At 45.6% G+C, this 130,000-nt stretch overlaps 3 protein-coding genes across 5 annotated transcripts in view; 2 read left to right on the top strand and 1 right to left on the bottom strand.

Annotated features, from left to right (window-relative positions):
- Nucleotides 1-22,494, top strand: part of LOC311122856 (protein FAM53B-like) — a 36,233-nt gene extending 13,739 nt beyond the window's left edge. For both annotated transcript variants that reach the window (XM_084197171.1, XM_084197172.1), the window contains 3 exons: nucleotides 4,341-4,398; nucleotides 15,568-16,457; nucleotides 19,596-22,494. In XM_084197171.1, the coding sequence (XP_084053297.1) occupies nucleotides 4,341-4,398; nucleotides 15,568-16,457; nucleotides 19,596-19,937 (1,290 nt within the window). In that variant the 3' untranslated portion in view covers nucleotides 19,938-22,494. The remainder of the gene's footprint in view (nucleotides 1-4,340; nucleotides 4,399-15,567; nucleotides 16,458-19,595) is intronic.
- Nucleotides 22,495-49,046: 26,552 nt separating this feature from the next.
- On the bottom strand, nucleotides 49,047-73,174 carry LOC311122862 (phospholysine phosphohistidine inorganic pyrophosphate phosphatase-like). Of its 2 annotated transcripts, XR_014612510.1 has the most exons (9): nucleotides 72,963-73,174; nucleotides 71,240-71,427; nucleotides 67,284-67,437; nucleotides 67,010-67,073; nucleotides 66,783-66,875; nucleotides 66,350-66,441; nucleotides 49,662-50,686; nucleotides 49,339-49,505; nucleotides 49,047-49,289 (listed from the first exon to the last, which is right to left on the bottom strand). XR_014612510.1 is itself a non-coding variant. In XM_084197177.1 (7 exons), the coding sequence occupies exons 1-7, from the start codon at nucleotides 73,157-73,159 to the stop codon at nucleotides 50,590-50,592; spliced, it is 885 nt and encodes a 294-aa protein (XP_084053303.1). In that variant the 5' UTR covers nucleotides 73,160-73,174; the 3' UTR covers nucleotides 49,047-50,589. The 2 variants fall into 2 exon arrangements, 1 of the variants encoding a protein (XP_084053303.1); XM_084197177.1 differs by having other exon boundaries at nucleotides 49,047-50,686.
- Nucleotides 73,175-85,043: 11,869 nt separating this feature from the next.
- Nucleotides 85,044-108,948, top strand: LOC311122859 (ornithine aminotransferase, mitochondrial-like). The gene is made up of 10 exons (XM_084197175.1): nucleotides 85,044-85,167; nucleotides 93,890-94,123; nucleotides 97,476-97,700; nucleotides 98,673-98,768; nucleotides 98,863-98,990; nucleotides 103,275-103,397; nucleotides 104,060-104,188; nucleotides 104,438-104,551; nucleotides 107,018-107,162; nucleotides 107,857-108,948. Exons 2-10 carry the CDS (start codon nucleotides 93,910-93,912, stop codon nucleotides 108,015-108,017), a joined length of 1,335 nt encoding a protein of 444 aa, XP_084053301.1. The 5' UTR covers nucleotides 85,044-85,167; nucleotides 93,890-93,909; the 3' UTR covers nucleotides 108,018-108,948.
- The last annotated feature ends 21,052 nt before the right edge of the window (nucleotides 108,949-130,000 follow it).

The raw sequence follows: 130,000 nt of genomic DNA, 5'->3' as shown, positions 1-130,000 counted from the left end.
AGAGCTGTGTAAGGACATCAGGGATAAAATTGTAGACCTGCACAAGGCTGGGATGGGCTACAAGACAATAGGCAAGCAGCTTGGTGAGAAGGCAACAACTGTTGGCGCAATTATTAGAAAATGGAAGAAGTTCAAGATGACGGTTAATCACCCTTGGTCTGGAGCTCCATGCAAGATCTCAACTCGTGGGGCATCAATGATCATGAGGAAGGTGAGGGATCAGCCCAGAACTACACGGCAGGACCTGGTCAATGACCTGAAGAGAGCTGGGACCACAGTCTCAAAGAAAACCATTAGTAACACACTACGCCGTCATGGATTAAAATCCTGCAGCGCATGCAATATCCCCCTGCTCAAGCCAGCGCATGTCCAGGCCCGTCTGAAGTTTGCCAATGACCATCTGGATGATCCAGAGGAGGAATGGGAGAAGGTCATGTGGTCTGATGAGACAAAAATATAGCTTTTTGGTCTAAACTCCACTCGCCGTGTTTGGAGGAAGAAGAAGGATGAGTACAACCCCAAGAACACCATCCCAACCATGAAGCATGGAGGTGGAAACATCATTCTTTGAGGATGCTTTTCTGCAAAGGGGACAGGACGACTGCACCGTATTGAGGGGAGGATGGATGGGGCCATGTATCGCAAGATCTTGGCCAACAACCTCCTTCCCTCAGTAAGAACATTGAAGATGGGTCGTGGCTGGGTCTTCCAGCATGACAACGACCTGAAACACACAGCCAGGGCAACTAAGGAGTGGCTCCGTAAGAAGCATCTCAAGGTCCTGGAGTGGCCTAGCCAGTCTCCAGACCTGAACCCAATAGAACATCTTTGGAGGGAGCTGAAAGTCCGTATTGCCCAGCGACAGCCCCGAAACCTGAAGGATCTGGAGAAGGTCTGTATGGAGGAGTGGGCCAAAATCCCTGCTGCAGTGTTTGCAAACCTGGTCAAGACCTACAGGAAACATATGATCTCTATAATTGCAAACAAAGGTTTCTGTACCAAATAGTAAGTTCTGCTTTCCTGATGTATCAAATACTTATGTCATGCAATAAAATGCAAATTAATTACTTAAAAATCATACAATGTGATTTTCTGGATTTTTGTTTTAGATTCCGTCTCTCACAGTTGAAGTGTACCTATGATAAAAATTACAGACCTCTACATGCTTTGTAAGTAGGAAAACCTGCAAAATTGGCAGTGTATCAAATACTTGTTCTCCCCACTGTATATGGCTTTGTTATTTGCATATATCCTATGTGATTGGATGTTTCACTGATGTCAACCATGCTGTCAGTCAGTAGGAAACAAGACCAGTGTTTTGTCAGTACACTGATGTCAACCACACTGTCAGTCAGTAGGAAACACAAGCCCAGTGTAGAATAACGTCTTGATGCTGTCTAATCTAACGGCTACATTCTTCATCATCCCAAAGATGGAACAGTTTACGACCTTACACTACCAGTATAATATATAATAATATGCCATTTAGCAGACGCTTTTATCCAAAGCGACTTACAGTCATGTGTGCATACATTTTTACATATGGGTGGTCCCGGGGATCGAACCCACTACCCTGGCGTTACAAGCGCCATGCTCTACCAATTGAGCTACAGAGGACCAAATGATAGCCTTTATAGTGAATAGGGCAATCTGTCAACCTATTCCACTATAAAGGGAATATGCCAGCGTGCCGTTTGGGACGCGTGCTGTGATTACAGCGGCTGTAATCCTTTACTAATGGACTTGGGCCTAACTTGGGTTGAATTCACTGGAAAACTCCCAACTCAAAGCGTTGCTCTCTACTACAATAATTTCCTATTCAGGAAGTGATGTAAAACGCTGTTACATAATTTGAACATCACTCGCTTGATTTAAAAGGGTAGTTTTATTACAATGAATCATGATTTGGATTGTAAAAGCTCAACCTGTTATCACGAGGGACTGAAGGGAGGCTGTGTCATTTAGTTCCTTCCATTCTGGAATCCTTTTGTTTCCTTCCATTCTGGAATCCTTTTAGTTTCCTTCCATTCTGGAATCCTTTTAGTTTCCTTCCATTCTGGAATCCTTTTAGTTTCCTTCCATTCTGGAATCCTTTTAGTTTCCTTCCATTCTGGAATCCTTTTAGTTTCCTTCCATTCTGGAATCCTTTTAGTTTCCTTCCATTCTGGAATCCTTTTAGTTTCCTTCCATTCTGGAATCCTTTTAGTTTCCTTCCATTCTGGAATCCTTTTAGTTTCCTTCCATTCTGGAATCCTTTTGTTTCCTTCCATTCTGGAATCCTTTTAGTTCCTTCCATTCATGACTCTTCTGAAAAACAAAGGGCCATTCTCTCTATATAGTGCACTACTTTTGACCAGGGCCCGGGCCCATAGGGTTCTGGTCAAAAGTAGTGGACTATATATATATAAGGAAAAGGGTGCCGTTTTGGGACTCAACCTTAGAAACAACAAGGAGGCTTGGCTGGGCGACTCTGACTCATGTTTCTCACCAGAGAAGTGTTCAGCGTTTCCTCTCACTAGCACAGAGTGAAAATTCCCCCTGTAGTGTAGTGTAGTGTAGTGTAGTGTAGTGTAGTGTGAGTTTGCCCTCTATCCATGTGAAACGTCATCATCATACTCAGTCTCAGGGCTGGTCCTTAGTTTAAGGTGGAGACTGATTTAGGGCTGTGTCCCAAAGGGAACCCTATTCCTTATATAGTGCACATTACTTTGGACCAGAGCGCTATAGGCCACTATGTAGTGGATAGGGTGCCGTTTTAGATGTTCATAGGGGGGGGGGGGGAATCCATTACACAGTCACAGCTGCAGTCACCCTCTTTAACGTCCTCTTTCATTTCACAGTTACACAGACCTACTGAAACACCACACACTGGTAGAGACTATTGTTTTTGTGGTTTGCATATTTGCATTGCATATCTAGGGGGTAGGTGATGCTAGCTTACACTTCCTGTACATACACATAGTTCTGTGTATGTACAGACAGAACATTAAGCTCCAGTGGTGAGGTGAGATGACTTGGTGACAGAACATTAAGCTCCAGTGGTGAGATGACTTGGTGACAGAACATTAAGCTCCAGTGGTGAGGTGAGATGACTTGGTGACAGAACATTAAGCTCCAGTGGTGAGGTGACTTGGTGACAGATCATTAAGCTCCAGTGGTGAGGTGACTTGGTGACAGAACATTAAGCTCCAGTGGTGAGGTGACTTGGTGACAGAACATTAAGCTCCAGTGGTGAGGTGAGATGACTTGGTGACAGAACATTAAGCGCCAGTGGTGAGGTGAGATGACTTGGTGACAGAACATTAAGCTCCAGTGGTGAGATGACTTGGTGACAGAACATTAAGCTCCAGTGGTGAGGTGACTTGGTGACAGAACATTAAGCTCCAGTGGTGAGGTGACTTGGTGACAGAACATTAAGCTCCAGTGGTGAGGTGACTTGGTGACAGAACATTAAGCTCCAGTGGTGAGGTGACTTGGTGACAGAACATTAAGCTCCAGTGGTGAGGTGACTTGGTGACAGAACATTAAGCTCCAGTGGTGAGGTGACTTGGTGACAGAACATTAAGCTCCAGTGGTGAGGTGACTTGGTGACAGAACATTAAGCTCCAGTGGTGAGATGACTTGGTGACAGAACATTAAGCTCCAGTGGTGAGGTGACTTGGTGACAGAACATTAAGCTCCAGTGGTGAGTTGAGATGACTTGGTGACAGAACATTAAGCTCCAGTGGTGAGGTGACTTGGTGACAGAACATTAAGCTCCAGTGGTGAGGTGACTTGGTGACAGAACATTAAGCTCCAGTGGTGAGGTGACAGAACATTAAGCTCCAGTGGTGAGGTGACTTGGTGACAGAACATTAAGCTCCAGTGGTGAGGTGACTTGGTGACAGAACATTAAGCTCCAGTGGTGAGGTGACTTGGTGACAGAACATTAAGCTCCAGTGGTGAGGTGACTTGGTGACAGAACATTAAGCTCCAGTGGTGAGGTGACTTGGTGACAGACCATTAAGCTCCAGTGGAGAGGTGAGATGACTTGGTGACAGAACATTAAGCTCCAGTGGTGAGGTGAGATGACTTGGTGACAGAACATTAAGCTCCAGTGGTGAGGTGAGGTGACTTGGTGACAGAACATTAAGCTCCAGTGGTGAGGTGACTTGGTGACAGAACATTAAGCTCCAGTGGTGAGGTGAGGTGACTTGGTGACAGAACATTAAGCTCCAGTGGTGAGGTGACTTGGTGACAGAACATTAAGCTCCAGTGGTGAGGTAGGGTGACTTGGTGGAGGTGTTTTCCAACCCAAAGGGAAGTGTTGTTTCCTGATGTGATGTCTTGTGTTTCCACAGATCAAGGCACAGACCATGAGCCTCCAGGGGACAGCTCTCTTCTCTTGCGGAGTCATGGGTGAGTGTGGATATACCAGGATCCCCCTAGATAACATGACTCTTTCTTTGACTACTCGCATCCTCTGGCAGCTTCGACTACCTCTGAGTAGTTGAGGCAAGACTAATTGCCTCCGCATCGGGCTTCCACCCCCTCCCACCCCATTCCACCCCCTCCCATGGACTAGGCCTAATGACTGTAGCTCTCTAGGAGTGGAGTCTGGCCCATGGACTAGGCCTAATGACTAGCGCTCTAGGAGTGGAGTCTGGCCCATGGACTAGGCCTAATGACTGTAGTGCTCTAGGAGTGGAGTCTGGCCCATGGACTAGGCCTAATGACTGTAGTGCTCTAGGAGTGGAGTCTGGCCCATGGACTAGGCCTAATGACTGTAGTGCTCTAGGAGTGGAGTCTGGCCCATGGACTAGGCCTAATGACTGTAGTGCTCTAGGAGTGGAGTCTGGCCCATGGACTAGGCCTAATGACTGTAGCGCTCTAGGAGTGGAGTCTGGCCCATGGACTAGGCCTAATGACTGTAGTGCTCTAGGAGTGGAGTCTGGCCCATGGACTAGGCCTAATGACTGTAGCGCTCTAGGAGTGGAGTCTGGCCCATGGACTAGGCCTAATGACTAGCGCTCTAGGAGTGGAGTCTGGCCCATGGACTAGGCCTAATGACTAGCGCTCTAGGAGTGGAGTCTGGCCCATGGACTAGGCCTAATGACTGTAGCTCTCTAGGAGTGGAGTCTGGCCCATGGACTAGGCCTAATGACTGTAGTGCTCTAGGAGTGGAGTCTGGCCCATGGACTAGGCCTAATGACTAGCGCTCTAGGAGTGGAGTCTGGCCCATGGACTAGGCCTAATGGCTGTAGTGCTCTAGGAGTGGAGTCTGGCCCATGGACTAGGCCTAATGACTAGTGCTCTAGGAGTGGAGTCTGGCCCATGGACTAGGCCTAATGGCTGTAGTGCTCTAGGAGTGGAGTCTGGCCCATGGACTAGGCCTAATGACTGTAGTGCTCTAGGAGTGGAGTCTGGCCCATGGACTAGGCCTAATGACTGTAGTGCTCTAGGAGTGGAGTCTGGCCCATGGACTAGGCCTAATGACTAGCGCTCTAGGAGTGGAGAACCGTATTGGTAAAGAACAACCAGTCTGCCTGGCTGGTGTTCAGAAGGGCCAAAACATGTTTTAAGAAGTGAAACGGGGAGGTAGCCTCGCCTACTACCGGAATTTCACTTTCTGTTGTTCAATGGAGAAGGCGTGTTGAACTACCTGACCGGTACTAGGCCTACGTATTTAGGAGATAGACTTTGACAACAACAGCCTTGGGCTCAGTGTCTGTTTGAACAACACCAGCCCTGACTGACTGATTCAACACTGATAACAAGGCTGGCTTAATGAGAATGAGATGTTTCTGATGGGAAATTGACACAAGGCCAAATAACAGCTCTGAGTTCAGCCTAATAATGGATTTAGTTGGAATTATTGCTGTGGCTTAGTAAGACATTGAGCTCTTCTGTTCCCTCATCAGCTGTGTTGACAGACTGATGACTCAATACTCATAGTTACCACAGAACAGCAGAATGGAGTGTTACCATACAATACTGCAATACTCAGCGGTACCATACTACCATACTCATAGTGGTACCATACTCATAGTGGTACCATACTCATAGTGGTACCATACTCATAGTGGTACCATACTCATAGTGGTACCATACTCATAGTGGTACCATACTACCATACTCATAGTGGTACCATACTCATAGTGGTACCATACTACCATACTCATAGTGGTACCATACTCAGTGTTACCATACTACCATACTCATAGTGGTACCATACTCATAGTGGTACCATACTACCATACTCATAGTGGTACCATACTCATAGTGGTACCATACTACCATACTCATAGTGGTACCATACTCATAGTGATACCATACTCATAGTGATACCATACTCATAGTGGTGCCATACTCATAGTGGTACCATACTCATAGTGGTACCATACTACCATACTCATAGTGGTACCATACTCATAGTGATACCATACTCATAGTGGTACCATACTACCATACTCATAGTGGTGCCATACTCATAGTGGTACCATACTCATAGTGGTACCATACTACCATACTCATAGTGGTACCATACTCATAGTGGTACCATACTACCATACTCATAGTAGTACCATACTACCATACTCATAGTGATACCATACTCATAGTGGTACCATACTACCATACTCATAGTGGTACCATACTACCATACTCATAGTGATACCATACTACCATACTCATAGTGATACCATACTACCATACTCATAGTGATACCATACTCATAGTGGTACCATACTACCATACTCATAGTGGTACCATACTACCATACTCATAGTGATACCATACTACCATACTCATAGTGGTACCATACTCATAGTGGTACCATACTCATAGCGGTACCATACTCAGTGTTACCATACTACCATACTCATAGTGGTACCATACTCATAGTGGTACCATACTACCATACTCATAGTGGTACCATACTCATAGTGGTACCATACTCATAGTGATACCATACTCATAGTGGTACCATACTACCATACTCATAGTGGTACCATACTCATAGTGGTACCATACTACCATACTCATAGTGGTACCATACTACCATACTCATAGTGGTACCATACTACCATACTCATAGTGGTACCATACTCATAGTGATACCATACTCATAGTGGTACCATACTACCATACTCATAGTGGTGCCATACTCAGTGGTACCATACTCATAGTGGTACCATACTACCATACTCATAGTGGTACCATACTCATAGTGGTACCATACTACCATACTCATAGTAGTACCATACTACCATACTCATAGTGATACCATACTCATAGTGGTACCATACTACCATACTCATAGTGGTACCATACTACCATATTCATAGTGATACCATACTACCATACTCATAGTGGTACCATACTCATAGTGGTACCATACTCATAGTGGTACCATACTCATAGTGATACCATACTACCATACTCATAGTGGTACCATACTACCATACTCATAGTGGTACCATACTCATAGTGGTACCATACTACCATACTCATAGTGGTACCATACTCATAGTGCTACCATACTCATAGTGGTTCCATACTCATAGTGGTACCATACTCATAGTGGTACCATACTACCATACTCATAGTGGTACCATACTCATAGTGATACCATACTCATAGTGGTACCATACTACCATACTCATAGTGGTACCATACTCATAGTGGTACCATACTACCATACTCATAGTGGTACCATACTCATAGTGATACCATACTCATAGTGGTACCATACTACCATACTCATAGTGGTACCATACTCATAGTGGTACCATACTACCATACTCATATAGTACCATACTCATAGTGGTACCATACTACCATACTCATAGTGGTACCATACTCATAGTGGTACCATACTACCATACTCATAGTGGTACCATACTCATAGTGGTACCATACTACCATACTCATAGTGGTACCATACTCATAGTGGTACCATACTACCATACTCATAGTGGTACCATACCAGTGGCGGTCAGTGCCGTTTAAGATGAGGGAGGACCATTTTCTTTCTTCATGATCATGGCCTTATTTCTATTACAGCATATTGGATGGCTGTCATTCATATTCCATTCACCCAGTTCAATGTAACATGGATAGGTTTAGGCTACTTCATGATACTCTAATGTTCCCTGTACCCATCATGAGGTTGCTACAACCTAGTCTATATAAATGAAAGTTTACAACGTAGGTGCACAAAGGTCGAGAGAGAATCTTGAGGTGACAGTGACACATGGACAGACAGTGACGCATTCAGTACCGCCTTGCACCCTCTGGCCTGCATCTAGTTGAATGCGCCAATTTGTAAGTCGCTCTGGATAAGAGCGTCTGCTAAAGAGCGTCTGCTAAATGTAAATGTAATCTAGGGTGTAATCATTAGTTCAACCGCTGCAAACGAGAGTTTTCTATTGGACAAATTCAGGCGTGTTTATCCCTGTTTCTTTCCATTCGCTTTTTTGTTTTTCAACAGAATCGGCGGAATGAACACACCCCTGATCACGCATAAACACAGTTCACTTTCATAGCAGCCACGTTGTATTCTTTCTTGCATCTGTGCGCTCTCCTCCTCTCACCTTTTCCCTTCGTTTGTGGACTTCAATGCACAACACATCAGCTGTATGTGACCAGGTGAAAAAACCTTTCCAAGCCAAACCTTCATATCATAACCGCTACACACAGCCTACATCGTTGTCACCATATTAGCTAACATCAGTCAAAAATAGCTACTAGAACTAACGCGTTAGTAAACCCGCTACAATCATGCAGTACAGTGTACAGTCAGCAAGCAGTTTAGAACTTACACCAGCGGGCCCCGGTGGCAATACATTTGTAAAACCAAAAGCTTACCTTGACTTGGAAGAGTTCCAGTGTTGTGTTGAATAGTCATAGCCAGCTAGCTAACATAGCATCCCTCTGTTTGAGCAGGGTGTTTGAGTAGGCTAAACTAGCTAGCTGCATTTGCTAGCTAAGTAAGTGAAACTGAAAGTGGAAAAAAAACTATCTTGCTTCTGCTTCATTTTGGAATAAATTAATTTGTTCAAAACTGTTCAACTATTGTCTTTCTCTCTCTTTGAGTAAACTACTCATCACATTTTATGCACCGCAGTGCTAGCTAGCTGTAGCTAATGCTTTCAGTACTAGATTAATTCTCTGATCCTTTGATTGAGTGGACAACATGTCAGTTCATGCTGCAAGAGCTCTGATAGGTTGGAGGACGTCCTCCGGAAGTTGGCATAATACTGTGTAAGTCTGGAAGGGGTTGAGAACCATGAGCCTCTTAAGTTTTTGTATTGATGTCAATGTACCCAGAGGAGGACGGAAGCTAGCTGTCCTCCGGCTACACCATGGAGCTACCCTACAGAGTGCTGTTGAGGCTACTGTAGACCGTCATTGCAAAACGGTGTATTTTAATCAATTATTTGGTGACGTGATTATGTTTAGTAGAGTTTTATCTAAAAAGGATACATTTTGTATTTCTATGAAATTCACTGAGGAGGATGGTCCTTCCCTTCCTCCTCTGAGGAGCCTCCACTGATGTCCACCAATGTTGTTTACATGTTGAAATGTCCTTGTGGTCTGTCTTACATAAGCCTGTACCATACTCATAGTGGTACCATACTCAGTGGTATGGGGGGAAAATAAATAAATAAATAAATAAATGTATGCACTCACTAACTGTAAAGTCGCTCTGGATAAGAGCGTCTGCTAAATGACTATCTAATGGTACCATACTACCATACTCATAGTGGTACCGTACTCGGTATTACCAAACTAATATTGGTGCTATACTACAATACTTGTAGTGGTACCATACTCCTAGTGGTACCATACTCCTAGTGGTACCATTCTTCAATGCAGAGGGAGGCTGACTCCCAGACACAGAAGTTACCTAGAGCTGAAGAGCGAGCAGTAGAGCTCAGTAGTTCTCCCCAGTTTAAGACGGTGCCAACAAACCAGGAGCTGCTATTTCTGTTGTTTCGGCTCGCTGCCTGCCTGCCAGCCAGCCAGCCAGCCAGCCAGCCAAGCCTCTACTCCACTCTGATGAGGGAGAAAGAGAGAATGTTTCTGTAGGCACAAGGCCCACATGCCTGAAGCTTTCTCCTTTCTATAAACTTTTTTTTTAAATGAGAGAAGAGATGATCCATGGCAATGTGCCACCTGTCATTTCTTGTCAATGTGTACAGTAGAAAGTTTGTATTTATTTTCTTCATAGAAATAATGTTCTTAGATATAAGATGACCCAGCAAACCGGGAACATTCCCAGAACATTACCGAAGATTCCCATTTAAGTTTTTATCTAACATTAGGATGACAACATCCCATAAACATTCAAACAATGTTTTTGATAACAAAATACTTTAAAAATAAATGTTTTAAATGAAATATCCTTTGGATATTCTCCTAACGTGCACAAAAATGTTGTGCACAACCTCTGTAATAACCCCCAACAGAACATTCCCCAAAAGTTCTCATTTGGTTTCCAGGTAATGTAATAACACTAACGCCAATGTACCGGTAATGTTTTCCCAGCAAACCAAAATGGGTTCTGTGAAAGTTGGCAGAACGTTCGTTAGGTTGCGGCAAATGTTCTCAACACAAAAACTGTCCAGTCATGCTGTTGATTTTACAATATTTCTATTAAACATTCGGTGATGTTGCAAGAACGTTCCCAGAATGCATTTTGTCTGTTCTTGTGGTCGTGAGGCCGGTTGGATGTACTGCCAAATTATTTTAAACAACGTTGGAGGCGGCTTATGGTGGAGAAATGAACATTTAAATTATCTGGCAACAGCTCTGGGGAACATTCCTGCAGTCAGCATGCCAATTGCACACTTCCTCAAAACATCTGTGGCATTGTGATGTGTGCACATTTTAGTGGCCTTTTATTGTCCCCAGCACAAGGTGCACCTGTGTAATGATCATGCTGTTTTAATCAGCTTCTTGATATGCCACACCTGTCAGGTGGATGGATTATCTTGTCAAAGGAGAAAAGCTCACTAACAGGGATGTAAAAGCTTTTTGTGCGTATGGAACATTTTTCTGGGATTTATTTTTCCCAGCTCATGATACATTTTATATTTTTGTTCAGTATAAATGGAAGGGATTGTTTTTCATGCGTTGCCCCCATGAAATCAGCAAAAACAAGCGCAGTAACTCAATGCATGTACACACTCCTATTGAATAATATGCATTCACCTGTATTGGGAATAGACCTAGGCTACATCTTGATTTAACCAGTTTATCAATAGATTTACCATTTTGAAATAAATTATTACCATTTATGTTTTGTAGTTAGATCCGGTTAAAAACTAAGTCAAATGTTATTGGATGATTTGTGTAATTGATTAATTAATCTATACATGGCTATCTCTAAACAATTTATATACAGGTTCAAATGTAATGATATTGAACTCAAAAGATGCCCAATGATTGAACAGAGCAGTAGCTGAGTTTATCTGTCTGGATCTAGTGCCATTCTATGACTGGCTAATACGCCTTTTTTTTGTTGCCGTGGCATCGTTTAGGAATCGAGTATCGTGATACTAAATCTGGTATCGGTATCAAAATTCTGGTATCGTGACAGCACTAGTCATTTGTTGATTCAACTCATGACATCACAACAAATCCAATTCCTCTACATGAGCCACATCAGTTAGCATCTGAAATTAATATTCTACATTACCATGGAAATGATTGCATCACAATACCAGGCAGCCCTTGCGAGTGTACCCCTGAGTTTACCAGTCAAATTACCAGGGTTAGATGTTCCCTAGCCTGTTCTATTCATTATATTTCTGTGAGTGCTGCTGCTGCATTGTGGGGGCATTGCCTAGGCAACTGAAGACTTGTTTGCTAGTTGTCCATGTTACCGCAGAAACGGACTCAACTGTACGAATGCCGGCCATCCCGTCTCCAGTCAGCTGTTCGTTATATTTTTATATAAACCTGATTCAGTTGATCACCCAGTGAATTATTAGAATCAGGTGTGCTAGATTAGGGTTGGTGTTAACCTACGGGATGGTAGCTTTCCAGGAACAGGGTTGGCGTTAACCTACGGGATGGTAGCTTTCCAGGAACAGGGTTGGCGTTAACCTACGGGATGGTAGCTTTCCAGGAACAGGGTTGGCGTTAACCTACGGGATGGTAGCTTTCCAGGAACAGGGTTGGCGTTAACCTACGGGATGGTAGCTTTCCAGGAACAGGGTTGGCGTTAACCTACGGGATGGTAGCTTTCCAGGAACAGGGTTGGTGTTAACCTACGGGATGGTAGCTTTCCAGGAACAGGGTTGGTGTTAACCTACGGGATGGTAGCTTTCCAGGAACAGGGTTGGCGTTAACCTACGGGATGGTAGCTTTCCAGGAACAGGGTTGGTGTTAACCTACGGGATGGTAGCTTTCCAGGAACAGGGTTGGCGTTAACCTACGGGATGGTAGCTTTCCAGGAACAGGGTTGGAGTAAACGCTCCCTAAAACACTTTAGCGAGCAGGCCTTCCTAATTGACCTGGCCCAGGTATCCTGGATGGATATAGATCTCATTCTGTCAGTAGAGGATGCCTGGTTGTTCTTTAAAAGTAATTTCCTCTCAATCTTAAATAAACATGCCCCATTCAAAAAATACAAAACTAAGAACAGATATAGCCCCTGGTTCTCCTCAGACTTGACTGCCCTTGACCAGCACAAAAACATCCTGTGGCGTACTGCATTAGCATCAAATAGCCCCAGCGATATGCAACTTTTCAGGGAAGTTAGGAACCAATATACACAAGCAGTCAGGAAAGCAAAGGCTAACTTTTTCAAACAGAAATGTGCATCCTGTAGCACTAACTCCAAAAAGTTTTGGGACACTGTAAAGTCCATGGAGAATAAGAGCACTTCCTCCCAGCTGCCCACTGCAATGAGGCTAGGAAACACTGTCACCACTGATAAATCTACAATAATGGAGAATTTCAACAAGCATTTTGCTACGGCTGGCCATGCTTTCCACCTGGCTACCGCTACCCCGGCCACCAACTCTGCACCCTCCGCTGCAACTTGCCCATGCCCCCCCCGCTTCTCCTTCACACAAATTCAGACAGCTGATGTTCTGAAAGAGCTGCAAAATCTGGACCCCTATAAATCAGCTGGGCTAGACAATCTGGACCCTTTCTTTCTAAAACTAGCCGCTGAAATTGTCGCAACCCCTATTACTAGTCTGTTCAACCTCTCTTTCGTAACGTCTGAGATCCCCAGAGATTGGAAAGCTGCCGCGGTCATCCCCCTCTTCAAAGGGGGTGACACTCTAGATCCAAACTGTTACAGACCTATATCCATCCCCCCCCTGCCTTTCGAAAGTATTTGAAAGCCAAGTTAACAAACAGATCACCGACCATTTCGAATCCCACCGTACCTTCTCCGCTACGCAATCCGGTTTCCTAGCTGGTCATGGGTGCACTTCAGCCACGCTCAAGGTCCTAAACGATATTATAACCGCGATCGATAAAAGACAGTACTGTGCAGCCGTCTTCATCGACCTGGCCAAGGCTTTCGACTCAGTCAACCACTGCATTCTTATTGGCAGACTAAATAGCCTTGGTTTCTCAAATGACTGCCTTGCCTGGTTCACCAACTACTTCTCAGATAGAGTTCAATGTGTCAAATCGGAGGGCCTGTTGTCTGGACCTATGGCAGTCTCTATGGGGGTGCCACAGGGTTCAATTCTTGGGCCGACTCTTTTCTCCGTGTATATCAATGATGTCGCTCTTGCTGCTGGTGACTCTCAGATCCACCTCTACGCAGACACCATTTTGTATACATCTAGCCCTTCATTGGACACTGTGTTAACAAACCTCCAAACGAGCTTCAATGCCATACAACACTCCTTCAGTAGCCTCCAACTGCTCTTAAACACTAGTAAGACTAAATGCATGCTCTTCAATCGAACGCTGCTGGATCATCCTTGAGATGTTTCTACAACTTGATTGGAGTCCACCTGTGGTAAATTCAATTGATTGGACATGATTTGGAAAGGCACACATCTGTCTATATAAGGTCCCACAATTGACAGTGCATGTCAGAGCAAAACCCAAGCCATGAGGTCGACGGAATTGTCCGTAGAGCTCAGAGACAGGATTGTGTCGAGGCACAGATCTGGAGAAGGGTACCAAAACATTTCTGCAGCATTGAAGTTCCCCAAGAACACAGTGGCCTCCATCATTCATAAATGGAAGAAGTCTGGAATCACCAAGACTCTTCCTATAGCTGGCCGCCCGGGCAAACTGAGCAATTGGGGGAGAAGGGCCTTGGTCAGGGAGGTGACCAAGAACCCGATGGTCACTCTGACAGAGTTCCTCTGGGGAGATGGGAGAACCTTCCAGAAGGACAACCATCGCTGCATCTCCACCAATCAGGCCTTTATGGTAGAGTGGCCAGACGGAAGCCTGCTTGGAGTTTGCCAAAAGGCACCTAAAGGACTCTCAGACCATGAGAAACAAGATTCTCTGGTCTGATGAAACCAATATTGAACTCTTTGGCCTGAATGCCAAGCGTCATGTCTGGAGGAAATCTGGTACCATCCCTACGGTGAAGCATGGGGGTGGCAGCATCATGCTGTGGGGATGTTTTTCAGCGGCAGGGACTGGAAGACTAGTCAGGATCGAGGGAAATATGAACGGAGCAAAGTACAGAGAGATCCTTGATGAAAACCTGCTCCAGAGCGCTCAGGACCTCCAACTGGGGCGAAGGTTCACCTTCCTACAGGACAACGACCCTAAGCACACAGCCAAGACAAGGCAGGAGTGGCTTCGGGAAAAGTCTCTAAAATATCCTTGAGTGGCCCAGCCAGAGCCCGGACTTGAACCCGATCAAACATCTCTGGAGAGACCTGAAAATAGCTGAGCAGCGATGCTCCCCATCCAACCTGACAGAGCTTGAGAGGATCTGCAGAGAAGAATGGGAGAAACTCCCCAAATACAGGTGTACCAAGCTTGTAGCGTCATATCCAAGAAGACTCAAGGCTGTAATCGCTGCGAAAGGTGCTTCAACAAAGTACTGAGTAAAGGGTCTGAATACTTATGTAAATGTAATATTTCATTTTTTTCATTGTCATTTATTGTATGAGCTTGATGAGGGGGGAAAAAACTATTTAATCCTTTTTAGAATAAGGTTGTAACGTAACAAAATGTGGAAAAAATAAAGGAGTCTGAATACTTTCTGAATGCACTGTATGTTCCCCTTCTTTCCCCCTGACTATTTCCATGTTGTGTTGTAGGCTATATGTTCCCCTGACTATTTCCATGTTGTGTTGTAGGCTATATGTTCCCCTGACTATTTCCATGTTGTGTTGTAGGCTATATGTTCCCCTGACTATTTCCATGTTGTGTTGTAGGCTATATGTTCCCCTGACTATTTCCATGTTGTGTTGTAGGCTATATGTTCCCCTGACTATTTCCATGTTGTGTTGTAGGCTATATGTTCCCCTGACTATTTCCATGTTGTGTTGTAGGCTATATGTTCCCCTGACTATTTCCATGTTGTGTTGTAGGCTATATGTTCCCCTGACTATTTCCATCTTTATTACTGTGTTTCAGAGACCGGCAGCAGGTGGCGTGACGTGGGCATGGGTCTGGCCCGGGGGGGCTGTGGAGCCCTGCATCACCAGAGACCCTCGGTGGAGTCCAGCAGCCTGGAGAACCTGTGGGATGTCCTGCCCTCTGAGGTTCTACCTCACCACTACTACCAGTGCCCAGTCCGCTGGGGGGGCAGAGACGCAGCACTGGGTCCCACCAGCATCACCACCACCGGACTGGTCCCCATCCCCGCCCCAGGCACCATCACCAGCCTGCTACAGGATCTGAGCCTGGGTGAGGCGTCAGCCTCCTCACCCTCCGCCGCTCCACCCTCCAAGCGCCAGTGCCGCTCCCTCTCCTGCTCAGAGGACCTGGGAGGCTGTCGGTCGGCCTGGAGGCCCCAGGGGTCCCGGGTGTGGACGTCTGTGGCGAAGAGGCGATGCCACAGTGGAGGAAGTGTCCAGAGAGGAGTTGCAACAGGAGGGACACGCTCTCAGCAGCTAGGGTTCCCTGCCATGCAGCGTAGCGCCAGCTTCAGCCTGCCAGCTCGCTCCAACACCCTCTCCCTGGATCTCCCTGGCTTCACCCAGGAGAAATGCCTCCCCTGCCCTTCCTCCTTCAGCGGCCTGGCCCCCACCTCCTACTCCTCCCTGTCCTCAGAGCCCCCCAGGCCCTTCCTCTACCTCTCTCACGGACAGATCTGCCTCCCAGAGATCCAGGGAGGCCCGGCGTCGCCCCTGAGCTCCCCAGACTCCACCCCAGAGATGGAGCGCCGTGCTGGGAAGGGTGGGCTGGCCCGGAGCCGCTCTCAGCCCTGCGTCCTCAACGACAAGAAGATGAGTGTGAAGCGGAGGAGACCAGCTGACTCACACAGACAGAGGCCTTCTCTGGACCTTGCCAAGATGACACAGGTTAGTAGGGGAATAATATAGTGAGAATATTTGCCATTTAGCAGACATTCATCCAAAGCGACATACGAGTGGACCCGGGAATTGAACCCACTATCCTGGTGTTGCAAGAGCCATGCTCTACCAACTAAGCTACAGAGGACCACAAGGCAAAGGGGTGGAGTTAGGAACCCGGTTAATGGTTACTAGTCTAGTATTTAGAAGACTAGTTAAAGGGAAAATCATCAATCTGATTTGCTGAAATTAGTATATGGGGCAGGCTGGTTTCATAGGGTGGGTTTACGTCGTTGTAATTCATGACAATTAGCAGGCTTATATAGGACTACTACTTCAAGACATTCAGGACAGCCTTTGTCATTCTACAGCCAGAGGGTCAAAAGGTCAGGCCGTAGCATGATGCCTAAAAGGTAAACGATCAGTACAGCCGTTCACCCAGCTTGCTTCAAAAAGTATCTGTTAACGTGCCGGTCGTTACCATGACAACATCACATGTTCTGGGAGTTCCGGGATCAGCCCAGCCGGCTACTATTAGTCTGTTACTAAGAAATCCTAGATGACTCTGTCGGCTGTACTCTCTCAATGGTTTGGTGGCTACATAAGGGTCTGTGTACACATGGAGAGGCTACATAAGGGTCTGTGTACACATGGAGAGGCTACATAAGGGTCTGTGTACACATGGAGAGGCTACATAAGGGTCTGTGTACACATGGAGAGGCTACATAAGGGTCTGTGTACACATGGAGAGGCTACATAAGGGTCTGTGTACACATGGAGAGGCTACATAAGGGTCTGTATACACATGGAGAGGCTACATAAGGGTCTGTATACACATGGAGAGGCTACATAAGGGTCTGTATACACATGGAGAGGCTACATAAGGGTCTGTGTACACATGGAGAGGCTACATAAGGGTCTGTGTACACATGGAGAGGCTACATAAGGGTCTGTGTACACATGGAGAGGCTACATAAGGGTCTGTGTACACATGGAGAGGCTACATAAGGGTCTGTATACACATGGAGAGGCTACATAAGGGTCTGTATACACATGGAGAGGCTACATAAGGGTATGTATACACATGGAGAGGCTACATAAGGGTCTGTATACACATGGAGAGGCTACATAAGGGTCTGTGTACACATGGAGAGGCTACATAAGGGTCTGTATACACATGGAGAGGCTACATAAGGGTCTGTGTACACATGGAGAGGCTACATAAGGGTCTGTATACACATGGAGAGGCTACATAAGGGTCTGTGTACACATGGAGAGGCTACATAAGGGTCTGTGTACACATGGAGAGGCTACATAAGGGTCTGTATACACATGGAGAGGCTACATAAGGGTCTGTATACACATGGAGAGGCTACATAAGGGTCTGTATACACATGGAGAGGCTACATAAGGGTCTGTATACACATGGAGAGGCTACATAAGGGTCTGTGTACACATGGAGAGGCTACATAAGGGTCTGTGTACACATGGAGAGGCTACATAAGGGTCTGTGTACACATGGAGAGGCTACATAAGGGTCTGTGTACACATGGAGAGGCTACATAAGGGTCTGTGTACACATGGAGAGGCTACATAAGGGTCTGTGTACACATGGAGAGGCTACATAAGGGTCTGTATACACATGGAGAGGCTACATAAGGGTCTGTATACACATGGAGAGGCTACATAAGGGTCTGTGTACACATGGAGAGGCTACATAAGGGTCTGTGTACACATGGAGAGGCTACATAAGGGTCTGTGTACACATGGAGAGGCTACATAAGGGTCTGTATACACATGGAGAGGCTACATAAGGGTCTGTATACACATGGAGAGGCTACATAAGGGTCTGTGTACACATGGAGAGGCTACATAAGGGTCTGTGTACACATGGAGAGGCTACATAAGGGTCTGTGTACACATGGAGAGGCTACATAAGGGTCTGTATACACATGGAGAGGCTACATAAGGGTCTGTATACACATGGAGAGGCTACATAAGGGTCTGTATACACATGGAGAGGTGTGCTCCTAATAGATACAAATGTGTAGTTGCTTAGTGAAAAGGTTTCAGGATGTAACCTGTTTTTGCGGCTTTGTCTGCTTAATGCAGTCAGGTCTAGTTATAGTTAGGGTCAAGAGCCGTCTCAAAGAGGCCCTATTTGGATGTAAATGAATGACTAAAAAAACATTTCATACTTCACATACTTTGTAATAGCATGTTCTAAAATAGCCATCAACATTATTCTAGAAAACATACTGTTTAGATGGGCGGGAGAGGGAGGGAGACGTAGGGAGGGAGAGGGAGGGAGACGTAGAGAGGGAGGGAGACGTAGGGAGGGAGAGGGGGGAGACGTAGAGAGGGAGGGAGACGTAGAGAGAGGGAGGGAGACGGAGGGAGGTAGAGAGAGGGAGGGAGACGTAGGGAGGGAGACGGAGGGAGGGAGGGAGACGGAGGGAGAGAGGGGGGAGAGGGAGGGAGGGAGACGTAGGGAGAGAGAGGGAGGGGGAGGGAGGGAGGGAGACGGAGGGAGAGAGGGGGGAGAGGGAGGGAGGGAGACGTAGGGGGAGGGAGGGAGATGTAGGGAGAGAGAGGGAGGGAGAGGGAGAGAGAGGGAGGGAGAGGGAGGGAGGGAGAGGGAGGGAGACTTAGAGGTAGAGAGACGTAGGGAGAGGAGAGGGAGGGAGACGTAGGGAGGGAGACGTAGGGAGGGAGACGTAGGGAGGGAGACGTAGGGAGGGAGACGTAGGGAGGGAGAGGGAGGGAGGGAGACGTAGGGAGGGGGAGGGAGGGAGGGAGGGGGACGTAGGGAGGGGGACGTAGGGAGGGAGACGTAGAGGGAGGGAGACGTAGGGAGGGAGGGAGACGTAGAGGGAGGGAGAGGGAGGGAGACGTAGAGGGAGGAGACAGAGGGGGAGAACGAGACTGAGGGAGAGAGGACTTTTATCATGTGCTGGACTGCAGACCAAGGAAAATGCCAAGATGCCAAATATTCCATCTCCATGGAAACCAAACTGACTGAGTATGGCTGTTCAGTATGCCCTCTCCCCACTCTACCCCCGTCCCTGTTTGCTTTAGTTTCTGCTTTTTCCTCTGAGACAAAATAAATATACTAAACAAAAAACTTGTTGTTTTTTTTATCCACAGAAACGTCGGAATTTCCAAAGCCTCAGCTGCCCTGGGATCACTGGGGACAACAGCTATCAATCAACCCAGGGCCCGCCCCCTCAGAGGACCACTGACCAATGTGAGACTGACTTCGCCTCTGCAGGCAATCAGGGATTGGACGATCCAACCGCCAGCTCCAAAGAGGGCGGAGTCATCACTAGTGTCTCTGGGGAGGAGGATCCAGCCACCTCCATCGAGGAGCTGGATTGGCTGAGCTCCGCGGTCTGCGATGACGTGACAGCAGGGGCAGCCACTGGCACCAGGAAGGATGGGTATCAGCTGGGAGGAGATCTGGACATCGATCAGATCGAGAGGAACTGAACCGGGTCGTGTTCACAAGGCACCAAACGGAAGAAAAGACTGAAAAATGTTACATTCATATTTTCCCGATTTTAACATGACCGTGAACTATACTTACCACCCTCAGGCGAAAGGGACTGTGAAAGGGGTGTACAGTAGGTAAACCCTGCTAAGCTAGGCTCCTGCCCTGACTGAACCCTGTGGACTGAAGAGAGACATTGACATGTTAAAGGCCTTGTGGTGAGATGTGTTTAGTCCTCTCACTGTGTTGTGTCCTGTCTCTGCCTGCGTCTGAAATGCCACCCTCGCCCCTTTATAGTGCACTACATTTGACTAGAGCCCTATGGGACCCTGGTCGAAAGGAGTGCACTAGATATGGAATAGGGTGCCGTTGTGGACCCACCCCGTGTTTCAGAGAATAGGATACACTGACGGCGCCGACCCGGTCACGTCTCTGGGAGTGAAGAGTGAAGGAGGGTCTCTGTTGTCTGTATGGGGTATCTTAATGCGTTTCTCTCTTAGCCTGAATACCTTAACTATAATGATGTACTGGGTATGAACAGAATACACAGCTGGTTTTGTATTATGATGTGCTGGGTATGAACAGAATACACAGCTGGTTTTGTATTATGATGTGCTGGGTATGAACAGAATACACAGCTGGTTTTGTATTATGATGTGCTGGGTATGAACAGAATACACAGCTGGTTTTGTATTATGATGTACTGGGTATGAACAGAATACACAGCTGGTTTTGTATTATGATGTGCTGGGTATGAACAGAATACACAGCTGGTTTTGTATTATGATGTACTGGGTATGAACAGAATACACAGCTGGTTTTGTATTATGATGTACTGGGTATGAACAGAATACACAGCTGGTTTTGTATTATGATGTACTGGGTATGAACAGAATACACAGCTGGTTTTGTATTATGATGTACTGGGTATGAACAGAATACACAGCTGGTTTTGTATTATGATGTGCTGGGTATGAACAGAATACACAGCTGGTTTTGTATTATGATGTACTGGGTATGAACAGAATACACAGCTGGTTTTGTATTATGATGTACTGGGGATGAACAGAATACACAGCTGGTTTTGTATTATGATGTACTGGGGATGAACAGAATACACAGCTGGTTTTGTATTATGATGTACTGGGTATGACCAGAATACACAGCTGGTTTTGTATTATGATGTGCTGGGTATGAACAGAATACACAGCTGGTTTGTATTATGATGTGCTGGGTATGAACAGAATACACAGCTGGTTTTGTATTATGATGTACTGGGTATGAACAGAATACACAGCTGGTTTTGTATTATGATGTACTGGGTATGAACAGAATACACAGCTGGTTTTGTATTATGATGTACTGGGTATGAACAGAATACACAGCTGGTTTTGTATAAATTCTCTGCACTAGGACTAGTGGATGTTGTTGGCCCAATCCCAAATGGACCCCTAGACCCTCTGCACTAGGACTAGTGGATGTTGTTGGCCCAATCCCAAATGGACCCCTAGACCCTCTGCACTAGGACTAGTGGATGTTGTTGGCCCAATCCCAAATGGACCCCTAGACCCTCTGCACTAGGACTAGTGGATGTTGTTGGCCCAATCCCAAATGGACCCCTAGACCCTCTGCACTAGGACTAGTGGATGTTGTTGGCCCAATCCCAAATGGACCCCTAGACCCTCTGCACTAGGACTAGTGGATGTTGTTGGCCCAATCCCAAATGGACCCCTAGACCCTCTGCACTAGGACTAGTGGATGTTGTTGGCCCAATCCCAAATGGACCCCTAGACCCTCTGCACTAGGACTAGTGGATGTTGTTGGCCCAATCCCAAATGGACCCCTAGACCCTCTGCACTAGGACTAGTGGATGTTGTTGGCCCAATCCCAAATGGACCCCTAGACCCTCTGCACTTGTGGGGATCTGATAAGATTTGACAGGTGCAATCAATCTGGTAATAGCTCCACCTTGCCCTCTGATAGGCTCCTCTCAGATCTCCACAAGTGTATAGGACGTCGTGTCTAGAGTCCATCTGGGATCGGGCCCTGTTGTTTCTCATGGACACTTCCTCCCCACAGTACGTTAATAGAGAGACGGTGATGGAGAGGACTTTGAGACCGTCCGTCTGTCTGTAGATTCCTTCCGCTATCTTTTTAATGCGGAAAATTAATTTCACACACAGCACACCAGACCTGGGTTCAAATACTATTTGAAATCTTTCAAACATTTTTTTTTTTATTGTTTGCTTTAGGCCTGCCTGGACTGCCAAGGTAAGCTCGGTCATGCCCAGTTAAAGTATTTGAAATGATTTCAAATAGTAGGTCTGTAACACACAAACACAAACACACACACACACACACACACACACACAGAGTATATCAATGAACATGTCACACAATAACATTGAAATGAAATCTACTCTGCTCATTCATCTGAGAGAAACTTAGTGATGATGCTATTCAGTGTTATTCTTTATTTTTAACAATTTGTTACTACAAAGCTATGTATGTAAAACATGAACATTTCTATACGAATAAACATAGTTGTTTAAATGTTTGTTTTGTAAATCATGTTAATCTACTGTCTTCAGATATACGAATTATACATTTTTATCAAAACATTCAAAAGCCTTATTCGTTGGTGGGGGTATTTGGTATTTTTTTTTGGGGGGGGGGGGGATGACAGACCAGGATGGGGGGGTGACAGGCCGGGGTGGGGGGGGTGACAGGCCGGGGTGGGGGGGGATGACAGACCAGGGTGGGGGGGTGACAGGCCGGGGTGGGGGGGGTGACAGGCCGGGGTGGGGGGGTGACAGGGTGGGAAGTCCTCTTTTCCCTGTTAAACGGCGGGTTGCATGGTGGCAGTTCACCCTAGAGACCTCCCTCCCTCCCTCCCTCCTGGGAAACAAAGGGGCTTTTTATCTGAAGAGCAGCAGTGACGTGGGAGGGGAGGGGAGGAGAGGACAGGGGAGGGGAGGGGAGGCAGAAGGTTGTAATGTGGGTCATGTGTCAGGACTACTGGTGCTGCTTTTCTCTCTCTAGTCCTGTCTCCCCTCCCTCCCTCCCCACTGGGCTCTCTAGTCCTGTCTCCCCTCCCTCCCTCCCTCCCTCCCTCCCCACTGGGCTCTCTAGTCCTGTCTCCCCTCCCTCCCTCCCTCCCTCCCTCCCCACTGGGCTCTCTAGTCCTGTCTCCCCTCCCTCCCTCCCCACTGGGCTCTCTAGTCCTGTCTCCCCTCCCTCCCTCCCTCCCTCCCTCCCCACTGGGCTCTCTAGTCCTGTCTCCCCTCCCTCCCTCCCCACTGGGCTCTCTAGTCCTGTCTCCCCTCCCTCCCTCCCTCCCTCCCTCCCCACTGGGCTCTCTAGTCCTGTCTCCCCTCCCTCCCTCCCTCCCTCCCCACTGGGCTCTCTAGTCCTGTCTCCCCTCCCTCCCTCCCCACTGGGCTCTCTAGTCCTGTCTCCCCTCCCTCCCCACTGGGCTCTCATTTGACGTTGAATCAATGTGGAAAACTGATTGGATTTGGAAAACTGATTGGATTCGATGTAAGGGCATTTGGTCTTATTTTTAACCAAACTTTTAACCAAAATCTAATTACATGGTGAAATGTTTAGTTGGTTTCACGTTGAATTCACGTTAGTTGAGAACTCAACCAAATGTAAATCAAAAGTAGACATTGAACTGACGTCTGTGTCCAGTGGGTCTCTCTGGTGTGTGTTGTGAGGGGGGGGGGGGGGTCTCTCTGTCTCTCCTCCATCCTGGTGTGACTGATAGTATGATTCCTGGGTCTCTCTCTGTCTCCTCCATCCTGGTGTGACTGATAGTATGATTCCTGGGTCTCTCTCTGTCTCTCTGTTTCTCCTACCAGCTCTCGATGGCTGACTAAGTGATTCCTGGGTCTCTCTCTGTCTCTCCTACCAGCTCTTGATGGCTGACTAAGTGATTCCCGGGTCTCTCTCTGTTTCTCTGTCTCTCCTCCCAGCTCTCGATGGCTGACTAAGTGATTCCCGGGTCTCTCTCTGTTTCTCTGTCTCTCCTACCAGCTCTTGATGGCTGACTAAGTGATTCCTGGGTCTCTCTCTGTTTCTCTGTCTCTCCTCCCAGCTCTCGATGGCTGACTAAGTGATTCCTGGGTCTCTCTCTGTCTCTCTGTCTCTCCTACCAGCTCTTGATGGCTGACTAAGTGATTCCCGGGTCTCTCTCTGTTTCTCTGTCTCTCCTACCAGCTCTTGATGGCTGACTAAGTGATTCCCGGGTCTCTCTCTGTTTCTCTGTCTCTCCTACCAGCTCTTGATGGCTGACTAAGTGATTCCCGGGTCTCTCTCTGTTTCTCTGTCTCTCCTACCAGCTCTCGATGGCTGACTAAGTGATTCCTGGGTCTCTCTCTGTTTCTCTGTCTCTCCTACCAGCTCTTGATGGCTGACTAAGTGATTCCCGGGTCTCTCTCTGTTTCTCTGTCTCTCCTACCAGCTCTCGATGGCTGACTAAGTGATTCCTGGGTCTCTCTCTGTTTCTCTGTCTCTCCTACCAGCTCTTGATGGCTGACTAAGTGATTCCCGGGTCTCTCTCTGTTTCTCTGTCTCTCCTACCAGCTCTCGATGGATGACTAAGTGATTCCCGGGTCTCTCTCTGTTTCTCTGTCTCTCCTCCCAGCTCTTGATGGCTGACTAAGTGATTCCTGGGTCTCTCTCTGTTTCTCCGTCTCTCCTACCAGCTCTTGATGGCTGACTAAGTGATTCCTGGGTCTCTCTCTGTCTCTCTGTCTCTCCTCCCAGCTCTCGATGGCTGACTAAGTGATTCCCGGGTCTCTCTCTGTTTCTCTGTCTCTCCTCCCAGCTCTCAATGGCTGACTAAGTGATTCCCGGGTCTCTCTCTGTTTCTCTGTCTCTCCTCCCAGCTCTCGATGGCTGACTAAGTGATTCCCGGGTCTCTCTCTGTTACTCTGTCTCTCCTCCCAGCTCTCGATGGCTGACTAAGTGATTCCCGGGTCTCTCTCTGTTTCTCCGTCTCTCCTCCCAGCTCTCGATGGCTGACTAAGTGATTCCCGGGTCTCTCTCTGTTTCTCTGTCTCTCCTCCCAGCTCTCGATGGCTGACTAAGTGATTCCTGGGTCTCTCTCTGTCTCTCCTCCCAGCTCTCGATGGCTGACTAAGTGATTCCCGGGTCTCTCTCTGTTTCTCTGTCTCTCCTCCCAGCTCTCGATGGCTGACTAAGTGATTCCTGGGTCTCTCTCTGTTTCTCTGTCTCTCCTCCCAGCTCTTGATGGCTGACTAAGTGATTCCCGGGTCTCTCTCTGTTTCTCCGTCTCTCCTCCCAGCTCTCGATGGCTGACTAAGTGATTCCCGGGTCTCTCTCTGTTTCTCTGTCTCTCCTCCCAGCTCTCGATGGCTGACTAAGTGATTCCTGGGTCTCTCTCCGTCTCTCCTCCCAGCTCTCGATGGCTGACTAAGTGATTCCCGGGTCTCTCTCTGTTTCTCTGTCTCTCCTCCCAGCTCTCGATGGCTGACTAAGTGATTCCCGGGTCTCTCTCTGTTTCTCTGTCTCTCCTCCCAGCTCTCGATGGCTGACTAAGTGATTCCCGGGTCAGTTTTTCTTCACTCCTACAGCTGTGTGTCACCAGCCGTGGCTTTGAGCCTCTTCTCTCCCTGCCTCCAGTCCAGACTTGGTGCCACAACGTCCTTCACTCATCCTTCTCATGAATACATGAGTCTCAGCCTGCGGTGCAGCTGTTAGAACATTTCTCTAATACGCCAAGCAGCTAACTTCACCACCGGTTGACACGCTATACCCCAGGCATGTTACATACAACACAGAATAATGGGAGACTTTAACTAAAAGGGCGTAGGGACGAATGGTATTTCTTTCATGGATTTGATTATGTTATCGCCTGAGAGGAATCTGTCCACTTGCACAGTGAAGTTTTCAAACGTGGCCTTGTCAGAGAGAGAGCTTGGCTGTTCTGTACAATGAGGCTTGTTTTGACTGAGTAAACCTTGTTGGGGTAATGAGTTCAGAAGGAAACCAGTGGACCAAACATGACCTTGGAAACGTGCTGTTCAGAGACACACACACCATCCCTGTTCGACCAACAGCCTTTAATCAGCATAGTGACAGAAATGAAAGGAGTCTGTGTTCTGGGGTTAGATAGGACTACAGGAGGGTCTGGGGTTAGATAGGACTACAGGAGGGTCTGTTCTGGGGTTAGATAGGACTACAGGAGGGTCTGTTCTGGGGATAGGACTACAGGAGGTTCTGTTCTGGGGTTAGATAGGACTACAGGAGGGTCTGTTCTGGGGTTAGATAGGACTACAGGAGGGTCTGTTCTGGGGTTAGATAGGACTACAGGAGGGTCTGTTCTGGGGATAGGACTACAGGAGGTTCTGTTCTGGGGTTAGATAGGACTACAGGAGGGTCTGTTCTGGGGTTAGATAGGACTACAGGAGGGTCTGTTCTGGGGTTAGATAGGACTACAGGAGGGTCTGGGGTTAGATAGGACTACAGGAGGGTCTGTTCTGGGGTTAGATAGGACTACAGGAGGGTCTGTTTTGGGATTAGATAGGACTACAGGAGGGTCTGGGGTTAGATAGGACTACAGGAGGGTCTGTTCTGGGGTTAGATAGGACTACAGGAGGGTCTGTTCTGGGGTTAGATAGGACTACAGGAGGGTCTGTTCTGGGGTTAGATAGGACTACAGGAGGGTCTGTTCTGGGGTTAGATAGGACTACAGGAGGGTCTGTTCTGGGGTTAGATAGGACTACAGGAGGGGGTGTTCTGGGGTTAGATAGGACTACAGGAGGTTCTGTTCTGGGGTTAGATAGGACTACAGGAGGGTCTGGGGTTAGATAGGACTACAGGAGGGTATGGGGTTAGATAGGACTACAGGAGGGTCTGGGGTTAGATAGGACTACAGGAGGGTCTGGGGTTAGATAGGACTACAGGAGGGTCTGGGGTTAGATAGGACTACAGGAGGTTCTGGGGTTAGATAGGACTACAGGAGGGTCTGGGGTTAGATAGGACTACAGGAGGGTCTGTTCTGGGGTTAGATGGGACTACAGGAGGTTCTGTTCTGGGGTTAGATAGGACTACAGGAGGGTCTGGGGTAGATAGGACTACAGGAGGGTCTGGGGTTAGATAGGACTACAGGAGGGTCTGTTCTGGGGTTAGATGGGACTACAGGAGGTTCTGTTCTGGGGTTAGATAGGACTACAGGAGGGTCTGGGGTTAGATAGGACTACAGGAGGGTCTGTTCTGGGGTTAGATAGGACTACAGGAGGTTCTGTTCTGGGGTTAGATAGGACTACAGGAGGGTCTGTTCTGGGGTTAGATAGGACTACAGGAGGGTCTGTTCTGGGGTTAGATAGGACTACAGGAGGGTCTGGGGTTAGATAGGACTACAGGAGGGTCTGGGGTTAGATAGGACTACAGGAGGGTCTGGGGTTAGATAGGACTACAGGAGGTTCTGGGGTTAGATAGGACTACAGGAGGGTCTGGGGTTAGATAGGACTACAGGAGGTTCTGTTCTGGGGTTAGATAGGACTACAGGAGGGTCTGGGGTTAGATAGGACTACAGGAGGGTCTGTTCTGGGGTTAGATAGGACTACAGGAGGGTCTGGGGTTAGATAGGACTACAGGAGGTTCTGTTCTGGGGTTAGATAGGACTACAGGAGGGTCTGTTCTGGGGTTAGATAGGACTACAGGAGGGGGTGTTCTGGGGTTAGATAGGACTACAGGAGGTTCTGTTCTGGGGTTAGATAGGACTACAGGAGGGTCTGGGGTTAGATAGGACTACAGGAGGGTATGGGGTTGGATAGGACTACAGGAGGGTCTGGGGTTAGATAGGACTACAGGAGGGTCTGGGGTTAGATAGGACTACAGGAGGTTCTGGGGTTAGATAGGACTACAGGAGGGTCTGGGGTTAGATAGGACTACAGGAGGGTCTGTTCTGGGGTTAGATGGGACTACAGGAGGTTCTGTTCTGGGGTTAGATAGGACTACAGGAGGGTCTGGGGTAGATAGGACTACAGGAGGGTCTGGGGTTAGATAGGACTACAGGAGGGTCTGTTCTGGGGTTAGATGGGACTACAGGAGGTTCTGTTCTGGGGTTAGATAGGACTACAGGAGGGTCTGGGGTTAGATAGGACTACAGGAGGGTCTGTTCTGGGGTTAGATAGGACTACAAGAGGTTCTGTTCTGGGGTTAGATAGGACTACAGGAGGGTCTGTTCTGGGGTTAGATAGGACTACAGGAGGGTCTGTTCTGGGGTTAGATAGGACTACAGGAGGGTCTGGGGTTAGATAGGACTACAGGAGGGTCTGTTCTGGGGTTAGATAGGACTACAGGAGGGTCTGGGGTTAGATAGGACTACAGGAGGGTCTGGGGTTAGATAGGACTACAGGAGGTTCTGGGGTTAGATAGGACTACAGGAGGGTCTGTTCTGGGGTTAGATAGGACTACAGGAGGGTCTGTTCTGGGGTTAGATAGGACTACAGGAGGGTCTGTTCTGGGGTTAGATAGGACTACAGGAGGTTCTGTTCTGGGGTTAGATAGGACTACAGGAGGGTCTGTTCTGGGGTTAGATAGGACTACAGGAGGGTCTGTTCTGGGGTTAGATAGGACTACAGGAGGGTCTGGGGTTAGATAGGACTACAGGAGGTTCTGGGGTTAGATAGGACTACAGGAGGTTCTGGGGTTAGATAGGACTACAGGAGGGTCGGTTCTGGGGTTAGATAGGACTACAGGAGGTTCTGGGGTTAGATAGGACTACAGGAGGTTCTGGGGTTAGATAGGACTACAGGAGGGTCTGTTCTGGGGTTAGATAGGACAACAGGAGGGTCTGTTCTGGGGTTAGATAGGACTACAGGAGGGTCTGTTCTGGGGTTAGATAGGACTACAGGAGGGTCTGTTCTGGGGTTAGATAGGACTACAGGAGGGTCTGTTCTGGGGTTAGATAGGACTACAGGAGGGTCTGTTCTGGGGTTAGATAGGACTACAGGAGGGTCTGGGGTTAGATAGGACTACAGGAGGGTCTGTTCTGGGGTTAGATAGGACTACAGGAGGGTCTGGGGTTATATAGGACTACAGGAGGGTCTGGGGTTATATAGGACTACAGGAGGGTCTGTTCTGGGGTTAGAAAGGACTACAGGAGGGTCTGGGGTTAGTTAGGACTACAGGAGGGTCTGTTCTGGGGTTAGATAGGACTACAGGAGGTTCTGGGGTTAGATAGGACTACAGGAGGGTCTGTTCTGGGGTTAGATAGGACTACAGGAGGGTCTGGGGTTAGATAGGACTACAGGAGGGTCTGTTCTGGGGTTAGATAGGACTACAGGAGGGGGTGTTGTGTCCTGTGCAGGGCTGGGACCTCTAACCAGCTCGGACATAAACATGTTCATTATATTCTCATGTGCTGTTCTTCCACTTCATTGATCATACACAGCACAATCCTCCTAAATGTAACACACACACACACACACACACACACGTCACCAGCTTGTTTATGTATCTTACACTCACACACACACTCCTCCACAATGTAACACACACACACTCACACACACGTCACCACTAGTCTGCTTGTTTATGTATCTCACACTCACACACTCCTCCACAATGTAACACACACACACACACACACACGTCACCACTAGTCAGCTTGTTTATGTATCTCACACACTCACACACTCCTCCTCAATGTAACACACACACACACACACACACTCACATGTCACCACTAGTTATGTAAAGTCCTAAACACAGACACAGACACAGAGCACACCACAAACATCAGCATTTGAGGCTGAAAGCATTAAGCCCTGTTTAGTTTCTCTAACTTCCAGAGAGCTGTGCCTAAATCACACACACACACACACACACACACACACACACACACACACACACACACACACACACACACACACACACACACACCACAGGCACACATTTGAGACTGAAAGCAGCAGGCCCTGGTTGTTGTAAGTTCCACTGAGCTGAGCTAAGCCTACTGCGAAGTACTGCCAACTACCTCCAGAGGAAGGTTCTCGTGTGGTTGAAGCTGAGAACCACTCCCTTGGGTCTCCGCTAAGGCCACAGAACATTTCCAGTTGAGTAAATGCAATACTGAGGCTTTTCTTGTGAAACTTTACTCTAGTGTGTGTTGCTTGTTTCCTGGGTTCCCAGGCGTTATGGTGTACACACACACATTACATTACATTACCGTGGCCTTGGCTACATTTGACATTTGCATTTACATTTTAGTCATTTAGCAGACGCTCTTATCCAGAGCGACTTACAGGAGCAATTAGGGTTAAGTGCCTTGCTCAAGGACACATCGACAGATTTTTCACCTAGTCGGCTCGGGGATTAGAACCAGCGACCTTTCGATTACTGGCACAACGCTCTTAACCACTAAGCTACCTGCCGCCCATAATATGCCATTTAGCAGACGCTTTTATCCAAAGCGACTTACAGTCATGCGTGCATACATTTTTGTGTATGGGTGGTCCCGGGGATCGAACCCACTACCTTGGCGTTACAAGCGCCGTGCTCTACCAGCTGAGCTACAGAGGACCACTACACCTCGGAGGTCTGTCGGATGTTGCCATTATGTAGGTGGCGTAGTAGCGAAGTCATTGAACCGTCGAGATCTTATTAAATTACTAGAGGGGCTATGTCTTAAACCCTCAATGTTCCAGAATGGGGTGAAAATGACAGCCATTTTGGTCAGGGAGGAATCCTAACCAGTCTAATGGAATGAACGGCAGTAGAGGCATTTCCTGATTTATAATTATACAGGAATATAAAAGAAAGGCCTGTGATGTCATAGAATTATAGTCAACCTAAAATATAGTCAATTATAAATATAGTTTTACAGGTTTTATACCAATTTTCTGTATAAATAGCCTCTACAACATAAACTCAGCAAAAAAAAGAAACGTCCCCTTTTTCAGGACCCTGTCTTTCAAAGATAATTTGTAAAAATCCAAATAACTTCACAGATCTTCATTGTAAAGGGTTTAAACACTGTTTCCCATGCTTGTTCAATGAACCATAAACAATTAATGAACATGCACCTGTGGAACGGTCGTTAAGACACTTAACAGCTTACAGACGGTAGGCAATTAAGGTCACAGTTATGAAATGAAAACTTAGGACACTAAAGAGGCCTTTCTACTGACTCTGAAAAACACCAAAAGAAAGATGCCCAGGGTCCCAGCTCATCTGCGTGAACGTGCCTTAGGCATTCTGCAAGGAGGCATGAGGACTACAGATGTGGCCAGGGCAATAAATTGCAATGTCCGTACTGTGAGACACCTAAGACAGTGCTACAGGGAGACAGGACGGACAGCTGATCGTCCTCGCAGTGGCAGACCACGTGTAACAACACCTGCACAGGATCGGTACATCCGAACATCACACCTGCGGGACAGGTACAGGATGGCAACAACAAATGCCCGAGTTACACCAGGAACGCACAATCCCTCCATCAGTGCTCAGACTGTCCACAATAGGCTGAGAGAGGCTGGACTGAAGGCTTGTAGGCCTGTTGTAAGGCAGGTCCTCACCAGACATCACCGGCAACAACGTCGCCTATGGGCACAATCCCACCGTCACTGGACCAGACAGGACTGGCAAAAAGTGCTCTTAACTGACGAGTCGCGGTTTTGGTCGAATTCGCGTTTATTGTCGAAGGAATGAGCGTTATACCAAGGCCTGTACTCTGGAGTGGGATCGATTTGGAGGTTGAGGGTCTGTCATGGTCTGGGGCGGTGTGTCACAGCATCATCGGACTGAGCTTGTTGTCATTGCAGTCAATCTCAATGCTGTGCTTTACAGGGAAGACATCCTCCTCCCTCATGTGGTACCCTTCCTGCAGGCTCATTCTGACATGACCCTCCAGCATGACAATGACACCAGCCATACTGCTCGTTCTGTGCGTGATTTCCTGCAAGACAGGAATGTCAGTGTTCTGCTATGGCCAGCGAAGAGCACGGATCTCAATCCCATTGAGCACGTCTGGGACCTGTTGGATCGGCGGGTGAGGGCTAGGGCCATTGCCCCCAGAAATCTCTGGGAACTTGCAGGTGCCTTGGTGGAAGAGTGGAGTAACATCTCACAGCAAAAACTGGCAAAGCTGGTGCAGTCCATGAGGAGGAGATGCACTGCAGTACTTAATGCAGCTGGTGGCCACACCAGATACTGACTGCTACTTTTGATTTTGACACATTCTTATTATTTTAAATTTGGACACATTATTAAATTTCTGTTAGTCACATGTCTGTGGAACTTGTTCAGTTTATGTCTGTTGTTGAATCTTGTTATGTTCATACAAATATTTTCACATGTTAAGTTTGCTGAAAATAAACGCAGTTGACAGTGAGAGGACGTTTATTTTTTTTTGCTGAGTTTATGTAAACAAACCATAGACGTCTCAGATTCTTGAAAAGCTGTGAGGGCTATTATATGATCAGTCAGTACTTGTTGCATTTACAACTTGTCTAAGTTCTATCAACTGATTTCAGCCAGTGTATAGGTGTGGATTGACTGCATTGTTTGAATGGAATGTTGACATATTGGCAGTTAATTTGAAAAAAATACTGAATCATCCTCTCTAAAACTGGCTAGCTAGCTAGCTAGCTAACAAACATAAGGTGCAAATACATTCATCACATTCATTGTTTTACACAATCTTATCACAGCACTTGCAAACCATGGCTAACTCCCTGACCTTTTATCCCATCATCAGAAGGTTCATGTCCATTCTACTATTCTACACTGAACGAAAATAGAAACACAACATGGTCCCATGTTTCAGGAGCTGAAATGAAATATCCCAGAAATGTTCCATACACACAAAAAGCTTATTTCTCTCAAATGTTGTGCATACATTTGTTTACAGTGAGCATTTCTCCTTTGTAAAGATAATCCATCCACCTGACAGGTGTGGCCTATCAAGAAGCTGATTAAACAGCATGATCATTACAAAGGTGCACCTTGTGCTGGGGACAATAAAAGGCCACTAAAATGTGCAGTTTTGTCACACAACGCAATGCCACAGATGTCTCAAATTTTGAGGGAGCGTGCAATTGGCATGCTGACTGCAGGAATGTCTACCAGAGCTGTTACCAGAGAATTTAATGTTAATTTCTCTACCACGACAAAGTCGTTTTAGAGAATTTGGCAGGATGTCCAACTGGCCTCACAAACGCAGACCACGTGTAACCATGCCAGCCCAGGACCTCCAAATCTGGCTTCTTCACCTGCGGGATCGTCTTAGACCAGCCACCTGCACAGCTGATGAAACTGTGGGTTTGCACAACCAAATAATTTCTGCACAAACTGTCAGAAACCGTGTCAGGGAGGCTCATCTGCTTGCTCGTTGTCCTCTGACTTCGTGGGCAAATGCTCACCTTCGATGGCCGCTGGCACGCTGGAGAAGTGTTCTCTTCACGGATGAATCCCGGTTTCAACTGTACCGGGCAGATGGCAGATAGCTGATGTCAACGTTGTGAACAGAGTGCCCCATGGTGGTGGTGGGGTTATGGTATGGGCAGTCATAAACTACGGACAATGAACACAAATGCATTTTATCGATGGCAATTTGAATGCACAGAGATACTGTGATGAGATCCTGAGGCCCATTGTCTTGCCATTCATCACCTCATGTTTCAGCATGATAATGCACGGCCCCATGTTGCAAGGATCTGTACACAATTCCTGGAAACTGAAAATGTCCCAGTTCTTCCATGGCCTGCATACTCACCAGACATGTCACCCATTGAGCATGTTTGGGATGCTCTGGATTCTCAACTTGAATTCACTTAAACTCTAGTCTCTCTCACCACACTCCGCTTCTCTGTGAGAAGAGTGTTCTTCAATTTCCTCCAACGAAGTCTAACGCTGCATCTTAAGACATCAAATCCAGTCTTGTTCTGTTGCAGAGGATCAGCTTTAATTTAATTTAATTTATTGTTATTATTATGTGATTACGTTACGTTATTATTATATTATTACGTTATTTGTGATATTACGATCTTGTCTCATCGCTGCAACTCCCCAACGAGCGCAGGAGGCAAAGGTCGAGTCATGCGACCTCCGAAACATGACCCGCCAAAACCGCGCTTCTTAACACCCGCCTGCTTAACACCGTTCAACTGACGACCGAAGTCAGCCTGCAGGTGCCCGGCCCGCCACAAGGAGTCGCTAGAGCGCGATGAGCCAAGTAAAGCCCCCCCACCTCGGCCAAACCCTCCCCTAACCCGGAAGACCCTGGGCCAATTGTGCGCCGCCCTATGGGACTCCCGGTCACGGCCAGGAGTCCCATAGGGCATAGTGACGCCGCAACACTGCGATGCAGTACCTTCGACCACAGCGCCACTCGGGAGGCCCAGAGGATCACAGTTTTATGAAAAAATAGTTATTGACAGATGGAAAGTGTCTGACTGTATGGTATTGCTCACCTTTAAAAGTTCAGGGTAGCTCGGCCCCATCATACTGCAACCAGAGAGAGAGAGAGAGTGTGTGTGTGTGTTATTAGATGCATGTACTGTCAGTAAAGGTCAAAGGTCAAACTAGCCTGCTCACGTCGTCAGAGCGTTAACTGACAGACTGAATTGCTTTCCTTCTACAAAGGGCAACCAGACACCTCATAGAAAGAGAGACAAACACACACACACATAAGATGCTTGCGAGCGCACACACACACACACACACACACACACACACACACACACACACACACACTTCCACGCCACAGGAGAGGAGAGGCCTGAACCCAGCCCTGGTGCATTAGAGACGGGCATCCTCCTCCCTCAGATGTCTGGCCAACGCTGTTCCAGAGACTCCAGAGAAGAACCCGCTGAACCTGCAGTCTGGTGTTCATGAAGGTACACCGTTTCAAAACGTTTTGCAACAGAACACGAAAATGTGTAGTGTCGATTCTCCCTCAGGATAGTATCCTTCTACATAGGGGCATACGGCCACACACACGGAATGACATCATAGGGTTATGCATTGTGTCTAGGGGTAGCAGTCCCTCAGGGTTTAGTCATTGGACAGTTGCTTGTCTTAGGGGTGGAGTGTGTCCCTGGGGTAGAGGTCTGTGGGTTGGTGGTGTGTGTCCCTGGGGTAGAGAGGTCTGTGGGTTGGTGGTGTGTGTCCCTGGGGTAGAGAGATCTGTGGGTTGGTGGTGTGTCCTCCTGGGGTAGAGGTCTGTGGGTTGGTGGTGTGTCCTCCTGGGGTAGAGAGGTCTGTGGGTTGGTGGTGTGTCCTCCTGGGGTAGAGAGATCTGTGGGTTGGTGGTGTGTGTCCCTGGGGTAGAGAGATCTGTGGGTTGGTGGTGTGTCCTCCTGGGGTAGAGAGATCTGTGGGTTGGTGGTGTGTGTCCCTGGGGTAGAGAGGTCTGTGGGTTGGTGGTGTGTCCTCCTGGGGTATAGAGATCTGTGGGTTGGTGGTGTGTCCTCCTGGGGTAGAGAGATCTGTGGGTTGGTGGTGTGTGTCCCTGGGGTAGAGAGATCTGTGGGTTGGTGGTGTGTGTCCCTGGGGTAGAGATATCTGTGGGTTGGTGGTGTGTGTCCTGGGGTAGAGATCTGTGGGTTGGTGGTGTGTCCTCCTGGGGTAGAGGTCTGTGGGTTGGTGGTGTGTGTCCCTGGGGTAGAGAGATCTGTGGGTTGGTGGTGTGTCCTCCTGGGGTAGAGGTCTGTGGGTTGGTGGTGTGTGTCCTGGATGGAGGGAGGAGGGATTTTGGGCAGCTGCTCTTTCAAATCCACGGAGGGGGGAGAAAATTCAGGCTGACGTTCCAAAGAGAGAGGATTCTCAGAACTACAGAGTGCTGTGAAAGCTAACAGTGTTGCCACAGCTGTCCACGGGGGAACGGTAGTGATGAAACCAGGGGAAAACAAGCGGCTTGGCTACTGAAAGAAAGCAAGAGGCCTCCCTCCACTCTGCAGTCCACATACACCATTTGCTCCAATCCACACACAAAGGGGAGGGGATCGGACACTTTAATGGGACTGGTAGCATCAAAACGAGTGGCTGCAGGTGTGTGCAGGATAGTCAAGTCTGGTTAGTCAGCTGACATAACCCTTTCCTGTGGAACAGGAAGTGCTTAAAAGAGAGGAGATGAAAGCTTCAAGGTAACGTCAGCTGGCAGTCGTTTAGGTGGGCCAAGCCAACACAGGTGTGCGCAGTATGTAGGAGGACACATATTCAAACAAATGACATAGAAATAAACATATAGGCTATGTATCGGTTGACTTGGGGAGAGAGTATTTTACTTTTTTTTTAGTCATTTAGCAGACGCTCTTATCCAGAGCGACTTACAGGAGCAATTAGGGTTAAGTGCCTTGCTCAAGGGCACATCGACAGATTTTTCACCTAGTCGGCTCGGGGATTAGAACCAGCGACCTTTCGGTTACTGGCACAACGCTCTTAACCACTGAGCCACCTGCTGCCCACAGTATGCCGCTGTAACCTGCAGACTGGTCATTTGGAGTCGGGACTGTTGGAGCACGTTTAGGGTGGCAGTTGGCCTTGTAGAGCAACTTTAGGGTCGTTGCTGGGGTAACTGAGCACGTTTAAGGTCGTTGCTAGGGTAACTGAGCACGTTTAAGGTCGTTGCTGGGGTAACTGAGCACGTTTAAGGTCGTTGCTGGGGTAACTGAGCACATTGAGGGTACTTGTTGGGGTAACTGAGCACGTTGAGTTCTGTGAACTGTCTTGTGCAAGTTTTTACATTTACACAATACCTGTTAGCAAAGGTGTCAGCTAGAGATGGCGTGCAGGAGCTGGCGGGAATGTGTAGTCTTGCATAATATCTACTTTGATGCTAATTAGTATTTATGAATCAGAGAGTAAATGGAGCCGAATATATTGATGAAAGTCACCTTGTCCAGAGAGAGATTTACATGGTTATCGAAACATCACGCCAGGGTAAGCCTACACTAAAGCCCTTATTTTAAGTGTTTCGTGTAGGCTTACCCTGGCGTGACGTTTTGATAACCATGTAAATCTCTCTCGGACAAGGTGACTTTTATCAATATATTTGTTGTGATGTGTGTTTTGTCCTATATTTTTATTTTTAATCCCAGCCCCCGTCCCCGCAGGAGGCCTTTTGCCTCTTGGTAGGCCGTCATTGTAAATAAGAATTTGTTCTTAACTGACTTGCCTAGTTAAAGGTTAAATTAAAAAAGTTACAAAAACCCATATAAAGTTTGACCGCTAGGTTTTATGGGTATTATGACACCTCCACAGTGGGGCTCTATTGTCGTGCCATTCATCCGCCGCCGTCACGTTTCAGCATGATAATGCACAGCCCCATGTTACAAAGAAGCTGAAAATGTCCCAGTTCTTCCATGGCCTGCATACTCACCAGACATGTCACCCACTGAGCATGTTTGGGATGCTCTGGATCGACGTGTACGACAGCGTGTTCCAGTTCCCGCCAATATCCAGCAACTTCGCACAGCCATTGAAGAGGAGTGGGACAACATTCCACAGGCCACAATCAACAGCCTGATAAACTCTATTTTTGTATTTGTATTTATTATGGATCCCCATTAGTTCCTGCCAAGGCAGCAGCTACTCTTCCTGGGGTTTATTATGGATCCCCATTAGTTCCTGCCAAGGCAGCAGCTACTCTTCCTGTGGTTTATTATGGATCCCCATTAGTTCCTGCCAAGGTAGCAGCTACTCTTCCTGGGGTCCAAACATCTTAAATCATTTACATTACATATAAAACAAAAGATAAAACAGTACATCATATGACATTATTACACCACAACATATCTACAATACAAACTGTTTAATACCACCATACAACAATATCACAATGTGTGCGTATGCATGTGTCTATACCCTCTTCACAGTCCCCGTTGTTTCATAAGGTGTATTTTTACCCTGTAAATCTGATTCTACTGCTTTCATCAGTTACCTGATGTGGAATAGAGTTCCATGTAGTCATGGCTCTATGTAGTACTGTGCGCCTCCCATAGTCTGTTCTGGACTTGGGGACTGGTGAAGAGACATCTGGTGGCATGTCTTGTGGGGTATGCATGGGTTTCCGAGCTGTGTGCTAGTATTTTAAACAGACTGCTCGGTACATTCAGCTTGTCAACACCTCTTACAAAAACAAGTATTGATGAAGTCAATCTCTCCTCCACTTTGAGTCATTAGAGATTGACATGCATGTCATTAATGTTAGCTCTCTGTGTACATCCAAGGGCCAGCCGTGCTGCCCTGTTCTGAGCCAACTGCAATTTTCCTAAGTCCCTCTTTGTGGCACCTGACCACACGACTGAACAGTAGTCCAGGTGCGACAAAACTAGGGTCTGTAGGACCTGCCTTGTTGATAGTGCTGTTAAGAAGGTAGAGCAGAGCTTTATTATGGACAGACTTCTCCCCATCCTAGCTACTGTTGTATCAATATATGTTTTGACCATGACAGTTTACAATCCAGCGTTACTCCAAGCAGTTGTCACCTCAACGTCCTCAATTTCCACATTATTCATTACAAGATTTAGTTGAGGTTTAGTGAATGATTTGTCCCAAATACAATTCTTTTAGTTTTTGAAATATTTAGGACTAACTTATTCCTTGCCACCCATGCTGTAACTGACAGCAGCTCTTTGTTAAGAGTTGCAGTAATTTCACTCGCTGTAGTAGCTGACATGTATAGTGTTGAGTCATCCACATACGTAGACACACTGGCTTTACTCAAAGCCAGTGGCATGTCGTTAGTAAAGATTGAAAAAAGTAAGGGGCCTAGACAGCTGCCCTGGGGGATTCCTGATTCTACCTGGATTATGTTGGAGAGGCTTCCATTAAAGAACACCCTCTGTGTTCTGTTAGACAGCTAACCCTTTATCCACAGCAGGGGGTGTAAAGCCATAACACATACGTTTTTCCAGCAGCAGACTATGATTGATAATGTCAAAAGCTGCACTGAAGTCTAACAAACAGCTCCCACAATCTTTTTATCATCAATTTCTCTCAGCCAATCATCAGTCATTTGTGTAAGTGCTGTGCTTGAATGTCCTTCTCTATAAGCATGCTGAAAGTTTGTTGTCAATGTGTTTACTGTAAAATAGCATTGTATCTGGTCAAACACAATTTTTTCCAAAAGTTTACAAAGGGTTGGTAACAGGCTGATTGGTCGGCTATTTGAGCCAGTAAAGGGGGCTTTACTATTCTTGGGTAGCGGAATTACATTTACTTCCCTCCAGGCCTGAGGGCATACCTTTTCTTGTAGGCTTAGATTAAACAAATGGCAAATAGGAGTGGCAATATCGTCCGCTATTATCCTCAGTAATTTTCCATCCAAGTTGTCAGACCCCGGTGGCTTGTCATTGTTGATGGACAACAATACTTTTTTCACCTCTTCCACACTCACTTTACGGAATTGAAAATTACAATGCTTGTCTTTCATAACTTGCTCAGTTATACTTGGATGTGTAGTGTCAGCATTTGTTGCTGGCATGTCATGCCTAAATTAGCTAATCTTGCCAGTGAAAAAAACATTAAAGTAGTTGGCAATATCAGTGGGTTTTGATGTATGAGCCATCTGATTCAATGAATGATGGAGCTGAGTTCACCTTTTTGCCCAAATGTCATTTATGATATCCTCCTCTCTCTCATGTTGACTCACCCTACTAGTAGAGAAACCCCAATGAATAATATCCTCCTCTCTCATGTTGACTCACCCTACTAGTAGAGAAACACCAATGATATCCTCCTCTCTTTCATGTTGACGAAACGGTCTATCACTCTATCATATAGTACACGCTTTTATTTTGTGTTTTCCTAGGCTACCTGGCTAAAATGCTTGCTCGCTAGCCTAACTTCCATTCATGGGCAACGTTAGCTAGTTAACATTAGCCTTCTACGTCTAGCTACATGTTGAACTTCCATCCTCTCAGTCCAGGGGCACAATGTCTGAATTTAATGGTTGGATCAGAATCGCCGTTATAATCATTGGCCAGTACAGAGGATTAAGTAAAACCACAAGTCCAAATTCCTATCTCCATCCATGGCTAATTTAGGAAAGGGCCAATTTTAGCTAGCTGGCTAGCTAGCCACTGGAGGACAACACAACGAGATGCAACAATTCAAGTCTTTCTGTCAATGACGCATGCTCTCAATGGGATTTGATAGGAGTGAAGCCAAATTCAAGATGGCTTCCCGTGACACTTTTTTTTGGTGCGCCAGGACCATTCACAGTTGAACTCGCTCAGTTTAGCTCAACGCTGATTGGCTAATTTTTTATACTTTTTTTTGGTCAAGGGAGACCAGATGCTCACTGGCTTCCCTTGCCATTAATGTTAGAGGCAACAATGTCATACTCGTTTGGACCAGACAGCATCAGATAGATGGTCTACACGTAGAGAGACAGAGGGGCGCTGTTTGCTCGCTCGGATACATTCTCCTGTGAGATACATTCAGCCTCTTGAGAATTGAAGAAAAATTATGAAAACACAGAGAGACGAAAGATACATTTTTTTGGGGGGGGGGGGGTCCATTATTCGGGGAAGCCTGGCTTCCCTTGGCATCCTGATAGCCAGGTGTGTAATGCCAGTAGCCTGCTGAATCTTTCACACTCTATGAGCAGGAGATGTGTCGCGCTGCAGGAGGCAAATGGTGTCACAACAGATACTGACTGGTTTTCTGAGCCACGCCCCCTACTTTTTTTTTTAAAGGTATCTGTAACCCACAGCTGCATATCTGTATTCCCAGTCATGTGAAATCCATAGATTAGGGCTTAATGAATTGATTTAAATTGACTGATTTCCTTATATGAACTGTAACTCAGAAATTGTTGCATTTATATTTTTTGTTTAGTGTATTTCAATGAAATATTTCAGTGTGCAATATAATGTTAAAGGAATGTCTGGCAATCTGTACAATCTCCAAACATTAGGCTGGTCATGTGATTAGCTAGCTCTGGTCATGTGATTAGCTAGCTCTGGTCATGTGATTAGCTAGCTCTGAGAGGACGTGTCGTTTGCATGTAGCGACTATAAATATAGACTGACTATAGATAATACTGTTAAATAAATATAGATAACTGTTCAACGACTATAGATAATACTGTTAAATAAATATAGATAACTGTTAAACGACTATAGATAATACTGTTAAATAAATATAGATAACTGTTCAACGACTATAGATAATACTGTTAAATAAATATAGATAACTGTTAAACGACTATAGATAATACTGTTAAATAAATATAGATAACTGTTAAACGACTATAGATAATACTGTTACATTTACATTTACATTTTAGTCATTTAGCAGACGCTCTTATCCAGAGTGACTTACAGTTAGTGAGTGCGTACATGTTTTTTTTTTTTCTTTCATAATGTTAAACGACTATGGATAAATACTGTTAAACGACTATAGATAATACTGTCAAACGACTGTAGATAACTGTTAAATTACTTATTTCAACCTTTTGGTTTCAGGTCACCAAACAAGTAATGGCCTTGAATGGTACACACCCTGTTCCACATAGACTGCTATGTGTAGACTACCTCCGGTACACCCAGCAGATCCAGGTGTCGGCAGATTATCTCGCCTCGCTCTCTCAAACGATCCTCTTGAACAAACAACCCCTCAGTCAATACAGTCATATCTCCACTCCATAGAGTATAAAGGTGACAGAAAGACTCATGGGAATAATCATTCACTCTGAAAGAGAGACAACCACCAGGCGTAGAGGGGGAAGGCCAGTAGTCAGCAAACCATTGACAGAATGATTGCATACCAAATGCCACCCTTATCTAGTGCACTACTTTAGCCTAGAATCCCCATGGGGAATAGGGTGCCCCTTTGGGACGGCGACGGTATAATGTCGACTGGCTGTCAATCAATCCTTAGTGATAACGAAATGCTGAGGGAACACATGCCCAGGCTTGTCCCCTGAATGAGCTCATCACTGTTATTGGAAAGGTCATCCAGCCTCTGTGTGTGTGTGTGTGAAATAGTGAAGTAATCCAATTAGCTGCACTTAAGAGAGAAGTAAATCAACAGCCAGTCTACCTGTCATGGACAAACCTCCAGGGAGATTGATAGCTACTGCCTTGCTGTCATGGACAACCCTCCAGGGAGATTGATAGCTACTGCCTTGCTGTCATGGACAACCCTCCAGGGAGATTGATAGCTACTGCCTTGCTGTCATGGACAACCCTCCAGGGAGATTGATAGCTACTGCCTTGCTGTCATGGACAACCCTCCAGGGAGATTGATAGCTACTGCCTTGCTGTCATGGACAACCCTCCAGGGAGATTGATACCTACTGCCTTGCTGTCATGGACAACCCTCCAGGGAGATTGATAGCTACTGCCTTGCTGTCATGGACAACCCTCCAGGGAGATTGATAGCTACTGCCTTGCTGTCATGGACAACCCTCCAGGGAGATTGATAGCTACTGCCTTGCTGTCATGGACAACCCTCCAGGGAGATTGATACCTACTGCCTTGCTGTCATGGACAACCCTCCAGGGAGATTGATAGCTACTGCCTTGCTGTCATAGACAACCCTCCAGGGAGATTGATACCTACTGCCTTGCTGTCATGGACAACCCTCCAGGGAGATTGATAGCTACTGCCTTGCTGTCATGGACAACCCTCCAGGGAGATTGATAGCTACTGCCTTGCTGTCATGGACAACCCTCCAGGGAGATTGATAGCTACTGCCTTGCTGTCATGGACAACCCTCCAGGGAGATTGATAGCTACTGCCTTGCTGTCATGGACAACCCTCCAGGGAGATTGATAGCTACTGCCTTGCTGTCATGGACAACCCTCCAGGGAGATTGATAGCTACTGCCTTGCTGTCATGGACAACCCTCCAGGGAGATTGATAGCTACTGCCTTGCTGTCATGGACAACCCTCCAGGGAGATTGATAGCTACTGCCTTGCTGTCATGGACAACCCTCCAGGGAGATTGATAGCTACTGCCTTGCTGTCATGGACAACCCTCCAGGGAGATTGATACCTACTGCCTTGCTGTCATGGGGTTAGTTTATTAGCTGGGTGAAATGGTGTCAGACCTGACTAACCTTGAGATCAGGCGTGCGTATTGCCACGGGGTGATGAACCGGGTCCACTATGTGTGTCATATTGAGGAACATCTGTGTGAGGTGCTGTCATGGAAACCGTGGCCTGTATTTTTATCCTTCAACGTGACCCCAGGTGAACTAGAGGACCTGGAAAACAACCCTCTGAATGTGACCCCAGGTGAACTAGAGGACCTGGGAAAAAAAAACCTCTGAACGTGACCCCAGGTGAACTAGAGGACCTGGAAAACAACCCTCTGAATGTGACCCCAGGTGAACTAGAGGACCTGGAAAACAACCCTCTGAACGTGACCCCAGGTGAACTAGAGGACCTGGAAAACAACCCTCTGAATGTGACCCCCAGGTGAACTAGAGGACCTGGAAAACAACCCACTGAATGTGACCCCCAGGTGAACTAGAGGACCTGGAAAACAACCCTCTGAATATGACCCCAGGTGAACTAGAGGACCTGGAAAACAACCCTCTGAATGTGACCCCAGGTGAACTAGAGGACCTGGAAAACAACCCTCTGAATGTGACCCCAGGTGAACTAGAGGACCTGGAAAACAACCCTCTGAATGTGACCCCCAGGTGAACTAGAGGACCTGGAAAACAACAGTCTGATATCTTGTTCCTTGACGTTGTCTGAGCTGTAGGTCTATCTATCTGAGGTCATGTATCACATGTCCATACGGTATATCTTGGAGCACAGCGACCGAATGTTGTACCAAACACAAGGTCAAACAAAGTGTCAACTGATGAAATACTGTGGACCTCCGGCTACACTTCTGCTAGTTTCTCAGATATAATGTAAATATTTATTTCAGAATCCCCAAAATAGGACTGAGGCTCAGGTCTAAGGTTACCAACTGGAGTCTGTTAAAGCTGGAGTCTGTTAAACGGCAGCCTATTCACTATATAGTGCGCTACTTTAGACCAGAGCCCAATGGGACCTGGGACCTGGGCCCGTAACCACGAAGTGTCTCAAGAGTACTGAAGGGGTCACAGACTAACGCCTACCCACCTGCTCTACTGAGACCCTGTGTCTGGCCCAGACATCCAACCTGCTCTACTGAGACCCTGTGTCTGGCCCAGACATCCAACCTGCTCTACTGAGACCCTGTGTCTGGCACAGACATCCAACCTGCTCTACGGAGACCCTGTGTCTGGCCCAGACATCCAACCTGCTCTACGGAGACCCTGTGTCTGGCCCAGACATCCAACCTGCTCTACGGAGACCCTGTGTCTGGCCCAGACATCCAACCTGCTCTACTGAGACCCTGTGTCTGGCCCAGACATCCAACCTGCTCTACGGAGACCCTGTGTCTGGCCCAGACATCCAACCTGCTCTACGGAGACCCTGTGTCTGGCCCAGACATCCAACCTGCTCTACGGAGACCCTGTGTCTGGCACAGACATCCAACCTGCTCTACTGAGACCCTGTGTCTGGCCCAGACATCCAACCTGCTCTACGGAGACCCTGTGTCTGGCACAGACATCCAACCTGCTCTACTGAGACCCTGTGTCTGGCCCAGACATCCAACCTGCTCTACGGAGACCCTGTGTCTGGCCCAGACATCCAACCTGCTCTACGGAGACCCTGTGTCTGGCCCAGACATCCAACCTGCTCTACGGAGACCCTGTGTCTGGCCCAGACATCCAACCTGCTCTACTGAGACCCTGTGTCTGGCCCAGACATCCAACCTGCTCTACTGAGACCCTGTGTCTGGCCCAGACATCCAACCTGCTCTACTGAGACCCTGTGTCTGGCCCAGACATCCAACCTGCTCTACGGAGACCCTGTGTCTGGCCCAGACATCCAAGCTGCTCTACGGAGACCCTGTGTCTGGCCCAGACATCCAACCTGCTCTACTGAGACCCTGTGTCTGGCCCAGACATCCAAGCTGTCTGCTTCTGTGAAAAGAGGAAGCTGAGCCTAACCACAAAAAAATCCACTTCACCTAGAAGATGCTTACTTCTCCCTTATGAAATGTCAAATGTCGCAAGATGATATCGTCCGGTTCCTGTATGAGAAGTCAAGTATCGGTCAAACCCTTGTTTCTGACGCTATTAAAATACTGACAAGGTGATTGACCCTGTCAGGGATAGGTAGATGTATTAAGCTGTTGTTGTTAGGGGAAGTCACGCTGGGAAGGGTTGGGGAGGCTTTATAAGTTACAGGATGTCTTTAGACACCTCGCAGAACTTGGGGAGAGTTTTCAATATTGTACTCTGTACTAACTTCTGTCTGCAATTGCATTAACTCAACTAGCCGGTGCCCCCGCACATTGACTCTGCACCGGTACCCCCCTGTATATATAGCCTCCCTACTGTTATTTTATTTTACTTCTGCTCTTTTTTTCTCAACACTTTTATTGTTTTATTTTACTTTTTTATTTAAAATAAATGCACTGTTGGTTAAGGGCTGTAAGTAAGCATTTCACTGTAATGTCTGCACCTGTTGTATTCGGCGCATGTGGCCAATAACATTTGTATTTAATTTTATTTGAACTAAAGAATAATCTTAATACTTTGACGAAGAGTCTGTGTTTCCTTCTTACCACATTTGACATTTTAGTCATTTAGCAAACGCTCTTATCCAGAGCCACTTACAGTTAGTATTGATTTGAGCATCGTTACTTCCCGATCATCAGTTGAAGAATTTGAGCCAACAGTACGAGTGCCTATCTAGGATCAGTTTGACCCTTTAGATCATAATGAATAAGATGGACAGATCCTAGATAGAGTTCAATGTGTCAAATCGGAGGGCCTGTTGTCTGGACCTCTGGCAGTCTCTATGGGGGTGCCACAGGGTTCAATTCTCGGGCCGACTCTATTCTCTGTGTATGTCAATGATGTCGCTCTTGCTGCTGGTGACTCTCAGATCCACCTCTACGCGGGCGACACCATTTTGTAAACATCTGGCCCTTCATTGGACTGTGTTAACAAACCTCCAAACGAGCTTCAATGCCATACAACACTCCTTCCGTAGCCTCCAACTGCTCTTAAACACTAGTAAAACGAAATGCGTGCTCTTCAATCGAACGCTGCTGGCACCCGCCCACCCGACTAGAATCACTACTCTCGGCGGGTCTGACCTAGAGTATGTGGACAACTACAAATACCTAGGTGTCTGGTTAGACTGTAAACTCTCCTTCCAGACTCACATTAAGAATCTCCAATCCAAAGTTAAATCTAGAATCGGCTTCCTAATTCGCAACAAAGCGTCCTTCACTCATGCTGCTAAACATGCCCTCGTAAAACTGACTATCCTACCGATCCTTGACTTCGGCGATGTCATTTACAAAATAGCCTCCAACACTCTACTCAGCTAATTGGATGTAGTCTATCACAGTGCCATCCGTTTTGTCACCAAAGCCCCATATACTACCCACCACTGTGACCTGTACGCTCTTGTTGGCTGGCCCTCACTACATATTCGTCGCCAAACCCACTGGCTCCAGGCCATCTATAAATCACTGCTAGGCAAATCCCCGCCTTATCTTAGCTCATTGGTCACCATAGCAACACCCACCCATAGTATGCGCTCCAGCAGGTATATCTCACTGGTCATCCCCAAAGCCAACACCTCCTTTGGCCGCCATTCCTTCCAGTTCTCTGCTGCCAATGACTTGAACAAATTGCAAAAATCTCTGAAGCTGGAGACTCTTATGTCCCTCACTAACTTTAAGCATCAGTTGTCAGAGCACCTTACCGATCACTGCACCTGTACACAGCCCATCTGAAATTAGCCCGCCCAACTACCTCATCCCTATATTGCTATTTATTTTGCTCATTTGCACCCCAGTATCTCTATTTGCACATCATCTCTTGCACATCTAGCATTCCAATGTTAATACTAATTGTAATTATTTTGCACTATGGCCTATTTATTGCCTTACCTCCATAACTTGCTACATTCGCACACACTGTATATATATTTTCTGTTGTATTTTTGACTTTATGTTTTGTTTTACCCCATATGTAACTCTGTGTTGTTGTTTTTAATCGCACTGCTTTGCTTTATCTTGGCCAGGACGCAGTTGTAAATGAGAACTTGTTCTCAACTGGCTTAATCTGGTTAAATAAAGGTGAAATAATAATAAATAAATAAAAATCAGCACTCCTACTGTGACGCTATGTGGATAGGGGCCCTTGGTCTAAAGTAGTGCACTACAAAAGGAATGGGGTACTGCAGACCAAGACAGAATTTCATAACACTTTCTAGCATTTCGTTAGGTTTAATTGCCCAATAAAATGTATGCTATAGTCAACTAAATGGTGACTTGACCCAAGAAGAAACTCAATAAATCACTTTAAAACAATATTCTCTTGTTCTCCTAGAATCCATTCAGCACAATGAAACCTAGGGGCTTTTATACGGGAATAATGGGTTTTCCTGACCCACTTTAAAACTCCTACAATAGAATACAATTTACATGCAATGAAGAGAAGAAATTAAAGATTCAACCATTTGTTTCCGTTTCAAAGCACTGTAGAGAGATTAGGAGGTTAGAAAATTAGACATGGCTTTTTCTACCGAAATCAATAAATCACAATTAATTCATTAGAATGAGATGTTATAACGCAGTAAGTAGTCTCCCGAGTGGCGCAGTGGTCTAAGGCGCTGCATCGCAGTGCTAGCTGTGCCACTAGAGATCCTGGTTCGAATCGAGGCTCTGTCGTAGCCGGCCGCGACCGGAAGACCCATGGGGCGGCGCACAAATAATTATAATGTATGCACTCACTAACTGTAAGTCGCTCTGGATAAGAGCGTCTGCTAAATGACTAAAATGTAAGTACATGTTATAGCAGTGTATAATGTGCACAGAGAGGACTTGGTGTCATAACATTACATTTTAGCAGTTAGTGAGTGCATACATTTTTCATACTGCCCCACCGTAACCAAGTGGTCACATATCGTTCGGGGCTCCACATCGCAAGAGGGGGGTCCGTGGAGTTTTATGAACATCAAGGCAGACACACGGTGAATTTGGATCCTAGAGCTCGTTGGTGTGATGATGAGGTTCATGTGGCGGATCAGTTAGTCTGCAAACGCAGTAGAAGTGGTACCTACTGCCTTGCATTTACCTACCTATAGGCTGCTATGGCCTACACATTCAGACAGGGAAGAAACCACCATTTACCTACCTATAGGCTGCTATAGCCTACACATTCTATAATTTTCATGGAATTTTTGTGGTAATTAAATATAATTTATTCAGAATTTATCAGAATACATTTTCCAATAAATATTTTTACCAGCTCCGTCTATTCTCTAATTGAGAACAGTGAGGGAGAGCCGCGCCACGGCATCACTACATCCCTAATTATAATGTGGACCGTCCCTCACCCACAGACTCCTCCCACTTCCAATGTTGACCATCTCACCCACAGACTCCTCTCACTTCCAATGTTGACCATCTCACCCACAGACTCCTCTCACTTCCAATGTTGACCATCTCACCCACAGACTCCTCTCACTTCCAATGTTGACCATCTCACCCACAGACTCCTCTCACTTCCAATGTTGACCATCTCACCCACAGACTCCTCTCACTTCCAATGTTGACCATCTCACCCACAGACTCCTCTCACTTCCAATGGCTTGTTGCAGTCTAACAAAGAGAGTTGGGATATGAACTCAGCTACAACTCAGGGCCAAGGCTGTGCGCACACACGCACACACACACACACACACACACACACACAACACACACACACACACACAACACACACACTAGGGCTTTGAGCACTTAAAAACAGTCGATGATGACAATGGCTCCCACCAAGATGTGGCAGAACAAAAATGACTACAGAGAAGACAAAAGATGTTCAATATCTCTTGGGAGTGTTCTCCTGTTCTAGAACCCTTCAGAATGTGATTAGTCAAAAAGGTTCTGTCAAGGTTCTGTCCTGCACTTTAACTGTGTCACGGTTGTGTGTACGGACGGGTGTGTTATGAGGACGCTAGCTCTAGTAGCAGATATAGATTCTCTACACACCAGTCCAAGCCACAGCGGCATCTACATGACTACATTACCAGAGGCAGTGAGCCAACGGAGTCCATCAGGAATTTTTATTGTTACAACGTCAACGTCCTGACCTCTACTCTGAATGTTATAAATGCTACATTGTTTCATTATTAGCATAGCAATGAGAAAAATCTACATCCATAGTCATTACGGTAATGCGGTCCCAGTGTGTACACAGAGACCCCTCAGAGCTAGGGTTGCTGACTGATTGATACTCTAGAGCAGTTGACTGTGTAAAACAGAGCTATAGGATGGATTCATTATACTCTACACTGTCTGTCTGTCTGTCTGTCTGTCTGTCTGTCTGTCTGACTGACTGACTGACTGTCTGTCTGTCTGTCTTCTTCGTGTAAAGAGGCCAGACAACTGGCTTTAGGCACCTTCAGGTAAACATGAGGTTATTAACTTACCTAACTAGCTACCCTCTGACCACAAGGTTATTAACTTACCTAACTAGCTACCCTCTGACCACAAGGTTATTAACTTACCTAACTAGCTACCCTCTGACCACGAGGTTATTAACTTACCTAACTAGTTACCCTCTGACCACAAGGTTATTACCTTACCTAACTAGCTACCCTCTGACCACGAGGTTATTAACTTACCTAACTAGCTACCCTCTGACCACAAGGTTATTAACTTACCTAACTAGCTACCCTCTGACCACAAGGTTATTAACTTACCTAACTAGCTACCCTCTGACCACGAGGTTATTAACTTACCTAACTAGCTACCCTCTGACCCAGTATCATCCTGCCTCTCTAAACTGCATAGCTCTCTTGCTCTAGCAAAGACAGGCTACTTGAACTGTTTCTACAGTACCTTCTCTTGCTCTATCTCTTCTAAGAAAGTGTTCTTCTATCTCCTCCATCTTGGCTCCAACATGGCTCTATCTCTTCTAAGACTGTTCTTCTATCTCCTCCATATTGGCTCCAACATGGCTATCTCTCTTATAAGACTGTTCTTCTATCTCCTCCATCTTGGCTCCAACATGGCTCTATCTCTTATAAGACTGTTCTTCTATCTCCTCCATGGCTCTATCTCTTCTAAGACTGTTCTTCTATCTCCTCCATCTTGGCTCCAACACGGCTCTATCTCTTCTAAGACTGTTCTTCTATCTCCTCCATCTTGGCTCCAACATGGCTCTATCTCTTATAAGACTGTTCTTCTATCTCCTCCATGGCTCTATCTCTTATAAGACTGTTCTTCTATCTCCTCCATCTTGGCTCCAACATAGCTCTCTCTCTTATAAGACTGTTCTTCTATCTCCTCCATCTTGGCTCTATCTCTTATAAGACTGTTCTTCCATCTCCTCCATCTTGGCTCTATCTCTTATCTCTATCTCCTCCATCTTGGCTCCAACATGGCTCTATCTCTTATAATACTGTTCTTCTATCTCCTCCATCTTGGCTCCAACATGGCTCTATCTCTTATAAGACTGTTCTTCTATCTCCTCCATGGCTCTCTATGTTAGTGGGTTACTCCCGGTTGTCAGGTCGTACTAGTAGTAGTCAGTGATTGTGTGTGTATGGTGTATTGTGGTGGTGAGGGTGGTTCTTCCTGGTCCTCTCCTCACTGGCCCCGGAGCTTCAGGATGGTATCCACAGCCTCCGCCAGGTTGTCCACATAGCCATCAGCTGTCACTGTGGGGTGCTTCTCATCACTGGGTCTGCAGAGAGAGAGAGAGAGACAGAGAGTGAGCGAGCGAGAAAGAGAGAGCGAGAGAGCGAGAGAGCGAGAGAGCGAGAGAGAGAGAGAGACAGAGAGAGAGAGAGAGAGTGTGAGGTGCTGAATGCAGTGGGGTGCTGAATGCAGTGGGGTGCTGAATGCAGTGGGGTGCTGAATGCAGTGGGGTGCTGAATGCAGTGGGGTGCAGCGGTGAATATTGAGGAGGATGGCCTTGTTAACTCCTGTGTGTCAGTGGGCGGTCTGCACTGTGAGATGGAAGGGTTATGTGAGCTGGCCAGCTAATGGCCGGCAGGGTGTTATGTGTGTGTATCTGTGTTTGTGTACAGGGTGTTGTGTGTGTGTGTCTGTGTTATGTGTGTGTGTACAGGGTGTTATGTGTGTGTGTGTACAGGGTGTTATGTGTGTGTGTGTGTACAGGGTGTTATGTGTGTGTGTGTACAGGGTGTTATGTGTGTGTGTACAGGGTGTTATGTGTGTGTGTGTACAGGGTGTTATGTGTGTGTGTGTACAGGGATGTTATGTGTGTGTGTGTACAGGGATGTTATGTGTGTGTGTGTACAGGGTGTTATGTGTGTGTGTGTGTACAGGGTGTTATGTGTGTGTACAGGGTGTTATGTGTGTGTGTGTGTACAGGGTGTTATGTGTGTGTGTGTACAGGGATGTTATGTCTCCTGTGGTTGGATTACTGCCTCAGTCCCTCACCCATCCACCCAGCAGTGGCCTGATGGAGTCCACACACGCTGACACTAAGATACACACACACTGCTAGAAAAGGCTATTGTGTTACCAGCAGTGGTGATGAGGGGACAATTACATCTTCTGTCTCTTCCTGTCCTCCAGTCACCTCTTCTAAAATATGCCCTGGCCTGCCTGCCTGCCTGCCTGCCTGCCCGCCCGCCCGCCTGCCCGCCCGCCTGCCTGCCCGCCCGCCCGCACAGCCTTTGTCATCTGCTCTGCCATGAATAATGTAGGGTAGCCAGGTCAATGTGAGCAGGCAGTATTCAGGACAGAGCAGTTAGTGGTACTGCTGAGGTAATGGGCTGACTGGGCCTGGGGATAGGACTGGGCCTGGGGATAGGACTGGGCCTGGGGATAGGACTGGGCCTGGGGATAGGACTGGGCCTGGGGATAGGACTGGGGATGGGACTGGGCCTGGGGATAGGACTGGGACTGGGGATAGGACTGGGGATAGGACTGGGCCTGGGGATAGGACTGGGACTGGGGATAGGACTGGGGATAGGACTGGGACTGGGGATAGGACTGGGACTGGGGATAGGACTGGGACTGGGGATAGGACTGGGGATAGGACTGGGACTGGGGATAGGACTGGGACTGGGGATAGGAATGGGACTGGGGATAGGACTGGGGATAGGACTGGGACTGGGGATAGGACTGGGACTGGGGATAGGACTGGGGATGGGACTGGGCCTGGGGATAGGACTGGGACTGGGGATAGGACTGGGACTGGGGATAGGACTGGGGATAGGACTGGGACTGGGGATAGGACTGGGGATAGGACTGGGACTGGGGATAGGACTGGGACTGGGGATGGGACTGGGCCTGGGGATAGGACTGGGACTGGGGATAGGACTGGGGATAGGACTGGGACTGGGGATAGGACTGGGGATAGGACTGGGACTGGGGATAGGACTGGGACTGGGGATAGGACTGGGGATGGGACTGGGCCTGGGGATAGGACTGGGACTGGGGATAGGACTGGGACTGGGGATAGGACTGGGGATAGGACTGGGACTGGGGATAGGACTGGGACTGGGGATAGGACTGGGGATGGGACTGGGACTGGGGATAGGACTGGGCCTGGGGATAGGACTGGGACTGGGGATAGGACTGGGACTGGGGATAGGACTGGGGATAGGACTGGGACTGGGGATAGGACTGGGGATAGGACTGGGGATAGGACTGGGCCTGGGGATAGGACTGGGCCTGGGGATAGGACTGGGACTGGGGATAGGACTGGGGATGGGACTGGGCCTGGGGATAGGACTGGGGATAGGACTGGGACTGGAGTTGGGGCTGGGAATAGGACTGGGGCTGGGAATAGGACTGGGGGTAGGACTGGGGATAGGACTGGGCCTGGGGATAGGACTGGGACTGGGGGTAGGACTGGGACTGGGGATAGGACTGGGACTGGGGGTAGGACTGGGACTGGGGATAGGACTGGGGATAGGACTGGGACTGGGGGTAGGACTGGGACTGGGGATAGGACTGGGGATAGGACTGGGACTGGGGATAGGACTGGGGATATGACTGGGCCTGGGGATAGGACTGGGACTGGGGATAGGACTGGGACAGGGGATAGGACTGGGACAGGGGATAGGACTGGGGATAGGACTGGGACTGGGGATAGGACTGGGACTGGGGATAGGACTGGGGATAGGACTGGGCCTGGGGTTGGGGCTGGGGATATGACTGGGACTGGGGATATGACTGGGACTGGGGATATGACTGGGACTGGGGATAGGACTGGGCCAGGGGATAGGACTGGGACTGGGGATAGGACTGGGACTGGGGATAGGACTGGGGATAGGACTGGGCCTGGGGATAGGACTGGGACTGGGGTTGGGGCTGGACCTAGGGCAGGTCCAGATCCAGAACCCAGGCCATAGCCCTCCCTGTCCTTTCAAACCACACAGAAAGCATAGCTCCAGACATGACGCTTGGCATTCAGGCCAAAGTGTTCAATTTTGGTTTCATCAGACCAGAGAATCTTGTTTCTCATGGTCTGAGAGTCCTTTAGGTGCCTTTTGGCAAACTCCAAGCAGGCTGTCATGTGCCTTTTACTGAGGAGTGGCTTCCGTCTGGCCACTCTACCACAAAGGCCTGATTGGTGGAGTGCTGCAGAGATGGTTGTCCTTCTGGAAGGTTTTCCCCATCTCCACAGAAGAACTCTGGAGCTCTGTCAGAGTGACCATCGGGTTCTTGGTCACCTCCCTGACCAAGGCCTTTCTCCCCCGATTGCTCAGTTTGGCCGGGCGGCCAGCTCTAGGAAGAGTCTTGGTGGTTCCAAACTTCTTCCATTTAAGAATGATGGAGGCCACTGTGTTCTTGGGGACCTGCAATGCTGCAGACATTTCTTGGTACCCTTCTCCAGATCTGTGCCTCGACACAATGATGTCTCGGAGCTCTACAGACAATTCCTTCGACCTCATGGCTTGGTTTTTGCTCTGAGATGCACTGTCAACTGTGGGACCTTATATAGACAGGTGTGTGCCTTTCCAAATCATGTCCAATCAATTGAAGTTATCACAGGTGGACTCCAATCAAGTTGTAGAAACATCTCAAGGATGATGATCAATGGAAACAGGATGCACCTGAGCTCAATTTCGAGTCTCATAGCAAAGGGTCTGAATACTTATGTAAATAAGATTTGTTTTATAAATTTGCAAGATTTTCTAAAAACCTGTTTTTGCTTTGGCATTATGGCGTATTGTGTGTAGATCGATGAGGATTTTCTTTCATTTTTTTTTGGTTGTTGTATTTTAACCCCCTTTTTCTCACCAATTTTCGATCTTGTCTCATCGCTGAAACTCCCCAACGGGCTCAGGAGGCGAAGGTCGAGTCACGCGTCCTCCGAAACATAACCCGGAAGCCAACCGCACCAATGTGTCGGAGGAAACACTGTTCAATTGACGACGAGGTCAGCCTGCAGGCGCCCGGCCCCCCCACAAGTTGTTGCTAGAGCACGATGAGCCAAGTATAGCGCCCCCGGCCAAACCCTCCCCTAACCCGGACAAACCCTCCCCTAACCCGGACAAACCCTCCCCTAACCCGGCCAAACCCTCCCCTAACCCGGCCAAACCCTCCCCCCACCCGGCCAAACCTTCCCCTAACCCGGACAACGCTGGGCAAATTGTGCGCCGCCCTATGGGACTCCCGATCACGGCCGGTTGTGATACAGCCCGGGATCGAACCCGGGTCTGTGGTGACGCCTCAAGCACTGATATGCAGTGCCTTAGACCGCTGTGCCACTCGGTCTGTAGTGACGCCTCTAGCGCTGCGATGCAGTGCCTTAGACCGCTGCGCCACTCGGTCTGTAGTGACGCCTCTAGCGCTGCGATGCAGTGCCTTAGACCGCTGCGCCACTCGGTCTGTAGTGACGCCTCTAGCGCTGCGATGCAGTGCCTTAGACCGCTGCGCCACTCGGTCTGTAGTGACGCCTCTAGCGCTGCGGTGCAGTGCCTTAGACCGCTGCGCCACTCGGTCTGTAGTGACGCCTCTAGCGCTGCGATGCAGTGCCTTAGACCGCTGTGCCACTCGGGAGGCCCGTATTTTCATTAATTTAGTCAATTTCAGAATAAGGCTGTAACGTAACAAAATGTGGAAAAAGGGAAGGGGTCTGAATACTTTCCAAATGCACTGTACAAGGCAGCAGTGCCCAACTTCGCCAGGACCCTAAAAGACATCGCCCTCAACCGCAGCGCCAACACCTCACACAGGAGCAACAGATCAACAGACACCCCACCCAGACCAGCGATACACTCTCCTAGACCTGCAGGACCAGATTCTCAGCAGGCTCTGCTCACAATTACTGGCCTGAGGCCAAACCACACGACTAACAACATTGGACACTTTATGGAACACAAAGCCTTCACTATTTCATCCTGGAATATCCAAGGCCTGAGGTCATCTGCCTTCGGCCTAAAGAGCAGGAACCTGGACTTCACCAAAGAAATCAGAAATACAGACATTGTCATCCTACAAGAAACATGGTATAGAGGAGACGGACCCACTGGTTGCCCTCTAGGTTACAGAGAGCTGGTAGTCCCATCCACCAAACTACCAGGTGTGAAACAGGGGGTATGGTTATTTGGTATAGAGCAGACCTAACTCACTCTATTAAATTAATCAAAACAGGCTAGAAATTCAAAAGGAAATTATATCAACAGAGAAATATGTCCTCCTGTGTGCTACCTATATCCCCCCACTAGAATCCCCATACTTTAATGAAGACAGCTTCTCCATCCTAGAGGGGGAAATCAATCACTTCCAGGCCCAGGGGCATGTACTAGTCTGTGGCGACCTAAATGCCAGAACTGGACAAGAACCTGACACCCTCAGCACACAGGGGGACAAACACCTACCTGGAGGTGACAGCATTCCCTCCCCCATATGCCCCCCTAGGCACAACTACAACAACATAACCAACAAAAACGGGTCACGACTCCTGCAGCTCTGTCGCACGCTGGATCTGTACATAGTCAATGGTAGGCTTCGAGGGGACTCCTACGGTAGGTACACCTCATCCCGTCAGTAGTACTGTAGACTACTTCATCACTGACCCCAACCCAGAGTCTCTCAGAGCGTTCACAGTCAGCCCACTGACACCCCTATCAGACCACAGCAAAATCACAGTCTACTTGAACAGAGCAATACTCAATCATGAGGCATCAAAACCAAAGGAACTGAATAAAATTAAGAAATGCTATAGATGGAAGGAAAGTAGTGTTGAAACCTACCATAAAACAATTAGGCAACAAATTCAATCCCTTTTAGACAACTTCCTGGACAAAACGTTCCACTGTAATAGTGAAGGTGTAAACTTGGCAGTAGAAAACCTAAACTATATATTTGACCTCTCAGCTTCCCTATCAAATCTAAAAACCTCTAACAGAAAACCCGAAGAAAAGTAACAAGTGACAAATGGTTTGATGAAGAAAGAAAAAACCTAAGAAAGAAATTGAGAAACCTATCCAACCAGAAACATAGAGACCCAGAAAACCTGAGCCTACGCCTTCACTATGGTGAATCACTAAAACAATACAGAAATACACTACGGAAAAAGAAGGAACAGCATGTCAGAAATCAGCTCAATGTAATTGAAGAATCCATAGACTCTAACCACTTCTGGGAAAATCGAAACACACTAAACAAACAACACAAGTTAACTATCCAAAACGGAGATGTATGGGTAAACCACTTCTCCAATCTTTTTGGCCCTATAACAAAGAACAAACAGCAAAAACATATACATGATCAAATACAAATCTTAGAATCAACTATTAAAGACTACCAGAACCCACTGGATTCTCCAATTACATTGAATGAACTACAGGACAAAATACAAACCCTCCAACCCAAAAAGGCCTGGGGTGTTGATGGTATCCTACATGAAATGATAAAATAGACCACAAATTCCAATTGGCTATACTTAAACTCTTTAACATCATCCTCAGCTCTGACACCTTCACCAACCAAGGACTGGTCACCCCAATCCACAAAAGTGGAGACAAATTTGACCCCAATAACTACCGTGGGATATGCGTCAACAGCAACCTTGGGAAAATCTTCTGCATTACCATTAACAGCAGACTCTTACATTTCCTCAGTGAAAACAATGTACTGAGGAAATGTCAAATTGGCTTTTTACCAAATTACCGTACGACAGACCATGTATTCACCCTGCACACCCTAATTGACAAACAAACAAACCAAAACAAAGGCAAAGTCTTCTCATGCTTTGTTGACTTCAAAAAAGCTTTTGACTCAATTTGGCATGAGGGTCTGCCATACAAATTGATGGAAAGTGGGGTTGGGGGAAAAACATACAACATTATAAAATCCATGTACACAAACAACAAGTGTGTGATTAAAATTGGCAAAAAACACACACATTTCTTTCCACAGGGCCGGGGGGTGAGACAGGGATGCAGCTTGAGGCCCACCCTCTTCAACATATATATCAATGAATTGGCGAGGGCACTAGAACAGTCTGCAGCACCCGGCCTCACCCTACTAGAATCTGAAGTCAAATGTCTACTGTTTTCTGATGATCTGGTGCATCTGTCCCCAACCAAGGAGGGCCTACAGCAGCACCTAGATCTTCTGCACAGATTCTGTCAGACCTGGGCCCTGACAGTAAATCTCAGTAAGACAAAAATAATGGTGTTCCAAAAAAGGTCCAGTTGCTAGGACCACAAATACAAATTCCATCTAGACACCGTTGCCCTAGAGCACACAAAAAACTATACATACCTCTGCCTAAACATCAGCGCCACAGTTAACTTCCACAAAGCTGTGAACGATTTGAGAGACAAGGCAAGAAGGGCCTTTTACGCCATCAAAAGGAACTAAAATTCGACATACCAATTAGGATCTGGCTAGAAATACTTGAATCAGTTATAGAACCCATTGCCCTTCATAGTTGTGAGGTCTGGGGTCCGCTCACCAACCAAGAATTCACAAAATGGGACAAAACCAAATTTAGACTGCATGCAGAATTCTGGGGAGGGGAGGGAATGGCCGGCAGGGATGTAGAGCATGGCGTTTGCAACACTAGGGTTGTGGGTTTGATTCCCACGGGGGGCCAGTATGAAAAATAAAAAGATAATGTAAGTCGCTCTGGATAAGAGCGTCTGCTAAATGACGTAAATGTAAATGGTTGTCTCACCTAGCTATCTGAAGATGAATATACTAACTACTGGGATATGTGGTTGTCTCACCTAGCTATCTGAAGATGAATATACTAACTACTCTGATATGTGGTTGTCAAAATGTAAGCAAGTCCATACAGCTGCTATGATTCAATATGCTGCAACATAGCTGAAAAGGCTATTCCAGGCGATGGTAGAACAGAGTTCACAGGAGGCTGATACAGAGTTCATCAGATCAGATTGTTCCCATGCTATTTTATTTGATCAACATCAGCAGTCAGATCTCAGAGCTATTTTGATTTCCCAGTGCAAACCTGTTGTACATTAAATTCTCTCTCTCTCTCTCTCTCTCTCTCTCTCTCTCTCTCTCTCTCTCTCTCTCTCTCTCTCTCTCTCTCTCTCTCTCTCTCTCTCTCTCTCTCTCTCTCTCTCTCTCTCTCTCTCTCTCTCTCTCTCTCTCTCTCTCTCTCTCTCTCTCTCTCTCTCTCTCTCTCTCTCTCTCTCTCTCTCTCTCTCTCTCTCTCTCTCTCAGTACATCAGTATATTACATTAGAGGGGTGTAGTCGGCAGGTAGCTTAGTGGTTAAGAGCGTTGTGCCAGTAACCGAAAGGTCGCTGGTTCTAATCCCCGAGCCGACTAGGTGAAAAATCTGTCGATGTGCCCTTGAGCAAGGCACTTAACCCTAATTGCTCCTGTAAATCGCTCTGGATAAGAGCGTCTGCTAAATGACTAAAATGTAGTCACGGTATTCTCCAGACTCCACCATTAGTGCGGTGGCATACGTCTAGTCACATGCTCAGTCAGACTGATGGGAAATGACTACAGACTACAGCTATTGTATTAGGAAATGTTTTTGCGTTACACAAGCTACATATTCTTTGCATAACCCAAAATGTTTCAGTATTGCAGAACCTAAGTATTAAGAATGAAACATATATTATTGGCACCTTTCTGGGAAATGACTTATTTGTCAGGTAAATAGATCTTTATCTCAGAGCAACAAAGGGCTTCTCAAACTCTAACACAGTTCTGTATGTGGTGAGTTTGTGTGTGTGTGTGTGTGTGTGTGTGTGTGTGTGTGTGTGTGTGTGTGTGTGTGTGTGTGTGTGTAGGGCCATTTGTATGCGTGTTAAATTGCGGAACTATTTGGAGCCTTCCGTTTGGGAGATTTACCTGGAGGCGATGGTTCCATGGAAAGCTTACTGTCTAGATGACGGGACCAGCGCCTATAGCCACACTGAGCCGAACACACACCACGGGAAAACACAGCGCTCAGATATGACAGGTCAAATGAAGAATTGGTTGCCAGAACCACGGCCTATTATGAGAATGCAGCCATGTAGTAGTTGGGGTTACCCTTGGATACCAAACATTCCATCCACACAACAAAGTGTCCTCCGCCAACAAGAAAAACATTTATCATCACCAGGAGAAAGACAAAGCATGTGTTTTTTTTCTTCCCATTCATAAATCTAGGACCATAAACATGGCCTTAATTAAACTAAACGGCTTTGGTAATAATTATTCCATAACCCCCAAAAGGAGGACGAGGAGAAGGTCATAAACAGGTCATTAATATCACATCTGGCTGGAGATATAATTAGTACCTTTCATGTCCCTCTGTGTTCTCCCCCCAGTAGGGTACAATACAGGCATTTGAAGCAGACAGCCGTATCGGAAGGCCTGGTAACAGATTTAGGGTGTTACAAGCAGCCATATCGGAAGGCCTGGTAACAGATTTAGGGTGTTACAAGCAGCCGTATCGGAAGGCCTGGTAACAGATTTAGGGTGTTACAATACAGCCGTATCGGAAGGCCTGGTAACAGATTTAGGGTGTTACAAGCAGCCATATTGGAAGGCCTGGTAACAGATTCAGGGTGTTACAAGCAGCCGTATCGGAAGGCCTGGTAACAGATTTAGGGTGTTACAAGCAGCCGTATCTGAAGGCCTGGTAACAGATTCAGGGTGTTACAAGCAGCCATATCGGAAGGTGGGTGGCGCAGTGAGTGGCGCAGTGGTCTAAGGCACTGCATCGCAGTGCTAACTGTGCCACTAGAGATCCTGGTTCGAATCCAGGCTCTGTCGCAGCCGGCCGCGACCGGGAGACTCATGGGCGGCGCACAATTGGCCCAGCGTCGTCCAGGGTAGGGGAGGGAATGGCCGGCAGGGATGTAGCTCAGTTGATAGAGCATGGTGTTTGCAACGCCAGGGTTGTGGGTTCGATTCCCACGGGGGGCCAGTATAAAAAAATATGTATTCACTAACTGTAAGTCGCTCTGGATAAGAGCGTCTGCTAAATGACTAAAATGTAAAAATGTAAAAAATGGTAACAGATTTAGGGTGTTACAATACAGCCATATCGGAAGGCCTGGTAACAGATTCAGGGTGTTAAAAGCAGCCGTATCGGAAGGCCTGGTAACAGATTTAGGGTGTTACAAGCAGCCATATCGGAAGGCCTGGTAACAGATTTAGGGTGTTACAAGCAGCCACATCGGAAGGCCTGGTAACAGATTTAGGGTGTTACAAGCAGCCATATCGGAAGGCCTGGTAACAGATTTAGGGTGTTACAAGCAGCCACATCGGAAGGCCTGGTAACAGATTTAGGGTATTACAGGCAGCCACATCGGAAGGCCTGGTAACAGATTTAGGGTGTTACAAGCAGCCATATCGGAAGGCCTGGTAACAGATTCAGGGTGTTACAAGCAGCCATATTGGAAGGCCTGGTAACAGATTTAGGGTGATACAAGCAGCCACATCGGAAGGCCTGGTAACAGATTTAGGGTGATACAAGCAGCCATATTGGAAGGCCTGGTAACAGATTTAGGGTGTTACAAGCAGCCATATTGGAAGGCCTGGTGGGGAACTACACAGGAGGCCTGAGACAGAGCACTGAGAGAGCAGCGCCTAGTTGACTTGGGCTGGTCCCAGATGGCAGCCTATCCCCTACACAGTGCACTATAAGTACTAGGGTGACATTTGGGACACCTCCTTGGAGACAGCCAGCTGTGTTTTCCCACATCTCGCTGTGGTTTATGGCTGCTCCCTGCTCCCCACAGAGTTTACGGGTCATGCAAGGCTAAATCTCACGTCTCACACTCACAATGAAAAGTAGCAGACAGTGTTTGTGTGAGGCTGAACAGCCACCTGGCCATCAGTTACGTGATGCCACACACACACACCATCGGCCCCCTTTGGCTCAGATCAGTGCCAATCTGTCACCGTGTGTGTGTGTGTGTGAATCTGCAAGCATGTGTGTATGTGTGTGTGAAAATGTGTGTGTGTGTATGTATGTATGTATCTGTGTGAATCTGTGAGCGTATGTGTGTGTGTGTGTGTGTGTGAGTTTGTGTCTGTATGTATGTATATGAATCTGTGTGTGTGTGTGTGTGTGTGTGTGTGTATGTATCTGTGTAAATCTGTGTGTATATGTGTGTATATGAATCTGTGTGTGTGTGTGTGTGTATATTAATCTGTGTGTGTGTGTGTGTGTGTGTATATTAATCTGTGTGTGTGTGTGTGTGTGTGTGTGTGTATGTGTGTATATGAATCTGTGTGTGTGTGTGTGAAACACCCAGTCAGAGCTGTGTTTAACATGCTCAACTTAAACACACAAGATACTATTACTAATACAGCTAATACTATTACTATTACAGCTAATACTATTACTAATACAGCTATTACTATTACTATTACTAATACAGCTAATACTATTACTAATACAGCTAATACTAATACAGCTAATACTATTACTAATACAGCTAATACTATTACTAATACAGCTATTACTATTACAGCTAATACTATTACTAATACAGCTATTACTATTACTAATACAGCTAATACTAATACAGCTAATAATATTACTAATACAGCTAATACTAATACAGCTAATACTATTACTAATACAGCTATTACTATTACAGCTAACACTATTACTAATACAGCTAATACTATTACTAATACAGCTATTACTATTACTAATACAGCTAATACTATTACTAATACAGCTAATACTATTACTAATACAGCTATTACTATTACTAATACAGCTAATACTATTACTATTACTATTACTAATACAGCTAATACTATTACTATTACTAATACAGCTAATAATATTACAGCTAATACTATTACTAATACAGCTAATACTATTACTAATACAGCTAATACTATTACAGCTAATACTATTACTAATACAGCTATTACTATTACTAATACAGCTAATACTATTACTAATACAGCTAATACTATTACTAATACAGCTATTACTATTACTAATACAGCTAATACTATTACTATTACTAATACAGCTAATACTATTACTATTACAGCTAATACTATTACAGCTAATACTATTACTATTACAGCTAATACTATTACTATTACAGCTAATACAATTACTAATACAGCTATTACTATTACAGCTAATACTATTACTAATACAGCTAATACTATTACTAATACAGCTAATACTATTACTAATACAGCTAATACTATTACAGCTAATACTATTACTAATACAGCTAATACTATTACAGCTAATACTAATACAGCTATTACTATTACTATTACAGCTAATACTAATACAGCTATTACTATTAATATTACAGCTAATACTATTACTAATACAGCTATTACTATTACTAATACAGCTAATACTATTACTAATACAGCTAATAATAATACAGCTAATACTATTACTAATACAGCTAATACTATTACTAATACAGCTATTACTATTACAGCTAATACTATTACTAATACAGCTATTACTATTACTAATACAGCTAATACTAATACAGCTAATAATATTACTAATACAGCTAATACTAATACAGCTAATACTATTACTAATACAGCTATTACTATTACAGCTAATACTATTACTAATACAGCTAATACTATTACTAATACAGCTATTACTATTACTAATACAGCTAATACTATTACTAATACAGCTAATACTATTACTAATACAGCTATTACTATTACTAATACAGCTATTACTATTACTAATACAGCTAATACTATTACTATTACTATTACTAATACAGCTAATACTATTACTATTACTAATACAGCTAATAATATTACAGCTAATACTATTACTAATACAGCTAATACTATTACTAATACAGCTAATACTATTACAGCTAATACTATTACTAATACAGCTATTACTATTACTAATACAGCTAATACTATTACTAATACAGCTAATACTATTACTAATACAGCTATTACTATTACTAATACAGCTAATACTATTACTATTACTAATACAGCTAATACTATTACTATTACTAATACAGCTAATACTATTACAGCTAATACTATTACTATTACAGCTAATACTATTACTATTACAGCTAATACAATTACTAATACAGCTATTACTATTACAGCTAATACTATTACTAATACAGCTAATACTATTACTAATACAGCTAATACTATTACTAATAAAGCTAATACTATTACTAATACAGCTAATACTATTACAGCTAATACTATTGCTAATACAGCTAATACTATTACAGCTAATACTATTACAGCTAATACTATTACTAATACAGCTAATACTATTACTATTACTAATACAGCTAATACTATTACTATTACTAATACAGCTAATACTATTACTAATACAGCTAATACTATTACAGCTAATACTATTACTATTACAGCTAATACTATTACTAATACAGCTAATACTATTACTAATACAGCTATTACTATTACAGCTAATACTATTACTAATACAGCTAATACTATTACAGCTATTACTATTACAGCTAATACTAATACAGCTAATACTATTACAGCTAATACCATTACTATTACTAATACAGCTAATACTATTACAGCTAATACTATTACTATTACAGCTAATACTATTACTATTACAGCTAATACTTTTACTATTACAGCTAATACTATTACTATTACTAATACAGCTAATACTATTACAGCTAATACTATTACAGCTAATACTATTACTAATACAGCTAATACTATTACAGCTAATACTATTACTATTACTAATACAGCTAATACTATTACAGCTAATACTATTACTATTACAGCTAATACTATTACTATTACAGCTAATACTATTACTATTACAGCTAATACTATTACTATTACAGCTAATACTATTACTATTACAGCTAATACTATTACTATTACTAATACAGCTAATACTATTACAGCTAATACTATTACAGCTAATACTATTACTATTACAGCTAATACTATTACTAATACAGCTATTACTATTACAGCTAATACTATTACTAATACAGCTAATACTATTACTAATACAGCTAATACTATTACTAATACAGCTATTACTATTACTATTACAGCTAATACTAATACAGTTAATACTATTACTATTACAGCTAATACTATTACTAATACAGCTAATACTATTACTAATACAGCTAATTCTATTACTAATACAGCTATTACTATTACTATTACAGCTAATACTAATACAGCTAATACTATTACTATTACAGCTAATACTATTACTATTACAGCTAATACTATTACTAATACAGATAATACTATTACTAATACGGCTAATAGGCTACTAGCTATTACTGCTCCCACAAGGGGACTATTAGACCTAGTTAACCCAGTGGAGATGGTGAACCCAGTGGGACTCTTAGACCTAGTTAACCCAGTGGAGATGGTGAACCCAGTGGGACTATTAGACCTAGTTAACCCAGTGGAGATGGTGAACCCAGTGGGACTATTAGACCAACTAACCCAGTGGAGATGGTGAACCCAGTGGGACTCTTAGACCAACTAACCCAGTGGAGATGGTGAACCCAGTGGGACTCTTAGACCTAGTTAACCCAGTGGAGATGGTGAACCCAGTGGGACTCTTAGACCTAGTTAACCCAGTGGAGATGGTGAACCCAGTGGGACTATTAGACCTAGTTAACCCAGTGGAGATGGTGAACCCAGTGGGACTATTAGACCTAGTTAACCCAGTGGAGATGGTGAACCCAGTGGGACTCTTAGACCAACTAATCCAGTGGAGATGGTGAACCCAGTGGGACTATTAGACCTAGTTAACCCAGTGGAGATGGTGAACCCAGTGGGACTATTAGACCTAGTTAACCCAGTGGAGATGGTGAACCCAGTGGGACTCTTAGACCAACTAACCCAGTGGAGATGGTGAACCCAGTGGGACTATTAGACCAACTAACCCAGTGGAGATGGTGAACCCAGTGGGACTCTTAGACCAACTAACCCAGTGGAGATGGTGAACCCAGTGGGACTATTAGACCAACTAACCCAGTGGAGATGGTGAACCCAGTGGGACTATTAGACCTAGTTAACCCAGTGGAGATGGTGAACCCAGTGGGACTATTAGACCAACTAACCCAGTGGGACTATTAGACCTAGTTAACCCAGTGGAGATGGTGAACCCAGTGGGACTCTTAGACCTAGTTAACCCAGTGGAGATGGTGAACCCAGTGGGACTATTAGACCTAGTTAACCCAGTGGAGATAGTGAACTATGTGATGCTTGGCATTCAGGCCAAAGAGTTCAATTTTGGTTTCATCAGACCAGACAATCTTGTTTCTCATGGTCTGAGAGTCTTTAGGTGCCTTTTGGCAAACTCCAAGCGGGCTGTCATGTGCCTTTTACTGAGGAGTGGCTTCCGTCTGGCCACTCTACCATAAAGGCCTGATTGGTGGAGTGCTGCAGAGATGGTTGTCCTTCTGGAAGGTTCTCCCATCTCCACAGAGGAACTCTGGAGCTCTGTCAGAGTGACCATCGGGTTCTTGGTCACCTCCCTGACCAAGGTCCTTCTCCCCCGATTGCTCAGTTTGGCCAGCTCTAGGAAGAGTCTTGGTGGTTCCAAACTTCTTGGGGACCTTCAATGCTGCAGAAATGTTTTGGTACCCTTCCCCAGATCTGTGATTCGACACAATCCTGTCTCGGAGCTCTACAGACAATTCCTTAGAAGTTAGCTCAATGGCGAATCTCCATCGAAAATAGTTTTTAAGTCCTTAGACTTAATCTGTGTCCAGGAAAATGCCCCTAAACATTGAGGTAAAATAGGTGGTCTCCACATGTAGGCCTGTAGTAAAAGTGACAGCTTTGTGCAGTTATTGTGGTGTTAGACCGCCCTCTTGTGGTCGTTGATGGGGTGGGTGGTTTCTGCCTGCATGAATTTCAGTTACGTGAAGCCAAACATACAGATGTCAACATACACAAACACCTACCTGTATTTTCCTGTCCTCACTTGGACACCCTTCATTCCACAGTGTTGGGCCCCGCCCACATCATTCACCAGATCATCACCAATCATCAGAGTCTGACAGACACAGACAAAGAGGATGGCTCAGAATGGTTGAGAGAATCATCATTCCAGGTGAAGCTGGTTGAGAGAATGCCAAGAGTGTGCAAAGCTGTCATCAAGACAAAGGGTGGCTATTTGAAGAATCTCAAATATAAAATAGATTTTGATTTGTTTAACACTTTTGTTTTGGTTACTACATGATTCCATATGTGTTATTTCATAGTTTTGATGTCTTCACTATTATTCTACAATGTAGAAAATAGTAAAAAGAAAAGAAAAACCCTTGAATGAGTAGGTGTTCTAAAACTTTTGACTGGTAGTGTATGTGCTTGGCTTTAAAAAAAAAAAAAACCTACCTGGTGTGACTGAATCCCCATGTCATCTAGAACTTTCTGAAAGAACATGGGGTCTGGCTTCCCAATGACCTCAGCTTCTATATCACAGGCATACTGAGGAGTGAAACACGAAGACAGATCAACAAACAACAGAGATGACTACAAGTTCCCACAAAGGTCTGGGGGGCGATATCAAAGTGCTTTGACTTCCAACTCTCCTACTCTGTGTGTAACATAATAGCACTCACCTCCAGCGCCTTCATGTAAACCCCAACATCCAGTTTCAAGCAGTCATCCTCTTTGTAGTACTTCCTATAAGATGACACAGTGGACCACAGGGTGAAAGTAAAGCTGCAGGAATATATTTCTGAATAAATCAGGCCTTTATTACTGGGTTATTACTACATGATAATAGCATTATTATCAGAGAGAGAGACAGAGAGAGAGACAGAGAGAGAGAGAGAGAGAGAGAGAGAGAGAGAGAGAGAGAGAGAGAGAGAGAGAGAGAGAGAGAGCGCATACCCTCTGCCCAGAGAGAACAGCACTGGTTTCTCCAGCCCCATGAGAACTCTGAAGGCATCGTTGAGGTTCTGGTAGGAGAACTTCTCTGCTGCATCTCCTATGACAACACAGTTTGGGTTGGCCTTCTCAACACTGTCAAACTCAGGGACAACACCTACAACGAACCAAACAAAACACAGTATGCACGATCACTTTGCATAGAAATATTAGACAAAATTCTAAAAACGTTATTGTCCATTAAAGTAACACAGAACGGAAGATGGTCTTGGGCGCTCTGGCTTACATTAAAAGGATAAAAACAGACATAAAAACACAGACATCGAGTCAAGTTCAGCATCTTCTTTAGGATTGTCACTACAGAGGACAAAGCGGATGTATTCAGTCCATTCTTCCATGCGAGCCGTAACTTTAGTCTCCAATAGGGTTTAATATTTTCCCGGTATTTTACTAAAATGTTCCATCCCAAGAGTAAATCCCTTTTCTCCGGGGTAACCCGGTATTTCCAACCGGAAGTGTCTTTCAAAATAATTATGAAGTATATACATAAAGCCTATGTCTGGATTTGAATTGAAAATTCAAGCATGATGCTACCTGAGCTATACATTAAATGTACAATTAAAAGATAAGGTGACCCCCCCGAAAGCCAGATGGAGATGGGTACATTAAAGGCACAGTCTGTCTTTATATTACTGTAGAATAGACCATGCTGCAGCAAATGGCCTACCTGTCACAAGAAACAAAGTGACCATGATGAGATGATAGGTCTACATGCATTGTTACCATGATGAGATGATAGGTCTACATGCATTGTTACCATGATGAGATGATAGGTCTACATGCATTGTTACCATGATGAGATGATAGGTCTACATGCATTGTTACCATTATGAGATGATAGGTCTACATGCATTGTTATCATGGTGAGATGATAGGTCTACATGCATTGTTACCATGGTGAGATGATAGGTCTACATGCATTGTTACCATGATGAGATGATAGGTCTACATGCATTGTTACCATGGTGAGATGATAGGTCTACATGCATTGTTACCATGATGAGATGATAGGTCTACATGCATTGTTACCATGATGAGATGATAGGTCTACATGCATTGTTACCATTATGAGATGATAGGTCTACATGCATTGTTACCATTATGAGATGATAGGTCTACATGCATTGTTATCATGGTGAGATGATAGGTCTACATGCATTGTTACCATGGTGAGATGATAGGTCTACATGCATTGTTACCATGATGAGACGATAGGTGTACATGCATTGTTACCATGATGAGACGATAGGTCTACATGCATTGTTACCATGGTGAGATGATAGGTCTACATGCATTGTTACCATGATGAGATGATAGGTCTACATGCATTGTTACCATGGTGAGATGATAGGTCTACATGCATTGTTACCATGGTGAGATGATAGGTCTACATGCATTGTTACCATGGTGAGATGATAGGTCTACATGCATTGTTACCATGGTGAGATGATAGGTCTACATGCATTGTTACCATGATGAGATGATAGGTCTACATGCATTGTTACCATGGTGAGATGATAGGTCTACATGCATTGTTACCCTGGTGAGATGATAGGTCTACATGCATTGTTACCCTGGTGAGATGATAGGTCTACATGCATTGTTACCATGATGAGATGATAGGTCTACATGCATTGTTACCATGATGAGATGATAGGTCTACATGCATTGTTACCATGATGAGATGATAGGTCTACATGCATTGTTACCATGATGAGATGATAGGTCTACATGCATTGTTACCATGGTGAGATGATAGGTCTACATGCATTGTTACCATGGTGAGATGATAGGTCTACATGCATTGTTACCATGATGAGATGATAGGTCTACATGCATTGTTACCATGGTGAGATGATAGGTCTACATGCATTGTGAACTGCTCTCCATACTGAGATGGGCTGTCTGTCCCCACCCTGAGCGTTGATGATTCATCATGCAGAGGCCATAGAGAAGACAGATTTAGACATTGTATATCATTTAACAGGTCCATTGTCACGCCTTGCTATTCATATAAATCATTTATTATCATTTACCGGTTTCTCGCAGTTATTTATCACGGGAAAAGGGAGTGGTTTTGGGCGGTAAATCCCGGTAAACCGGGTTCCCACCATTCAAACCTAGTCTCCGACCAGACGGCAGCATATGGAAGGATGCAACCCTAGTCTCCGACCAGACGGCAGCACATGGAAGGATGCAACTCTAGTCTCCGACCAGACGGCAGCACATGGAAGGATGCAACCCTAGTCTCCGACCAGACGTCAGCATATGGAAGGATGCAACCCTAGTCTCCGACCGAACGGCAGCATATGGAAGGATGCAACCCTAGTCTCCGACCAGACGGCAGCATATGGAAGGATGCAACCCTAGTCTCCGACCAGACGGCAGCATATGGAAGGATGCAACCCTAGTCTCCGACCAGACGGCAGCATATGGAAGGATGCAACCCTAGTCTCCGACCAGACGGCAGCATATGGAAGGATGCAACCCTAGTCTCCGACCAGACGGCAGCATATGGAAGGATGCAACCCTAGTCTCCGACCAGACGGCAGCATATGGAAGGATGCAACCCTAGTCTCCGACCAGACGGCAGCATATGGAAGGATGCAACCCTAGTCTCCGACCAGACGGCAGCATATGGAAGGATGCAACCCTAGTCTCCGACCAGACGGCAGCATATGGAAGGATGCAACCCTAGTCTCCGACCAGACGGCAGCATATGGAAGGATGCAACCCTAGTCTCCGACCAGACGGCAGCATATGGAAGGATGCAACCCTAGTCTCCGACCAGACGGCAGCATATGGAAGGATGCAACCCTAGTCTCCGACCAGACGGCAGCATATGGAAGGATGCAACCCTAGTCTCCGACCAGACGGTAGCATATGGAAGGATGCAACCCTAGTCTCCGACCAGACGGCAGCATATGGAAGGATGCAACCCTAGTCTCCGACCAGACGGCAGCATATGGAAGGATGCAACCCTAGTCTCCGACCAGACGGCAGCATATGGAAGGATGCAACCCTAGTCTCCGACCAGACGGCAGCATATGGAAGGATGCAACCCTAGTCTCCGACCAGACGGCAGCATATGGAAGGATGCAACCCTAGTCTCCGACCAGACGGCAGCATATGGAAGGATGCAACCCTAGTCTCCGACCAGACGGCAGCATATGGAAGGATGCAACCCTAGTCTCCGACCAGACGGCAGCATATGGAAGGATGCAACCCTAGTCTCCGACCAGACGGCAGCATATGGAAGGATGCAACCCTAGTCTCCGACCAGACGGTAGCATATGGAAGGATGCAACCCTAGTCTCCGACCAGACGGCAGCATATGGAAGGATGCAACCCTAGTCTCCGACCAGACGGCAGCATATGGAAGGATGCAACCCTAGTCTCCGACCAGACGGCAGCATATGGAAGGATGCAGTTGGTGGATGTGACCATTTGTATGTGTATTTATTTGCCAAGGCAGCAGCTACTCTTCCTGGGGTCCAGCAACATGAAGGCAGTTATACAAGACCTGGGCTGCTTTCCTTGTGAGGTTCTGTGTGTAAAGTTATTGTGAGGTTCTGTGTGTAAAGTTCTTGTGAGGTTCTGTGTGTAAAGTTCTTGTGAGGTTCTGTGTGTAAAGCTCTTGGAGTTGTGGCTGTTTGCTGCCGACTAGATCTGTCCTGACTACGTGTGCCAGTTTACTCCTGTTCCTGACTGAGGGGTTCCCATACCGATAGCCTTCACAAAGTCACACAAGGAGGTAGAATCATGAAGAACAAATGACAGGGTTACTTTGAGCCAGGCTGGGTAAGAGTATGTGTGTGTGTGTGTGTATGGAACTTGCGAGCTGTGGAAAGATTTCCTCTTTAAGTACAATAAACCTAATTAACATGATTAATCAATACCATCATAGACCAGCAGGTGAGGTCGTAGACCCCTCTCCTTCAGGACAGCCACGGCAGCCGGGGCTGGGGAGAACACCTCAGACACAGAGATATCAAAGCCCATCCTCTGCAGCTTGGCTACAAACTCCTCCCGTGTGGCCTGGGTCTCGTTGGTACAGAAACGCAGCTGCAGGTCCGACGCCTTTAGCCTTTATGGGAAACGTATTGACATAATCATTTTTACATTCAGCAGACGTTCTTATCCAGAGCGACTTACAGTAAGTGCATTCATGTTAAATTAGCTATGTGAGACCACCACATCCCAGTCATAGTCAGCACATGTTCCTCAGAGTAGTTATCAGCAAAGTCAGTGCTTGTAAGAAAAGACTAGTCGAGTGTAAATTCATTCTTTTTTTTTTGCGCTATGAGATTTAATCAAGATATTTTGATAACCTCATTAATCTCATTAACCAGACACTTCCTTATATGCGCTAGGCAAAGTTAGCCAAGGTGACGAGCTTTGATTACCAGTGGGTTCTAGTTCTTTCTTCCTTTTTATCAAGGATACTTTTTTTCTCCTGCTGGTAGTATGTCCAGGTGTGGGAGTTTACTTTTCTAATAGGTTTGACATTACAACCTTGGTAGACTGCAGAACAGATACTTTTCTAATAGGTTTGACATTACAACCTTGGTAGACTGCAGAACAGATACTTTTCTAATAGGTTTGACATTATAACCTTGGTAGACTGCAGAACAGATGCTTTTCTAATAGGTTTGACATTACAACCTTGGTAGACTGCAGAACAGATGCTTTTCTAATAGGTTTGACATTATAACCTTGGTAGACTGCAGAACAGATGCTTTTCTAATAGGTTTGACATTATAACCTTGGTAGACTGCAGAACAGATGCAGTGAAACCACATTCTCTAGAGATGACTTCATTCTGAACCAAAAACAACCCCAGTAGAGAAATAAATACAAATCCAATCATTAGGCTGCAATGAATCTCTACATGTGTAGTCCGAAAGGACATTCAACTGATCTGCACCATTACACATTGCATTTATTTGCATTTTATTGGATTGTAGAAATAATGTATTCAGTGCTGCAGTGAGTGACAGCTCTGAAGCAATCGTGCCACTCCCCCCTTATCATGTTTGACATTAGGTTACACAGCAGACTGACAACAAAACCAGACTCACCAGAGACTACCCATTCGAAGGTTAACAACATTCAGAACTTAAACTTTACACATGTAATAGAAGTGTACTATAGCTGTCGTAGCGCTGTTAAAAGAGTTTCCTATTTCTGCAGTGTATCATGTGTTCTGCTGCTACATTTCAATATGAATGAATCTAAAAGGCTAATCGTCGCACCCCGTCGTTCCGATGTATAAACCTCATCTTCTCACTTCTCCTACCTACGGAGCCTGGAATTGGATAACCACCTCCTTCACCACTGTCATATAAAACGCCGCACGTCTAAAGACTTCGGATGCAATCTTTCCAACTGGTGTCGGCCATGCCGAAAAAAAGAGTGAAAGCTCAGATTTGGCAAGGAACAGGTGTGCTCGATCCCAGAACCAGAACAACCACACGGACGCTTCACTGCTGGCTGCCGATCGGCCCTAGATTTGCCCGTTCAATATGTTTCCACCCGGACCCACCGTCCCGAAACAGCGTCCGTCCTCTGAATGCCACCGGGCATAGGTCGACGTCTACATAGTAGTCTACCTAGCCTTACCTTTTCACTGCTTCTACGGAGCCTGGAATTGGAGAGCCGCCGTCTTCCCCAGCATCATATAACACGCCGCACATGTCTAAAATCACACCTTTCAGACTTTTGACGGAGTCTTCCCAGTGGGTAGCTGCCATGGCGAAAAAGTGACACAGAGAAACAACTGCTGCTTCGTTCTTCTTCTTCTTCTTCTTCGTCCTCATTTTATGGATTTGGTTGCATCCAACTTTTAGGTGCATACACCGCCACCTACTGTACTGGAGTGTGAGGCCAGTCACGGCCTACCTACATTAAATTATCTTCATTATTCCTGTTCCTCTAAGAAATGGAAATATAGCCCTAGACACCACCACCTACACTCATTAAAAACCCACTACCCCATTCCACTACTTTGACCCTATCTGCTTCTGCACCCTGCCATCGGCCTGGGAGGACGGGACGCCATCGGCCTGGGAGGACGGGACGCCACCCCTCAACACACCCTGTAACGCGTACATTTTACATTTTAGTCATTTAGCAGACGCTCTTATCCAGAGACGACTTACAGTTAGTGAGTGCACACATTTTTATACTGGCCCCTCGTGGGAAAACGAACGCACAACCCTGGCGTTGCAAGCGCCATGCTCTACCAACTGAGCTACAGGGGACTTCTTCTGAAGTTAAATCTTGTTTACCCAAATACATCTCTGCAGCTGCCACCACAACATCTATTCTCTGTGATTTACGTTCCATTTCTGCGGTACAGATAATAACCGTTGCTATGAACGCTAAGAATCCAACCTTACTGAAGCGTAACTCATGTGTTGCCCTATCCCTCTGTGCTGGCACAAATCTACTACTCACTGGGATCCTTTCAGGATCCCTCGTCCTTGACCCATCCTCCTCCACATTCTTCACTGCCTCAAAACTCCACAATCCTCTATCCCATGCCCTCCTGCACACTTCCTACATCTTCAAATCAAATCAAATGTTATTTGCCACATGCTCCGAATACAACAGGTGTAGACATTACAGTGAAATGCAGGGGCGGTGTGTTCATTAGGGCGATATGGGCGACGCACTGCCAAACGGGAAAAGGAAGGGATTTTTTTTCTAATCAATTATATCACGGCAACAGTAGTTATTAGTGTTCTAATCTAGACGTCTGATCTGCCACTAAATGTCCAATCAGGCTAAAGTCGTGCTTCAAATGGCCCCGCCCGTTTTGGGGCGATTTCAGTCAGGTTGAAAATCGCCCAGAAGTGTCTCATAGCCTCTCATGTAAAATCTTTTTTTTTTCAAATATCAGAGCTTTCAATACAATCTCTATGGGTTCCGGGAGGGCTTGCACTTACGCGCTTTCGTCATACGTAACATAACTAAGAAAAGAGCGGGTAGCAGCGTCAATCAAGATGGCTAGCGTTCAGTGCAACTCGATTGTCTCTTTGAAAGAAGTTTGTTTTTGTCGGCGAACAAATCAAGATAAATTGGCAACGAAACAATTAGGACCTCCCAGACCAAATTTAATAATTCAACAGGTTTCTACTAAAGGGGGAAAGTCCTACACCCGAGGATTTTCCAAAAATTGGGCTGTCAAATACCCACATGGATAGCTGTTTGAGATTGTCTGCTTTGGGGAGAGTGAACATTGCCACTCAACTGGATGAGGGATACAGGCTAGCTGTCCGCCGCCACAACGATGAGGTTAGCAAGAACCGCCACATCCTCAGCCGGCTAATCCAGTGTGTGAAGTTTTGCGGAGTGTTTGAGTTAGCTTTGCGAGGCAAAGATGAAACGGAGGGCTCCACCAACCCTGGTATTTTTCTTGGACTTGTCAACTTTGTGGCACAATTAGATGAGGTGTTTGATGACCATCTTAAAAATGCTAAAGTTTTCAAGGGCACATCAAAGACCATTCAAAACGAGCTACTGGAGTGTATGCTAGCGGTCATGAGGGAACATATTGTGGAGGAGGTGAAGTCGGCGAACTTCGTAGCTATCCAAGCTGACGAGACCACGGACGTTTCTACACAGACACAGCTGGTGCTTGTGCTGAGGTACATAGATAGCAAGAATATTTAATTTTTTTCCTGGGGCTTTTTCACAAAATCATGCCCCACGTCGACATTCTGTACCAGAAGCTACAGAAGAAGGACATCGATGCTGTCTTCATCAAACGTGCCCTCGACAGCTTCACAAGCAGTGTGCAGGCCATAAGGTAAGATTAAACAATATCATTCGATCTTTCTCAAAGCAGAGCTTTATTTGAAAATGTATGCATGAAAGGAGACATCATCATATTTACAAATCTATACAATTGGCCAGAATATGGTTGTTCATTTTTACAAAGCCATACAGATAGCTGTGTTTACCTTTTCTATAAATTATTTTCAAATTCTGTTTTCAGGCAAAATGTCTATCACTGTTCATTTTCACAAATCTATACAAGAGGGCAGAATATGGAAGTCTATAAAAATTTCTTATTACCAATAACTTGCATCAATGTTTTCAGTAGCCTCTATCAAAAGCTCCTGCTTGCTTGTTGTGAATTATGCTCAGGTGCACATATTTCCAATTCAACCATGAGGCCTTTTTGAAGCAAGTAATGTGTATATCAGTATTGACTTATATGCTGCCCCTGTCTTCATGTTGTTGCTGGACATATCTTTTTTAAAATGTGTGTAGGTCACCTAAATCATCAGAAAAATTGCCCCCCCTGATAATTTTTTCAGGAGCCGCCACTGGTGAAATGCTTATTTACAAGCCCATAACCAACAATACAGTTTAAGAAAAAAAGAAAATAATTAAAGAGCAGCAGTAAAATAAAATAACAGTAGGGAGGTTATATTCAGGGGGTACCGGTACATGTGCGGGGGCACCGGTTAGTCGAGGTAATTGAGGTAATATGTACATGTGGGTAGAGTTAAAGTGACTATGCATAAATACTTAACAGAGTAGCAGCAGCGTAAAAAGGATGGGGTGGGGGGGCAGTGCAAATAGTCCGGGTAGCCATGATTAGCTGTTCAGGAGTCTTATGGCTTGGGGGTAGAAGCTGTTGAGAAGCCTTTTGGACCTAGACTTGGCGCTCCGGTACCGCTTGCCGTGCTCTAGCAGAGAGAACAGTCTATGACTAGGGTGGCTAGAGTCTTTGATAACTTTTAGGGCCTTCCTCTGACACTGCCTCAAAACTGGAATCTCCTTCCTACACACTGCTGCAACATTACCATAAACGTTACACCTGAAACAGCGCAGTGGATTCGGCACAAAAGCTCTAACAGGATAACTGATATATGCTCTAACAGGATAACTGATATATGCTCTAACAGGATAACTGATATATACTCTAACAGGATAACTGATATATACTCTAACAGGATAACTGATATATGCTCTAACAGGATAACTGATATATACTCTAACAGGATAACTGATATATGCTCTAACAGGATAACTGATATATACTCTAACAGGATAACTGATATATACTCTAACAGGATAACTGATATATACTCTAACAGGATAACTGATATATACTCTAACAGGATAACTGATATATACTCTAACAGGATAACTGATATATACTCTAACAGGATAACTGATATATGCTCTAACAGGATAACTGATAGATACTCTAACAGGATAACTGATATATGCTCTAACAGGATAACTGATAGATACTCTAACAGGATAACTGATAGATACTCTAACAGGATAACTGATATATGCTCTAACAGGATAACTGATATATGCTCTAACAGGATAACTGATATATGCTCTAACAGGATAACTGATATATGCTCTAACAGGATAACTGATAGATACTCTAACAGGATAACTGATATATGCTCTAACAGGATAACTGATATATGCTCTAACAGGATAACTGATAGATACTCTAACAGGATAACTGATATATGCTCTAACAGGATAACTGATATATACTCTAACAGGATAACTGATATATACTCTAACAGGATAACTGATATATGCTCTAACAGGATAACTGATAGATACTCTAACAGGATAACTGATATATACTCTAACAGGATAACTGATATATACTCTAACAGGATAACTGATATATACTCTAACAGGATAACTGATATATACTCTAACAGGATAACTGATAGATACTCTAACAGGATAACTGATATATACTCTAACAGGATAACTGATATATACTCTAACAGGATAACTGATATATACTCTAACAGGATAACTGATATATACTCTAACAGGATAACTGATATATACTCTAACAGGATAACTGATATATACTCTAACAGGATAACTGATAGATACTCTAACAGGATAACTGATATATGCTCTAACAGGATAACTGATATATGCTCTAACAGGATAACTGATAGATACTCTAACAGGATAACTGATATATGCTCTAACAGGATAACTGATATATACTCTAACAGGATAACTGATATATACTCTAACAGGATAACTGATATATGCTCTAACAGGATAACTGATAGATACTCTAACAGGATAACTGATATATACTCTAACAGGATAACTGATAGATACTCTAACAGGATAACTGATATATACTCTAACAGGATAACTGATATATCCTAACATGACTTTGTCTAGTAGAAACTCTGACTTAAAACTCATAAGGACTGACAGTGACTCCTCTGTCTCACCACGCTCCCCACCGGTTCTACGTTGCATCAAACTGGCGGGCGTCACAAACACCAGGAATTTTCAACTTCATTTGCTCCCACCTCCACACTTAACGCTACCCCTAGAAATCACTCCTTTCAATGGTGTCCTGTTCCTAAGAGCAAAGCAAGAAACAGATCTTGACCCAAGTTGCGTGACACGGAGCGCCCACTCCCTCTGGGCAGAAGAAACGCAAACAAATATCACAAGTCCACTACAGGTTCCCTTCACTGATTCAACTGCCCCCAACTCCTTTCTCACCCACCCTGAAACCACAAATGGTTCAGCCAAAAGGCAAGGATCCACTTTCTCCGAAAATGTCACTCCTACTGGACCAGATTCTTCTTTATCATATCTGACGCCATTCTTCCTCAACGTACATCTTCCCACTACATTTGTCTTTTCTCCTTCTTCCTCGCTGTCTATAAGCCCGTCTAACCGTTCACCACGCTCTTGCTGGGCCTTCATCTGCTGCATTGCTTGCAGAGCACGCTCCGATGGCGTTTCTCCAAAACTCAACTTCTGTTCCTTAGCCCCTTTTACACGTCTGGCTGTCTCTGACCTCTCCATATATCCGTCACCTTGGAAACGTTTACCACACAGAGCCCAATGCCAATTCAACTCCTTTGGGGCGTCACTGACTGGGAGTAGATGGTCCAGACTGTCACGAATTCCGCCGAGGCTGCTCCTCCTCCTTGTTCGGGCAGGCTTCGGCGTTCGTCGTCCCCGGAGTACTAGCTGCTACCGTTTGATGTTCTCTGTGTTTGTTTGGTTTTGTCTGTTTGGTGCACCTGTGTCTTATCCTGTCCTGATTATGTCACCTATAAGTTTCCTTTGGTTTTGTTTGTAGTTGTGTGTTGTTGTACGCCTGTCCGTTGAGGTTTTGGATTTTGCATTCTTGTATTTAAGTGGATTGACGCACTGTTTGCGCATCGCTTATGTTTAGTGTTTTACGCACTGTTTTGCGTATCGCTCGCCTCCGTTATTTGAGGCCCTTTATTTTGTATTGTCATTTGCTGACAAGTAAAGTCTGTTTGGACTAAGCTTCTGTGTCCTGCGCCTGACTCCAACACCACATCCACCTCAAAACACTGACACAGACGTCATTACGGCCTAGTTTAATCCTCTAGTCAGAATGAATACAGACTGAGTCCTGCTAAACAGATGGTCCAGACGTCATTACGGCCTAGTTTAATCCTCTGGTCAGACTGAATACAGACTGAGTCCTGCTAAACAGATGGTCCAGACGTCATTACGGCCTAGTTTAATCCTCTAGTCAGAATGAATACAGACTGAGTCCTGCTAAACAGATGGTCCAGACGTCATTACGGCCTAGTTTAATCCTCTGGTCAGAATGAATACAGACTGAGTCCTGCTAAACAGATGGTCCAGACGTCATTACGGCCTAGTTTAATCCTCTAGTCAGAATGAATACAGACTGAGTCCTGCTAAACAGATGGTCCAGACGTCATTACGGCCTAGTTTAATCCTCTGGTCAGAATGAATACAGACTGAGTCCTGCTAAACAGATGGTCCAGACGTCATTACGGCCTAGTTTAATCCTCTGGTCAGAATGAATACAGACTGAGTCCTGCTAAACAGATGGTCCAGACGTCATTACGGCCTAGTTTAATCCTCTAGTCAGAAGGAATACAGACTGAGTCCTGCTAAACAGATGGTCCAGACGTCATTACGGCCTAGTTTAATCCTCTGGTCAGAATGAATACAGACTGAGTCCTGCTAAACAGATGGTCCAGACGTCATTACGGCCTAGTTTAATCCTCTGGTCAGAATGAATACAGACTGAGTCCTGCTAAACAGATGGTCCAGACGTCATTACGGCCTAGTTTAATCCTCTGGTCAGAATGAATACAGACTGAGTCCTGCTAAACAGATGGTCCAGACGTCATTACGGCCTAGTTTAATCCTCTGGTCAGAATGAATACAGACTGAGTCCTGCTAAACAGATGGTCCAGACGTCATTACGGCCTAGTTTAATCCTCTAGTCAGAATGAATACAGACTGAGTCCTGCTAAACAGATGGTCCAGACGTCATTACGGCCTAGTTTAATCCTCTGGTCAGAATGAATACAGACTGAGTCCTGCTAAACAGATGGTCCAGACGTCATTACGGCCTAGTTTAATCCTCTGGTCAGAATGAATACAGACTGAATCCTACTGCAGGTCCAGCTAGGATGACTACAGCTGTTGGGGAGTAGGGAGAAGTGACAGCCAGAACTCCAGTATCAGTGAAGATGTCACATCGACTGTGTTGTGTGAGTGTATGTCTGCTTTGTTGAGAGAGAGATGAATGCCTCAAGTGGTGAAGCCAAGGCCTCTTAAGGTATAATATTAATGAGAACTGTATATGGCTTCATAAGTAATTGTAATATGAATATTTTATGACTGTATTCAGATATAATACTGCAAGAAATGCAATTTCATTGGACAGTGTGTAGACAGTACCATGTGTATCCTTTACATACGACTAATAACAAAACTTTAAACTTGTACTCAGATATAAAATACATTTTAAACTTTAACAAAGGATCCGTTTCGTAATAATCTCCCCTCTACTAATTTTAGATAAAGGTTTTGCTTTCCTGACGTGTCTCCCTCATAGTGGGTGAATGCTGGAGACTCGGTGACTCTGAGCAGTGAGCTTGGATATAACCCAATGGCCAGCAGATGGTGATATTGAGTCGTTTCATTTTACCGTTCAAAGGGAATGCATGCCCAATGGCCAGCAGATGGTGATATTGAGTCGTTTCATTTTACCGTTCAAAGGGAATGCATGCAGCTGGCTATACATTCGTATCCCCATGGACCGGTTAGTACATAAAACATTCTCCATTCAGGCTGCAAAGAAATTTGGCTTGGCACCTAAAACCCTAAGAAACTTTTACAGATGCACAATTGAGAGCATCCTGTCGGGTTGTATCACCACCTGGTACAGCAACTGCCCAACGCATCACCGGGGGCAAACTACCTGCCCTCCAGGACACCTACAGCACCCGATGTCACAGGAAGGCCAAAAAGATAATCAAGGACAACACCCACCTGAGCCACTGCCTGTTCACCACGCTATCATCCAGAAGGTGAGGTGCATCAAATCTGGGACCAAGAGACTGAAAAACAGCTTCTATCTCAAGGCCATCAGACTGTTAAATAGCCATCACTTGGCGGCTTCCACCCGGTTACGTAACCCTGCACCTTAGAGGCTGCTGCCCCATATACATAGACTTGGAATCACTGGCCACTTTAATAATGGAACACTAGTCACTTTAATAATGTTTACATACTGCTTTACTCATCTCATATGTATATACTGTGTTCTATTCTATTCTACTGTATTTAAGTCTATGCCACTCCGACGTTGCTCGTCCTAATATTTATATATTTCTTAATTCCATTATTTTACTTTTAGATTTGTGTGTATTGTGTGTATTGTTGTGACTTGTTAGATACTACTAAACTGTTGGGGAAACACAAGCTACACCCGCAATAACATCTGCTAAATATGTGTATGTGACCAATAAAATTTGATTTTATTTTATTTGAAATGCGTCGATTTCAAATCAAATCAAATCAAATCAAATTTGATTGGCCACATGCGCCAAATACAACAGGTGCAGACATTACAGTGAAATGCTTACTTACAGCCCTTAACCAACAGTGCATTTATTTTTAATAAAAAAGTAGAATAAAACAACAAAAAAGTGTTGAGGAAAAAAAGAGCAGAAGTAAAATAAAATAACAGTAGGGAGGCTATATATACAGGGGGGTACCGGTGCAGAGTCAATGTGCTGGGGCACCGGCTAGTTGAGGTAGTTGAAGTAATATGTACATGTGGGTAGAGTTAAAGTGACTATGCATAAATAATTAACAGAGTAGCAGCAGCGTAAAAAGATGGGGTGGGTAGCCATGATTAGCTGTTCAGGAGTCTTATGGCTTGGGGGTAGAAGCTGTTGAGAAGTCTTTTGGACCTAGACTTGGCACTCCGGTACCGCTTGCCGTGCGGTAGCAGAGAGAACAGTCTATGACTAGGGTGGCTGGAGTCTTTGACAATTTTGAGGGCCTTCCTCTGACACCGCCTGGTATAGAGGTCCTGGATGGCAGGAAGCTTGGCCCCAGTGATGTACTGGGCCGTACGCACCACCCTCTGCCTTGCGGTCGGAGTCCAAGCAGTTGCCATACCAGGCGGTGATGCAACCAGTCAGGATGCTCTCGATGGTGCAGCTGTAGAATTTTTTGAGGATCTGAGGACCCATGCCAAATCTTTTCAGTCTCCTGAGGGGGAACAGGCTTTGTCGTGCCCTCTTCACGACTGTCTTGGTGTGTTTGGACCATGATAGTTCGTTGGTGATGTGGACACCAAGGAACTTGAAGCTCTCAACCTGTTCCACTACAGCCCTGTCGATGAGAATGGGGGCGTGCTCAGTCCTCTTTTTTTCCCTGTAGTCCACAATCATCTCCTTTGTCTTGGTCACGTTGAGGGAGAGGTTGTTATCCTGGCACCACACGGCCAGGTCTCTGACCTCCTCCCTATAGGCTTTCTCATCGTTGTCGGTGATCAGGCCTACCACTGTTGTGTCATCGGCAAACTTAATGATGGTGTTATTGTCGTGCCTGGCCATGCAGTCATGGGTGAACAGGGAGTACAGGAGGGGACTGAGCACGCACCCCTGAGGGGCCCCCGTGTTGAGGATCAGTGTGGCAGATGTGTTGTTACCTACCCTTACCACCTGGGGGCGGCCCGTCAGGAAGTCCAGGATCCAGTTGCAGAGGGAGGTGTTCAGTCCCAGGATCCTTAGCTTAATGATGAGCTTTGAGGGCACTATGGTGTTGAATGCTGAGCTGTAGTCAATGAATAGCATTCTCACGTAGGTGTTCCTCTTGTCCAGGTGGGAAAGGGCAGTGTGGAGTGCAATAGAGATTGCATCATCTGTGGATCTGTTGGGGCGGTATGCAAATTGGAGTGGGTCTAGGGTTTCTGGGATAATGGTGTTGATGTGAGCCATGACCAGCCTTTCAAAGCACTTCATGGCTACAGACGTCAGTGCTACGGGTCGGTAGTCATTTAGGCAGGTTATCTTAGAGTCCTTGGGCACGGGGACTATGGTGGTCTGCTTGAAACATGTTGGTATTACAGACTCAGTCAGGGACATGTTGAAAATGTCAGTGAAGACACTTGCCAGTTGGCCAGCATATGCTCGGAGTACACGTCCTGGTAATCCGTCTGGCCCTGCGGCCTTGTGAATGTTGACCTGCTTAAAAGTCTTACTCACATCGGCTACGGAGAGCGTGATCACATAGTCATCCGGAACAGCTGGTGCTCTCATGCATGCTTCAGTGTTGCTTGCCTCGAAGCGAGCATAGAAGTGGTTTAGCTCGTCTGGAAGTCTTGTGTCACTGGGCAGCTCGCGGCTGTGCTTCCCTTTGTAGTCTGTAATAGTTTTCAAGCCCTGCCACATCCGACGAGCGCCAGAGCCGGTGTAGTACGATTCAATCTTAGTCCTGTATTGACTCTTTGCCTGTTTGATGGTTCGTCGGAGGGCATAGCGGGATGTCTTAGAAGCGTCCGGGTTAGAGTCCCGCTCCTTGAAAGCGGCAGCTCTACCCTTTAGCACAGTGCAGATGTTTCCTGTAATCCATGGCTTCTGGTTGGGGTATGTACGTACGGTCACTGTGGGGATGACGTCATCAATGCACTTATTGATGAAGCCAGTGACTGATGTGGTGTACTCCTCAATGCTATCTGAAGAATCCCGGAACATATTCCAGTCTGTGCTAGCAAAACAGTCCTGTAGCTTAGCATCTGCATCATCTGACAACTTTTTTATTAACCGAGTCACTGGTGCTTCCTGCTTTAGTTTTTGCTTATAAGCAGGAATCAGGAGGATAGAGTTATGGTCAGATTTGCCAAATGGAGGGCGAGGGAGAGCTTTGTATGCGTCTCTGTGTGTGGAGTAAAGGTGGTCTAGTTTTTTTCCCTCTGGTTGCACATTTAACATGCTGGTAGAAATTAGGTAGAACGGATTTAAGATTTCCTTCTTAACTCGATTTAATGGCGAGAAGGCGGAAAGAAAAACAGGGGAAAAAATATGCATACTTTCTTTACGAAACAGAATTTTTCACCACCATGCTAGAGTAGCTAATGCTAGTCCCAGATGTTGCATATCGCTTTCAGCCAATCAGGTTGCAGCACTCTTTTATTTTGAAACTATCAGACCAGGTATGAAAAAACAGACTGCTGCAACCTGATTGGCTGAACGTGACACGCAACATCTGGGACTAGCATAAACAAAATCTAATGTCATCCCTTTTTTAGATTTAATTTTTTAAGGCAGCAAAATGTGAAGTCTGTGCAAGGGGTGTGTGTTAGACTTTCACACAAAAAAAGACTGTGTATAGGCCACAGTATTTGACCCCTGACCCTGCCACCTTTCAATCTCAGTCCAAACGGACCTTTAGTTTTACTTCTCAATAAAGATCATTTTTATTGATTTGATCAGGCCATAGTGTATGCACATGTTTTTTTTAAACACCTCACTTCACATTTATCCAATAGCATAGACGTATGACTCAATCTATTCAAGGGACATCTACAATGTTAACGGTAATGGAGCTCTTGTGCAGTCCTGATTAGTTACCTTCCACTAAACCTGATAACGCTGTGTTTTGCTGAGTGTCCCTGGGCCCAGGTGCTGTTCAAACACACGTAGGCTATGTTAGGTAAATATTGCAGCTTCACTGGCTGTGTCAACAAGTAGGGCTGGATTTTGATCAATTTCTGTCTTTGAAACAGCGAAGCCAGTTGAGGAGTGAAATAAAGTCATATTGATCTTTAAAGATAACCAGAACATGAATTTAATTGATTTTTAAGTGATTTTTTCAACATGCAAAATGAAGACTAGGCTACTCAAATCATGAACTTCGCACCTTGACATGTGTCCTATTGATTATGATGAATTGAAAAAGAGATCACACTTGCTCTTCTAAAGAACATTATTTAAAAACAAAAAAAATGCTTATTAAATACAACAAAAGAAAAACCAATAGGCAGTAGAGCATGAAGGTATTTATGCACAAATGCACACGTAGAAATGTGACCAACATCATCGCAATGATTTGATGATATTGCATCATTGAAGTTGCGCGTCAGTCGTGCTATGCTCAATGCCATTTAGTGCCATTCTAGACATGCACCACTTTCCTTTCCTTTGCTACTTGGAATAGTTTCCCCCCAAGACAAACGCGATATTATAAAAAGGGGTAATCTCTTTTGAAGTGCATATCATATCCACTCAACCCAAAGGATCTTTCTAGAGCCCACATAGGGGCGGGTGATGACAGCGGGCCACGCAGTTGACGTATCACGCAGTGACGTATCACGCAGTTGACGTATCAGTTGACGTAGCTAAACTTCTTCACAACACCCATTCGCTCCTGACTACGGGCACGCCGGGGTTCTGACAAGCCGCTTTGAGGTCTCCTGTTTATGGACGTAAAAGAATCTACGTTCTTTTCAAGAGGAGGTCACATTTTAAAGGTAATTTGAGTGATATTGTATTCAGCTAAAGTACAGGTACATTTTGAGTGATTAGTTAGCTTGGGGTGGCACGACCTTTTCCGGTTAGACAGCTCGAGCAGGTGTGGGTTAGCTAACGGTTACCATCCGGCGTTTTATCACGTAACGTAGTTACAGCTAGCTACCTATAGTGGCGTTTGCAATACCATCTGGTTTAGCTAACTAATGTAACTAGTTATCTATAGTTTTTTAGGGTTGGAAAATGTAGCTATCTTCATTTTTAGCTTCATTTTCACACAAGCTGGTGAAGTTGGCTAGCAAGTTAGCATAGCTAGCTACAGTAGCTAGCCACGTCGTAACAACCGCAGCTCAGGTAGTTTCGTCCCGCAACTAGCCATTTTAAATGACCGTTTAGCTAACAATTTAGACGTTTTACTTTTAATGTTACAGATTGCTATCAGTTACAGATGGCAGGAGTCAAAAATGTCAATATAAATGTTAATTTAAATGGCTAATTGAAGGACGAAGCTACCGCTCAGGTAATATTCCATGAACTCGGCAGTGCAGTGGCAGATAGGGTTGGTAAAGAGGGCAGTTAGCTAGATTTTGTAGTCATGCTAACTAGTTAGGATAACACTCTCTCTCTGTGTCAAAAGGCTCGACCTGTTTAATTTAAATGACAGATGTTTGTTGACAGTGGCTCATTTGTAAATCGGGAGGTCCCGGAACACATAGTGAGCGCTGGAGGGGGGGTTATCCGGGGGGCTTTGAGGTACCTGAACGCATGAAGAGGAAAAAGTGACTTAACAACGTCGCAGGGCATTAGACAGAGGAAACAGCCAAATCACCTCACTATCAATGGTGTTGAAATGGACGGCGCTCTCCAAGGTGCTGATTAATCCAAAGCATTTTAGACGTCACTGCAGAACACAACGCCATACGCATAGCATATGCCCACATACTCGAATATAGAGGTGGGGTTTACACAAGTCCGAACTTCCTTATAGCACATTTTTTAAGACATCAATGTCACTGCAGAACACCCGCCATATGCATATGCTAACATACTCAACTGTGGTGCTTACAAGACCCGAATTTCAGATAATTTTCAAGACATCAATGTAGCAGTAGAACAAATATCCCAATATCGGAATATAACTTCAAATAAAATAAATAAATGTAGGTTACAGCAGAATACACACATGAGAATATATAGGCCTCCTGCCTATGTGATCATATTAAACTCCTATTCAGATTAACTTCACAGTACAGAACAAGTTTGTAAAGGAAAAATATGTTCCATTTAACTCCTGACAGTCAATTTCTTGCATAAAGACATGAGCGGGCCTGTGGCTATGACGTTTAGCGTCCTTGTAAGGCTGTTCGGAAGACTCTGGCTGTGGTGCCTATTTTTTCGTTTTGAGTGTTAACTATAACCTGGGTGTCTTCGGGTTATATGTTTGCTTGTTCTTGAACTGAGGCTCTGTCCAAATTGCACCTGCTCTGAGCACTTCGTCGGTGGATGCACCGCCCGGCGAGTTGTCAAACACTTCAACTTCAAGAGAGAATCACTTAAACCAAACAATGCTATATTTTGATTACTCACCTGCCCTGAGCTAGCTATAACTGTGGGTTCATTACATTACACATAAGAGTCATTGGACGAAGGACTCTTCTGTACGGGAGAGTTTTGTTAAGAGCCCCGACGCTCAATCTGAACGTTAACACGCGTTGCTTGCGGTACGGTTTTGGAAGCATAAGGACCGTATCTTTCATATCAGCCAGAAATATTTTTCTAAAAACAAAAGGTTAAATTGATACCCACCTTGATAGGGTTAGTGTTCCCACAAGCCCATATCTCCCAAGTTACAGCGCTTGGGTAGGAGCGTTGGGCCAGGAACCAAAAGGTTGCTGGATCGAATCCCGGAGCCGACAAGGTAACACGCGGATGTCGATTAGGGCAGCCCCCCCCCCGCACCTCTCTGATTCATAGGGGTTGGGTCAAATGCGGTAGAAACATTTCAGTTGAATGCATTAAGTTGTACAACTGATTTTAGGTATCCCCCTATCCCTTTCCTTGTTTTACGGAAGACAAGAGGCCACCACCTGGAGAAGGGGGCAACTGCAGCCCGCAAATTCAGGGGGTTCCTTCATGTGGGCGTTGCTGCATCTGCAGGAACCCCTCTGTGTAGCTCAGTTGATAGAGCATGGCGTTTGCAACGCCAGGGTTGTGGGTTCGATTCCCACGGGGGGCCAGTATAAAAATGTATTCACTAACTGTAAGTCGCTCTGGATAAGAGTGTCTGCTAAATGACTAAAATGTAAATGTAAATGTTGGTTCATTTTTAAGCTAGGACTCCAGTACATAGGCGGGAGGCAGGGGCGCTCCAGGACAGTAGATGGCGGTAATGCACCATAACGTTGGATGCCAACCAATAAACCCCACAGAAGAAGAAGAGGCGGGAGGAGACAATAGTAGCTAGCTATAGCTAGTACGCACCGGTAGTGTCCTTCCCCCCCCGGCTGTCGGGGGGCTGTTTTCCTGCAGTTCTGTTAACGATGGCGAGGGCAGGTGTTCGGCAGGCGGGGCTTGAAGGACACTGTGCTAGCTTAGCCAGCTAGTCCCCGCCTCCCAGAGGAGCTAACTCCTCTCTGGGTTTTGGTCATGGGTCCTCCTATCTATTCCAGGAGAGGACCATGACAAGAGCACTGCTTATCTGTCAAACGCATTGATTCAGTCTCCGGTTGGATTTTGACTGAAGGTTCATCGGTCAGTGTTGATTCAATCAGCCAAAGAGGCCCATCTCCTTTATCTTGACCTGTAGCCTTAGCTCACTGCTATCAAGTTGGCTAACAGTATTGTTACTGGAGACCGTCTGGATGGCATCTCTTGGCCTGTTTTAGTCATTGATCACAGCCCCTTGAGTTGATTACATCAACGTGTATCTCCTTTTATTTTGTCAAATAGACATTCTATTATAGACCGTCACTAACAAGTTAGTTAGCTTGTTACCAGAGAACGTCTTGATGGCATCTGGGCCTGTTCCAGTGAGTGCATCTCAGGTGAGACTGATTCGATGGTAATTACAGCTTGTCATAAGCTGTGAGATAGACAGTAGCATGCAATATGTAGGCATAGTTACTGGGCTCTGCTGCTGCTGCTGCTGTGGTAGTCAGCTGACCTTAGGGATAGAGGGAGGGGAACTCTTGGTCATATTCATTAGTGCACACCGTAGCAAAACGTTTATGGTAAGGGTAGCTGACCTGAGGGATAGAGGGAGGGGAACTCTTGGTCATATTCATTAGTGCACACCGTAGCAAAACGTTTATGGTAAGGGTAGCTGACCTGAGGGATAGAGGGAGGGGAACTCTTGGTCATATTCATTAGTGCACACCGTAGCAAAACGTTTATGGTAAGGGTAGCTGACCTGAGGGATAGAGGGAGGGGGAACTCTTGGTCATATTCATTAGTGCACACCGTAGCAAAACGTTTATGGTAAGGGTAGCTGACCTGAGGGATAGAGGGAGGGGAACTCTTGGTCATATTCATTAGTGCACACCGTAGCAAAACGTTTATGGTAAGGGTAGCTGACCTGAGGGATAGAGGGAGGGGAACTCTTGGTCATATTCATTAGTGTACACCGTAGCAAAACGTTTATGGTAAGGGTAGCTGACCTGAGGGAGGGGAACTCTTGGTCATATTCATTAGTGCACACCGTAGCAAAACGTTTATGGTAAGGGTAGCTGACCTGAGGGATAGAGGGAGGGGAACTCTTGGTCATATTCATTAGTGCACACCGTAGCAAAACGTTTATGGTAAGGGTAGCTGACCTGAGGGAGGGGAACTCTTGGTCATATTCATTAGTGCACACCGTAGCAAAACGTTTATGGTAAGGGTAGCTGACCTGAGGGAGGGGAACTCTTGGTCATATTCATTAGTGCACACCGTAGCAAAACGTTTATGGTAAGGGTAGCTGACCTGAGGGAGGGGAACTCTTGGTCATATTCATTAGTGCACACCGTAGCAAAACGTTTATGGTAAGGGTAGCTGACCTGAGGGAGGGGAACTCTTGGTCATATTCATTAGTGCACACCGTAGCAAAACATTTTGCAAAGGAAAAAGAAAATGAGTGTTTATTGGACAAGTTCAGGTCCAGTTGGAGTCCCTCCCTGTTTCAGTCCGTTTTCCTCCGTTTTGGTGCATTAGTGAGTACGACCGTGAACACTCGTCTTGTGGTGCGTCACATGGCCTGTGGGTTGGGGCTGGTCTTAATTTAGCTGTGGCTTGTGATGTAGAGGGGGGGCGGGGGGTGTGTTCGGGAGGCGGTGCCGCCACAACCTATCACCTTCTTCCATGAGCGATTTGGACAGGGGCTGGAGTGGCAAATAAAACATTACCTCATGGGACAGACATTAACCTTGGTGAAGACAGGACCGGACTCCCGACTGACTCACTTTGTTTACTGTCTGTACTAGCTGATTATTGATAACTCCATAGTGGTGTTGGGCTGTCTGTCTCCGCACTGTTACATCCACGTGGATTTATTTGCCCGTAGATGTGTCCTGTGTTCATTCTATGAGAATATGTGATCTTTTTGTAATTGGAAGTGGACTGAAGCTTTAAGCTATCTAGTGAACAACAAAGCTCTTAGAATTTGGTGAAATGTTAACTGGTGTTTTGCTAGGTATAGTTTGGCCTGTTTCTCAGCCAGGGAGTTGGATAATATAATGAAGAGCCACTGTAAAGCCGTGTAACCTCCAGAGCCCCATGAAGCCTTTCCAGTGTGGCGGTCAGACTGATTAAATGTTTAGTGTCACTTGATCATGGAATCAGACTCCAGCCAAGTGACTGTCTATTCTCTTTAACTGCACTGTAGCACCTCTCCTTCTACAGCAGCATACCAACTCAGTCTTGCCTGCACCTTTCAGTAGAACCTAACTGGACTCAGACAGTGTTTCCATAGCAATGGTGCTGCCCGTCAGAGAGAAAGGTCAGGAACAAGTGAACACTACAGTTCATTAGTCCTTTAGTAGTATGGAGTTAGTTGACGTGAACCCGGGGCGTCCAGAGGTCCAGCAGAGGTCAGGTCTTCTGTTGTGCTGCTGTGTCTGAAAGAGAAGTGCAGCTCAGCATTCCTGCCTGCTGAATACACGCTGAGTGGAGGATCATATACACTGATGCCAGGGTGGCATATCATTATCACAGGCTGTACCCACCACCCTTTGTGGCCAGGGTTGGGTGAGGACAGGCTGTACCCACCACCCTTTGTGGCCAGGGTTGGATGAGGACAGGCTGTACCCACCACCCTTTGTGGCCAGGATGAGGACAGGCTGTACCCACCACCCTTTGTGGCCAGGGTTGGATGAGGACAGGCTGTACACACCACCCTTTGTGGCCAGGATGAGGACAGGCTGTACACACCACCCTTTGTGGCCAGGGTTGGATGAGGACAGGCTGTACACACCACCCTTTGTGGCCAGGGTTGGATGAGGACAGGCTGTACACACCACCCTTTGTGGCCAGGGTTGGATGAGGACAGGCTGTACCCACCACCCTTTGTGGCCAGGGTTGGATGAGGACAGGCTTCCTAATGCCTAGCCCTAACCTTAAGTTAAGACCAACAAGCTAATTTGAGTTTTCATGAATTTGTACAATATAGCCAATTTTGGCCTATCTAAGGGGAAATCGCTCAGTTCTGACTCATGACAGTAAACGTCAACCTGCTAGGTTAAATGGATACTTGGGGATTTTGGCAATGAGGCCCTTTTCTCTATTTCCTCAGTCAGATGGACTAGTGGATACCATGTGTCCAGTAGGAAGGAAGGTAGAGGTAGTTGGCGAGCCAATGCTAACTAGCGTTAGCGCAATGACTGGAAGTCTATCTACTAGAACACTGATGCCATGGTGGCATATCTATTGTATTTATTATGGATCGCGAGCCAATGCTAACTAGCGTTAGCACAATGACTGGAAGTCTATCTACTAGAACACTGATGCCATGGTGGCATATCTATTGTATTTATTATGGATCCCCATTCCTGGGGTCCAGCAAAATTAAGGCAGTTATACATTTTTTTAAAACATGACAATACATTCATAACAGATTTCACAACATATTAAGTGTGTCCCCTCAGGCCTCTACTCTACTACCACATATCTATAACACAACATCCATGTGTACATGTGGGTATAGTGGGTATGTTATCGTGTGTTTGAATGCATGTGTCTATGTTTGTGTTGCTTCACAGTCCCTGGTTTTCCATAAGGTGTATTTATATCTGTTTTTTAAAATCAATCAATCAATTTACTGCTGTCATGAGTTACTTGATGTGGAATAGAGTTCCATGTAGTCATGGCTCTATGTAGTACTGTGCGCCTCCCATAGTCTGTTCTGGACTTGGGGACTGTGAAGAGACCTCTGGTGGCATGTCTTGTCGGGTATGCATGGGTGTCCGAGCTGTGTGCCAGTAGTTCAAACAGACAGCTCAGTGTTTTCAACATTTCAATACCTCTCACAAATACAAGTAGTGATGAAGTCAATCTCTCCTCCACTTTGAGCCAGGAGAGATCGACATGCATATTATTCATGTTAGCTAAATGTAGATTGCTTAAGGCTGACAAGATAAAGGTAAACTGTGCAGGCAAGGAGATTGAATCTAAAACAAGTGTAATTTATCTTGGTGTGCCCCTAGATCAATCCCTTTCTGGAGACCTGATTGCTGCTAAAATTCTTTCCAAAATGGCGAACAAATTGAAATCTTTATATCGTAACACTAGATATTTTAACATCAAAGTTAAGAAACTGCTTGTCTCAACCTTATTTTCAGTGTACAAAAGGCTGTGAAGTATTTGTAGTTAATCATATCAGTAATGTTAGTTCATTATATCAGAGGTGTAGCTCCGCCCACCGGTGAAGTGGAGCAGAGCATGCTGGGCGATCTCAAGCTCAGAGAAGATCAGCTGGAGAGAAGTCAAGTGACAGAAAGTTCCAGCCATCCTCGTGTTTTCCCAACAGGTAGCTTTTCATTGTGTTAGCCAAGGCCAGTGTACGTCCTAGTTGATATGTAACCGTACGTATTTCATACCTTTCAGGTGTTTATGTCTGAAGATGTACTCTGACCATAAACGTCATATTTATGGTTATGCTAATTCGCGTTAGTAGTTTGTACTGCGAGCTAGCTATTGTGAGCTGGCTAGCTCTGGTTTTGGCTGTCATATCATTTCTGACATTTTAACCCTGTATTTGGAAAGGATAACGTTTCCCAGTACGTTGTTTATATACCCTGTAATTGTGTAGGTGTATGGTGCATCATTATATGGGTATTCCATTGTATTGTATGACTGTTTAGATCAAGAAAGCAACCCTGCCTAGTTCATTGTGCCGTTGTAGCCCTGTAATGAAGATGATGGTGCTATGCTTTGTTTGTACACGTGCGACCGGCACCCCTTTGATCTAAAATTAGTACAGTCACGTTGTATTGTGCTGTGTGGGCCTGCCCATGCCCCGTGTAGCTCAGTTGGTAGAGCATGGCGTTTGCAACGCCAGGGTTGTGGGTTCGATTCCCACGGGGGGGCCAGTATGAAAATGTATGCACTTAACTGTAAGTCGCTCTGGATAAGAGCAAACCACCTCAACTGGAATCCTACCGGTCTGTCATCTGTGCCCTTACCAGCACACGGGAGAGAACACATCAAATATAACCTTACCTACAGGATATACAGTCCACCAAGGCCTCACTTACATTCAGTGTCATTTTGTTTATGCCAGCTCTGCTTGGTGTAGTGGGCTATCAGAAAAGCTGAACAAGAGAATGCAGCTCATGCAACATAATGTTATCAGGTACATGCTGAATGTCCCCTCCTAGGACCCATAAAGGAGTACAGGAGTCCTGAATGCCCCCCCCCTCTAGGACCCATATAGGAGTACAGGAGTTCTGAATGTCCCCCCCCTCTAGGACCCATATAGGAGTACATGAGTTCTGAATGTCCCCCCCCTCTAGGACCCATATAGGGGTACAGGAGTTCTGAATGTCCCCCCCCTCTAGGACCCATATAGGAGTACAGGAGTTCTGAGAGGTGGGCCTGTTGCCTTTGGAGTCCAGAGTGGACCAACTTAAACTTGTATCATTTGTTTGACATCTTAAATGATCGTGCCCCAGGTTATATGAAACACCACGTTGATATGGTCTATAACCAACACTGTTCCAATAGCAGAGCTAGTGGTATGTCTTGTAAAATCCCAAGAGTAAACGGTACTGCGAGGAGTACGTTTTTCTATACAGGTATTTGTCTCTGGAATAGCCTCCCCTTGGAGATCAAGCAAAGGAAAACGTAGAAATACCTTTAAAAAGCAAGTAAAAGGTTTTCATTTGGACAAGGTTGTGTAAGTAAGAGAAACCTCTCCACTGCCCCCTACTGCTGGTCGGGTGTATTTATTTGAACGATAGGTAGGATGTGCAATGAATTAATAGATTGTTTTTTTTAAGGTTGAAATGTGAAATTAATATGGTTGATTTTTAAGGTTAGGGAAAAGTGCAGTGAATAGTGCCACTTTTTAGGACCTCAATATAAATGAATTTATTTATGGTTGTTTGTCATTTTGTCTGGCCTTTTTAATCATTATGTGTTTCACGTCTGCTACAGTCTCCCTGTGTAGACTGTAGCAGACGTCCCCTCTTCCAGTCCATTTTCTTCTGTTAGGAGATGTATTCATTAGGCTCCAATCTCTGTCTCTCTGTGTAGAGTGTAGCAGACATTAACCAATGACCGGGATGATTTCCAAGCTGAGCCACAGCCTGAGGAGCGCTGCCCCGGCCCTGACCAGAGCTGTCCACTCCGGGACGCGTCCTGCCTCTACCGCCGCCTCCAAACTGAAGACCGACCAACCCCTCACCGCTGAGGAGGTGTACGCCAGAGAGGAGAAATATGGAGCCCACAACTACCACCCGCTTCCTGTGGCGCTGGAGAAGGGAAAGGGTGAGTGACCCACAGAGATAAAACCAGCTAGAACAGTAGCTGGCAGACTAGTGTCCTGTCTACTCTGCATCAAGACTAGTGTCCTGTCTACTGTACATCAAGACTAGTGTCCTGTCTACTGTACATCAAGACTAGTGTCCTGTCTACTGTACGTCAAGACTAGTGTCCTGTCTACTGTACGTCCAGACTAGTGTCCTGTCTACTGTACATCAAGACTAGTGTCCTGTCTACTGTACATCAAGACTAGTGTCCTGTCTACTGTACGTCAAGACTAGTGTCCTGTCTACTGTACATCAAGACTAGTGTCCTGTCTACTGTACATCAAGACTAGTGTCCTGTCTACTGTACGTCAAGGCTAGTGTCCTGTCTACTGTATGTCAAGACTAGTGTCCTGTCTACTGTACATCAAGACTAGTGTCCTGTCTACTGTACATCAAGACTAGTGTCCTGTCTACTGTACATCAAGACTAGTGTCCTGTCTACTGCACGTCAAGACTAGTGTCCTGTCTACTGGACATCAAGACTAGTGTCCTGTCTACTGTACGTCCAGACTAGTGTCCTGTCTACTGTACGTCCAGACTAGTGTCCTGTCTACTGTACATCAAGACTAGTGTCCTGTCTACTGTACATCAAGACTAGTGTCCTGTCTACTGTACATCAAGACTAGTGTCCTGTCTACTGTACGTCAAGACTAGTGTCCTGTCTACTGTACGTCAAGACTAGTGTCCTGTCTACTGTACGTCAAGACTAGTGTCCTGTCTACTGTACATCAAGACTAGTGTCCTGTCTACTGTACGTCAAGACTAGTGTCTTGTCTACTGTACATCAAGACTAGTGTCCTGGCTACTGTACATCAAGACTAGTGTCCTGTCTACTGTACGTCAAGACTAGTGTCCTGTCTACTGTACATCAAGACTAGTGTCCTGTCTACTGTACGTCCAGACTAGTGTCCTGTCTACTGTACATCAAGACTAGTGTCCTGTCTACTGCACGTCAAGACTAGTGTCCTGTCTACTGTACGTCCAGACTAGTGTCCTGTCTACTGTACATCAAGACTAGTGTCCTGTCTACTGTACATCAAGACTAGTGTCCTGTCTACTGGACATCAAGACTAGTGTCCTGTCTACTGGACATCAAGACTAGTGTCCTGTCTACTGTACATCAAGACTAGTGTCCTGTCTACTGTACGTCCAGACTAGTGTCCTGTCTACTGTACATCAAGACTAGTGTCCTGTCTACTGTACATCAAGACTAGTGTCCTGTCTACTGTACGTCAAGACTAGTGTCCTGTCTACTGTACGTCAAGACTAGTGTCCTGTCTACTGTACGTCAAGACTAGTGTCCTGTCTACTGTACGTCAAGACTAGTGTCTTGTCTACTGCACGTCAAGACTAGTGTCCTGTCTACTGTACGTCAAGACTAGTGTCCTGTCTACTGTACATCAAGACTAGTGTCCTGTCTACTGTACGTCAAGACTAGTGTCCTGTCTACTGTACGTCAAGACTAGTGTCCTGTCTACTGTACATCAAGACTAGTGTCCTGTCTACTGTACGTCAAGACTAGTGTCCTGTCTACTGTACGTCAAGACTAGTGTCCTGTCTACTGTACATCAAGACTAGTGTCCTGTCTACTGTACATCAAGACTAGTGTCCTGTCTACTGTACGTCAAGACTAGTGTCTTGTCTACTGCACGTCAAGACTAGTGTCCTGTCTACTGCACGTCAAGACTAGTGTCCTGTCTACTGTACGTCAAGACTAGTGTCCTGTCTACTGTACGTCAAGACTAGTGTCTTGTCTACTGCACGTCAAGACTAGTGTCCTGTCTACTGTACGTCAAGACTAGTGTCCTGTCTACTGTACATCCTGTCTACTGTACGTCAAGACTAGTGTCCTGTCTACTGTACGTCAAGACTAGTGTCCTGTCTACTGTACATCAAGACTAGTGTCTTGTCTACTGCACGTCAAGACTAGTGTCCTGTCTACTGCACGTCAAGACTAGTGTCCTGTCTACTGTACGTCAAGACTAGTGTCCTGTCTACTGCACGTCAAGACTAGTGTCCTGTCTACTGCACGTCAAGACTAGTGTCCTGTCTACTGCACGTCAAGACTAGTGTCCTGTCTACTGTACGTCAAGACTAGTGTCCTGTCTACTGTACATCAAGACTAGTGTCCTGTCTACTGTACATCAAGACTAGTGTCCTGTCTACTGTACATCAAGACTAGTGTCCTGTCTACTGTACATCAAGACTAGTGTCCTGTCTACTGTACATCAAGACTAGTGTCCTGTCTACTGTGCGTCAAGACTAGTGTCCTGTCTACTGTACGTCAAGACTAGTGTCCTGTCTACTGTACATCAAGACTAGTGTCCTGTCTACTGTACATCAAGACTAGTGTCCTGTCTACTGTACATCAAGACTAGTGTCCTGTCTACTGTACATCAAGACTAGTGTCCTGTCTACTGTACATCAAGACTAGTGTCCTGTCTACTGTACGTCAAGACTAGTGTCCTGTCTACTGTACGTCAAGACTAGTGTCCTGTCTACTGTACGTCAAGACTAGTGTCCTGTCTACTGTACGTCAAGACTAGTGTCCTGTCTACTGTACATCAAGACTAGTGTCCTGTCTACTGTACATCAAGACTAGTGTCCTGTCTACTGTACATCAAGACTAGTGTCCTGTCTACTGGACATCAAGACTAGTGTCCTGTCTACTGGACATCAAGACTAGTGTCCTGTCTACTGTACGTCAAGCTGCCTCACGCTACAGAAACAGGAGATAGGCTCCTCCCCCTATGGGCCATTCTGGGGACAAGGCTTGGTTCCAGTGGCTGTTCCAAACCCCCTCTGCTCTGTGTCCTCTTCTCTCCAGTGGCTGTTCCAAACCCCCTCTGCTCTGTGTCCTCTTCTCTCCAGTAGCTGTTCCAATCCCCCTCTGCTCTGTGTCCTCTCCTCTCCAGTGGCTGTTCCAAACCCCCTCTGCTCTGTGCCCTCTTCTCTCCAGTGGCTGTTCCAAACCCCCTCTGCTCTGTGCCCTCTTCTCTCCAGTGGCTGTTCCAAACCCCCTCTGCTCTGTGTCCTCTTCTCTCCAGTGGCTGTTCCAAACCCCCTCTGCTCTGTGTCCTCTTCTCTCCAGTGGCTGTTCCAAACCCCCTCTGCTCTGTGTCCTCTTCTCTCCAGTGGCTGTTCCAAACCCCCTCTGCTCTGTGTCCTCTTCTCTCCAGTGGCTGTTCCAAACCCCCTCTGCTCTGTGTCCTCTTCTCTCCAGTAGCTGTTCCAAACCCCCTCTGCTCTGTGTCCTCTTCTCTCCAGTAGCTGTTCCAAACCCCCTCTGCTCTGTGTCCTCTCCTCTCCAGGTCTGTATGTGTGGGACGTGGAGGGAAACAGATACTATGACTTCCTGAGTGCCTACAGTGCAGTGAACCAGGGCCACTGCCACCCGAAGATCATCACTGCTCTGAACGCCCAGGCCTCCAAGCTCACCCTGACCTCCAGGGCCTTCTACAACGACGTCCTGGGGGCCTACGAGGAGTACATCACCACCCTGTTTGGATACGACAAAGTACTGCCCATGAACACAGGTTAGCAGGTCTGATATGTACTGCCCATGAACACAGGTTAGCAGGTCTGATATGTGCTGCCCATGGACACAGGTTAGCAGGTCTGATATGTACTGCCCATGGACACAGGTTAGGAGGTCTGATATGTACTGCCCATGGACACAGGTTAGCAGGTCTGATATGTACTGCCCATGAACACAGGTTAGCAGGTCTGATATGTACTGCCCATGAACACAGGTTAGCAGGGCTGATAAGTACTGCCCATGAACACAGGTTAGCAGGTCTGATAAGTACTGCCCATGAACACAGGTTAGGAGGTCTGATATGTACTGCCCATGAACACAGGTTAGCAGGTCTGATATGTACTGCCCATGAACACAGGTTAGGAGGTCTGATATGTACTGCCCATGAACACAGGTTAGGAGGTCTGATAAGTACTGCCCATGAACACAGGTTAGCAGGTCTGATAAGTACTGCCCATGAACACAGGTTAGGAGGTCTGATATGTACTGCCCATGAACACAGGTTAGGAGGTCTGATAAGTACTGCCCATGAACACAGGTTAGCAGGTCTGATAAGTACTGCCCATGGACACAGGTTAGGAGGTCTGATATGTACTGCCCATGGACACAGGTTAGGAGGTCTGATATGTACTGCCCATGAACACAGGTTAGCAGGTCTGATAAGTACTGCCCATGAACACAGGTTAGGAGGTCTGATATGTACTGCCCATGAACACAGGTTAGGAGGTCTGATAAGTACTGCCCATGAACACAGGTTAGCAGGTCTGATATGTGGCCATCTGGTGTTCAGGACCAGTTGCATGGCACAGCATGATTTATAGTACGTCCTGAGAACATGTCTCCCCTTGACAAGGTGTGGAGGGTGGAGAGACTGCTCACTAGCTGTCTGACATGGATGTCTTCTGTCACGGTCCGTGGCACACAACATATTGAATTCTAAGTGTAGTGACATACTAATGTTCTCTCCCAGGTGTGGAGGGTGGAGAGACGGCCTGTAAGCTAGCCCGTAAGTGGGCCTACACTGTGAAGGGCGTTCCCAAGAACCAGGCAAAAATCATCTTTGCAAGTAAGTCAATATACAGCATTTGAACTGTGAATTGTGTGGTGAATAACATTAAAAGAAGGATGCTAATGTAGTGTGTCTTCCCTCTCCTCTGTAGATGGTAACTTCTGGGGCCGGACCATGGCAGCCATCTCCAGCTCTACGGACCCTAGCAGTTACGAGGGCTTCGGGCCCTTCATGCCTGGCTTTGGGCTCGTCCCCTACAACGACATCCCTGCTCTGGAGGTACGAGGCTGACGTGACATGCATCATATATAATACTGAACCTTAATGTTAATGTTACTACTATACAGGCCAGTTTCCTGTGCCTCTATAATACTGAACCTTAATGTTACTACTATACAGGCCAGTTTCCTGTTCCTCTATAATACTGAACCTTAATGTTAATGTTACTACTATACAGGCCAGTTTCCTGTTCCTCTATAATACTGAACCTTAATGTTAATGTTACTACTATACAGGCCAGTTTCCTGTTCCTCTGTAATACTGAACCTTAATGTTAATGTTACTACTATACAGGCCAGTTTCCTGTTCCTCTATAATACTGAACCTTAATGTTAATGTTACTACTATACAGGCCAGTTTCCTGTTCCTCTATAATACTGAACCTTAATGTTAATGTTACTACTATACAGGCCAGTTTCCTGGTCCTCTATAATACTGAACCTTAATGTTAATGTTACTACTATACAGGCCAGTTTCCTGTTCCTCTATAATACTGAACCTTAATGTTAATGTTACTACTATACAGGCCAGTTTCCTGTTCCTCTATAATACTGAACCTTAATGTTAATGTTACTACTATACAGGCCAGTTTCCTGTTCCTCTATAATACTGATCCTTAATGTTAATGTTACTACTATACAGGCCAGTTTCCTGTTCCTCTATAATACTGAACCTTAATGTTAATGTTACTACTATACAGGCCAGTTTCCTGTTCCTCTATAATACTGAACCTTAATGTTAATGTTACTACTATACAGGCCAGTTTCCTGGTCCTCTATAATACTGAACCTTAATGTTAATGTTACTACTATACAGGCCAGTTTCCTGTTCCTCTATAATACTGAACCTTAATGTTAATGTTACTACTATACAGGCCAGTTTCCTGTTCCTCTATAATACTGAACCTTAATGTTAATGTTACTACTATACAGGCCAGTTTCCTGTTCCTCTATAATACTGAACCTTAATGTTAATGTTACTACTATACAGGCCAGTTTCCTGTGCCTCTATAATACTGAACCTTAATGTTAATGTTACTACTATACAGGCCAGTTTCCTGTTCCTCTATAATACTGAACCTTAATGTTAATGTTACTACTATACAGGCCAGTTTCCTGTTCCTCTATAATACTGAACCTTAATGTTAATGTTACTACTATACAGGCCAGTTTCCTGTTCCTCTATAATACTGAACCTTAATGTTACTACTATACAGGCCAGTTTCCTGTTCCTCTATAATACTGAACCTTAATGTTAATGTTACTACTATACAGGCCAGTTTCCTGTTCCTCTATAATACTGAACCTTAATGTTAATGTTACTACTATACAGGCCAGTTTCCTGTGCCTCTATAATACTGAACCTTAATGTTAATGTTACTACTATACAGGCCAGTTTCCTGTTCCTCTATAATACTGAACCTTAATGTTACTACTATACAGGCCAGTTTCCTGTTCCTCTATAATACTGAACCTTAATGTTACTACTATACAGGCCAGTTTCCTGGTCCTCTATAATACTGAACCTTAATATTAATGTTACTACTATACAGGCCAGTTTCCTGTTCCTCTATAATACTGAACCTTAATGTTACTACTATACAGGCCAGTTTCCTGTTCCTCTATAATACTGAACCTTAATGTTAATGTTACTACTATACAGGCCAGTTTCCTGTTCCTCTATAATACTGAACCTTAATATTAATGTTACTACTCTACAGGCCAGTTTCCTGTTCCTCTATAATACTGAACCTTAATGTTAATGTTACTACTATACAGGCCAGTTTCCTGGTCCTCTATAATACTGAACCTTAATGTTAATGTTACTACTATACAGGCCAGTTTCCTGTGCCTCTATAATACTGAACCTTAATATTAATGTTACTACTATACAGGCCAGTTTCCTGTTCCTCTATAATACTGAACCTTAATATTAATGTTACTACTCTACAGGCCAGTTTCCTGTTCCTCTATAATACTGAACCTTAATGTTAATGTTACTACTATACAGGCCAGTTTCCTGTTCCTCTATAATACTGAACCTTAATATTAATGTTACTACTATACAGGCCAGTTTCCTGTTCCTCTATAATACTGAACCTTAATGTTAATGTTACTACTATACAGGCCAGTTTCCTGTTCCTCTATAATACTGAACCTTAATATTAATGTTACTACTATACAGGCCAGTTTCCTGTTCCTCTATAATACTGAACCTTAATGTTAATGTTACTACTATACAGGCCAGTTTCCTGTTCCTCTATAATACTGAACCTTAATATTAATGTTACTACTATACAGGCCAGTTTCCTGTTCCTCTATAATACTGAACCTTAATGTTAATGTTACTACTATACAGGCCCGTTTCCTGTTCCTCTATAATACTGAACCTTAATATTAATGTTACTACTATACAGGCCAGTTTCCTGTTCCTCTATAATACTGAACCTTAATGTTAATGTTACTACTATACAGGCCAGTTTCCTGTTCCTCTATAATACTGAACCTTAATGTTAATGTTACTACTATACAGGCCAGTTTCCTGTGCCTCTATAATACTGAACCTTAATATTAATGTTACTACTATACAGGCCAGTTTCCTGTTCCTCTATAATACTGATCCTTAATATTAATGTTACTACTATACAGGCCAGTTTCCTGTTCCTCTATAATACTGAACCTTAATGTTAATGTTACTACTATACAGGCCAGTTTCCTGTTCCTCTATAATACTGAACCTTAATATTAATGTTACTACTATACAGGCCAGTTTCCTGTTCCTCTATAATACTGATCCTTAATATTAATGTTACTACTATACAGGCCAGTTTCCTGTTCCTCTATAATACTGAACCTTAATGTTAATGTTACTACTCTACAGGCCAGTTTCCTGTTCCTCTATAATACTGAACCTTAATGTTAATGTTACTACTATACAGGCCAGTTTCCTGTGCCTCTATAATACTGAACCTTAATGTTAATGTTACTACTATACAGGCCAGTTTCCTGTTCCTCTATAATACTGATCCTTAATGTTAATGTTACTACTATACAGGCCAGTTTCCTGTGCCTCTATAATACTGAACCTTAATATTAATGTTACTACTATACAGGCCAGTTTCCTGTTCCTCTATAATACTGAACCTTAATATTAATGTTACTACTATACAGGCCAGTTTCCTGTTCCTCTATAATACTGAACCTTAATGTTAATGTTACTACTATACAGGCCAGTTTCCTGTTCCTCTATAATACTGAACCTTAATGTTAATGTTACTACTATACAGGCCAGTTTCCTGTTCCTCTATAATACTGAACCTTAATGTTAATGTTACTACTATACAGGCCAGTTTCCTGTTCCTCTATAATACTGAACCTTAATGTTAATGTTACTACTATACAGGCCAGTTTCCTGTTCCTCTATAATACTGAACCTTAATATTAATGTTACTACTATACAGGCCAGTTTCCTGTTCCTCTATAATACTGAACCTTAATGTTAATGTTACTACTATACAGGCCAGTTTCCTGTTCCTCTATAATACTGAACCTTAATGTTAATGTTACTACTATACAGGCCAGTTTCCTGTTCCTCTATAATACTGAACCTTAATATTAATGTTACTACTATACAGGCCAGTTTCCTGTTCCTCTATAATACTGATCCTTAATATTAATGTTACTACTATACAGGCCAGTTTCCTGTTCCTCTATAATACTGAACCTTAATGTTAATGTTACTACTCTACAGGCCAGTTTCCTGTTCCTCTATAATACTGAACCTTAATGTTAATGTTACTACTATACAGGCCAGTTTCCTGTTCCTCTATAATACTGAACCTTAATGTTAATGTTACTACTATACAGGCCAGTTTCCTGTTCCTCTATAATACTGATCCTTAATATTAATGTTACTACTCTACAGGCCAGTTTCCTGTTCCTCTATAATACTGAACCTTAATGTTAATGTTACTACTCTACAGGCCAGTTTCCTGTTCCTCTATAATACTGAACCTTAATGTTAATGTTACTACTATACAGGCCAGTTTCCTGGAGCCAGATACGGCCTAGTCCTGTTCTAAAATATCCTTCAATGAAGAATCTCCATTGAGAAGGCTTTTTTGGTCTGGGAAATTGGCCTTGCTTCCATACTGTGTCAGTATACAGAGGCAAATGGAGTGTCTCCAGCCCTGTATTTCCATTGATAGGATTATCATGGAAACACGGATTGATTGACTAGTCTAGTTACCTGTTATCACTGACTGTGTGCTGATGGTTGTTCCAGAAAGCTCTCCGGGACCCTAATGTAGCAGCCTTCATGGTGGAGCCAATCCAGGGAGAGGCTGGCGTGGTGGTTCCTGATCCTGGATACCTCACCACCGTCAGAGAGCTCTGCACTCAGAACAACGTGAGTAGTGCAAGACGTCTCCGCATTAAACACAAACACACATCGTACTGCGAGCCTTCAGAATCAACGGTGGATCTTCGTCATTGGAAACGGACACTTTCCCCCACTTTTGGTTGATGGACAAATATACTGATGTGACCTTTTCCTTGTAACTGTGCTTCCCTGTGCTTGGGTCTAGATACCAGGTTATTGTAAATCACTCTGTGGCAACTGTTGAAGTAAAATGGACTTTATAAATGAAATGTGATTTTGATTTGATATCTCCTACTGCATGGTGTTGTTCATAGCTGATGAGGTTCAGCCTGGGCTGGAGCTGGCTGTAGTGTGGAGAGACAGACTCATACATAGACTACACTAATGTCTCTGTGTTCCATGTCTAGGTGCTGTTCATAGCTGATGAGGTTCAGACTGGACTGGCCCGTACAGGCAGACGGCTGGCTGGACTACACTAATGTCTCTGTGTTCCATGTCTAGGTGCTGTTCATAGCTGATGAGGTTCAGACTGGACTGGCCCGTACAGGCAGACGGCTGGCTGGACTACACTAATGTCTCTGTGTTCCATGTCTAGGTGCTGTTCATAGCTGATGAGGTTCAGACTGGACTGGCCCGTACAGGCAGACGGCTGGCTGGACTACACTAATGTCTCTGTGTTCCATGTCTAGGTGCTGTTCATAGCTGATGAGGTTCAGACTGGACTGGCCCGTACAGGCAGACGTCTGGCTGTGGACCATGAGGAAGTTCGTCCTGACATCGTGATCCTGGGAAAGGCTCTGTCAGGAGGAGTCTACCCTGTGAGGAACACAACACTGTGACACTACTTTCTTTGCAATTTTGTACTGTAATTTGATTTACTAAATGAAAATGCTGTCTAATAATTTTATAAGGGATGGGTTGCATCAATACATGAATATTAATTGTTTAATTCACTTCCTTCTGTGGCTAACTCACTGCTTATTCAGCATTTTCTGACTGTTGTGACTGGGTCATGGTGTGTCTGGGTCATGTCAGTCTCCTATAAATGTGAACCTTGACCCTGCCAGGTGTCTGCGGTGCTGTGTGATGACGAGGTGATGCTGACCATCAAGCCTGGAGAGCACGGCTCTACGTACGGAGGAAACCCTCTGGCCTGTAGCGTTGCCATGGCAGCTCTAGAGGTATGTGGTAGCTAGCTTTATGTATTTATTTATTTATGTTAGCTAGTTAGCTAGTTAGCTATTTAGCTAGTTAGTTATTTGGCTATGGAGAGATTCAAACATTAGGAGAGATGGAGACCCGCATCTGGCTAGCTGGTTTAGTAAGACAGGATACTCCCCAGAGCAACAGACAGCTGAGAGTACTGTATCTGGCTAGCTGGTTTAGTAAGACAGGATACTCCCCAGAGCAACAGACAGCTGAGAGTACTGTATCTGGCTAGCTGGTTTAGTAAGACAGGATACTCCCCAGAGCAACAGACGGCTGAGAGTACTGTATCTGGCTAGCTGGTTTAGTAAGACAGGATACTCCCCAGAGCAACAGACAGCTGAGAGTACTGTATCTGGCTAGCTGGTTTAGTAAGACAGGATACTCCCCAGAGCAACAGACAGCTGAGAGTACTGTATCTGGCTAGCTGGTTTAGTAAGACAGGATACTCCCCAGAGCAACAGACAGCTGAGAGTACTGTATCTGGCTAGCTGGTTTAGTAAGACAGGATACTCCCCAGAGTAACAGACAACTGAGAGTACTGTATCTGGCTAGCTGGTTTAGTAAGACAGGATACTCCCCAGAGCAACAGACAGCTGAGAGTACTGTATCTGGCTAGCTGGTTTAGTAAGACAGGATACTCCCCAGAGCAACAGACAGCTGAGAGTACTGTATCTGGCTAGCTGGTTTAGTAAGACAGGATACTCCCCAGAGCAACAGACAGCTGAGAGTACTGTATCTGGCTAGCTGGTTTAGTAAGACAGGATACTCCCCAGAGCAACAGACAGCTGAGAGTACTGTATCTGGCTAGCTGGTTTAGTAAGACAGGATACTCCCCAGAGCAACAGACAGCTGAGAGTACTGTATCTGGCTAGCTGGTTTAGTAAGACAGGATACTCCCCAGAGCAACAGACAGCTGAGAGTACTGTATCTGGCTAGCTGGTTTAGTAAGACAGGATACTCCCCAGAGCAACAGACAGCTGAGAGTACTGTATCTGGCTAGCTGGTTTAGTAAGACAGGATACTCCCCAGAGCAACAGACAGCTGAGAGTACTGTATCTGGCTAGCTGGTTTAGTAAGACAGGATACTCCCCAGAGCAACAGACAGCTGAGAGTACTGTATCTGGCTAGCTGGTTTAGTAAGACAGGATACTCCCCAGAGCAACAGACAGCTGAGAGTACTGTATCTGGCTAGCTGGTTTAGTAAGACAGGATACTCCCCAGAGCAACAGACAGCTGAGAGTACTGTATCTGGCTAGCTGGTTTAGTAAGACAGGATACTCCCCAGAGCAACAGACAGCTGAGAGTACTGTATCTGGCTAGCTGGTTTAGTAAGACAGGATACTCCCCAGAGCAACAGACAGCTGAGAGTACTGTATCTGGCTAGCTGGTTTAGTAAGACAGGATACTCCCCAGAGCAACAGACAGCTGAGAGTACTGTATCTGGCTAGCTGATTTAGTAAGACAGGATACTCCCCAGAGCAACAGACAGCTGAGAGTACTGTATCTGGCTAGCTGGTTTAGTAAGACAGGATACTCCCCAGAGCAACAGACAGCTGAGAGTACTGTATCTGGCTAGCTGGTTTAGTAAGACAGGATACTCCCCAGAGCAACAGACAGCTGAGAGTACTGTATCTGGCTAGATGGTTTAGTAAGACAGGATACTCCCCAGAGCAACAGACAGCTGAGAGTACTGTATCTGGCTAGCTGGTTTAGTAAGACAGGATACTCCCCAGAGCAACAGACAGCTGAGAGTACTGTATCTGGCTAGCTGGTTTAGTAAGACAGGATACTCCCCAGAGCAACAGACAGCTGAGAGTACTGTATCTGGCTAGCTGGTTTAGTAAGACAGGATACTCCCCAGAGCAACAGGCAGCTGAGAGTACTGTATCTGGCTAGCTGGTTTAGTAAGACAGGATACTCCCCAGAGCAACAGACAGCTCAGAGTACTGTATCTGGCTAGCTGGTTTAGTAAGACAGGATACTCCCCAGAGCAACAGACAGCTGAGAGTACTGTATCTGGCTAGCTGGTTTAGTAAGACAGGATACTCCCCAGAGCAACAGGCAGCTGAGAGTACTTCAAAGCAGTGGGTGGGACCATCCTATCTCCTCTGACCACAGAACTTGGGCTCCTATCTCCTCCGAGTGATCTCTAACACGCCGCGGTCAACCGCTGCTTTCACAAGGTGATCTCTCATTAAACCCTCAATATGGACTAAGATTTACTGGTGTACACAACTAAATGTATAAAGGAGATTTGTGGCTGCTCATGGTACTGTTTATTGTGTTGTGTGGACACTAGTTCACTGTGTTGGGTCATGGGTCGTTGGATATGTGTTAAACAAAGTCCTGACTGCAGTAGAAGCCTTAAAACGGACTGCTCCTCACAACTGTTGGTCTTTGTGGTGTTTCCTCTAACAGTATGTTGTCCTGCCCTACAGGTTCTGGAGGAAGAGAAGCTTGCGGAGAACGCTGAGAAGATGGGTCAGTTGCTGAGGTCAGAACTGTCAAAGCTTCCTAAAGAGATCGTCCCCGTCGTCCGAGGCAAAGGCCTCCTCAATGCTATCGTCATCAAGGAGACTAAAGGTATGGATGTATCTGATGTGAAGCCAGTTAGCTGTGGTGTAGTCTCTCTTGAAAGACTTAACGAGAGTAGAGAGATGGCCCAGTTCTGGGTGCTGAGGTTAGTGACGGGGTACTAGTGACTGAGGCCATTGTTCCCATGAGTCTCTTGGTGCGTCAGCAAGCTCTGTCTTTGGCTGGCCGGTGGTGCTGTGTAGAAAAGCTCCCTGGTTTGAGCCCAGCTCGGGGGAAGACAGGAAAGGAAGCTATACTGTTCCACAGAGCCCCAGCTGTCCTGTTTGGGGAGTAGGTCAATACTGTCAGAATGTACGCTAGGCCATCAACGCACGTCACCTGACCAGGAAGAGATTCCTGTTTGCTTAGATGAACAATCAACATTGTCTTGTTGGCATATGCGATGAAAAATGTTGCTGTGCGACCTGAAGTTTTAATTTGGGAGCGACAGGAAAAAATCCTATGTACACTACATGACCAAAAGTCCAATATCTCATTCTAAAATCATGTGCATTGATATGGAGTTGGTCCCCCGATCTGTCTGGTGCTCCTAAATCTGATGTTGTGCTCCTCACTTTTTAAACAATGAAAATGGTTAATTTAGGGCCCTGCTTGTTGGCAGGGTTTTTGCAATTGTTGCTCTGTAGGCTGAAGCTTTGACCCCTGACGTGTGTGTGTCTAACTTTTCTCCTTCGCCCCACAGACTATGACGCCTGGAGAGTCTGCATGCGTCTCCGTGACAACGGACTGTTGGCCAAGCCCACCCACGGTGACATCATCCGTCTGGCCCCTCCCCTCGTCATTAAAGACCATGAGGTCAGAGAGTGTGTCGACATCATCCAGAGAACCATCATGTCCTTCTAGAACCACCTAGAATTGATTCTAGAACACTGGAACCAACATTGGACAGCCTTCTAATCTAGCTGATCTGAAAAAACAACTATCATCTGCTGTGAACTATCAACTATTGGAATGTGTTACTAACTCCTAAACATTTAGAAAATAAGTGTTATTGTATTGTAGCAGTACTCTCTTTTAAGTGCATTTACTATGAGAATGTATGTGGAGAATACTTCTAAGAGGTTTTTAACATTACTGCCATTTGTATTAATGGCAAGCTAAGCGTTGTCCAACCTAAGAATGTTTTCTCTTTTGAAGTGCTGGGTTACTGCTCCAAAGCAACTTGGGGTGACATTCAACCCAGGGCTGTTTTTAACTCATCCAACTGGTTAGTTGGAAGACGGTTCAGATACTGATTTTAATTTTGTTGTTAAATCTGGCAACTACTACTGCAGCAAAGTTAAAAACGTTTTAATGTGCTTAAACTTTTTTCACTTTCTAAAAAGGGAGCAGTGTTTTAAAAAAACAAACAAAGGAACATACAATTATTTAAATGTTAGTCATTTATTTGAACGTTACAGAGGTTTATGCTTGTCGGTGACATTAGCTTGAACCTTTTTGTTACTTAAAAGACACAGGTACAACCAAGAACGATATTTAAGTATTTAAAGGGGAATATTTTAATACCACTATAACTATAGCTGTTCTGTTACATTATTTAAACAAACCATAGAAAACATTTTAAAACTGTAGCAGCACCCTGTGGTCAACTACAGCACAGTGTAGGAAATAAGGTTCCATTTGAAATGCACCCAGTGTTTGTTGGAAACTTGCTAAAGAGAGAACATTTAAAACTGACTGTAAACTGCTGCAGGCTGAATATAATTTGGATTCTATTACTATATTTAAAGTTTGTTACATAAAATGTTCCTAACAATAAATAGCTGGAATCTTATTCTGACGTCCTGTCAATCATTTTTCATTCACTTTATCTACTTATGGCAATATTAAGATCTAGAAACATTGAGGTAGCAGGTTCCCCAGTCTACAGCGTGATTTGGTTCAAACCTCAGTCTTGTTTTACTCTGAGAAAATAACCATAGGAAACAGTTTAATTATTCCCTGCTAAATACACCCACATAATCATTAAGAGGACAATCTAAGGCTCTTTAAAAAAAGGCAAACTGGGCTATTACCAGTAATGTAATTACAGTGTTCAGTTGTGCATAAATCTAAATCAAAGTTTATGAAATTGTTTACAAAACACTAAATATCAAGTGTTACCACTAGGTGGTGGTGTGTTCTCACTGTTCCATTGATGTGTTCCTATACTGTGGTCCTCACTAGTTACCAAAGCCACAAAGTCATTATGGCTAAACCCTGTCTATTTCTACAATTTTATTTTCTATAATCTGTTTTTAACCCTAACCACGCTGCTAACATTATGCTTAACCCTAACCTTTTAAGCTTGAACCTTTTTAAGACCAAAAAAGCTGTTTTTGTTTTAATACATTTTAGTGATAAAGCCCGTTTTGACTTTGTGGCTGTGATAACTAGTGACAACCCTGTACTGTATTTAGTTGATCAGAGCATTGTGTCAGAAATCCCAGACCTAGGGGAAAGGGCACTGCGTATGCTGGAACATTGTTAATGTGGGAGACACCCTGTCTACCTAGGGAGACTAATCTGAAAACAGACTAAGTACACACATCACACAACATAATATGTCCCCATGACCCTGTTACAACCATTACTGTCTCCAACACTCCATCCCCTCTGGCCCTGTTACAACCATTACTGTCTCCAACACTCCATCCCCTCTGACCCTGATACAACCATTACTGTCTCCAACACTCCATCCCCTAATGCCCTGTTACAACCATTACTGTCTCCAACACTCCATCCCCTCTGACCCTGTTACAACCATTACTGTCTCCAACACTCCATCCCCTCTGACCCTGATACAACCATTACTGTCTCCAACACTCCATCCCCTAATGCCCTGATACAACCATTACTGTCTCCAACACTCCATCCCCTCTGACCCTGTTACAACCATTACTGTCTCCAACACTCCATCCCCTAATGCCCTGTTACAACCATTACTGTCTCCAACACTCCGTCCCCTCTGACCCTGATACAACCATTACTGTCTCCAACACTCCATCCCCTAATGCCCTGTTACAACCATTACTGTCTCCAACACTCCGTCCCCTCTGACCCTGATACAACCATTACTGTCTCCAACACTCCATCCCCTCTGACCCTGATACAACCATTACTGTCTCCAACACTCCATCCCCTCTGACCCTGATACAACCATTACTGTCTCCAACACTCCATCCCCTCTGGCCCTGATACAACCATTACTGTCTCCAACACTCCATCCCCTAATGCCCTGATACAACCATTACTGTCTCCAACACTCCATCCCCTCTGGCCCTGATACAACCATTACTGTCTCCAACACTCCATCCCCTCTGGCCCTGATACAACCATTACTGTCTCCAACACTCCATCCCCTAATGCCCTGATACAACCATTACTGTCTCCAACACTCCGTCCCCTCTGACCCTGATACAACCATTACTGTCTCCAACACTCCGTCCCCTCTGACCCTGATACAACCATTACTGTCTCCAACACTCCATCCCCTCTGACCCTGATACAACCATTACTGACTCCAACACTCCATCCCCTCTGACCCTGATACAACCATTACTGTCTCCAACACTCCATCCCCTCTGGCCCTGATACAACCATTACTGTCTCCAACACTCCATCCCCTAATGCCCTGATACAACCATTACTGTCTCCAACACTCCATCCCCTAATGCCCTGATACAACCATTACTGTCTCCAACACTCCATCCCCTCTGGCCCTGATACAACCATTACTGTCTCCAACACTCCATCCCCTCTGACCCTGTTACAACCATTACTGTCTCCAACACTCCATCCCCTCTGGCCCTGATACAACCATTACTGTCTCCAACACTCCATCCCCTCTGGCCCTGATACAACCATTACTGTCTCCAACACTCCATCCCCTCTGGCCCTGATACAACCATTACTGTCTCCAACACTCCATCCCCTCTGGCCCTGATACAACCATTACTGTCTCCAACACTCCATCCCCTCTGACCCTGTTACAACCATTACTGTCTCCAACACTCCATCCCCTCTGACCATGATACAACCATTACTGTCTCCAACACTCCATCCCCTCTGACCCTGATACAACCATTACTGTCTCCAACACTCCATCCCCTCTGACCCTGATACAACCATTACTGTCTCCAACACTCCATCCCCTCTGACCCTGATACAACCATTACTGTCTCCAACACTCCGTCCCCTCTGACCCTGATACAACCATTACTGTCTCCAACACTCCATCCCCTCTGGCCCTGATACAACCATTACTGTCTCCAACACTCCATCCCCTAATGCCCTGATACAACCATTACTGTCTCCAACACTCCATCCCCTAATGCCCTGTTACAACCATTACTGTCTCCAACACTCCATCCCCTCTGACCCTGTTACAACCATTACTGTCTCCAACACTCCATCCCCTCTGACCCTGTTACAACCATTACTGTCTCCAACACTCCGTCCCCTCTGACCCTGATACAACCATTACTGTCTCCAACACTCCGTCCCCTCTGACCCTGATACAACCATTACTGTCTCCAACACTCCATCCCCTCTGACCCTGATACAACCATTACTGACTCCAACACTCCATCCCCTCTGACCCTGATACAACCATTACTGTCTCCAACACTCCATCCCCTCTGGCCCTGATACAACCATTACTGTCTCCAACACTCCATCCCCTAATGCCCTGATACAACCATTACTGTCTCCAACACTCCATCCCCTAATGCCCTGATACAACCATTACTGTCTCCAACACTCCATCCCCTCTGGCCCTGATACAACCATTACTGTCTCCAACACTCCATCCCCTCTGACCCTGTTACAACCATTACTGTCTCCAACATTCCATCCCCTCTGGCCCTGATACAACCATTACTGTCTCCAACACTCCATCCCCTCTGGCCCTGATACAACCATTACTGTCTCCAACACTCCATCCCCTCTGGCCCTGATACAACCATTACTGTCTCCAACACTCCATCCCCTCTGGCCCTGATACAACCATTACTGTCTCCAACACTCCATCCCCTCTGACCCTGTTACAACCATTACTGTCTCCAACACTCCATCCCCTCTGACCCTGATACAACCATTACTGTCTCCAACACTCCATCCCCTCTGACCCTGTTACAACCATTACTGTCTCCAACACTCCGTCCCCTCTGGCCCTGATACAACCATTACTGTCTCCAAAACTCCATCCCCTCTGGCCCTGATACAACCATTACTGTCTCCAACACTCCATCCCCTAATGCCCTGTTACAACCATTACTGTCTCCAACACTCCATCCCCTCTGACCCTGTTACAACCATTACTGTCTCCAACACTCCATCCCCTCTGACCCTGATACAACCATTACTGTCTCCAACACTCCATCCCCTCTGACCCTGATACAACCATTACTGTCTCCAACACTCCATCCCCTCTGGCCCTGTTACAACCATTACTGTCTCCAACACTCCATCCCCTCTGACCCTGTTACAACCATTACTGTCTCCAACACTCCATCCCCTCTGGCCCTGTTACAACCATTACTGTCTCCAACACTCCATCCCCTCTGGCCCTGATACAACCATTACTGTCTCCAACACTCCATCCCCTCTGGCCCTGATACAACCATTACTGTCTCCAACACTCCATCCCCTCTGGCCCTGATACAACCATTACTGTCTCCAACACTCCATCCCCTCTGGCCCTGATACAACCATTACTGTCTCCAACACTCCATCCCCTCTGACCCTGTTACAACCATTACTGTCTCCAACACTCCATCCCCTCTGACCCTGATACAACCATTACTGTCTCCAACACTCCATCCCCTCTGACCCTGTTACAACCATTACTGTCTCCAACACTCCGTCCCCTCTGGCCCTGATACAACCATTACTGTCTCCAAAACTCCATCCCCTCTGGCCCTGATACAACCATTACTGTCTCCAACACTCCATCCCCTAATGCCCTGTTACAACCATTACTGTCTCCAACACTCCATCCCCTCTGACCCTGTTACAACCATTACTGTCTCCAACACTCCATCCCCTCTGACCCTGATACAACCATTACTGTCTCCAACACTCCATCCCCTCTGACCCTGATACAACCATTACTGTCTCCAACACTCCATCCCCTCTGGCCCTGTTACAACCATTACTGTCTCCAACACTCCATCCCCTCTGACCCTGTTACAACCATTACTGTCTCCAACACTCCATCCCCTCTGGCCCTGTTACAACCATTACTGTCTCCAACACTCCATCCCCTCTGGCCCTGATACAACCATTACTGTCTCCAACACTCCATCCCCTCTGACCCTGTTACAACCATTACTGTCTCCAACACTCCATCCCCTCTGACCCTGTTACAACCATTACTGTCTCCAACACTCCATCCCCTCTGACCCTGATACAACCATTACTGTCTCCAACACTCCATCCCCTCTGACCCTGTTACAACCATTACTGTCTCCAACACTCCATCCCCTAATGCCCTGTTACAACCATTACTGTCTCCAACACTCCATCCCCTCTGACCCTGTTACAACCATTACTGTCTCCAACACTCCATCCCCTCTGACCCTGTTACAACCACTACTGTCTCCAACACTCCATCCCCTCTGGCCCTGTTACAACCATTACTGTCTCCAACACTCCATCCCCTTTGACCCTGATACAACCATTACTGTCTCCAACACTCCATCCCCTCTGGCCCTGATACAACCATTACTGTCTCCAACACTCCATCCCCTAATGCCCTGATACAACCATTACTGTCTCCAACACTCCATCCCCTCTGACCCTGATACAACCATTACTGTCTCCAACACTCCATCCCCTCTGACCCTGATACAACCATTACTGTCTCCAACACTCCATCCCCTAATGCCCTGTTACAACCATTACTGTCTCCAACACTCCATCCCCTAATGCCCTGTTACAACCATTACTGTCTCCAACACTCCATCCCCTCTGACCCTGATACAACCATTACTGTCTCCAACACTCCATCCCCTCTGACCCTGATACAACCATTACTGTCTCCAACACTCCATCCCCTCTGACCCTGATACAACCATTACTGTCTCCAACACTCCATCCCCTCTGGCCCTGATACAACCATTACTGTCTCCAACACTCCATCCCCTCTGGCCCTGATACAACCAATACTGTCTCCAACACTCCATCCCCTAATGCCCTGATACAACCATTACTGTCTCCAACACTCCATCCCCTCTGGCCCTGATACAACCATTACTGTCTCCAACACTCCATCCCCTCTGACCCTGTTACAACCATTACTGTCTCCAACACTCCATCCCCTCTGGCCCTGTTACAACCATTACTGTCTCCAACACTCCATCCCCTCTGACCCTGATACAACCATTACTGTCTCCAACACTCCATCCCCTCTGACCCTGTTACAACCATTACTGTCTCCAACACTCCATCCCCTCTGACCCTGTTACAACCATTACTGTCTCCAACACTCCATCCCCTCTGACCCTGATACAACCATTACTGTCTCCAACACTCCATCCCCTCTGGCCCTGATACAACCATTACTGTCTCCAACACTCCATCCCCTCTGACCCTGTTACAACCATTACTGTCTCCAACACTCCATCCCCTCTGACCCTGATACAACCATTACTGTCTCCAACACTCCATCCCCTCTGGCCCTGATACAACCATTACTGTCTCCAACACTCCACCCCCTCTGACCCTGTTACAACCATTACTGTCTCCAACACTCCATCCCCTCTGACCCTGATACAACCATTACTGTCTCCAACACTCCATCCCCTCTGGCCCTGATACAACCATTACTGTCTCCAACACTCCATCCCCTCTGACCCTGTTACAACCATTACTGTCTCCAACACTCCATCCCCTCTGACCCTGATACAACCATTACTGTCTCCAACACTCCATCCCCTCTGACCCTGATACAACCATTACTGTCTCCAACACTCCATCCCCTCTGGCCCTGTTACAACCATTACTGTCTCCAACACTCCATCCCCTCTGGCCCTGATACAACCATTACTGTCTCCAACACTCCATCCCCTCTGGCCCTGTTACAACCATTACTGTCTCCAACACTCCATCCCCTAATGCCCTGATACAACCATTACTGTCTCCAACACTCCGTCCCCTCTGGCCCTGTTACAACCATTACTGTCTCCAACACTCCATCCCCTCTGACCCTGTTACAACCATTACTGTCTCCAACACTCCATCCCCTCTGGCCCTGTTACAACCATTACTGTCTCCAACACTCCATCCCCTCTGGCCCTGATACAACCATTACTGTCTCCAACACTCCATCCCCTCTGGCCCTGTTACAACCATTACTGTCTCCAACACTCCATCCCCTAATGCCCTGTTACAACCATTACTGTCTCCAACACTCCATCCCCTCTGGCCCTGATACAACCATTACTGTCTCCAACACTCCATCCCCTCTGGCCCTGATACATCCATTACTGTCTCCAACACTCCATCCCCTCTGATCCTGATACAACCATTACTGTCTCCAACACTCCATCCCCTAATGCCCTGTTACAACCATTACTGTCTCCAACACTCCATCCCCTCTGACCCTGTTACAACCATTACTGTCTCCAACACTCCATCCCCTCTGGGCCTGATACAACCATTACTGTCTCCAACACTCCATCCCCTCTGACCCTGTTACAACCATTACTGTCTCCAACACTCCATCCCCTCTGGCCCTGATACAACCATTACTGTCTCCAACACTCCATCCCCTCTGGCCCTGTTACAACCATTACTGTCTCCAACACTCCATCCCCTCTGGCCCTGATACAACCATTACTGTCTCCAACACTCCATCCCCTCTGGCCCTGATACAACCATTACTGTCTCCAACACTCCATCCCCTCTGACCCTGATACAACCATTACTGTCTCCAACACTCCATCCCCTCTGACCCTGATACAACCATTACTGTCTCCAACACTCCATCCCCTCTGATCCTGATACAACCATTACTGTCTCCAACACTCCATCCCCTAATGCCCTGTTACAACCATTACTGTCTCCAACACTCCATCCCCTAATGCCCTGTTACAACCATTACTGTCTCCAACACTCCATCCCCTCTGGCCCTGATACAACCATTACTGTCTCCAACACTCCATCCCCTCTGACCCTGTTACAACCATTACTGTCTCCAACACTCCATCCCCTCTGACCCTGATACAACCATTACTGTCTCCAACACTCCATCCCCTCTGACCCTGTTACAACCATTACTGTCTCCAACACTCCATCCCCTCTGGCCCTGATACAACCATTACTGTCTCCAACACTCCATCCCCTAATGCCCTGTTACAACCATTACTGTCTCCAACACTCCATCCCCTCTGGCCCTGATACAACCATTACTGTCTCCAACACTCCATCCCCTCTGGCCCTGATACAACCATTACTGTCTCCAACACTCCATCCCCTCTGGCCCTGATACAACTATTACTGTCTCCAACACTCCATCCCCTAATGCCCTGATACAACCATTACTGTCTCCAACACTCCATCCCCTCTGGCCCTGATACAACCATTACTGTCTCCAACACTCCATCCCCTCTGGCCCTGATACAACCATTACTGTCTCCAACACTCCATCCCCTCTGGCCCTGATACAACCATTACTGTCTCCAACACTCCATCCCCTAATGCCCTGATACAACCATTACTGTCTCCAACACTCCATCCCCTCTGACCCTGATACAACCATTACTGTCTCCAACACTCCATCCCCTCTGACCCTGATACAACCATTACTGTCTCCAACACTCCATCCCCTAATGCCCTGTTACAACCATTACTGTCTCCAACACTCCATCCCCTAATGCCCTGTTACAACCATTACTGTCTCCAACACTCCATCCCCTCTGACCCTGATACAACCATTACTGTCTCCAACACTCCATCCCCTCTGACCCTGATACAACCATTACTGTCTCCAACACTCCATCCCCTCTGACCCTGATACAACCATTACTGTCTCCAACACTCCATCCCCTCTGGCCCTGATACAACCATTACTGTCTCCAACACTCCATCCCCTCTGGCCCTGATACAACCAATACTGTCTCCAACACTCCATCCCCTAATGCCCTGATACAACCATTACTGTCTCCAACACTCCATCCCCTCTGGCCCTGATACAACCATTACTGTCTCCAACACTCCATCCCCTCTGACCCTGTTACAACCATTACTGTCTCCAACACTCCATCCCCTCTGGCCCTGTTACAACCATTACTGTCTCCAACACTCCATCCCCTCTGACCCTGATACAACCATTACTGTCTCCAACACTCCATCCCCTCTGACCCTGTTACAACCATTACTGTCTCCAACACTCCATCCCCTCTGACCCTGTTACAACCATTACTGTCTCCAACACTCCATCCCCTCTGACCCTGATACAACCATTACTGTCTCCAACACTCCATCCCCTCTGGCCCTGATACAACCATTACTGTCTCCAACACTCCATCCCCTCTGACCCTGTTACAACCATTACTGTCTCCAACACTCCATCCCCTCTGACCCTGATACAACCATTACTGTCTCCAACACTCCATCCCCTCTGGCCCTGATACAACCATTACTGTCTCCAACACTCCATCCCCTCTGACCCTGTTACAACCATTACTGTCTCCAACACTCCATCCCCTCTGACCCTGATACAACCATTACTGTCTCCAACACTCCATCCCCTCTGGCCCTGATACAACCATTACTGTCTCCAACACTCCATCCCCTCTGACCCTGTTACAACCATTACTGTCTCCAACACTCCATCCCCTCTGACCCTGATACAACCATTACTGTCTCCAACACTCCATCCCCTCTGACCCTGATACAACCATTACTGTCTCCAACACTCCATCCCCTCTGGCCCTGTTACAACCATTACTGTCTCCAACACTCCATCCCCTCTGGCCCTGATACAACCATTACTGTCTCCAACACTCCATCCCCTCTGGCCCTGTTACAACCATTACTGTCTCCAACACTCCATCCCCTAATGCCCTGATACAACCATTACTGTCTCCAACACTCCGTCCCCTCTGGCCCTGTTACAACCATTACTGTCTCCAACACTCCATCCCCTCTGACCCTGTTACAACCATTACTGTCTCCAACACTCCATCCCCTCTGGCCCTGTTACAACCATTACTGTCTCCAACACTCCATCCCCTCTGGCCCTGATACAACCATTACTGTCTCCAACACTCCATCCCCTCTGGCCCTGTTACAACCATTACTGTCTCCAACACTCCATCCCCTAATGCCCTGTTACAACCATTACTGTCTCCAACACTCCATCCCCTCTGGCCCTGATACAACCATTACTGTCTCCAACACTCCATCCCCTCTGGCCCTGATACATCCATTACTGTCTCCAACACTCCATCCCCTCTGATCCTGATACAACCATTACTGTCTCCAACACTCCATCCCCTAATGCCCTGTTACAACCATTACTGTCTCCAACACTCCATCCCCTCTGACCCTGTTACAACCATTACTGTCTCCAACACTCCATCCCCTCTGGGCCTGATACAACCATTACTGTCTCCAACACTCCATCCCCTCTGACCCTGTTACAACCATTACTGTCTCCAACACTCCATCCCCTCTGGCCCTGATACAACCATTACTGTCTCCAACACTCCATCCCCTCTGGCCCTGTTACAACCATTACTGTCTCCAACACTCCATCCCCTCTGGCCCTGATACAACCATTACTGTCTCCAACACTCCATCCCCTCTGGCCCTGATACAACCATTACTGTCTCCAACACTCCATCCCCTCTGACCCTGATACAACCATTACTGTCTCCAACACTCCATCCCCTCTGACCCTGATACAACCATTACTGTCTCCAACACTCCATCCCCTCTGATCCTGATACAACCATTACTGTCTCCAACACTCCATCCCCTAATGCCCTGTTACAACCATTACTGTCTCCAACACTCCATCCCCTAATGCCCTGTTACAACCATTACTGTCTCCAACACTCCATCCCCTCTGGCCCTGATACAACCATTACTGTCTCCAACACTCCATCCCCTCTGACCCTGTTACAACCATTACTGTCTCCAACACTCCATCCCCTCTGACCCTGATACAACCATTACTGTCTCCAACACTCCATCCCCTCTGACCCTGTTACAACCATTACTGTCTCCAACACTCCATCCCCTCTGGCCCTGATACAACCATTACTGTCTCCAACACTCCATCCCCTAATGCCCTGTTACAACCATTACTGTCTCCAACACTCCATCCCCTCTGGCCCTGATACAACCATTACTGTCTCCAACACTCCATCCCCTCTGGCCCTGATACAACCATTACTGTCTCCAACACTCCATCCCCTCTGGCCCTGATACAACTATTACTGTCTCCAACACTCCATCCCCTAATGCCCTGATACAACCATTACTGTCTCCAACACTCCATCCCCTCTGGCCCTGATACAACCATTACTGTCTCCAACACTCCATCCCCTCTGGCCCTGATACAACCATTACTGTCTCCAACACTCCATCCCCTAATGCCCTGATACAACCATTACTGTCTCCAACACTCCATCCCCTCTGGCCCTGATACAACCATTACTGTCTCCAACACTCCATCCCCTCTGACCCTGATACAACCATTACTGTCTCCAACACTCCATCCCCTCTGGCCCTGATACAACCATTACTGTCTCCAACACTCCATCCCCTCTGACCCTGATACAACCATTACTGTCTCCAACACTCCATCCCCTCTGACCCTGATACAACCATTACTGTCTCCAACACTCCATCCCCTCTGACCCTGATACAACCATTACTGTCTCCAACACTCCATCCCCTCTGACCCTGTTACAACCATTACTGTCTCCAACACTCCATCCCCTCTGACCCTGTTACAACCATTACTGTCTCCAACACTCCATCCCCTCTGACCCTGTTACAACCATTACTGTCTCCAACACTCCATCCCCTCTGACCCTGTTACAACCATTACTGTCTCCAACACTCCATCCCCTCTGACCCTGATACAACCATTACTGTCTCCAACACTCCATCCCCTCTGACCCTGATACAACCATTACTGTCTCCAACACTCCATCCCCTCTGGCCCTGTTACAACCATTACTGTCTCCAACACTCCATCCCCTCTGACCCTGTTACAACCATTACTGTCTCCAACACTCCATCCCCTCTGGCCCTGATACAACCATTACTGTCTCCAACACTCCATCCCCTCTGACCCTGATACAACCATTACTGTCTCCAACACTCCATCCCCTCTGACCCTGATACAACCATTACTGTCTCCAACACTCCATCCCCTCTGACCCTGATACAACCATTACTGTCTCCAACACTCCGTCCCCTCTGACCCTGATACAACCATTACTGTCTCCAACACTCCATCCCCTCTGACCCTGATACAACCATTACTGTCTCCAACACTCCATCCCCTCTGACCCTGTTACAACCATTACTGTCTCCAACACTCCATCCCCTCTGACCCTGTTACAACCATTACTGTCTCCAACACTCCATCCCCTCTGACCCTGATACAACCATTACTGTCTCCAACACTCCATCCCCTAATGCCCTGTTACAACCATTACTGTCTCCAACACTCCATCCCCTAATGCCCTGTTACAACCATTACTGTCTCCAACACTCCGTCCCCTAATGCCCTGATACAACCATTACTGTCTCCAACACTCCATCCCCTCTGACCCTGATACAACCATTACTGTCTCCAACACTCCATCCCCTCTGACCCTGATACAACCATTACTGTCTCCAACACTCCATCCCCTCTGACCCTGTTACAACCATTACTGTCTCCAACACTCCATCCCCTAATGCCCTGATACAACCATTACTGTCTCCAACACTCCATCCCCTCTGACCCTGATACAACCATTACTGTCTCCAACACTCCATCCCCTCTGACCCTGTTACAACCATTACTGTCTCCAACACTCCATCCCCTCTGACCCTGTTACAACCATTACTGTCTCCAACACTCCATCCCCTCTGACCCTGATACAACCATTACTGTCTCCAACACTCCATCCCCTCTGACCCTGATACAACCATTACTGTCTCCAACACTCCATCCCCTCTGACCCTGATACAACCATTACTGTCTCCAACACTCCATCCCCTCTGACCCTGTTACAACCATTACTGTCTCCAACACTCCATCCCCTCTGACCCTGATACAACCATTACTGTCTCCAACACTCCATCCCCTCTGGCCCTGATACAACCATTACTGTCTCCAACACTCCATCCCCTCTGACCCTGTTACAACCATTACTGTCTCCAACACTCCATCCCCTCTGACCCTGTTACAACCATTACTGTCTCCAACACTCCATCCCCTCTGACCCTGTTACAACCATTACTGTCTCCAACACTCCATCCCCTCTGGCCCTGATACAACCATTACTGTCTCCAACACTCCATCCCCTCTGGCCCTGATACAACCATTACTGTCTCCAACACTCCATCCCCTCTGGCCCTGTTACAACCATTACTGTCTCCAACACTCCATCCCCTCTGACCCTGATACAACCATTACTGTCTCCAACACTCCATCCCCTCTGGCCCTGATACAATCATTACTGTCTCCAACACTCCATCCCCTCTGACCCTGTTACAACCATTACTGTCTCCAACACTCCATCCCCTCTGACCCTGATACAACCATTACTGTCTCCAACACTCCATCCCCTCTGACCCTGATACAACCATTACTGTCTCCAACACTCCATCCCCTAATGCCCTGTTACAACCATTACTGTCTCCAACACTCCATCCCCTCTGACCCTGATACAACCATTACTGTCTCCAACACTCCATCCCCTCTGACCCTGATACAACCATTACTGTCTCCAACACTCCATCCCCTCTGACCCTGATACAACCATTACTGTCTCCAACACTCCATCCCCTCTGGCCCTGTTACAACCATTACTGTCTCCAACACTCCATCCCCTCTGACCCTGATACAACCATTACTGTCTCCAACACTCCATCCCCTCTGACCCTGATACAACCATTACTGTCTGTTTTAGCACCACCAGGTGATTTCATTGCAGTTCAACCATCAATACGGGCTCAGATCTACTGGTGTGAGGCACCACTATACCCCCCTATATAGGAGACATCTCTGCCTGCTGATGTCTGTTTTTTGTTGTGTTCACTAGAGTGTACTGTATATTGGGTCATGGGTCCCTGGATTGGGGTTGACTTTTTGTAGACTTAATGTAGTTAGGTACAAAACATCCCCAAAACTATCAAAAGACACAGTGGCCTTGGAGGAATGGTGAAAGTGTCTCAGTTTAATGACATTGTTTCATCTGAGGATTAAAGACCAGTACAGTTGCAGCCAAATACACAGTAGACAAAACATTAAGAACACCTTCCTAATATTGAGTAATATTGACTCTACAAGGTGTCGAAAGCGTTCCACAGGGATGCTGGCTCATGTTGACTCCAATGCTTCCCACAGTTGTGTTAAGTTGGCTGGATGTCCTTTGGGTGGTGGAACATTATTGATACACACGGGAAACTGTTGAGCGTGAAAAACCCAGCAACGCTGCAGTTCTTGACACACTCAAACTGGTGCGCCTGGCACCTACTACCACACCCTGTTCAAAGGCACTTAAATCTTTTTTGCACCCTTGCACATTTCTTTAAATCCCTATTTAATCTAAGGTACATTGAAATTGAAAAATAACTTTTGATCTATACACCTGGCTATTGGATTTTTAGCTTTGCAGAACCAATATTTTTTGGGGAGACTTTAAGTTTATGATTTAATTTAGAAAATAAAACAAATGTCATTGACCAAAGTATACAATATACCCCTATACACTCCCCTATATATACCCCTATACACTCCCCTATATATACCCCTATATATACCCCTATACACTCCCCTATATATACCCCTATACCCTCCCCTATACCCTCCCCCATATATACCCCTATATATACCCCTATACACTCCCCTATATATACCCCTATATATACCCCTATACATTCCCCTATATATACCCCTATATATACCCCTATACACTCCCCTATAGATACCCCTATATATACCCCTATACACTCCCCTATATATACCCCTATACACTCCCCTATATATACCCCTATACATACCCCTATATATACCCATATATATACCCCTATACACTCCCCTATAGATACCCCTATATATACCCCTATACACTCCCCTATATATACCCCTATACACTCCCCTATATATACCACTATACACTCCCCTATATATACCCCTATACACTCCCCTATAGATACCCCTATATATACCCCTATACACTCCCCTATATATACCCCTATACACTCCCCTATATATACCACTATACACTCCCCTATATATACCCCTATACATTCCCCTATATATACCCCTATATATACCCCTATACATTCCCCTATATATACCCCTATATATACCCCTATACACTCCCCTATATATACCCCTATATATACCCCTATAAACTCCCCTATATATACCCCTATACATTCCCCTATATATACCCCTATATATACCCCTATACACTCCCCTATATATACCCCTATATATACCCCTATACACTCCCCTATATATACCCCTATACACTCCCCTATATATACCCCTATACACTCCCCTATATATACCCCTATACACTCCCCTATATATACCCCTATACACTCCCGTATATATACCCCTATACACTCCCCTATATATACCCCTATATATACCCCTATACACTCCCGTATATATACCCCTATACACTCCCCTATATATACCCCTATATATACCCCTATACACTCCCCTATATATACCCCTATACACTCCCCTATATATACCCCTATCCACTCCCCTATATATACCCCTATACCCTCCCCTATATATACCCCTATATATACCCCTATACACTCCCCTATATATACCCCTATACACTCCCCTATATATACCCCTATACACTCCCCTATATATACCCCTATATATACCCCTATACACTCCCCTATATATACCCCTATATATACCCCTATACACTCCCCTACATATACCCCTATACACTCCCCTATATATACCCCTATACATTCCCCTATATATACCCCTATATACTCCCCTATATATACCCCTATATATACCCCTATTTACTCCCCTATATATACCCCTTTACATTCCCCTATATATACCCCTATACACTCCCGTATATATACCCCTATATATACCCCTATACATTCCCCTATATATACCCCTATACACTCCCCTATATATACCCCTATACCCTCCCCTATATATACCCCTATATATACCCCTATATATACCCCTATATATACCCCCATACACTCCCCTATATATACCCCTATACACTCCCCTATATATACCCCTATACACTCCCCTATATATACCCCTATATATACCCCTATACATTCCCCTATATATACCCCTATACACTCCCCTATAGATACCCCTATACACTCCCCTATACACTCCCCTATAGATACCCCTATATATACCCCTATACACTCCCCTATACCCTCCCCTATATATACCCCTATACCCTCCCCCATACACTCCCCTATATATACCCCTATACACTCCCCTATATATACCCCTATATATACCCCTATACACTCCCCTATATATACCCCTATATATACCCCTATACACTCCCCTATATATACCCCTATACACTCCCCTATATATACCCCTATACCCTCCCCTATATATACCCCTATACCCTCCCCTATATATACCCCTATACACTCCCCTATATATACCCCTATACACTCCCCTACATATACCCCTATATATACCCCTATACCCTCCCCTGTATATACCCCTATACACTCCCCTGTATATACCCCTATATATACCCCTATACACTCCCCTATATATACCCCTATACCCTCCCCTATATATACCCCTATACACTCCCCTATATATACCCCTATACACTCCCCTGTATATACCCCTATATATACCCCTATACACTCCCCTATATATACCCCTATACACTCCCCTATATATACCCCTATACACTCCCCTATATATACCCCTATATATACCCCTATACACTCCCCTATATATACCCCTATACACTCCCCTATATATACCCCTATACACTCCCCTATATATACCCCTATATATACCCCTATACACTCCCCTATATATACCCCTATACACTCCCCTATATATACCCCTATACCCTCCCCTATATATACCCCTATATATACCCCTATACACTCCCCTATATATACCCCTATACACTCCCCTATATATACCCCTATACACTCCCCTATATATACCCCTATATATACCCCTATACACTCCCCTATATATACCCCTATATATACCACTATACACTCCCCTATATATACCCCTATATATACCCCTATACACTCCCCTATATATACCCCTATATATACCCCTATACACTCCCCTATATATACCCCTATATATACCACTATACACTCCCCTATATATACCCCTATACCCTCCCCCATACACTCCCCTATATATACCCCTATACACTCCCCTATATATACCCCTATACACTCCCCTATACCCTCCCCTATATATACCCCTATACCCTCCCCCATACACTCCCCTATATATACCCCTATACACTCCCCTATATATACCCCTATACACTCCCCTATATATACCCCTATATATACCCCTATACACTCCCCTGTATATACCCCTATATATACCCCTATATATACCCCTATACACTCCCCTATATATACCCATATACCCTCCCCTATATATACCCCTATACCCTCCCCTATATATACCCCTATACACTCCCCTATATATACCCCTATACACTCCCCTATATATACCCCTATATATACCCCTATACACTCCCCTGTATATACCCCTATATATACCCCTATATATACCCCTATATATACCCCTATACACTCCCCTATATATACCCCTATATATACCCCTATATATACCCCTATACCCTCCCCTATATATACCCCTATATATACCCCTATACACTCCCCTATATATACCCCTATACACTCCCCTATATATACCCCTATAGATACCCCTATATATACCCCTATACACTCCCCTATATATACCCCTATATATACCCCTATATATACCCCTATGGATACCCCTATATATACCCCTATATATACCCCTATATATACCCCTATACCCTCCCCTATATATACCCCTATATATACCCCTATACACTCCCCTATATATACCCCTATACACTCCCCTATATATACCCCTATAGATACCCCTATATATACCCCTATACACTCCCCTATATATACCCCTATATATACCCCTATACACTCCCCTATATATACCCCTATATATACCCCTATATATACCCCTATATATACCCCTATATATACCCCTATACACTCCCCTATATATACCCCTATATATACCCCTATACTCTCCCCTATATATACCCCTATACACTCCCCTATATATACCCCTATATATACCCCTATATATATACCCCTATACCCTCCCCTATATATACCCCTATACACTCCCCTATATATACCCCTATATATACCCCTATATATACCCCTATACACTCCCCTATATATACCCCTATACCCTCCCCTATATATACCCCTATACACTCCCCTATATATACCCCTATATATACCCCTATACATTCCCCTATATATACCCCTATACACTCCCCTATATATACCCCTATATATACCCCTATACACTCCCCTATAGATACCCCTATATATACCCCTATACATACCCAAATACACTCCCCTATATATACCCCTATACACTCCCCTATATATACCCCTATATATACCCCTATACATACCCAAATACACTCCCCTATATATATACCCCTATACACTCCCCTATATATACCCCTATATATACCCCTATACATACCCAAATACACTCCCCTATATATACCCCTATACCCTCCCCTATATATACCCCTATAGATACCCCTATACACTCCCCTATATATACCCCTATAGATACCCCTATACACTCCCCTATATATACCCCTATACCCCCCCTCTAAATACCCTACTACTCCCCTATATATACCCCTATATATACCCCTATATATACCCCTATACCCTCCCCTATATATACCCCTATATATACCCCTATACACTCCCCTATATATACCCCTATATATACTTCAACCCCTATATATACCCCTATACAACCCCTATACATACCCCTATACACTCCCCTATAGATACCCCTATACCCTCCCCTATACCCTCCCCTATATATACCCATATACACTCCCCTATATATACCCCTATATATACCCCTATACCCTCCCCTATATATATACCCCTATACACTACCCTATATATACCCCTATACACTCCCCTATATATACCCCTATACACTCCCCTATATATACCCCTATACCCTCCCCTATATATACCCCCATATATACCCCTATACACTCCCCTATATATACCCCTATACCCTCCCCTATATATACCCCTATACACTCCCCTATATATACCCCTATACCCTCCCCTATATATACCCCTATACCCTCCCCTATATATACCCCTATAAACTTATAGTGTATAACAGTTTAGTATTTGGTCCCATATTCCCAGCACACAATGACTACATCCAGCTGGTGACTCTACAGACTGGTTGGATGGATTTACAGTTAGTTTTGGTTGTTTCAGATTATGTTGTGTCCAATAGAAATGAACGGTAATGTATTGTGTCATTTTGGAGTCACTTTTATTGTTAATATAGATTCTGGATGCTACCATGATTATGGATAATCATGAATTAATCATGAATAATGATCAGTGAGAAAGTTACAGATGCACAAAGATCATGCCCCCAAAACATGCTAACCTCTCACCATTACCAATAACAAGAGCGGTTAGCATTTTTCTGGGGGTATGATATTTATGCCTCTGTAATTCCCCCATCTCGCTGTCTCTCAAAATCAGTGCAGCAGAATTGGGCAGCTTCATTAAAATTCTGATTAAGAGCTATTAGGCAACCTGCTGTGTTCTGTCGATACTGTATAATCTTAACAGCATGTTATCTACCCACGGATCTGGTTTGTAAAACAGTTGCAGCTCACATTTAGGAAACAGTCAGTAACATGTAAATAACACAACACCCAACCCAACACTTCCTGTTCTAATTTACACTCTACACAAAGTGGGTGCTCTTTCTCAATTCATCTTTTGATTAATTCCGTCCCATCTCCTGGCCTCCTCAAAATGCTTGGCGGAAGGGCCCAGGGGAGGTATCTGGGAGCGTCTCCTCAGATACGGTTGAGAATGAGGGGAGGAGAAAGGATGCAAGCGAAATATACATTTTTGAAATATCCATTCTCTTTTCTCTCTGAAAAAAAAAACATCTACATTACCTGAAAAAGATAAGAAGCCGTTTCTGCTCGGTTTAGGTGTTTCGTAATGAGATGAGGATGACCACTGTGGATTATCTTCATCATAAGGTTGGGTCAATCGGTAGGGCCTTCATCTCATTATTGTACTGAGTGGTGTTTCCCTCCATGTTTCTGCGCTGGCTCATTTGACGGATTGGATCTCTGATAGGCCTACAGTAGCAATGAAAGATTATTATAGCTACACATCTGTGATGAAAGCTTGATTGTTGAGTTCCCTATTAGTGCATTATGACCTGGGACTTACCACACACCAGTGTGGCACCTCTGTTTATGTTCATGGAAGATCTAGTGTTATTTTTTGGGAACTGTGTTTTCATCAGGCGTGTGACACTAAAGACTGGGGGGGGCGAGCGTCATCAAGACAGTTGCTCTGTGAGAAGGTGTTAGCCGTGGAAGGTGTTAAACCATGTTCACAGTTAGCCATTGTTCTGTAAATGCCGGCTGAAAAGCCCCAGCTGTGATGAGGTGTGAATGACGGAGACAGGCGCAGGAGGTAAAAAACACAGAAATCCAGAGTTTATTCTGTGTTACACGAATAAAGCGCAGCAAGCGTTAAAAAACGAAACTAGCACAAGGGAAAAATCCACCTTGGCTACATACAAGGAAAGAGTAGCTCAACCGAGTTACTCACTCTCACAACGAACAATCACTCACAAAGGACAAGGGGGGCAGAGGGAACACTTATACACAGACTAATGAGGGAATGACTACCAGGTGTGTGCGATTGACAAGACAAGACAAGACAAATGGAGTGATGATAAATGGAGCGGTATTGGCAAGTAAGCCGGTGACGACGAACGCCGAAACCTGCCCCGAGCAAGGAGGAGGGGCAGCCTCGGCTGAATTCGTGACACCAGCGGCCTTGCCTTGGCCCGATGTCAGAACAGGTCCACTGAGGCCATGGCCCAATGAGACTGGAGCTGGTCCGTGGAGGTGGAAACAGTCTGAGCCTGTTCTGTAAAACACCGGGGTAGCCATACGATCACTTTGCTTTATGAATCTTATAACAGGGAAACTTTCTTTTCCTTTAGTTGTGGTTTTGAAGCTGGGATGCTTTACCTTAAACCACAGTCAGCAGGCCATTTCATGTGTGCCAGCCGGTGCATCCGTTGGAGCCTGGTGTATGGAGGCAGGGAGCGAGGAGAGAGGAGCAGTGTTTACCTGTGAAATATGAAGGGAATTCTGTCTGGCGAGAGAGACGTGAGGGTTGTCCCAAATGGCACCCTGTTCCCTATATAGTGCCCCGCTATGGGCCCTGGTAGTGCACTATGAAGGGAATAGGGTTCCATTTGGACCGCGGCCTGACTCAGAGCAGTGTGGTTGTGT

Source organism: Coregonus lavaretus (genome assembly GCF_964263955.1).
Source record: "Coregonus lavaretus genome assembly, contig: HAP1_SCAFFOLD_301, whole genome shotgun sequence".
In the NCBI taxonomy this organism is placed as follows: domain Eukaryota; kingdom Metazoa; phylum Chordata; class Actinopteri; order Salmoniformes; family Salmonidae; genus Coregonus; species Coregonus lavaretus.
This window is presented reverse-complemented; position numbering and strand designations above follow the sequence as displayed.

What these genes read in the sequence shown, in the direction of transcription:
- LOC311122862 (XM_084197177.1), bottom strand. Translation starts at nt 73,159, where the DNA reads ATGAGGACGAAGAAGAAGAAGAAGAAGAACGAAGCAGCAGTTGTTTCT. An exon ending in TCACCTGCTGGTCTATGATG is followed by an intron (nt 67,438 to 71,239) that starts GTATTGATTAAT and finishes GGTTCGTTGTAG; the next exon opens with GTGTTGTCCCTGAGTTTGAC. An exon ending in GTGAGGACAGGAAAATACAG is followed by an intron (nt 50,687 to 66,349) that starts GTAGGTGTTTGT and finishes CTCTCTCTGCAG; the next exon opens with ACCCAGTGATGAGAAGCACC.
- LOC311122859 (XM_084197175.1), top strand. Translation starts at nt 93,910, where the DNA reads ATGACCGGGATGATTTCCAAGCTGAGCCACAGCCTGAGGAGCGCTGCC. An exon ending in GGCGCTGGAGAAGGGAAAGG is followed by an intron (nt 94,124 to 97,475) that starts GTGAGTGACCCA and finishes TCTCCTCTCCAG; the next exon opens with GTCTGTATGTGTGGGACGTG. An exon ending in AGTACTGCCCATGAACACAG is followed by an intron (nt 97,701 to 98,672) that starts GTTAGCAGGTCT and finishes GTTCTCTCCCAG; the next exon opens with GTGTGGAGGGTGGAGAGACG.